Source organism: Oenanthe melanoleuca, chromosome 12 (genome assembly GCF_029582105.1).
Source record: "Oenanthe melanoleuca isolate GR-GAL-2019-014 chromosome 12, OMel1.0, whole genome shotgun sequence".
Classification (NCBI taxonomy): Eukaryota; Metazoa; Chordata; class Aves; order Passeriformes; family Muscicapidae; genus Oenanthe; species Oenanthe melanoleuca.
Window position 1 is genome coordinate 63,521 of NC_079346.1, and position 102,116 is coordinate 165,636.

At 45.6% G+C, this 102,116-nt stretch overlaps 2 protein-coding genes and 1 long non-coding RNA gene across 17 annotated transcripts; 1 reads left to right on the forward strand and 2 right to left on the reverse strand.

The window, feature by feature from the left end:
• Positions 1 to 2,567: 2,567 nt before the first annotated feature.
• TRH (thyrotropin releasing hormone) lies at positions 2,568 to 22,852 on the reverse strand. 6 transcript variants are annotated; one of them, XM_056501210.1, is made up of 6 exons: positions 22,295 to 22,852; positions 9,062 to 9,228; positions 8,054 to 8,226; positions 6,954 to 7,006; positions 5,838 to 6,055; positions 2,568 to 4,992 (listed from the first exon to the last, which is right to left on the reverse strand). In XM_056501210.1, the coding sequence occupies exons 5-6, from the start codon at positions 6,031 to 6,033 to the stop codon at positions 4,415 to 4,417; spliced, it is 774 nt and encodes a 257-aa protein (XP_056357185.1). In that variant the 5' UTR covers positions 6,034 to 6,055; positions 6,954 to 7,006; positions 8,054 to 8,226; positions 9,062 to 9,228; positions 22,295 to 22,852; the 3' UTR covers positions 2,568 to 4,414. The 6 variants fall into 6 exon arrangements, 5 of the variants coding, with proteins under 5 accessions (XP_056357185.1, XP_056357187.1, XP_056357186.1 ...); XM_056501212.1 differs by lacking the exon at positions 6,954 to 7,006; XM_056501211.1 differs by having other exon boundaries at positions 6,954 to 8,226.
• Positions 22,853 to 22,944: 92 nt separating this feature from the next.
• Positions 22,945 to 81,723, forward strand: TMCC1 (transmembrane and coiled-coil domain family 1). Of its 10 annotated transcripts, XM_056501418.1 has the most exons (7): positions 22,946 to 23,011; positions 26,489 to 26,735; positions 32,658 to 32,714; positions 35,801 to 36,045; positions 71,507 to 72,441; positions 78,680 to 78,815; positions 81,109 to 81,723. In XM_056501418.1, exons 4-7 carry the CDS (start codon positions 35,842 to 35,844, stop codon positions 81,421 to 81,423), a joined length of 1,590 nt encoding a protein of 529 aa, XP_056357393.1. In that variant the 5' UTR covers positions 22,946 to 23,011; positions 26,489 to 26,735; positions 32,658 to 32,714; positions 35,801 to 35,841; the 3' UTR covers positions 81,424 to 81,723. The 10 variants fall into 10 exon arrangements, with proteins under 10 accessions (XP_056357398.1, XP_056357393.1, XP_056357400.1 ...); XM_056501423.1 differs by lacking the exon at positions 35,801 to 36,045 and having other exon boundaries at positions 22,945 to 23,011; XM_056501419.1 differs by lacking the exon at positions 26,489 to 26,735 and having other exon boundaries at positions 22,967 to 23,011.
• Positions 72,448 to 77,384, reverse strand: LOC130258235 (uncharacterized). The gene is made up of 3 exons (XR_008841454.1): positions 75,049 to 77,384; positions 74,461 to 74,585; positions 72,448 to 72,630 (listed from the first exon to the last, which is right to left on the reverse strand). It is a non-coding gene; the product is annotated as an uncharacterized LOC130258235 (long non-coding RNA).
• Positions 81,724 to 102,116: the final 20,393 nt, after the last annotated feature.

Consider the following 102,116-nt stretch of genomic DNA (forward strand, 5'->3'; position numbering starts at 1 on the left):
ATTTGACAGGGAATTATTTATGATTTTTTGGTAGGGTTGTTGTTGCTCTCTTTTTCAACACCACTTGCTTGTTCAAAGAGATTGCCTTTTGTCTTGACTGTTTTGGAACAGAGAACTTTTCATAAATTCTTACTGTATTTTTAATTTGTCTTGACTTTTCTCCTCTTCATCTTCTTTTCACAAAGCTTCTTCAGACACCCCACACAGTACTAGCTCCAAAATCAAGAGGGAATTTATGGTGGAAACACATGCTTCTCTGTGAAAATGACTTTAAATCAGCCATCATATTTCAGGCAGACTCTTCAGATCACTTTCCCTGATTTTCTGAGTCATAATCTAATGTTTTCCCTATACCAGTCAGCTATTAAATTGTCTGTGCTGCATCATATTCATTACATCCATTACGGAGAGAAGATGGCAATGAACTAACTATGGCATGCTGGATCTTTCTTTGCCCACATTCCATTTTGTAGGCATATTTGTGCAATTTATTAAGTCCAGATTCCCCCTTTTTCCAATGCACGTGAACCAAAAGAAAGTGAGGAAATGTTAGCTTCAAGAGAGGAAGGTATTCCTGCAGCCAACCCTGTTGTGACATACTGCTGTCTTGTCTGGATCACTGGCTGTCAGTTCAAACCACAGTGTCTGAAATAAATTCAAGAGCTGGTTTCACCTTCTGGCTGGGCTCATTCCATTGTATTGGTATCTGACACGCCCCATCTCTATCAGAAATGGGTACCCTGCTCTAGCAGTACAACTTATGATCAACAACACTCCTTCAGCCAGTGCTCCTTCCGTCTTGTGGAAGCAGATAATGTGAATTGGCTGGTACCTGACAAATATCCTTTCCTTGGTTTCCTTCTTAGTACTTTCAAGCTCTATTAATTTCATCAAAGAAACAAAGCACAAATGTCTTTACACAGGTCTAAAAGTAATCTTGAGGCAGGTACATTAACTCATTTTTCTCAAGGAGTTTCCCATCTGGTTTTATTGAAGGTCTCTCTGTTCAACCTTTCCTCGCCCTACAGGAGTGGGGAGTTCATTCCCTTATCAGACAGGGGAGAGAGGCTTCTGCACTCTTATGCTCATAGTCCACATACCCATTTCTAGAATCAACAGGATTTCCCTGTTATTACATTTTTGGTGTCATGTCTCTGTACAATCTAAACCTCACACAGTGTCATCCCTCTCGCATTCTCCACCCGACTTCTTTCAATTGTATCTTTATTTATAATAATGTCCTGACCTGACCAATGCTTTCAAGTTGCAGCTGACCCTTTAATGTGAGTTACCAGGGAAGCTGTGACTCTACTTCAGCTGTGGTGATGATGTTGTTTTCAAACTTTCTTCAACTAATGAGCCATTATAAGTAGTAATAAAGGTGTTTGTTGGGGCCACATATCCCTTGGAAGAAGCACTCAGCTCATGCTAATTACAGTGGGTCAGCAAAGAGGTCAAGGCTCGTAAGTGTGTGGGAGAGGGCATAGAACCGTAAGGGTGAGAGGTGTTGAAAATAGTTGCAGGAAATGTTAATTGTACAGCTGGTGCACATGAACTTTCTTCTCCCATTAAAAGCAAAGCTCATTTTGAAGAGCTTGTAAAATCTGTGCTTTAGGAATCAAGCTCCCTTATGTCTCAGTAAGTGTTAATACCCAGATATATGAAACTGCAGTGGAATCAACAAAGAACTCAATGTGTGCAAGGTTGTTTTAGTCTCAATTAAAGCTGGAAATAAGATTTTGTATGACTGTGCTGCCACATTAGGGCCATTACACAGCTTTGCTCTGTGGATTTAATTCAGATTCTGCAGAGGAGATTTTTCTGCTGACTTCTGTGACCTTTGGACCAAGTCTGCTGCTGGTGTGTTCTCATTCCTGAAGAGCCCCAGCCGGTCTGTCAGACACACAGTGCAGGGAATTGTGCAACTGCAAGGCACACTCACAGGGTGAGTGACTGAGCAGAGCTAGCTACTTGTGGATGTTTGCATGGCTATTAAATTCTCTTAAGTTGTAATAAAAAGTGACAGTGAGGGGAAGGTTTACAATAAGAATAAGGTGATGAGAGAGATGTGCAATTAACTAATTCTTACCTTATGACTACACAATATAAATGTACCTGTGTTGTTCATATTGTTAAGAGATTGCACTATATTTACTAAAAGCTGGCTATTTTCTGCTTAGCTCCTTTGCCAAACTCCAGACCCAAAAAGCTTTTGAGGTGTAGATAAATCTGACAAATACTTAACTTTGAACTTGTGCTTGTGTGTGCTTCATAGTCACACAAGTGTGAAATTGCCAGTGGCAGTCAGTGCTCTGAGAATGATATCTGTAGGAGAAGGATTGTACTTGCCTGTTAGTATGTCGGCAACACTGCAGATAATAGGAAGAAATTAATAAATAGAGATTAAATTTTCATGCAGATACTAGGAGGAAATGTCCTTTTGGTCAAAACAAGAATCTGGACAAGTTAAAATACTTGAGTGAGTTAAAAAGAAAATAAGAACTTTTGAAATATGTAATCCTTGCCGTCACCCATGTTTACTCAGTTGATATTTTTTGTTTTGTGTTTTTCACTTATTTTGCAGACTTCATAACAAGTGGTATTCTCTAAGGTTTAAGAAGCATTAATTCACTGCCAGAAATGGTATATGAAATGGTATTCTTCAGAGAAATCAGTTTTTCTTTCCCCGATAAAATGCAAACGAAATATTTTAAAAAGCATCATATATAGAAAGTGTGCTGAAGGAAGTTGAAGTATATGGAATGTCCCCACCTATCTTCTCTAAAGATTTCTTCAGCACTTGTTTATTAGAAACCCTCTGTCAATACAAGATGTCTATTGTCGCATACTGAGCAGCATATTATCTCCAAAGTTAGAAATTGTTTGATAGACCATTTTAAGTGTTGATCAGCCTGTGAGAATCTAACTTCAGTGAAACTTGTGAGGTGATTATTTATTTTCCTTCAGGGTAGCAAAACTGACTTCTGTAAAGCTGACTTCTGTAAAACTGACTTCTGTAACTGAGTAGGAGTTCTAAGTCAGCTAATGTGTCTTGATAGTATTGAGGATGAATGCTGATGGAAAATATACTCATTTGTTCATAAAAATAACATTCTAGCCAAACATTGATGTGCTGTAACCTCTTTGAATGCAAAAGTGATATGAGTAACCCAGTGTGCTCAGTAACTGTATATCAATTGCAAAAATCAGTAAATCTATTGTTTAGATCCACAAACAGGAAATCACCTTCTCGTCAAGTTCTCTGTGAAGTGGGTGACAAGATTAATGTGAGTGTAGCCCAGATGCATAATTTTGTGTGTCATACAGGTGAAAGGTTTTAAAAGGGAGTCTATCTTTCTTCCACTTCAGTACTGAAATGGTTTTAAGTACAAGCATGTGCTGACCACCAGCATGCAAGGAGATTGTTTGTAGAAAAATACTCTTTGGTGTTACTTTATGTAGCTTGAGTTGGTTGTATGTTCTTCATGTTATTGCAGTGTATTTGCACAACCAATAAGGACACCAGAGTTGACTATTCATGTTTATTGAAGAATAATTCATGTTAAATAAGCACTTTTGGAAGTCTGACCACAGAAAGTAAAAGCATTCCTTTGAGAGGAGAGAAATCAGAAATCCTCACTGGAAGGAAAGGATCTCTTCTTGCTTTATTATTAAATGTCTGAGGAGAGGGCATGGTTTCTGAAGTGTGGAAGCACAAGGGAGGGAGTTCTAGTGTGGGCTGTACACAGTCAGGGGGGTCACAATGTGTGCTTGAGATGTTTAGGGATGCATTAACGGTTTGCACTCTGTAGCCTCTTAGGTGAAAAGGGCTTTCCTGTGCTGATTCCAAGTCAAACTATGAAGTCATTCATTTATTTTATTCCAGTTGAAACTGTTCCTGTCTCTCTTAAGTGCTTACTGTCTGGACAGAATGTAGTGTACAAGGACTCAGTGTCCAGAAAGTTATCATTTAGAACTGAAAACCTGCTCTATTTAATTTTCAAACAATTGCCATATGTTCTTTTTTCTCCCTCACTATTTACTGATTTCACTGATGTGAGAGGAAACCATATAATTATTCTACTTCAGTAGCATCAGAACAGAAATTCAAGAGCCTGTTTTAGTCATTTAGGAATACATAGTTGGATTTTTCTGGGGTCTGGGCTCCTAAGAAGATAAGCACTCTGCCTAAAGTAGGGGAACTGAAGATTCTCAGTACTCGACTGTTCCATTCAGATGGGTCCTTTAGTTCTTTTGCTTTAAGTGTGTGACAAAGCCATTAACTTGGATGGGTACATTAACGCTGAAAGGTAGGTACAGAAGTCAGCAACAGGAAGCCAAAAAACAGTGAACAGAATGTTTTGATGATCTGGCAGTTTACTTCACCAAATGCAAGTGCTACACAATTATTTTTTCATTCCTCTGTTTCACTCTCCCATGCTGATCTCTTTCCGGGGTGCTGACGCTTTTCTTCTACCCTGTCTCTGCTAACATCTTCTACTAAATCAAGCAACAAGCTGCCTTTATGACAGGTGAATGACTCCTGAAAGTTGCAGGGGCCTGTGTCACCTGAGCTGCCAGAATTCCAGTGCCTTTTTCCAGGATGCTGGAGTTTCTCACTGTATAGGTCTACCTCGTAATTCCAGCCTCTTTTGCTAGGACGCTGGTGTTTGTATATCGGGTATCTTCTGCCTGGATGTTCTCTTTTGGATAACTTGTTCGTGTAGGTTGGCTGTGCCCTAGGGCTGTTGGCAAACTGATCCAACAGTGGCTTTCGTCTGGGAGGCTGTTGCCTTTTCAGCTCCAAATAAACATCAGGGTCATCTTCCATCTCTCTTTTTCCTGGATGCTGCCTCTTCTGAATGTCTCCATAAGAGGTCTCTTCCTCAACATCTCTTTTTCCAGGATGTTGTCTCTTCTCCAGGTTACTTAGGTACTTTTTCCCAGGGTGTTGTCTTTTGGAAAACCATTGTGGCAGAGGGGCATTTGGTTCTGTCCAGGGAAAAGAATAACATTAATAAGACCCCATAATCCTCCCTAAGGAATTTGTAATAGGAATTTGTGGAGCATGATTATAATCTGTTTTTCTTTGAAAGCCAAGTCAGTATTTCCAGCTACCAGTCATAACACTATTAGCATCTTTTACTCTTTCTTAAGCTCTTTTAAATATTCCAGGTCTTGGATCAACACAACCAATTCTCACCACTGATGTGAAGAGGGAGGATGACTTTTTCTGTGGGCACTTCGGGCCAGCTCATCTTCTACTCTGGAAGGGCCCTGTACTCCTGTGTGCCTGCAGGCACCTCTGTGCTGTTTCTTGCAATCCCTGAATCTGATCTTCCACTGCTGTGACTATTGGGAGCAGAGTGTCTGCAAGGTGGCAGGTGCAGACACTGGAACAGCCTCTAGCATTCCCAGCCATGGAAAAAGTCCACCTCTGTTGGGGGGTAGGAACCAGTGCATTGAGGCAGTAGGTGAATGGCAGCACCATACCTCAGATTTACATTATGTACAGGGTCCACCACTGCAGAATGTCCTTCATGGGTCCTCTTAGAGCTTCCCTAGGGAAGTACCTGCCAGACAAACAGGTTTTCTGTGGCAGGCTTCTACCTTTTTATTATGCAGCAGCTGCTTAGTGATGGTACAGCCTTTCCTGAGCAGAGAGATCTTAGTGAAGAACTGTCTGTCAGTGAATTGCAGCAGCCCTCTTATCCTTCCCCTCCCCTCAGCTCCAGTGCTAGGTATGAACATTAGGACCTGGAAATCATACCTTGGATCTAATGATCTCAGCCAATGGTATGCCATCACCAAATGGGTGTCCCCAGTGATATATATACCTTTATTAATCTCTTCTTCCTTTTCAGCTTTCTTGAGGACAGACTGAAGAATGAAGCTTTCAGATCTCTGAAGGATGTCATCCAGGGGACTTTTTCCCATGTTCTTACTCTTCTCTGGAAGGAGATGTCCCCCATTGAAGCAAACACCACACAAGGTCAAACAGAGGAGTAGCAGTGGCAGCTGGGTAGATGGCATTGTGGGACAGAGGTTCCTGCAACTTCCATTGGACAGAGAACAACAGGGGAGGAGGATGGAGCAAGCAAATCTAGCAATAACAGCAGTATTTCCAGACACTGAAAAACACTGAAAAAACTTCTGCAGGGATTGAAGTCTCTTAGGGTCTTTCCTCCTTTGTGTTATTAGCATCTCCGTTTGTTTTTTATCCTCCAAAGCATCTAAATTCTTTGTAATTAAAACCAGGTAGTTGTTAATTTTTCTGGCAGAATAAATATGATATGAACTTCCTGAGGCATAGGCAATTCTCAAAAACAGTCATTTTACTCTGCCTTCTGCCAAGAGGCAAACATAATTTCCCCCTTGAACTCTGTACGTACAAGGTACAGACATCTATATCTGCTGCCTTCACCAGGCAATTCCCTTTGCTAAGGGTTCATTTTAAAATGATACTGAGATTAGCAGCACTTCCATTCCACCTTTAGTTAAAGCCAAACCTAAATAATCCACTAGGTTTTTGCTAGTTTTCTATAATTTAAAGTAGCCATGTGCCTGGGTATTTGTCAGGCTAAGAGGGACACCTGTGCTATGTGGGGCAGGGAGATTTCTTTCATGGAAAGAAATGAGGGAAGTACCTTGTATTTTTTCAGAGACATAATAACAATAATAATAATAATAATAACAATAATAATAATAATAATAGTATCCCCTATTGCCTCTTGCCCAGATACCAAGTGTTTTTCTATTTCTTCTAGCTAGCACTGAATTCCTGACATGCTTAGGGATTTATTTTACGGTAAGCACAGTTCCTTAAATAGAATGGAATACATCTTTAATACTATATAGCAGTGATTTAGCTTAATTGTATCTTCAGAACGTGAAAGAAATGCACAGTTTTATGAAATCCTACAAATTTTCCAAAAAGAAAACGAGTTCATTACCTTTCTTATTGGCAGGTTTTTATCAGTTCTGATGAAATCCTTGAGTAACAGCCCTAAGAACATCACATAGGCAATTTAACTCAGAGCAATCTTTAGACAGAAAGGTAGTCTGCTAAAAAGGAGATTATTTGATAAATTACCTTATTTGTAGTTTCAGATTTTTGCTTGCTGCATCTGCCAAGTCCTTTAAAGCTGTTTGTGTACCTGAGCTTCAGAGTTGCCCTTTTGCTGCTGCAGGCACACGGAGTGTCCAGCAGAAGCGTTGCTGTGTGCTCTCTGCATGGCTCACATCCCTGTACTTATACTGTACTGCCTCTGGACCCTTTATGCAAACAGCTCTGAGGTAATTTAGGGGATATGATGTGATTTTTTTTTTTTTCACTGCTGTCAGAGAGCTGCATTTTGAATGCATTTTAACATTCACACAGTTATCTGCCGGCCTCCATATATCCATGCTTGACTCCCAGAAATTGTTATTTTCTCATTCCCTAAAGAGATTATGTTGAATTTTATGTAACCCAGCATAAAGAAAAGGATGTTTTCTTTGCTTAACAAAACTAAGCTTGTTTGTCCTTTATTAACCAAGTGTTTTGGAGTAAAAGCAGAGAGGTAGGTAATTAATTAGGCTAGGGAAGAAAGACAATGGCAAAAATGTAATGGATTAGATTTAAATAAGTGTATACCATGGGCTCTTACTCTGAGTGACACTATACAGTTTCTGACTCATAATTCCATGTTTCTTTTTGCATAGGCTTCCACAAAGAGTATTTTAGAATATGGGGTACATAACATTAAATATTAAAACATGCTTATGTTGCTGCTATGTGCTTTAAAAAGCATTATATTATTGTAACTGGAAATAAGACTCCCTGTCCTTAACCCATGTGTCTACTGAAGATACTGCTCCACACAGTACTGCTCATACAGGAGGCACAACTGCTGGGCATTTCCTAGGTGTGGTAACTCCTAAAGGTCTCTCAGGTACAACACCTGAGTTTAAGCAATTTATTGTCCTATAAATGAAAGTGGGCATTGATGAAATGGGAAACTTCCTGGTTTCATTCTCATTAAAATCTGCTTCTTGACACTTTTGAGCTTACCTTTAGAGAACATGGGTGAAGTCCTGTGTTACAATTGCATCCCCATGCAAAGCTCCTCAGCAGGTGCAAGATTATATTCACAGTGCAATGCCCAGGACTTCCAGTCTGGCCAGCTTTGCCTCTTTGCTCAGACTTATTTTATTTTGGACTCGTTTATTAGTTTTAATGCTTTGCTTAAAGGAAGAAAGTTAAAATTAGGCACCTCAAAGAGTCAGGGTTTTTTTCATGAAAAATGTCCTTTTTCTATTTCACAGCTAGAAAATTGTCTGGTTTTAATACAATATCCTTCCTTTTAGAGTTCTGCTTTTTCCAGCTACATTTTTTTCAGTTTCATTTTCCCCACAGGTGATTTTTCTATTTAAAAGATTACTGGAGGTTTATTTTATAAGTGTAAATGTTCTTTCCTCCTCCTCACTGCGCAATTACTTATGGTGCTGAGGTGAATTCATGGGTAGGAAGGAGAGTTTGTTTTCTCAAACTCCAGAGTGTTCCAAGCTATACTTTCTTGTCTTGTCACAAATACATTGACACCCCAGACTTGCCCAGAGCTTGTGTCAGCACAGGGTTTGGCTCTCAGCTCTATTTTATCACAGGTGCAATATTTGATGTTATGCATCAGCTCCATTGAGGAAGTTCCTGATTTTTCTTTTAAACATTCTCAAGGGCACCCCAGCTTCTCAATGGGCTTCTAAATGAAGAAACTGGGAGGCAGACAGCTCCTCCAAAAGCAGAGTCAGAGCTGTCCATGTGGTCTGTGAGGATTGAGGATCTGCTCCTCTCTCCAGCTTGCATGTTGCTTGTGGTGCTGGCTGCACCACATGGTCACTGACCATGCATCACCAGGAGTGCTTGTCCAGCTCAGTGTTGGTGTTCATAGCAATGGGGCCTTAGCATTGGGGCTGTCCCTGGGCACACAGCTGGTCCCTAAGAAGATCTCAAAGGTGAATGATGAGAAAATCTGCTGCTCACCCTAGTCTCATCTCTGTTTTAAAGAATATAGACACTCACGTTTCGTGCAGTTGGTCAGCCATGACATAGTGACATCAGGCAGAAAGTTCTCCTTGGCAGATTTTTGAATTTTTACATCTTACTTTGACTGCCTTGCTCTTGTCATGTCAGAGATAAGTAACTGAAGTACATCGCTGAATTTTAGTATGGTCATCCCTCCAGGAATCCTGAAATATAGAAGTTGTTATGGGAACTTCTTTTCTTTACCTATAGGAATAATAAATATTTGTTTTTAATTAATGACTCATTGTGTTACCAGTCACACTAGGAGATGCTGAATTTTATGTGGTTTTCTTTGTTTTGATTTTAATGACATCAGAATGCCAGAGTGTGTACAGCCACAATCATCTTTAGATGATTTAGTTAGTGTAGTTTGCATAATATAGTTTTACAAGGGAGGCAAGCCTTCAGGAGTACAAACCTTTCTTAGGCCTGAGGAAATGCATTCATTTCTGAAAGTTTCTCTCCTCTTAGGACTAAAGAAAGGGCTTGTGATTCTCAAGAACTGTCAGCTTTTCATGGCAGTAGATGTCATTACAATAGAAGATATTATATCTAATCTATAAACCTTATATTAAATATTAATCATTCCTGGAGGCAGGGTTCCAAGCAACTTCTAATTGCTAGTCCCCAAGATTTATCTGCTAAGTAAACAGACCTAGACAGTACTGAGTAAAGACATGTGAAGGAGGTTTTTGAAATGCAGACTACTATGGTCACCAGCAGTGTTAGAAAAAGCGATCCCTTTGTGTAGACATACCCAGCCAGGGGGGCTTCACTGTAGGCAGCAGAGCAGCTTATCACAGCCCAGCTGGTTTTACTGCAAGTCATCACAAAACCAAAACCCTTGAGGAATAATAAGGACAGCTTTCCCATTCATTTTTATTAGCTCTGAGTATAAAATCTAGGAAGGAAAATGGAGGTAACTCATCTACCCTGTTCTGTTTCTTCCAGCACTGAGCCCCCACCATGGTACTTTTCTTGTTGCCTAGTGAAAGAGTCTGTAGTGGTAAACACTTGTTTGTGATGTGAGCTCTGAGGCCTTTTGGGGGCAAGCTTTAGTTAGAGTTGGATGAAGGAATTGGCCTGGAGAATCTGGTGAAGTTATTAGAAGCTTTGCTGGCTGATGCTGAGTGGCACTTGAAGCATGATCTGAACATGGTGAGGATGTGTTAAGGATCCCTTTTGAAAGCTGTGTAACCTTCAATTGACACCTCCTTCTCAAAAATTCCAGGAATGGCAAAACCTTCTGCTCTGACTGTAAGCCCCCAAGTTTCATAGTTCTGCAAACATAAGAGTGTTGAAGCTTAATTTTTTAAATTCGTTTAAACTAATAGAAAACCCTTTGAGGAAACTTAATATATGGAGAGATTAGGCCTTCTGTTTTAAATAATGAATAGGAGGAGTATTGAAGGAGGTTGAGAACATTTATTTCTTTATGAGGAAGCCCTTAATAGATTACTGAGTAAATTCCACATAGAACATGTACACAGCTCCCCTCATCAATTTCAATCAAAAAGGGAACTATTATATTAGAAGAAAAGGGCAGTATCCCACATAGCATTAAAACTGTTGCCAAAAGGTGTATAAATAACATGTTGCTTGTCTTGGCTAAATAGTTTTATTGTTCCATGAGGAAGCAAACCCAAAGCATTATGACATTAATGCCACATGTTGGTTTACTGGCAGATTTTTTAATATTAAACAGCATATTATGGAGCCAAAACTTGACAGGCTTAATTGTATACTTTAGAGTCAGAATAACTCACAGTTTGTTCCTTCTGGGATGGTGGCAGTTTGGAATTAAGAATCTCAATAGATTCATTGTAGTGGTTCTTTATTTTGTAATTATCCCCAATGTTTATGCAGGGTCATTTCTATAGTTTTCTAGTCAAGAGAACCCTGTGATTTGGGAAGAAATTTGCCATTGTCTGAAAGAATATTTCTGTGTCCTTTTTCTTGTTTCAGATGCAGTCCAGGGTCTTTCAAACCAAATAATGTCACTAAATGAAACAAGCATGACTCTATGCCTCCAAGCACCAAAAAACCTCCAGCTGCCCAGCCTGTTGGTTTTTCACAGCTGCTAATTACAGAACTCAAGATCTTGTTCACTTCCAACAGGGATTTAGTCATCAGATGAAGCAAATTTACAGCTCAGTTCACCTTGCCAAAATACTGGGGCAAGTTTCATCATGTAGCAAGAATAGATTTGGGGAAATTTGATTTGGGATGATAGAATATATTCAGCTTACTTTTCAGAAGTAATTCTGGTTCACACTGTCAGGTAAATGGCAAAGTAAGTTGGATGGTTGTAGATAGAAGATCACTACTACTAGAAATTAAAGAAGTTACATGGTTATGTGTTTGCTCCGTGCCTGTCCCTTACACTCACTGATAACACATACTAATTATGACAGAGAAACCATAACTGAGTATGAAGAGGTGGAAGTTTGTGAGGTAGAGTTGCTAAGAGTGTTTGGTGCAAAGTGTTTGAAAATGCTGGTTTGGATTGTGAAGTCCACAATCCTCAGCTTGCAGCCAGTCCAGCACTCCTGTCCAGTTCACTAGGAGCAATCAGCACAGAGCATATTTGGATAGTCTGCCTGCCAGTCCAGGCTGGTTCAGTTGTCAGGTACAAGGCTCAAAAGCTCCTGAAGGCTTGACACACATGGTGTATGCCCAATGGGAATTGGAGAGCACAAGTAAGAAGAGGATGTAAAAGAATGAAAAGTTCTGAAACTGTCTCTTGTGCCTGACTGTAGAACGTTGTCCTCTCAAAATTTAGATATTTCTAAAGAAGCTTTTAAAATTAAAGAAGTGTGTATCTTATTGTTCTTTCAGTTGTAAAAGATAGCTGTTCATTTGTATAGATTATTCTGTAAAGTGGCCTCAGGTTTAAGGTTGCAGCACAAATGTGATTTACCCTTAATTTGTCTATGGTGATCTGCTAAGAAAGGGAAATGGGCCCGTGGCAGGACCACGTCAGCAAGGCAGATGTGTTTGTGCCTAACAACACAAAACCCCCAAAACCAGCACTTCCACTGGAGGAGCATCCAGGAGTCAGATGTAGAGGGGAATTTTGAACAGGAATCTAGCTGAAGTAACATCATCACTTCTGGTGCCAGTCATGTCAGCTGATCTGATTTAAGCAGGTAACAGTTCAAATATTGCTCCTTATCCTCGGGTGTTCCTGTGTGCCTGTGATGATGAATGTGTGTTGTGCTGGATTTTACTAATGACCTGTTCTTGTCTTTTTTTTCTAGTATCTTTATTTTTCTTAAGTTACTAAGTTATTTGGTCTACGCATTTTGTGAGGGCTTAAATTTGCTGACCTGCAGTAAGATTAGACATTTTATCTTTTCAGCTATGGATTTTAAGATTCCTGTAGCACAGCAACAGTGAAGATCACAATCCTGTTGTGGTAAGTACTATGCTGAAGTAAAATCTGAAACTGTCTTCCCAAGAGAGTTAAAATGAAATCCAGGTGTCTATGTATGCACCTACGTGTCCACCTACACCTATCATACATCTACACATGCATCTGGAGTTGTGTGAAATGATGAAGTGAGGGGGTGGAGTAACCATGTCAGTTCTGTTGGCCATAAATATGATGTTTCAAGAGTTTGGGTAGCTGTAAATCAGCATCAAGCTAATCAGGGCCAGGTTACATTTGATTTGTGAGCTTTGCTGCTGTGTTGCAAAAGAATGAAGACAGTTATTTTATCCTGGCACAGATTTCTTCCCTTGTGTAAGAAAAGGCTTATAAGACAGCTGGTCACTTGCCATTACCAGCATGATGGAGACGTGCAGGCTTTGCTGTTTGATTCCAGCACAGGCCATTTATTCAGTTTACTGTTTCTGGTATTGTCCATTAGTCCCACTGTGTCTGCAGAGCATGTGGCTACTGGAATTTTTGTTCCTGTCACTTGCAACCATTACTAATAATGCCAGTGAAATTGGAAGCTCTTACTTAGAACCCAAGCCTTCACTGTAGCAAAGGTATGGATTTGTGGCACCAGAAGTGTGGCTGCAAGTCAACTGGGTAGTGCTACTGCCTGTACTTGACTAACCAGAAGCCCCCAGAGATCTGATATGCTGCCATGTGTGCAGAGCACAGTAGGTTGGGAGCCCTTTCTTTGTTGGGTTGTGTGAATTACCTGGTTAATATGAGGGGAGTTCACAGAGTAATATATAGTCAATATAGAACTGCTCCCCTGCCCATAGTGCACAGTCGTTTAGATGAAGCTTGATGTGCAAGTGAGAGATTTGGAGGGGGAGGAAGAAAGTCTCCACAACCAGTTGTTCAAGTAAGACAATTTTCATATTCTACTATGAGCTACATAATGACAATGACCTTTTTCTAATTCGCACCTTTATCACTTTCATAGTCATTGTAATAGCAATAGACTCTTCCACGGGTGCTTAATGGGTTTGTTTACAAGCAAACGGCATAAAGTGAGAATCAGTAGGTATTCAGATGCCATTCTGGGGGCAGGGATTGTAATTATTGGACAAATCCAAGGCATTGTTCTTTATGAGACAATAAAGGCATGTATGTGGCCAGTGAGGTATCTGCTGAGACCAGGAGCAGTACTTGTTTTTAGAAATGGCTTCTGTGATCTTCTCGTGGATTTCTCTTCACATCAGTCCAGCTGGCAGACTGTGCATCACAAGGGGAGCTGAGTGAATGAACATGTAGCATGGGAGTAGAAGTTCCTTGAGTCATTTAACACTTGCTTCTGCTGAGAAGACTGAGGCACAAAGTCTATGTGCCTCTCAGGTTTTGTGTCCTTCTCTTCCCCGGGGTGTTTTCAGCTAAGCCCAAACATGAACAAAGATACATTTAAAAGTAGCTGGAGAGGTTTGCAGATGCAAACTACGGCATGTATGTTGTATTTTAATAAGCACGAAGCTGGGAGACCATGTGGTTATTTGTTTAGAATGGAATCTGAGAACTGAGCTGATTTTATTTCTGTCTCTTCCACTGAATTTCTCTGTGATTGCCAGTGACTCATTAAGGCAGAAATCCAACTGTAGTTAAAATCAGAGTCAGACTTTTCACAGGTGGTAACTGGAACTAGGTAGACCCTTAAATATGAGTTTTGTGTTCCCTGTCCACAAATAAGCTATGGTGATATAATACAGTGAGTTTTAATGCTTGTGACATGCTTTACAAGTCACAAATCATGACAAGAGAAGTAAAAATTGTTATTTATAGTTGGTTGGGGTTTTTCCTATGGAGCAAATAGACTTCACCAAGCCCAGTGGGCCTGGCATATGAATTTAAGTAAAGAAAATGGTGAATAGGAAACTCATGTTTAATTGGACTCTGGTGAAGCTTTGGTGTGGTTAATTGTGACAAGAACACAATTGTATATCATACATTTATTAAATATCAGAAATTTCACTATTCTTTCTACAAACTGCTGGTGCTTCTAATAAACAGTTTTGTCCTCCAGATTTCTTTCCTTGTCAAAGCTGTTATTAAGATTTGAAATGTTCTATGTTGACACCTAAATGGTGTGATGGAATTCTAGAATGCACTCCTGGAATGGCTGGTGATGGTTTTCCTTGAATGTTGTACATGAGAATGCAGGGTTTGGAATATCTCCTAAGGGATGAAAAAAGGACATTATTAAAGGCAATCCTTTTGTTAAATTTCCTCTATGATGATCTATAGGTAACCTATCAAATGTTTACAGATCTAGAAACTGTAAAAAAATAAAACAACTAGAAAAAGCAAAAAACTGCTCTTGGGAGTTGCTTTCAGACCTGCATTTCCATGAATGATTCAGAGACCATCATGGAAGGTGCAAAGTTAAAGCTTTCGTAACATTATTTTTTATAGCTTTTATGCAAAAATATGACCCAATATTTTGACATTTGAAATAGCTTATCAAGACAAAGAAGCTGACAGACTGTTTTCAAAATACTTTCTGGATTATCTTGACAATAATCTATGATTATTTCTGAGTTTCTGCTGTTCATGTTGAGTAAGTGAAGCTTAGTTCTTATTGCTTGGGCAAATTATGAAAATGCCACAGATTGTCTGATGAGTAGGTAGTGCCTTTGATCACTAGCTGTACTTACAAACACATTGCCATTGTTATTTGGATAATAAATTATCTCTAAGACAACACCAGGGTAATCTGATTGACCTTTTACAGCTACTTGTGCTTTTATTGAAAAACAGTAACTCCATCTTCACTGGAATAACTTTCAGTTCTGCTTAGGGCCAGGTACAGAGCAAAGCAGTTACAAGGGATGGAGGAAGGCATGTACCAGTTTTCTTTATTTGAAGGTACATAGCAATGGTCAATACAGTCTGTAATAAGGAGCTGGGAATCACTGCTAGATGAATGCTGAGTTAAGGATTCCTCTGTCTGTGAGCCTGTTACATAGTTCAGCTGGAACTGTGTTAAGTGTTTCACATCTCTACCTGAAGCTTGCTTCTATCAGCGATGGTCTAGCAATGAAGAGAATCTGGAGACTTCAGCCCAGCAAATTGCCCTGTCCTTAGTTCTGAATGCCTTTATCACCTCTCTGATGGGCAGGAGGAACTCTGATCTATTTAGCACAAGATCTTCACAGAATTCTGCAGAAAGTTCTGTACATCCCTTATAATTTCTGCATATGAGCCCATCACCCCAGGTTTTCCAATAGCAAAAACATTTTTTAAGGCTCCTGCATCAAGACTGGCGTAAGACCTTGTATAAATTGAAGAACAGAGATAATCTTGCAGAGATCCATTTAAGTGTTTACTTTATGCATTTCTGTTTCCTGTCTGTAGTGTGAGATGGGTGCTTAACTTAGAAAAAAAACCCAAAACTGTGTGCAAGAGTACCAAGAAAAAGTGAAATTCTCTACTAAAGTGCTAGAACCCCAGTGTTGATGATGGGTAATGTGGATTTTGCCTTCTAGAAGCAAAACTTAGCATCCCTCTACAGGGGCTACAACTTGTGAGTTGCTGATACCCTCAAGATTAGCTTTACCTTGGTGTTAAATAGGGCATTCCGTACAGCATAGTAAAATGGCATCAAATCCAGAGAGCAGAGTCTTGCAGGGAGCAGTTTCTGACATGCAGGCTGCCTGGCACTGGCATTAACTCTGTCCCAGCCAGACCCAGTCCAGCAATGGTTACAGAGGAGCTCTGAACTGTGTGTAAAGAGGGCTTTGAGTTAACTTGTTCTGTTCCTGGTTTGGATAAAGAAGCCAGTTTTGCCAGTCAAGACAGGTGCAATGTGCTCACATTGTAGCAAACTTAAATTGCACGTTTCCTAAGTCCTTTTCAGCCTCAGGTAGCTACAGTCCAATTAATTACAAGGTTGGTGATCTACCGTTGCAGAGAATTTTGGGACCTTAAGAGGTAAAATAGCATCTGATTACACAGTAGATCCTGGTTTATTTGGCTTCTGCGTCAGAATATGGACTACAATGTGATATAGTCTGGACCTTCCTACTTAACACTTCAGCAGACTACAAGTTCTGCAGTTTTATTATCATTTTTATTACCAAGTTTTAGTACCACTAACTTCTGCTGTTCAGAGTTCTCAGCTTCCTGACACACTGACAAGACAAAAAATGAAAACCAGTGTAATGACAGTGAATTTACAGTTAAGTGGTGACATTTCCAAATGGTTATTTTCCCATTTAAACACAAAGGAAGTAGCCAGGTTTTCTCAAGCAGTTGTTGTCTTGGTCACTTTGGTCCTTTAAAATCTGACAATGTATTGAACAGTGGCAGCCTCTAGGTACCAGGTACTGTCCTCTTTTCCGGCTGTGAGAGCAGAAGCAGAGCCCTACTATAGCATGTGAATCAACTTCAGCCCTTGAAATTGTACAGATGTGAGTAAGTTTGTCATTGTAGCAGAATTTAAGTCCTATCTCCTAGGAACACAAGTGAAAAGATTGTTAAATTAGTGATATTGTGTCATCTTACTTGATATCACCAGAGGTTGCTAAAAGGTCTTTGCTCATTTAATATTTATCTACTTTAGAAAATATATTTGTGTCTGAGGCAGATAAATCACCTGCTGTGACTGTGTGAGAGTGGGGGTAGCAGCTGTGGAGGGGCTTGGGTCCCAGCTCAGGAGGTGCAGGTGTGAATGCCAGAGTGGCTCCTGGAGGCTCAGACAGGGAAGTTTCCTTAACACTGCTCAGAGGGTTGTACTGCAGGTGCTGCTGTGCTGTTCAGAGCCCAGTGAGCCAAAGGGAAGCTATAGCCATGATATATCTTTAACTGGTATAAAGTAATACTGTCCTCATGTTATTGGATTTTCAACATCCAAATGGTGGTGGAAATTTTCCAACCAGATATGTTTTCTCCAGGGTCCCTGCAGATATTTCTAATTGATGTGATTGTGCCTGAACAACTTTGTCTCAATTTTTTTGCAATTCTCCTGGTTCTCAGGAGTGTAAGAGTTTAGGCTTCACTTGTTCAAACTTGTATTTTTCTTATTCCAGTAATGTTAACACAAACCCTGTAGCCTGTCTAGCAATGGGAACAGAGCACAAATAACAAGCAGTTTGTGTTCTTAAAGAGACTTACATATCCAACTAAAGAAAAACAATCAATGACCATTTAGGTGCTTCTGACTGAACAAGATGTCTTTAAATTAAATCTCACATCTCATATGAGACTTGGAAACAAGAACACTGACTTCCTAATTTAGCTAATGAAGAGCAAAGAAAGAAATCTGAGTTGTTTGGCCAGGTGACTTGTATGCTTCTACCAGGGGTCTTCAGCAGGGGAGCATTTTTCCTTTGGGCTTCTGTCACAGGGAACAAACTGGCTTTTGGGGTGCAGAAAGACTGGGGAGAAAACTAAATACTCAGTTGATGACTCCGAGATTAAGCAGCAGTTGGTGATAATTTTTTCTTCTCTCAAAGAACTCACTAGTTTTAGAATGAATTGGTGGTGCAAGGGTTGGAGCACAGTCACACAGCTGGAGGCACTGAGAGTGAATTGGGGCAGCTGGTGTCAGACCAGCGTCATCTGTGTCACTGCTAACTATAATCAGATCTAATTGTACATAATCCCTGAAAAGACACTTTCATTCCTCTTTCTTCCTGTCCCCACTGCTCCAAATTCTTGCTTGCATAAATTGTAGAGACTGCTGAGCCCCAGCAGATGTAATTCAGCATACTGATCAGATAGATCAAGAAGGGTCAGAATTTGGCACAGAACTAGACATTCCCATGACAAAGACTGAAATGATAGTCTGCTTTCATCCTGATGAAATAAGACCTGTTTCTCAGTGCAAGTAATTCTAGGATGGCAACAAATGTTGGTCTTTGCTTATTTTGCCGTGGTGTTACCTGCCTTTTTAGAAAGACCTGAATAAACTATATGTATTAGTATTAGGAATTAAAAGTCTCTTAGACTTGTTACTTATCTCAGCCACAAAAGGGGAGCTGCCAAGTTGCTCTCATAATTATCAAAAAGTTAGATCTTGTGTGGAAATAAGAGCCAAAGTGATTAAGAATTCATTTGCAAAGCAAGCAAAGATTACAAACTTGTTTGTTTTCTCACACCTGCTCTCCACTTCATCAGTACAATAAAGCAAAGCATAGTTAATGCACTTTCCCCCAAAATTATTAATGCACTCAAGGGAATATGATCAGCTGAGGCTTTGGAGATCACACCACCATTTACCCAATTAAACCTAATGACAACACATTATTCCAGCGAAATGTGTCTATTCTTTGGTAGGTTACATTTCCTTTCAGCCTTTTACCTATTGATCCACTAGTACCTCACGGAAAACAAAATTCTTTGTTGGCAAATCATGTTTATGAGACCAGAAAATTCTTCTGTGTTACATTTTTAACACCTGACCAAGTCAGTGAGAGGAAAAGCTTATTGTATGGAACATGACAAATTTTTGTGATTTTTGTAAAACAAAGCAATAAAACAAATGTCTGTATGGTTTGGGCTGTACAGATAATTAATGTTCTGTGTTCACTATTTCTTTGTGTACTTTCTGCTTTGATGTCATAAAGCATCTTAAACTATGTCTGCATTACATAGCACTTAAATGATTGCTTTAATCTTGTGACTCTTGTACTCCAAGTGGTATGTATTCACTTCATTACAGAAAATGAGAGGTTTGCTCAGAAAAGCTGCAGCATCATGAAGCTCAAGGCATATTTACTTCTTTTTTTTTTTTTTTATTTTATTATTATTTGTTGGAAGTGGAAGGACTTGAAGAAAGCTGGTGAAATTATGTATCCCTGACCAAAACACTTAAAACATTTTTGTGTCTGCTGTGAGCATTCATGATGACAAGTACAGGCTGATGAGTAAGGGCAGGGTTGGATTCTGATTGCTCTCACAAATGGTCTCTCTAGTTATTTTTTTAATACTTGTAAACTGTAACAAAATAAATAGTTTCTTCAATGCAGAACCATATCATGGTAGCTCTATTATCATTCAGCACTTTCCAGTTGGATTACTACTGTGGTCTCCAGACCCTTTGGAGTTTAGTCTTTAAAATTTTCAACCTCATCATTACTGCTGTCCTTCCTTCCAGCATTTCTCCGAAGTGCTCTCTGTATGCTGGCCTCCTTCTTGTAAGAACCTCCTATTTTGTTTTCACAAAGGTTCTTAACAGTAAATTGAGCTGGGGGAGTATACATGGGCTTTGTACTTCCCTTGAGAAGCCTGAAAGCACTGAGTCTGAGAAATGCAGCTGAGTGCACTGCTCACTGCTTGAATCTATTTTGTCTCCTTCACAGCCTTCATTTTCTGTATCCTCAGAAAGATGGTAAACCTGGCAGTTTTTACTTACAGGACAACATGAAAACATGTTTTTTCTCTCCCAGTGTATGAGAACCAGGAGTTTAGCATTCAATATCACTAAGAGAGAAACTCATTATAGCACCGAATGATTCCTCCCAAGCTGTCTGAGTATTGATCCTTTGTTCTTACGTAAACCTTGCAGTTAATCTTAATTATTCTGAGACAGCTCGTTCCAGTGACTGGATCAATAATGTTTTTGATGGTCTCCTGCAGTGTCTTCCAGTCATTCCTTGGGACCTCTCTGTCACCTACTGTTCTTCCAGATCCCAGTGCAACAACTTGCTGCAGTGGTGAGAATGCTGTCAGCCCCTTCCCACTCACTTAGGACTCAGCCAGGAGGATGTGGATGAGGCCTTGGATGAGAGTGTTCATAATCAATGTCCATGTGAAATGCACACTTTCCCTCACTCTGAGGCTGGGAGATTTTCCCCCCATAGCACAGTAGTCACTCTGAGTGATGTAGTGCTGGTTGGTACTTTTTCAGGGGTTCAGACTAATGAGTAGTGTGCTAATTTGATTAATTGTCAGTAGTGATCATGTAGGTGAGTACTGTATTAGAGGGGCAGTACGAACTCCCGGGAGCAGCAGCAGGAGCAGTGGAGCAGTGCCTGCCCACTCCTTTCCATGGTAGAGGGACGCCACTTGGCTACCCAGTTGTGATTTATTTCACCTGCAGATCCAGCCCACATGGGATCCTGAAGCCTTTGCCACTTGTCCAGCAGTGACCTGTTACCAAAGGTTTCCCACTTCCTCAGTTCAAGCATTCTTCCCTTTTTGAACAACTGAAGGATTAAACCGTTTCTCTCTTGATTCTCAGACAGGAGATCAACAAAGTCTGAGTTTTGAGGTTTTCTACAGAAAATAATACTTCTGCCGAGTTAAAGTGCAAGTTACGGGTCAGTAGTAAACAGTAAAGGGCCAGTATGAAAGTCTAGCCCGGACAATGTATATGAAACGGGTGTTTCAGCCCTAATGTGTGTGCCCTGTCCCTGGAGCTATCGGTATGTGCGGTCTGCCCGAGGGTGTGTCCGTAACACCTACTACCGGTGCCGCTCGGTCCCAGCCCGGTCCCAGCTCAGTCCCTGCTGAGTCCCGGCCCGGTCCCAGCTCAGTCCCTGCTGAGTCCCAGCCTGGTCCCAGCTCAGTCCCGGCCCGGTCTCAGCTCCTCTCACCTGGCTGGGGCGCTGCTGCCCCCTGCCGGAAGGACCTGACACCACGGGACCGTGCGTGCGGGTTGCGGGGCTCTCCCCGGTGTGCGGGGCTCCCTCCGCCCGGCGTGTGCCCCGTGCCCAGCCCTGCCCATTGTTCAGCCTATGCGGGCGCAGCCGACACGCGTGTGACACGTCTGCCCTCGGGTCTGACTGCTGGGCACCCCCTGAGGTTACGCATTGCGAGGTGTGGGTGCCCGTAGGAGTCGCGTTCCACCCAGTGCCGTGGGTGCCCACTGGCAGCTGTGGGGTGCACGGGCCGCTGAAGTGGGAGCCAGTGAGCGCAGGAGCTGTGAGGTACTAACAGCGCTGGGTAGGAGAAGGAGATTGCATGCAGTCGGTTTGCGCTCACACTCCGTGCAGTAGCTGTGCCTCACCAAGGGGAAAAGCTGTCCAGGGTTTCATTCCTGCACAGCACTGGCAGTCCGCGCAATCCAGGCACAGAACAAGGACACGTGCTGGTGTACACAGAGAAGTTGTGCAGATCAGCTGTGGGGCCCAGGTGTTCCTTGCTGATGTTGACCATTATGCTGGGCTGGACCTGTGCCCTCTGAGCCTCGGGTGCCCTGTACCTAGACACTTGAGAAAGGTGTTTTTGATACAGCACTTCCATCCGCAGTGGGGTTTGCTCACATTTACCTAGCTCAAGAGCAATGCTATAAGGCTGACTTTCTTGGAAATGCCACATGGAAAAGACAAAATTTTTATTACTATTTGCATTAATTACTTTTCTTTTATTAACTTCTTTGGCTGCATTGGAGCAGTTACAAGAGACAGAGCATCTTGAAAATGGAAATGTATTTTTCATTATATTATTGCATTACACCATTCATTATCTGGAGAGTAAAGTGAATCCATCAAGTTAAAATGAGCAGTAATTTCATTGAAGGCTCCCTAGAATTTCTGGACCATGAGAGCAAAGCTGCAGCAATTTAGTCACAGGAGCCAGAACATCAAATGACAGCCCCTTTAATACCCAGCTGAGAATATGCTATTGCTCTGAGATACCTGAGGCTGAAGTGTCTGCTGTGGCAGAAATGCATGGGTTTTACCTTTTAAGGACATTTCAATCCACAGTAACTATTCAGAGCCAACCCTGGCATGATTGTCTTTTCCTGCTCCTTTGACACAAAGGTCAAGCCAAGGGTATTCGGCAGCGGGAGGTGGGCTTTCCCTGCTCTCTGGAAGGCTGTGCTTTACTCAGGGCTGAGGGCCGTGACTCACCTGCGCGGGGGTGTCGGGGTCTCCAGGCCAGGAGCCGCACAAGAGAGCTCACCCGTGGCTGCGCCCGAAGGGGCCGGGCTCAGGGGAAGGGGCTTCGGGAGACGGAATCGGTGATTAGAGTAAAACCGTGTCTAGAGGAGCGAGGAGCCTCCCACCACCGCAGCACAGAGAACGAGAGCCACCCTGAGCACAGTCCGCGGGCGGGACCGAGCCGGGCAGGGCAGAAGCCCCGCGGAACGGGATCGGGATGGGGATCGGGATGGGGATCGGGATCGGGATGGGGATCGGGATCGGGAACGGGAACGGGAACGGGATCGGGATGGGGATGGGGATGGGGATCGGGAACGGGATCGGGATGGGGATCGGGATGGGGATCGGGAACGGGATGGGGATCGGGATCGGGAACGGGATCGGGATGGGGATGGGGATGGGGATCGGGAACGGGATCGGGATGGGGATCGGGATCGGGATGGGGATCGGGAACGGGATCGGGATGGGGATCGGGAACGGGATGGGGCGTAAACCCGCCCAGCCCGCACGTGACCGCGCAGCGGCGCTGAGCCTCAGTGCGCAGGCGCAATGGGGGCGTGCCCTCTCGCAGGGCCCGCCCCCGCAGGTGACGCCACGGCGCGCGCCCGGCCCCGCCCCTCACGCGACGTCACGCGGCCGGGCCGGGCGGTGGCAGCGCGCGGGGATGGAGCGGCCGCCGCTCGGCCGGTGAGTGATCGACGGACCGCGAGATCGGGAACGGAGAGGGAACGGGATCCGTAACGGGGCGGGGGAGCACCAGGAACCGCGGGACGGGGCGAGGGGACCCCGCCGGACCGGCCCCGGTGCGCCCGTCACGAGCGCCTCAGCCGCCCCCAGAGCCGCCGCTCGGCCGCGCTCTCTCGCCGCCCGCGCTCCTGCGGCCGGTTTCGGTCCCTCTGGACGAGCCGCGGCCCCGCCGGCCCGTTCCCCCCGCTCCGGGCCGTCGTCCGGGGCGCAGGGCCCGGGGTGCGCGGGCGATGTCCGGCCCGGCGGTGGCGAGCGGCGCCTGCCGAGCCGGCCCCGCCGCGGCTCCGCCATCGCCCCGGGCCCGCGGCCCCTCACGGGGGTGGCCCCGCGCGCCTGTAGCCCGTGCTGGGGCTTCGCCAGGCGCCGCCGCGGCCCTCGCGCTGGTTTGGGGGGGGCTGAGGCGTGTTCGCTTTCGCTTCACCGATTCTTGCTCGCCTTGGCTGTCTTTGATGAGATCGTTTAGACACGAATTATTTCATGGTGAACTCAGAATTCGCCGGCTTAATAGCAAGATTGTCAGTGACACGCCTTTAAAGTAAAAAACATAAGGTGTAAAGCAGTAGCTTTGAAGCTTTACGAGTGCCAAAATTCACGAGACTTGGAGCTGACACTGTGTTTGTGACTTGTGTGCAGCTGCTGTCGCTGGCGACGCAGAAGTACCTGGTGTGCATTAGTGACGAATGCGGTGGCATGTAAAACTCCCATGGTGGGTGGAGGCATCACTTTCACTAAAAAACTCTTATCAGTAAGGAAACTTAATGAGGCTCCTTGGTGAGTAGGAGGTGTATAGGTCTGAACTGAAGGTACAAAGATCTGAGTGGAAGGCTAGAGGAAGAGGAGAAAGAAGAGGGTGATGTAACTCCCACTGCATCAGTAAACAGTGTCCATCATCCAAAAACCTTAAAATCAGGTGTTTCTGCAGGTTGGAAGCTCTTAGTAACAGTCCAGGCTTCTGGTGTGGTCACTGAGGTAGCGGTGCCTTGACCTCAGCCAGTGCCGCTGGCTTCTCCTCAGCCTGGGTTGCGAGTGCTGCTATCCCTGATGCTCACCACTGGCTCTGTCTTACTGAAGATTAACAGGTGGCAGATGAGTCCATGTTTGATCGTGGTCCTTCTCTTAGGATAAATTCTTTGTCCATCTACAAGTGTCTAGAGGCAAGGAAGGCCCAGTGAGTAGGTGTACTCACTGGAAGGGCCCTTTCTGTCTTGGTGCCAGGAGGGACTCTTCCTTCTCTTGTCTGGGGACAGTGGGGCTCCCCAGCTCGCAGGACTTGTGCCACTCAGCAACTCTCCAGCCACACAGGGTTCTGGCAGCAAATGAACAAGTTTGTTGGAGCTCTGTATCCACTGTGTCCATTTCTGCTGCCTGATAAAGCTACCCAACTGGTCTGGAAGGCATCCAATATATGGAAGCAAATGGAAAACAGAGAAAGATCTACTTTGTGTGGAATTTGCTTTAGGAAGAAATTGGAACTTCAAGTTCCTTAGAGTTTGGGAGTTTTGTATTTTTTTTTTTTTTTGGTGGGGGGTCCCCCCCACTCCATTTACCAGATAAAAGTTGCTGAGTTTGGTTTTCTAAGCAGTTCTATCTCATGGTTTGGGCTGTCTCACATCTAATTTATCATAGCTGAAGTTCCTGTAATTAAAACCTAAGTCTAATTCAGATAAAAATAGACTGGAAGTCTACAGATTTTGTTTCTGTGTGTTTTAGAGAGGTGCATTCTGCAGGAGATGGGTTGTATCTAGCAAGTCAGTTCCTCCACTGCTTGGGTGAATGGCTTATGCCTGATTGAGCTGGCTACTGTGGCTGCTCTGGAGTCAGGCAAACCTTGTGTTAGTGTTTCCTCTGGTCTTTCTGAGAATTGTTTTTGAACCATTCAAAAAGACTTGGTGTGATAATATCTTGGACTTGGTTTCTAGGAATTTTTGCTTAGAGCTCTGGGGGAGAAGTCTTCCCTCTCTGTTGGCTTGCCCAGCACATTTACTGGTGTGGTGTGTTCTCTTCAGGTGGTTCTGTAGCTGTCTGCCAGTGAGAGCTGGAGAGAGGACGTTGGCACCTGGATTTACCTAGTACCAGGTGTTTCTCAGATGAGCTGCCACTTAGCTGCCTCTTGATAGACCTGGAGTCTCCTGCCCCCCAAAATACAGGGAGTGGTTTTTGCTGTGCCTGCCCCCTAAGGCCTGAATGCTGCTCAGCACAGAGGTCGTGTGCTCTCCTTGAGGGCTGAGCTCGTGGAGACTTGTGTTGCCTCTCTGGGGCCAGGAACAGGGTGGTGTCTCAGTAGCAAGACTCGTTTAAATGGTTTGTAGGCAATGAGTCCTGTATGGCCCAGGTGATATCCAGAGGTCCCTTCCAAGGTCAGCAAATCTAATTTATCCTAGAGGATAAACCAGTGTCTCTGGGAGACGTGAAGATGAAATGGAACGTGAAGGTGGCAGGCTAGACGTGTGTCTGCACTTCTAGAAACTCAGTATTCTGCTATGATTAAACGCTTAAAATACGTAACTTCCCTAAGCAGTTGAGGCCCTGAAATTGTCACTGCACAATGAGCTGATTCTTTGTGCTTGAATTAATCTCCAAATTCTCAAAATTTTTCTTCCAGCCAAGTGTATTAAGGAAAAAGGAAAGAAGGAAACAGGCAATTGTGTGGAGTTAAATATCTTTTTGCAAAATATAATGTCCTTGTTCTTTCAGAAGCATTTTATGGTAATGCAGATCTAGCTGACCTTTCTGTTTATAGAGAAGAATTCTACTCATGTATCAAAAATACAAAACACTTCTATCAAAATAAGATTGAGAACTTTGGTTTGGAAGCTAGATCTGACACACTATGTGAAATGCAAACACAGAACAGAAGCTCTCTGCCACAAAAAAGTTTCTGTTCTACTAACTTAAATCCAAACCTGAGAAGTTCAGAAGTGTCAACACTGCTGAGCATTTATGCCATGCAGGTACCCCCTGAGTATGTACTTTATGTGCATGCTGTGTTGGGGCTTCCATCATGCTCTATGTTGGTTCTCATTTTGGACAGTGGCTTAATTCTTTAGTCTGACACTGGTCACACAAGCACTCTTGCGGGAAAATACCCAGTGAACATCAATGTGTTTGGTGAGCTGGGAAGGTTTGTCTGAATCAGGGCAGTCTGTGATGTGGTGTAGTGTTGTCTGTTCTGATATGATCAAGCATTATTTGAATGCTTAGAGGATTTCCCTCCTTGAGGTAATTTATTAGTTTAAAGTAGTCAGAATATGAGGTAACTTCAGAGGCTGCTTCTGATTTTAAATACGTCAAAGCTAGCAGAAACCTAGTATTTAAAATGAGAATTCTTTTCTCTGAAGGGGACTCTGAATATGTGTGCTGTTTTATTGTTTATCAGGTATTAATGGTGTTTCTTATTATGCTCGTTAATTTTGGCAGGTCTTTCTCCTCTACAAGGAAGCTTTGTTGTCAAGATTTACTCTGAAAATGACCTACAGTACTAACTGCAAATGTCTGCAAATGTAGAAGATGATAAATCATATCTTCTTCCCTCCTCTGACTTTCCTGTTTCCTGTGGAATTTATAAGTCTACATTTTTTTTAAAGTTAGACTTCTTTGATGACTTTTGGATTACAACTGTGAGCATATCTATGCAAAGAGATGAGCTACCCTGAGCACTTTTGAGGTATGTATGCCTGTTGTGACTATTGAAAGGAAAGGCTATCTGATTAGGGCAAAGAGAGCTCTAGGTGTACATATTCTCAATTTAGGCTGATGTGCACCATTTTGCATGCTTTTAACAGTGGATTATACATGTACACAGTGAGGCTGTAGGAGCACCAGAATCCCCAGCTGGCATTATGTGAAGGGCGACCTTGGTTGAGCTTGCTGTGGGAGTACTCAAATGATTGTCTTGAGAAAAGCTGTATTGACTGCTCACCCATTTAGTTCCTAAATGCCACCACAGTCTGCTGAAATTTTCTTCCTTGAAGTATGTGACAGACATGTAGTAGTCTTGGAAATGCACCTGGGAGGCCATGGTGGTTGCTCTATTTGCTTAGATAAAGCACTCACATGAAGCTACAGACTACTTGCCTTGAATTGGGAGGCATCTGGAATGAAGGTTAGGAAAGAAGGATATTTTGCTTGCCTTCCTCTGCACAGGAGCTGGCACAGTGGTGTCTGCTCCCAGAAAGGAGCAGTCTTATTAGACAATATGCCTGTGATGTATGAGAGTAGCAGAGCTGGGTGGGATATGCCTTGTTGCTGTGCAGGTTTATCCCACCCAGGTGCCAAGAGAAGGACAACCTTGGCTGTTCCCCCAGCACAGAAAGTCACCAGCATGCACAGTTGTATTTTCCTGGACGCTTTTAGCTGTTTGTAGATACTCTAAACCTGGAATGAGGAAGCTGGCTAACTGCCTCTATATGGGTTTAGAGGAGGCCAGTGTGCACTGATAACATCTGTTCCTTCTGTAAACTACTTGGGCACCATTATCCCTTCCTTGGTGTAGATGCCAGCGTGCTTTCAGGGGCCTTGATGATCTTGTCAGTTAATGGTGCACTACAGTGAAAGGCAGCTGAATACACACCTCTCTGCCTTTCAGAAGAGACTTTGATTAGTGGTTTTTGTTAAAAAAAGGAAAGCTAATTGTGCTGAAGGTAGCTACCTGACTGAATCATTCATCATGCCACATTGCTGTACAGGATGTATTTAGCAGAAACACACGTGCTTTTGTTGATAAGCTCCAGTGGTTCAGGCTAAGGTGAGGCTGGAGGGACACAGATCCAACCTAGCTCACTGTCTGGCTTAAAGCAGCCTGGTGGTGTTCCTGTAACAGGAAGGTAGAATGGGCTGTGAGCTGTGATGGGCAGCGAAGTGCTGTGGTTGGGAAGGGGATCTCTTACCTGCGCTGAAGGAATTCTTCCAACATTCACCTGCAAGAAGAGCTGGATCCAGGGATTGGCATCTTGGTGAGATTCTCTGAGCAGGCAGAAGTTGGTGCATCACACTTCAAGTGTGTTTCTCAGTCTGCCTGGGCAGTGTTATTTGGCTGTGGCAGTGTGCAAAAGTAGGATTGGGCAGAAAGGGGGAGCATTGTTTCCTGTAAGCTGCTTTCGTGGAAACAGTTTCCTGGAACATACCAGGACTAGTTTGCTGAGCTGCCTGTTGCAACCTTAGTGGTGCTTTACAAAGTGTACCAGGGATGTGCATTCTGTACCCCAACTTGGTGCATATTTCTTGTTGTATATAAATAAGTTATGATCTCTGTAATCCTATCTATTAATGGTGCACATTTCCCAAAAAAGCTGCCATTCTCTGAAAATAGAACATTTCCTGCAATATCTTTGAATACCTGTAAGAATACATACATTGCATGTCTCCCTGAGTGTATATCCCTAAACAGAGTATTAGTTTTTATTACCTTAACTGTAAGATGATGTTGACCTACCTTTGTGAAACATTCAGTTTAATGAAAAATGTAAGTGTTGCAGTTTAATTATTCAAACTCACATAACTAAAAGTGAATATTAAAGCGTGGAGCGACAAGGAGATTGAGTATAAGATAAAGTTTTCTTTTGATGTAAAGAAGTGGTCTGAAAGGTGAAATTGTGTACATTAGAGAACATTACATTAAAACTGTTCCACAGGGTGTCGAGTGGTACTGCTGTTGATTCAGCTGATGGGGTGGGTTATGACAGGAATTCTGCAGATACCTACTTATGGTTTCTTCAGGCATAAATTTGGCAAAATTCAGTATATTTTGGATTTGTGTGAGCTGATGGCGTCATTAACAAATCCCATTGTGGCCTTTATACTGAAGCTGTTGGCTATTATTTTCCTGGAAGGCAGTTGCCATGGTGATTATCCTGAGGGCAAATAAATGTGTTTTTCCTGATTCCCAGTTACACTAGTTTTGAGCAAAAGGACTGTGGCCTTTTCTGGGATCACTGGAAGTGCTGTACCCATAGCACTCCACGTTTGTAAATCACTGCCTGCTGAACAAGCATCTCATGCTTTAGTGGGTCACGGTCACAAGGGGTGCTGTCACTTGTGTGTGAGAAGCAGTGAGTGTCCTTGCTATGATCCTGAGGCTGAATAGCAGTTGAAATGGGAGTTATGAACACGGAGCTACTTTGGGTCAGAATCTGTTAAGACTGGACTTAGCCCATTCAGGCCAGTGATGGCTGACTCACTAGTAAGGTGAAAACCAGTCCATCCAAAGTGTGTGGGGCTGTGGTCCTTCCCTGTGCTGGCTTTCAGCTGGGGAAGCCTCTAGCTCCAGTTGCTGCTGATTTATATTAAATGTTTGGTGGCGGAAGATACTCTGTATTGTGAGCCTTTGCATAACAGAAGAACTTGGTTAGTTCACATTGGGTACATGTGAGAAGTTTGACTGCTTGTGCTGCAGAGCATCCTGTGGTAAGAGGAGCAGAGGGAGAGGCTGTGTCAGTGGCTGCTTGCTGCTCTGCAGAGCAGTTCCTGCGCTCGTCATGCTTTTGCTGCAGGAGTTGGTTCTCACCTGGTTTGTTGTGCTGAAAGTTGTGGTTCTTGTTTACCCAGGTCTTTTAAATGCTTCAGGTATAATTCTAGTGTGTGTGAGAATTACTGGGTCCAGTATTGTATAATGTCTTTATTAATAGCATATTAATAGGACCAGATGACGAATGTTTTAGCTGATGCAAGATGGGAAGTTGATAGACCTGATGATTGTGTTGCCATTGAGAGGCAACTGGACAGGCCTGAGGAATAGGCAGGCAGGAACCTCACCAGGTTCAGCAAAGGCAAACAGGAAGCTCTGCACCTGGGGAGGACCCACCCCATGCAGCTGGTGTTCTGTAGCCACCCGTGTAGCTGTACTGGGGGCCTTGACCTGAAAAGCTGCTCTGCAGTTAGCAGAAGGGTGTTCTGGTGGAAACCCAAGTTCCCCAACAGCTCTCTAAGGAGCCATTAATGTCTTGGCTTTGGCTCTGATTATAAGCCTGCACCTTCTTAGTGGTAGCTGAAATTCAGCCTTATTTCAAGTAAGTCTGCTCCCTTTTTGTGCTGCTGTGGGTAAAGATTTGTGGATTTTTTTTTTATGTGGACTCTGCCATGAATGTGGGAGGAAACTGATTTTGGCTGAGGTTTTAAATGCATGACTACTTGATTCCCATTGGCAACAAAGTAGTCAAGCCGAACTTCTTTTTACCACTTTGCTGTCTCTGTGCAGCTGGATGCGGAGGTGGATATTGAAGAGCAGCATATTTGTGAGTGGCTGCTTTGCTGTGTTTTTGCAGTTTGTGTGTGTCTCTGAAATGCATAATAAGATCTAATAGAAGAAAAAGACTGTTCACGTGTGCATCAGTATTTTTATTGCAGAAGTCCAATAAGTGTGCAAAGCAAGGAATTCACAAGTCCATGTGGTAGCACTTGATGGATGGCTAACATGGGTCCTGTTCTAAATGGTGTTACTCTGAGGGGATAGGGATTAGTGGCTGTGCTGGGCTGGCTTCTTGGCCCCTGAAAAGAGGCCTGGCAGCATGTCTGTGCTGCAGGGCAGGTGCCCATGGCTCTGCTTATGTGGTGTCTGTGACATATAGGGCCAGGTTGATGCTGTTCCTGCACCATTGGGTACATAGGAATGCACTTACCTTGTTACCTGTCTCCAGCTCTGCTTGAGCCTGCCTGGGGCTGGGAGAAGCAGCTGTAATGAGTCAAGTCAAAAACACCTTGTGCATGTCTCTGTTTCTGTTGACACTGACAGCAGGTTTTTAACCCTGAGAGCAGTTAAGGAGGTGTGGATGGGGGTAGTCTCTAACTGATAAGTCGTCCCAGCCTTCTGCAGGTGCTTACTGAAGGACTTCAGGCAGTGTTTGAGGAGCAGCCTGAACATCTTATTTCTAGTCCTGCAGGGAGGAATGTGCTAATGCTTGATTAGAAAAGGCCATGTAGGCAAACTAGTCCCAGATTAAGGCCACTACTGTTAAACTAATACAATTTTTTTTAAGCTCCCTAGACTAGCAGTCTGGAAGAAGGATCAGGAGGAGGGAGAGTTTTCTTCTGAAAAGCAGGGTGAAGCTGTCAGTGGCTGAGCCCCATACAGGGTCAGAGTGTTAGCGATGGCTGTTGACTTCTGGTTGGAATTTCTGTCTTGCCAGATTGATGTCACGTTTTACACAATACTGGTAGAAAGAGCTGGTTTTGAGTCATTGAGGTTAGTTCTACTTTCTTCTTTCACCAGTCATTGTAAATATGATACTTTCCAAAATTCAGGGCTAAAAGCACATGTTAAAATCACACATAGTGCGGGGTGTGGATTGGTGGTAGATGATATCTTTCTTTACAAGTCTGCTAATTTAACTTGTTTTAACCTCCTTACAACTGCAAGCCTGGAATAAACCTATCTTTTAGAACTAGCTTCTCTGCTGGCATTATCAGAGATAATTCTGCTAGAAGTTAAAATGAGAGGACATCTCTTCTTTTCTTTGTGTTACTAGCATGCTTAGAAGTCTCTCTTTATACCAGAAATAGCTGTAGTATAACCTTTTGTCTTCCCTTGGAAGTGGAATGAAAATACCTGTATTTCCACTTTGTGGTTCTCTTGTTCCTGACATTTGAGTCAGCTTTGACACACAGAAAGTGGCAGTGCTTCTTGGCAGAAAGGTAATGAGGAGATAAGAGCAGCTTTGATCTCTCCCTTCCACCCCTTCCTCTCCTGAAAAGATCTGCCAAAATTCTTGCCACGGCCTAGTGTTGTTGCATTTTTGCAGAGACTAAAGAATCAGATCCAGGTAATATGAATGTTAATAGGAAAATTCAATAGCAGGAGTGCAACTCACCTTTCTGCCCCTCCTGCTGTCTTGGAGGTGGGAATCCAATTTGGAATAAAACAGTCAAAATACCACAGTTATGCAGAGCCCTTGTAGTGTTCCTCTGAAGCATAGTGTCCTCCCTGTTTTCAAGAACTGGTTGAGTTAATTTTCTTTGGAAAGTCTGGGTGATCTGGCTCTTTTGGCTGGCTGGAGAAGTGCTGTCACCGTGTCTGCTCTCAGCTGTGCTCTTGTCATCTCCTAGCAAGCACCTGGTGCTGGGCTGTTGGCAAAAATATCCGGGCAGGAGCTGCCAGGGGACAGCAGCTGCTTGCTGCCGTGAGCTGTGCCAGGTGCAGCTGTGTCCGAGTGCTCACAGCTTTTACTCCTGTCAGGTGAGTACCAGGGAAACAAGAGCCAGCTGTTTGGCCTATGCTGAGGGTGTTGAATGACTGAATAGGAGAAGAAAATAAAATCCATATGGTTCAGACTGACCTTGCAGGCTGGAGCCCTGGTGTCTTCCTCTGCTTTCAGCATGTGATGGTGGCAATAAACCCCAAGAGAAAATGCTCCTTCACAAGAACTTCTTGATTAACTCTGTAAGATTCAGTTTTAACTTCAGTCATATTTGTATCTCTTCTGTTACTTAAAAGAGTGTAAAGTAGGACAGCTTCCAGGGGAACTTGCTTTTCAGTGGAAAAAAAAAAAATACCATTAAAAATATTAAAAGTTGAAATCATGCTCTTACTTTGTTGCTTTTATATATCTTTCCTCCCATTTCCAGAATTGTATCTCATACTCAATTTCTTTTGCAGTTCTGTTCAGTGGAGGGACTGCTGTGGGTCAGCCATGCTAAAGGGCAAATGATGGAGGCAAGTACAAGTTTATCCTTTCATTGTTATCTAGTGTTGATTTTGCCAGTTTTTCCTTTTGAACTGTTTGATTTCTCAGGGTTCCTGGGAAATAATTGCGCAAATGAAGGACTGTATTAGAATGTTCTGGGATGTAAGAATTTTATAGCATCTGTTCAGTTGGCTGTATATGGAATTGTGAATTTTGTTTCTGATCTAGTATACTTTTGTACAAATAGGAAATGTATGGTTTTGGACTTTATGCTATATTGCTTCCTCCCACTAACAGAATATAAAGGTGGTTGTAAGTAGAGAAAGCAAAAGTGAGCACAGAAGTTGAATCCTAATGCAAATAAGTGTGTTAATTAATTCTGAAGATTCACAATTCTTCACTCTTATGAGTATTTTTTTCCCCAAAAGTAGATACTAGAACAAATTAGTAGTTGTAAGGATCTTCATGCCAGATGTGTAATTTGCAAAGCTCGTTCCAGGCTCACAACAGACTCATCCTATGGAAATAGGAGATGACTGCAAAACTCCCATTAGGAACCTCTCAGAGGCCATATACTTTCAGAAATCTGTCCCAGAATACACAGGGTGGCTGTGCCTTGTTTGTGAGCTCACTGTGGGCTGTTTTCTTTCAGGTTGGTTTGTAGATTGCCATAGGGTTAATTTTAAGTAGAGTAATTTTTTCTAGCAGATTATGTATGAAACTCCAGTTAGACTCAAGTGGTATTAAGACAAACAGCATTACCAGTGATAAAGTGGATAGAGAGCGTGCAGGAGATCAAAGAGATCCTGGCTGGAGTGTATACTGGTCATCTTGGATAAGAACTGCGGTTCTTCAGTGAGTCCTGACTGAAAAATAAATGCCAAGTGTATTAGCTATAATGAAAAAGGCAGTTATGGGTCAGCTGTCAGTTTTGTATTTTACACAACAAATCGTTTTGGGACTCTTTCTTTTTTAGATGGTGAGTTTTGTTCACTGAACCATTTGGTCTGTTGGTTAAAAATGAGCATCTAGTTTTGTGATTTTTTTTATCTCAAAATATAAATTGAGTGGAGACCTGTAGTCTAACTTTTTCCTTAAAAGATTAAGGAAGAGCAAGTTCAAAAGTCAAAGCATACTGCTAGACATAAAGGCACTTAAATTCATTTAAGAAAATGTTAAGTATATAAGTATGTTATTGGCACATCTTTTTTTCTTCTGCCACAGAATTGCTGCATGAATGTGGGTAAATATATTTTATTCCTTTACATTTAATGTGTTACTGATTAAACTGGCCAGTATGTTTAGACTTAATGCTTCGAGCATTTTCAAAGTACTGAGATAAAATCCTGCATGATTCCAGTGTTCTGCTTTCTGTAAGTTCTGAGTTTCTTCTTGCCTCCAACAAATAGCAGTGACACTTGAAAAAAAGAAAGAAAGAAAGATGTAGCTCTTCTGATATTTTTGGATGACAATTTGGAAAGCGTTTTGGAATATCTGTTTAACCCATTGTGTTAGGCTTCAGATGCACAAAATTGAGAGCACTCAAATTGTAAACTCATGCATTATGTTTCTGCAGCCATTTTAGCATAGAGATGAACACTCTCAAATCCCAAATATGTTGAGGTTCAAATAATTCTTTTCTAAAGCACAAGCTGCTTTCTGCCAAGATTGAGGTAGACCTCTGTGCGCTGGTTTCTATGTTTATAGAAGCCTAATCCAAGTTTTCTCCTGCAGAAAACAATGGTCAGCTTTTGAGCATGTGATCTCATGGTGCTGATGTAAAACTCTTTCAGTTACTGTGTTCTTCCTTCCTCCCTTCCTTCCCCATATCTTTGCTGACCTTCTCCTGTAGTTGTTGCTATAGGAGTGCTGAGCTGCACTGTTGTATAATCCAGTCCTGCCTGAGCTCAGGAAATTACCTTTGAGGGTTGAGCTCTCCAAAAACCGCAGTTCCTGTGCCAGAGACTGAACTGCACATACCTGGTGCTGATCCCGTGCAGATTGGTTGCTAAATCTACATTTCAAAAGGCATTCTTGTTTCCTCTGAGAGCTGTGGACAAGAGTATGCCAATTGAAAGCATTTCACTTGCCTGTTCTTGCTTGAAGACAGATTTTCAGATCTAGTTTCCAGTGCCATCAGTGGATGCTGGCTGTAATAAACCATTTCTCACCATTTGGAAATTAATAACTCATTTGGAAATGTTCTGGTTTTTTGCATGTGTTAAATACTGTTAAGTTAGGGTCTTAGTATGAAGTTTTTTTTAAAGAGCAAAATTAATTCTGCCAAAGTGACTAACATGCTCTTCAGAAGTTTAACCTCATGTTCTGTTAGATGTTATTGTGGGCTTGTTCTTAATAAACAAAACCCCACTGTTTTTTCCTTGCTTCTCCCCCTTTTGAACAGCTTTTTTACCTTTCTTGCTTTCCTGCACCTTCTGTGCTGGGCTTCTCCCCCCAGGCAATGAGTGACTTGTCTCACACGAGCTTCAGCTTCTGCATACAGCCTAGATGCAACTAATGCCACGTGGAGGGGTGCTCCAAGGACTGATCCATTTTATTTTGTTAATGGCATGTTTTGCGCATTGGATTTTTAACCCACACTTGCTGCATGGATGTATAATAATGACTACTCTTTTGTTTAACATTAGATAAGCATGAGATCACCGTGGCACAGCTGCATGTGTAGTCACTCTTGAAGCAATTACACACCTAATTGGCTGGCAATCTTGGCATTTTCAAAATAAACACAAGCCTTTTAAAGAAAGGGGACGTATTTATGTATGAATAGTCAAATAAACTTGTTGGGTGTCATCAATGGAGCCGTCTGGCACTGAACAGTTGTCTGATGACCCTGATCCTGGAGGCAAGTCCCAAGATCAAGAGACCAAAAAACAACATGAATCAGAGCAAAAATTATCCAAAATAACGCATAACGCTTTGGAGAACATTAATGTCATTGGTCAAGGCTTGAAGCACCTGTTCCAGCATCAGCGCAGGAGGTCGTCTGTTTCTCCACATGATATCCAGCAAGCTCAGGCTGAGCTGGAGCCTGACCTGGATTTGGAAAGCCAAAGCGTCTGTGCTGAAATTGATGGTGTCTCCACCCACCCCACAGCTCTGAACCGGGTGCTTCAGCAGATCAGAGTGCCACCCAAAATGAAGAGAGGGACCAGCCTGCACAGCAGGTGGGGCAAGGGAGATGCCCCAAAAGGAAGCCCGCAGATCAACAGAAGGTCTGCTCAGGATATTCAGTCGGGTCGGCCCAGATCATCATCCACTACAGATGCTCCCACAAACTTGTCTGTGATGGAGATTGCTTCTTCTATCTATGTAGGTGGAGAGGAGGCCACAGCAGCAGCAGTAAGTTACTCAGATTTACCTTTGATCTTTATCATCTCCTTGTATGTTTTCTTAAGCCCTTTGAAATTTTGTTTTGAAAAGCAGGTTTCTTTCAGCAAATTCAAATGGTGCTGTGTTCAAAAGCTTCTTCAGTGGTGAAGCAAAGAGCTTAAAAGATGCAAGCATTAGTCATTTTCTCACATGGCAGGTGGCTGATTTTATATGTATTTGATCAGTGAAATGAGAGCTACTTTAGAAACACATTAGGTTGTTTGGATGGCACACCACAGTCAAACAAGGAGTGATGGGCCGAGCAGCAGCCAGAGTAGTCCTCCTTAGCAACTGTTAGCTAGTTCCTGCAACAAAACCTTCCATTTACCTAGACTGCTTTTGTAATTCCTCTCTCATTTTCTTGTGTATTTTATAAAAGCAAAGAATGCCAGTTTGAGGGGGTGGATGGTGCTGTTGGTCTTTTAGGCCTGTGAGAGGCTCCGGGAACATGGGCTGGTTTGCCTGGACGTGGTTTAGATCAGCCTGGCTGCTGTGCTGAAGAGGGATCACGTCTGTCTCCTTCAGTTTGTCCTGCCTGGGTGGGAAAAGCGTCCTCTGAAATGACTCCGTTCTGTGACTCGTTTTTGCAAAGTTGTGCACATCAGTTTATTGATGATATCAAGAAGCAGTGTTTGTCTTACCGTTTCTTCCCTTTCCCAGATCAATTTAGTTGACACATTCTTGGAGTTTGATGAGGTTTTTTGTTTGCTTTTGGAAAGACAAGCTTTCTGATTAGCTAGTTTTAGCTTGTTCAGGACACTGGTTCAGAGAGTCCCCTGAAAAACAGCCCTTAATAACAAAGAGATCTATGAAGACTGGGTATACTTTAACAAGTTGTTTCCTGTTGCAAGAAACATTGGAGGAGTCTACCTGGAACTGTAGTTGAAGCTTTTGCTTCTTGCTAGCTGTTACAACAACAGAGTAATAAAGTAGTTGTGAGAAGCATGCACTCTCCTGGGCTGATTAAGTTTGTGGCATAAGAGTTGGAAGAGTTATTCAGTAGTTTAGTGCCGCCTTCCAGAAATGGGGATCTCTATCCCCTCATGCCTCCAAGAGCCAGAAAGGTTAAGTCTTCTGCAGTATTGCTATGCAATCTGTGTAATGTTGGGAGCTGTAAAAACCACATGAGCTACCATGACTTAATTTGCACAGGAAACACAAAGTAAAAATTGGAAAATACAAATGTTGGGGTTTTTTCACAGAGAATGCCAGAATGTTGTCTGGTATTCCGTGAAAAGTGCCGTGTGTGTTTGCAATACTAACATGGAATCTTGCTGGTGTTTTAGTCTGAGACATCCCGTCTGGGCTGTGGCATGTGTGTACATACTAGGGTTGAAGTGTATTGATGCCACTCAAAGTTACAAATTAATGGGAGACAACTTGCAGGTTTAATGCAAATGATTCTACATTTTTAAGTAATATACAGCAGCTTTTACTGAATTTTCAGTATGGAGATGTAATACATTCGTAAATCAGTTCTGCATAAATTTTAAATCACTAATATAATTATTGCAGAGCTTCTTAGTTTGTGATTTGGTGAAATCAATAAAGCACAATGCAGTCATTTGGTAAATCACCCTTATAACAGATGTCAGTGTTGTTTTCATTGGAGGAGCCAGCTTAGCATTCAGGCTGCCACACTGCTGGAATTTATGACTATAAGTTATTAATGAGTTGTTAAGTTGCAAAAACTAACTCTCCATTCAACAGTTTTTATTAGAAAATTACTTACAACACACTTCAAATGAGAATCAGTAAAGAGACAGGAAAAATCTGAAATCATTAGAGCAAACTTGAAGTTTGATGTAAATTCAGACTTTAAATACTGTCTTTAAGTTATGAGGTGTCTGAAGTTGTTCCACACAGTCTTACTTTAGTTCTAAATTCTCCTATTTTATTTAACTTCTCTGAGGATAGATTACATAATGAAGCTTAAGAAATAGAGATCATTTGTTTGAAGTGTCTGGCAGATGACTCTCAGTTGTCAGGATTGAGAGTTCTCTGGACCCCTAGGTTCTACCAAGCTTGTGTGGATTGTCTGACTTTATTTTTTTTGTTGTTGTTTTGTACTCACTTTCTCCAGACTTTGCCTATTTGTTTCCTTCAGCTTTTTGTGGTGTTTTAAATAAATTTTTTACCTTTTCCTTTTAATAAAACCACACCAGTTTCACTTCCTTGGTTTTGGTGCTTGCTGCTGACAGTGAAGGTACATTGACTCACCTTCCCTCAGCAGGGAGTATTTTCATCGAAATTATTTAAGAATTTCATAAATCCATCTATAATTAGAAAAATGTCACTGAGTTACAGCATTGATCCATCTGTTGTGAACATATGGGCTATACAAGCTACAAGGAACAGAGAAACAATGCATGGAATGGAAAAGTTGTGACTTAATAATGACAAGAACTACATAACATAGGATTTGTATTCAAGCAATAGAACTCTGTTTTTTGATTCCTGCCTTCCATCATTGTTTGCTTTGCTGGTGCCTCCCCCAGCTGTGTCACAGCTTGTTCCTTTGGTGTTGGATGTGTGCCTGCAGCTCTGGGGCTCCTCTGCCCTGGCAGGTAACAGGTGCTGAGCTGCACAGGGCCTTGATGCCACCTGTATCACTGTACTGGCACTGCTTTTGTGGCAGAAACTCCTGCTATGCTTTCCTTTCTTTCTTTATTTTTCTCCCAGTATTCAGATTTATGACACTTAGGAAGAGTAATGAACATTTTGTTTGCTTCCCATGCTCTATACCTGCTCACTAGGATGTTGAAGTGGGAGGTGATGGTGCACACCCTTGTGTGCCGTGCAATCTTACTGCTTTGTTAGGTTTGACTGCTGAAGGTTTTGCTATGAGTAGATGTAGGAAGTCAGCAGACTTGGATTGCTGAGAAATTAGCCTTCAGTTATATTTTATCAGAGGCTTATTTTATCAGAGCAGTATTCTGTATGCTTTTGTGGGCTGCTGTGAAATTGTCAGTGCTGCTTACTGGAATGGCAGGAGCATTACTTGTTGCAGAACTGTTTTGTCAGGCATGGATGAGCAGGAGCCCACGTGCTTCAGTCTAGCTTACTATTGAAGCTTAAGACCTGTTAAACACATCCAGACTATTTCCATATCTTCCATATTTTGTGGAGTCAAGTCCTGAGCTTCATCCTGCAGCGAGCTGAACAGTGATTGGAGTTTATGCTTGACACTGCCTGCATGAGCTGTGTTGAGTTTGGCTAAAGCTTGTGATTTATTTGCTTGTTGGGTTGGTCCTGCTTGATCCTTTTATGTCTACTTTTTGACAGTAGATGCTGTGTCTGAGCAGTTTGGAAAAGGGAAAAATGTCTTATCAGCCTAACCATGTCCTCGAGGTAAATTGCAAAAGCGCAAAAGGAAATTTTGTAATTAAATTCCTTTGTATACTAAGAAACTCAGCACCACCCCCCACATCCCCCCCTCCATGGGGCAGTGGTGAAAGGGCAGGGCTCAGAGCAGGGGAGCTCTAGGGGCTGCTTCTCAGAGTCCCCTTCTGCCTGTGTCACATGCAGAATGCTGTGTGCAAGGAAAAGTTGCTGAACAGATGTGTTACTGATCTTCGTTTGTCTTGCCTCTATTCTGTCTTGGACTGTTTAAACTTCTGAAAGCTCCTACCCCATCACCATTTTTCACCCCTTTTTTTCCTGGTGTCTTTGTTCCAACTATATGAACCAGACTTAAGTCCTCTTCATGTACTGGGCACTGTTTTGTCATTTATGTTGCATTTTTAAAAATAGCTGTAGCCAGTGTGTGTCTTTCACTCCTGCTCCGGAGTTTCTGGCATGTCAGATGTCTTCTTAGGCCTCACTCTTCTTTTTTCAGGAGCTTCCTCTTTCCCCAGCCCGCTTATTTCACGTGGCAGGGTCAGTGTCCAGCTGTCTCCTGATTAGGTACACCTACACTTTCCTTTGCATGTCTGTAACCCCATTACACACACACAACCTCCCCCATTGAACACAGTGCCAGAAAGCTTAGGAGGGTGATCTCCTCAAAATGTTGTATTGTTAACTGAAGTGGGGGATTGGGCTGGTTAGATGTTGATTTTTTTTTTTTTTTTTTTTTTCCTGTGTCGGTTTGTTGTTTTTTTTTTGCCATGTTTTATGTGTGGATACTGCAAAGTTTTGGAGACCGGAATCTTTATTTCTTGTCTGTTCTGCAAAGCCCCTGGGCCAAGGCTGGACCCTGTGTGCTGGGCCAGGCTGGAGTGTTGCTGCATTGGCACTGGGGCTTGCAGAGGCAGTAGAGCTGCCTGCTCAGGCTGTTCAGAGCATTTAGAGGCTCTCTTAGCATACAACAGAAGCATAATACAGTCTCTGCTTTAAGCACAGGTTTCTGTGAAGAGCAGGATTAAGCCTGCACCTATCAAGGGTTTAGCAATACTCCTGTGTGATACTCCTGTTCAGGTGAAGGTGGAAAATTCTGGTGCTCTTGTAATTTTGCTTGTAAATAGGTTGACATTGTGTTAACTTATGTTTGTATGGTTCTGCAGAATAATGAGTTTTGGATGAGTCTGGTTCTTTGGTGCTGAGGTCCTTCACTCTCAGAATGAGAATGAGGGATATTGAGTACTTAGTTACATACGGGAGAAAAAATTCATAATAATCCTCTGCACACAAAATGTTTTTAGTTCACAATATTGTTCTCTGTTTTCTGAATTTGTTGTTGAAATAGAAGGGCAAAATGTTATCCCAAAACAACAGATCAAATTTTTCTGAATACCTAATTTACATATATTTGCATGTTGTTAGGCTTTGTATAGAAGCTGAGAAATGAGATTGTGATAGCATTGAAAGTATAATAATTAAAACCTTTCTGAGATACTTCACTTGGGCTTTTATTTCAAGTAGTGTAAATATTTTTGCACTAGAGGCAACCCATTGAGCTGAGAAAGTCAGGATTGTGGTTGTTTGAAAATGATTGAGCCTGCACGGATCTCATTTGGGTCTCACATACTTACAGAGTTTTTTGTTGGATAATTAAGTATGTGTCAAGACCAGAACAATATTGATGCTTGAGAGATATGAAATTGCTGGTAGTTTGATGAGCAGTTGTGTCCGCATGCACTTTTATTCATGCCTGTGACCCACATGCAGGACCTGGCACCTGGCCTTGTGGCACCTCATTCATTGGGATTTTTACCTTGAGGTCCCTGTGTGGTTTGCTGTCACCTGGGCATGACAGCAGTGTTGGCGATGGAGCATGGCTGTAGTGAGGTCAGATTATTCAGTCTGGGTTCTGGACAGGGAATTGGTTTGGAATGTTTGGTAGAAGCCTTTGGCTGACACCTTCTGGCATCACTGAGAAGACAGACCAACTTGGATTAATTTAGTATGAAGTCCTTTGGTGGATTTGCAGTTTTTTTGCCTCTGTAGGCCCAGAGAGTTTCAGGTTGCCATTTGCTTGTCTTAGGACTACAGGAATAATGAGAGAAAGGATTTATTGCCCTACTGGTGGGGTTCTCATAGAGCAGCTTTTGAAGGTTCCATTCACCTCAGTCCTGCTGTATCCTGACAGAACTTCACATGTCCTCATCCACTTTTTGCTAAATCTTCTGTCCTAAACACTCTGCAATGCATCTGGGACAAGCACCTGTGAAAAGGCAAAAAACAAAGTTTTTTATAACATTAAAACCATGTGTAAAGTCTACTGTGGCTATGAACAGTGTGTCCTGGATCTCTAAAATATGACCTCGGCTTTAACCCATTTCCCCAGCAATCCTAGCACTATACTCCAGTGTTGGCTCTCCTGTTCAGCTTACATTGGTGGTGAGCATTTGGTAATTTTTTTGGTAACTGATTGAAGTAAAACATTTTGTATTTTTGGCTGTAAGGGACTGGAAATGCTAAAAATGATTTTGCTTTCAGCATCTGCAGCTGAATCATGTTCAACCAGTACCAACTTGCACAGTTCCTGTGAAGGGAGAACTTGTACTTGTTTGGGCAGGTGAAGAAGGCACTGGCCTAATAGCCAGGTGTGCAAGAACCTCGATGGACAGTGCACAAAAAGCGTTTCAGGGCAGTAGGACTTTCTCTCTTTCTTAGAAGTGGTGCTATACACCCCTGGAGCTGTGGATCTGGGCTCCCAGCATGTGGGGATGGGGTTGTGTCCCTGTGGCCTGGGCAGCTCTGGCTCCCATGTGCCTGTGCTCTCTGAGGAGAGCCAAGAATTTAATTTGAATATAACTGAAATCTGAAGGATCTCATCATTATCAGTCCAGATGTAATTTTTTACAGAAGGAAAAATATTATTGATGTTAAAATGTTATACACACACTTCTTATTTTATAATCCCTTCCGTCAGTTTACGCTCATGCTTCCAGTCTTCCTCAGGTCCTACAGTTGTTCTGGGCAGGGTGGAGGTGTTATCACCTGAAGTTATCAACAACGGGAGTCCTTCACTGGGAGGTTACTTGGTTGCTCAATTTTAAGGCTGTAACCTTCTGAAGGCAGTGCTGTTGAAACTCAGTGCTACACCTTCTGCTGGCCTGGTTTAGCTATGATCCAGCAAGCTCTGGAGATGGGTGTGTGCTGCAGCAGGTAGCAGGGCCACTGCAGATGTGTCACTGATGTTTTTGGCTTGTCCTCATCTTGCACAGTAGAATACCATCTGAGATCATCACCAAATCTCTCTTAGGACTGGGGTCAATTTCAATAAAATTTTGATTTTGAGCCATTGGGACCAGAGCTGAACCATCTTTGTCCTCATTTTCTTTAAATGCAGAGATGTCACCGAAGTTAAAGATACTGCTTTGTTTGCCTGTTATTCACTGTACCACTCTATGTGCTAATATCAAATTCCATGGCAACTCAAAAACATTTTAAGTAATTTCTAATTGTAGATTTGACTGATATATGTTATTTGTCATCTTTTTTGTAAAGTTGTCATGAGTGCTTTCTGAAACAGTTATATAGAATTTCTAAGTGTAATTTAGTTGGAAATTAATATTAAAATAGTAAAACCTGGGCTTTTGCTTTGCAGTAGCCCACACAGAAAGTGGGTGGCAGAGAGGAGAGACATTGAGTGGTACCATGACACTCTGCCAGGGTGCTGGGATCAGGCAGGGCTGTGGCACTGCTGGGTGTGTTTATCTGCCTTGTGCAGTTTGCAGATGGAAGTCCTGAATAAAAGAACTAATCTAATCTCCCAGCTCCGAATGATGTGCCAGAAGGGAGGATATTTTACTGGGGCATGTTCAAATATTTTATAACTATGAGAATGCTGTGACTTTTCTGATGAGAGGTGGAAATCTGCTGTACTGGAACAGCAAACTGGCGCTGGCCAGGAACAGAAATATGGTCTCTGAAAAAAACTGAAATAATTTTTACTCTGAGCAGTGCTTTCCATGTTCCACTTTCTGCCAGCACTGAATGTGGGCAGGACAGGTGAGTCTTACCCAAAGTAAGACTGCCTAAACTAAAGCAGACGTGGAGGGCTAGGTTAGCAGTGTGGGGAACTCCAAGAGGCGAAGCTGTGTAGTCGTACTGCAGCTAAGGTGCTGCAGTAGGGGACATAGGCTTCTCTTTCCCTCTCAACCAACTTCATTTGTGAACTTGATGAGAACTTCCTTAGGAGGACATGGCATCTTTTAAGTATGTGAGTTTCTGATGATCCTTAAATGTGAAGGGCTTTGATATACCCCAAACCTGTACGAGTTCATGGTCAGCTTAGATGAGGCTTGGAAGTAACCTGGTCAAGTGGAAGGTGTCCATGCCCACAGCAGCAGGGTGGAATGAGATGGTGTGTGAAATGTCCCCCAGTCAGTGACAGGAACGGGTGCCGCTGCGCTCTGCTGTGGCCGGGTGCCGCTGCGCTCTGCTGTGGCCGGGTGCCGCTGCGCTCTGCTGTGGCCGGGTGCCGCTGCGCTCTGCTGTGGCCGGGTGCCGCTGCGCTCTGCCCCTGCCCTCGGCTCCCGGGCGCTCGGGCCGCAGAGCCGCGCTCTGCCCCGCAGGGGGCGCCTGGGGTGCACCGTGGGAACGGCGGAGTTTGATAACGGGGTGGGTTTGATAACGGGGGGAGGGAACTCAAAGAGACTCCAGTGCTGTGTCCTGCAGCAGCCCATACCCTGCTGTGTGCAGAGACCTGGGGCTCACTGTAATGCATCCAAAGCACTGAGGCATCAGTGTTTTATTTTGAAATATATATAAAATAAGCTGAAAGCGTTGATCCTGAGAAAGTGTAGGTTTCAAGACATGAAATTTTAATCTTCCAAGCCTTCTGCAGTAAAAAAAAGTCACTCCTTTTGGTTATTTCAAGAGATCCCTCTGTAAGAGGTTATCAGGCAGATGTGTTCTGTTCATTTACGTGTGTCAAGCATTGATGTAACATTCATGCATACACATTTCTTCTAGCTTTATATGGTGCTAAAATATATTTTTTCCAAAACTTTGTATTTGATATACAAGTAAAAAGCTGTAGATCTCCATGAGAGGGATATTAAAACAAATAATTCTACTGAGCATTTTTATAAGGAAAACTAGTTATAAGATATGTTGTAGCAAACATTAATTCTATTTGTGTTTTATGTTCTTATAAAGGGATATCAGGCAGAGGCACTAGTTCATTATGTCAAATTCATTTTACATTTGAAAATAAAATAAGGTGCCTTTTATTGAAATCTTGATTTTCTCCATCATATTCCTGAATAAAAACAGAAGAATTCACCAATTAAGCTATTACATGGGAATGAATTGCTGTAGGGTGGTAATATTAGGGGAAAAAAAGTAACAGTAGCCCAGGACTGGGGGACTAAGGCAAAGAGCAGAAGCCATTAATTAACTGTGAAGATCATAAGCATCAGTTTGGAAATGCAGAATGTGAGGCCTTGGCTCCAGAGACAAAGGAGAGTGTTGCTATCATCAATTTTGCTAATCTGGCAGTCCCATCTCAGTGTGATGTGGATTATATCCCAGCCAAGCTGGCTCCATTCCTTATCTATATCTCTCTGACCCAGACTGGGCCACAGGAGCCTAGTGGGAAGGGAGAGCGGAGTGTGTGAGAGGGAATGAGGCACTCTGTGTGCCAGGTGCAGGGCAGCGAGGTACCAGGCAGTCCTCAGGACTCAACACGCAGGGGAGGGGCTGATTACCCAGAGCCATTGGTATCTGCTGTCAGGCAGCACGGCCGCAGGGAGCTTGGGCTGCAGCAGATAAAGTGACAGGGCCAATGGCGGTTGTGGCTGCCCAGGCTCCAGCACTTCCCTCCAGTGCTGTGCTGGACTCCCATGCTGCACCACTGACTGACTGCGTGTGTGCTCGCTGTCTCACACTCCTGTGCAGTCTCACACACTCGCGCTCCCATTCTCATCTCACACACACTTGCCCTGCTGGTCTCTGCAGCGGTAGGCACGTGAGCTTTCCTGGTACACAGGCTGTTACAGGTGGTAGTAAGGATTTTCTGCAGCAGGAATTGAACAGTGTGCATGAGGCTTCTGAATATAGCCCAACTGCAGAACAAGAAGTACTGACCCAGTTCAGGGAGGAGGAGGAGGATGCAGCTGCTAGATGCAGAATCCCCTGAGCATCTGGTGTCTCCTCTGCCAGTACAGGGAGGTGTTTCTAGTATCCCTGTCCCTTTAGTTTTCTGTGCTGTCAGCTCTCTGTGGTCATCACAAAACTGAGCCTGGTAACTGGGTAATGTACTTTCTATATATTTCAAAAAAATGAGTGCATTTTGAAAAGCAGTCCAAGTTCTGGCAAGGAATACTTCCCCTGTACAGAACATGTCTGCATTCAATACTGAGTTACCCCTGACTGGGCAGACTGCTACTGAATCCTGCTCTCATTTCACAGCTGGGATTTTGGTGCTGAAAAATGCATCTATTGATGTTACTTTTGGATGACAATTATAAAATAAACACTTCTGCTTAATCTTCTTGTAACTTTCCCTTCAAGATCTATTTAAAGAACCACACTGACTCTTCTCATAACCTGCCATGGCCCAACTGCAAATCTTTCTTCTGTCTCTACTGTCCAGATCACCTGATGACTTTAAAAATAGGCTAGAGACATTTTCTTTAACAGGTCTAATATTCTGGCCTAAGGTACCTTCCTTTATCTACAAGAGTATGCAATCATGCATGGCAGTGAACTGTACTTACCTAGTACCTGCTATTGGAAGGCATTTTGTGTGGAGTCAATGCTGAGTCCCAACAGCCAGGTGCACACCATAAACACACCATGCTGTCTGGGGCCCCAGCTTTGTCACAGCTGGAGCATGCAATGGGGTCCCTTTTAGCCACTGTGCTAGTACTTGCTACCCAGTGAACCTAAGGCCTGGGCAGCCCTGGATAATCCACACTGATACTGAGTCAAGACTCATCAGGGACAGGCTCTGGCATAGGAGCTGTTCCTTATCCAGTAGTTTTGCTGGTAGTTATTGAGAAACTATTTTCCTGTGTGGATAAGGCCATGCACTGGAGTGATCAGTGCCATGGCCATTTCAGTGTAGTGCAAAAAGGAAGCCCTTCATATTGCATTCAGGAGGCAATTACAAAATGAGTTGGAAATAAAATCCTCAGAAGTCCAAAACTAAAATGCTGAGACAGGGTACCTCTTCCGTGCATGAGCATGCTGGCAGCGGCCCGAGCCCCCGTGCTGAGAGCCGGCCCTGCCCAGCGAGGCTGGCGCTGTGTGTGTGCTGGGCTCCTGCAGCCGGGCACGGCAAAGGGAGCTCGGAGCCCTGCAGTCCCCAGTGCTGTGAGCGCAGGAAGAACGCTCTCAGGAGCCCAAAGCCACTCTTGTCGCGGCATTTGAAGAACTGCAGCTGTACCTGTTTTACCATACATCTTTATTGCTTATTTATGGCGGGGAGAGAGAAATACTTACTTTGAATTATTTTCTAGTGATTGAACCGGGGTCTTCTGTGCTGATTCCGGGGGTAGAGTTGACACTCCCGTGCCACAGTGTGCGAAGGCAGCGGGAACTGCGCGGGAGCGCCGGGCCGGGGGCGCCCTTCAGGGGGGCGCCGGGGTGGGCGCAGCGCTCGCCAGAGTCCGGCAGGGCCGGGGCGGTGCCTGTGCCGGGCGGTGCCTGTGCTGGTGCCGGGGCGGGGCAGTGTCTGCCGGGGCGGTGCCGGTGCCGGGCGGTGCTTGTGCCGGTGCTGGGCCAGGGCGGTGCCAGTGCCTGCCGGGGCGGCTCGCGGCGGTGCCAGTGCCGGGCGGTGCCGGTGCAGGAGCGGGGCAGTGCCGGGGCGGTGCCGGGTGTGCCTGTTCCCACCCCCGCAGCGGCGGGCGGGAGCGCCGCGCCCTCCTTTGCCCGGCCCTGCCCAGTCCTGTACGGCCCGGCCCGGCCCGGCGTCGGGCTCCTCGGGGCAGCGCTGGGCCAGGACGCGGTGCCGGCGCCCGAGGATGCGCGGCCCCTGCTGAGAGCCGCCGGCCGCCGCCCCGGCCCCGCGCTGCCCGGCCCGGCCCGGCCCGGACATGGTGCAGCGCTTCAGCCTGCGCAGGCAGCTCTCCAAGGTGGGTGCGAGCCCCTCCGCCTTTGTTGGCCGGCGCGGACACAAAGGCTCGGCCGAGGGGCGGGCGGGTCCGCCCCGGGCCGGCGGTGCCGCGCGGTGCCGGCTGCGGGATCAGCGCAGCCCGGGGCCGGGCCGGCTGCGCTGGAGGGGCGGCGGCACTAGCGGGGGTGTCCGAGGGGCGCTGTGGGAGCGCTCGCACGGCTGCTTTGTCCTAGGCAGAAGGTCCTTGGCGCTGTGAGCCGTCCCCGCCACGCACCTGCAGCGCTGCCCTGCCCTGTGCAGGCTCATAGCCCTCGCTGACGGCACGGGGCTTCAGAACAAAGGAGTTGCCGTGTACGTGTTTTGCTGTTTAATAACTGAAAGTGTTCAAATTCGTTTCAGGAAGCTGCCTTAAGAGAGAGAATAGCTAATTCATGTACTCTTGCAGATTGTCACTGAATCAATCCAATGCGTGTAGTTAGAAAAACATTTGGAAAAATCCATCCATGAAGAAAAGTGTAAGACACTGCAGGGATAAGCAGTTCTAGAGCTGCCAGCACAGCCCTGTTTGTACATTGTTTGTACATTCCCAGTGAGCAGACTTGACTCTAGATGTAGGAGTTACAGTATTGGACTCTTAAAAGGCAGGCTGAATTTTCACTTTACATTTAAGTTCTTCTCCTCTGTCCTTCCCACCCCCATGTCTATATTTCTAAAGGTTTTAAAATGCAGTCATCAGAATTCTAAAATGCTGTCATCAGCATTTAAAATAGGTCAGAATTCACATCCTGCAAACTGTCTTGGGAAAAGCTACAGCTTTATAATAATGTGCTATCTCTCTAATTATTTTGTAATTTTTTTTAAATTTTTTAAATTTTTTTTTTTTTAGTTTCTTCATCTTAAAGAAACTGATGTGGCCATTTCAGGGAAAAGTGAAACCTGCATCTTTTAAGGGCTTGCTTTGTTACATGGCAAGCTGTGTCTGCAAGTAGTAGAAGTCTCCGCAGACACTCTGGAGTTTAATCTTCCCCTCAAAAGAGACTTGATCTAGTTAGTAGTGAACTTTGTATCAAAGCTTTATTTATGTAGGGCAGCCAGAATAGTTTAAAATGAACTCATTTGGATAACTCCATTTTAATCCTTGTATATCTAGCTGGGCTGGGTGATTTGGAAAAACGTTTGCACTGATTTTTTACTATAGGAGAACTGTTTTCAATTTGTTTTTCTGGCTCTCTACATTTCTCTGTTGTCTGACACAATTGTGTCTTCCACTGCATTAGCTCTGATTTTGTCAAACCTACTTTAAACAGTTGTCTGGCCCTGACATATTCTTAACTTCTGTGTTTTAACTGTAAAAGTTGCACAACTCTTATAGTATGGTGAACTGAAGGAGAAAATGAGAGCTTGGTCTGTGTTTACCAAAATAAAAAGCGTAATTGTGTGAACAATTGGAAGGGATTATGTTTATCTCAGTTTGGATGTAGGGTGAGAATGCACCTCCCTGTCTCCTCAGCGCGCTTTAGATGGGACTGGGAAGTCCCTGTGTGTTGGGAGTCCTTGGTAGAAGGGAGGCAAATGGTGCTACAAAACACCTTTCATCTGCTGGAAGGAAAGCATAGAAAATATGTATAATTTTGCTGATACCTTTATCAGCTGAAATGCAATGACTGCCAGATTGTATAAAAACAAAACAGAACTTTATTAGTATTTCTTGTGTGAAAGCCTTGGTTCTTTTGTGGACACTGACTTAGACTTCAGAGTTGGCATATCCTTTTTTAGGACCTGGAGCACCTGCTCCCAGGGTGTGTCCACTTGTGTGAAATTGGACATTATTATGTGATGTGCCTGTGTTATGCAGCTGCAAAGTCAAAGTTGAAGTTTCTAACCACATTTAATTGTATAGGCTTCAAATAGAATGGGACTGTGCAGATTTGAGAGCTACAAACTGAAAAATGCTGCCACCAGTGCTTATAAAACTTGAGTGAAGAAAAAGTAGGACTTCATGCAGGAAGGAGAATTATGGCCTCATGATCCAGGCTTTAATCTCCAAGAGCTGGTTTTCCATTGGGCTATTTGCACTGCATGGCTTCCATGAAATCATTTCAGCTTTCCCAGCTGCCATCTTCCTTCTATGAATGAGGTTAATGCCTTTCTCTTATTTACATAATGGCTATCCAGTTTTAAAATACTGTTCTGGAGAGGGCTGTGTAAGCACTTAACTGTATCTTAATTCATTAATTCACCAGAATGCAATCTGAAGTTTTGCTACAAGAGGGTTTTTGTTGAGTGTTTTTCCTGGAGTGCCCTTGGTAAATATGCAACTGCAGAAAAATATTTTCTCTGCGTTATCTACTATTTGTGGTCTTATTTAACTCTTGGAAGTCTGCAAACACTGAAGTCGTGTTCAGAAAGTCTGCAGCTTGTAAGAGTCTCCATTCTAGAATCACTAACTTCTCCCACAGAAAAGGAAATTTGAAGGAGTGCTTTAGTTAGCACAGAATAGCCTTTGTGCAGGCACAGTTTGTGCTTGTTGAGGCATGTCTGCCTCGGAAGTGCACTGAGACCCTCTGCCTGCACTGGTGTGAGAGGTCCCAGGGTCCTGTCGATAGTGAACAAAAACTTACAGGGGAAAGAAATATTTCTATCATCAGAAATAAATTATTTCAGCCTGCTGACACTGGCAACAGGAGCAGAGGAAATGAAGAGTTTCAGGTTGATAGGGAGGCTGATAGGGTGTTTCACTGGAGCCTGAACTGCAAAGCATGTGCAATATTGATGCAGAGCTGGTGCCCAAAGATCATCGGTGTGTGGAACTGCTGTACTGGAGTGGGACTAAAGTTTCTTTTCTGCCCACCAAAAAGAATATAGGATTTTACTACTTTGTGTGAAATGTAAATAGGAAGAAGAAAATTCTGCTTTTCATGCCAACAAAGAGTAAAAAAGCTAAAGACTGTGCAAAGAAGTCATTGTGCTGCTGTAGTTTTAAATAATTTGGTTGCAAACTGCCTGGCAGGGAGTTTTCCATAGGCACTGCAGTTCAGTCACAGTGCACATAGTGTGGCTGAATCTCCTGTATTTCCAGACCTGGATGAGGAGTCCCTGGATAGGTGTTCCCTTACAGTGCTGCATGGAATACTGGCAGGATGTGGGCACCACAGAGCTCTGTGGCCTCAGTGGTACAGGTTTCTCCACGCAAATGCCTGTGATGCGGCTGGCTCGCAAAACCAGAAAGCTGGTTGCTGCAGGTTTTTGGTTTCAGAACACATCAGCTGTCGTTCAGCTGTTTTTCACACTGAACAAATTATAAACATCTGCTCTAAAGGAAAATCCCATGTAGAGAGTGTGGTTGTCGGTGGCATCTAGTTTGGAGGGGCACTTGTTTTTCTGCTACAAAACCATTTTCTGTTCTCAAAACCATTGAGATACGTTGATCTTTTTTAGTTCTTCACTAACTACTTAATTTATACGTAGTCTTCAAGAGTTTCCTTACATAAAATATCATGAGAATGCCTTCATTCATTGTGTGTGAAATACTGTGGATAACTGTGAGGACCGTAGGTCAGTGGGCTTAACATCCCTCTGTTGATGGAGGCAGGAGAACCATGAAGATTCAAAGAGAATCCTTTTACACGAAACTGGACTTAATTATTTTGTTAGATATTTGATAGGACTGTGCTAGGTTTCATATTATCCTAATACTGATAAAATTCAGGAAATACGGAACTTGCTACTGCTGCTCAGAAATGCAGAGAGTGGACCTTGCTGCAGGTGTCACTGAAGAGCTGCTGAAATTTAGTCAGCCAAATGTTTGTTGTTTAACCGTTCATAAATACAGAAATTGTATCTTTTCAGAGTCCAGGTTATATGTATATATTGGTGGAAACATGGAAACAGTAATGGAAGGGATAAACTTTTATGCTGTTCTGCTTTTAACTAAGAAAGTGCCTGCGCTAGGTCCTGTGCAGTCTGTGTGTGCTGCTTTGCTGCTGTTGCCCTATGTCTGTGAGGGTTTCTGGGGTGCACCCTGCCTGTCTGTGCTGCAGAAATGCTCCTGGGGCCATGGCCAGGTAGGTGCTGATAGCTGGATGGGGCTGGGTTACCAGGGACTGCGTAAGGAGATTGGCTTCCCCTCCGCTCCCAGGCTTGTTCCCGTGGGCCCTGGGCCAGGGTTTGGGAGGATGGTGCCTCTCCTGCTGCTGGAGCTGCTTAGTGATACAGGGGGAAGCTGGGGAGAAGGGAGACCCGAGTGCCAGCTCAGCTGCTTGTCTGCTGCTCTATGCAGAACCTGAGAAGCCCTGACTGATGTGGCATGGAATGAGCTCTTGGTGGAGTTTGTGCAGCTCTGCAGTGCCAGGGCAAACACACGTGCTGCAGTGCTCTCAGCCTGACTGCTCAGGCTGCTCTGAGCTTTCTAGATGTTGTGCCTGAATTCTTGTCACACTTAATCTCATGGAAAAATTTTAATACACTTGGACATGGCTCAGTGATCATCCTTCTTTTACCTGCTCGTGTTCTGGCCCAGCATGGCCATTTACAGTGTTTGTTACAAAATGATTTTGTTAATTCATCCTTCTGGAATATGACCTTGTATTTTTTTAAACTTAAAGAATTAATAGTTTTAGCGAGGTAAAGGAAAATTTGGCAATATTTAACTCTCAAGTTTAGAGAAAAAAGTGTTTAAGGTTATTAAGATTTGTTGAAGGGCAGCCTTCCAGTGCCTGAAGGGGCTCCAAGAGAGCTGGAGAGGGCCTTTGGACAAGGAAATGAAGTGACAGGACAAGGGAGAATGACTACACACTGACAGAAGACAGAGTTAGGTGGGAGATGGGGAGGAAATTCTTGATTGTGAGCGTCATGGGGACCTGGCACGTGTTGCCCAGAGAAGCTGCCCCTGGCAGGGGGTTGGGACTAGATGATCTTTAAGATCCAGTTCAACCCAAACCATTCTGTGATTCTATTAAATGCTAAGAAGGGTTGAAAAGAAAAACTTGGCTCTGTGAAATACAAGCAGTTTGGACAATAATAGAATGTTTCTATTATCATGAAGACTGCATTTTACATGTAGCTCTTCAAAAGCCCTACCAATACTTTTTAAAAACCTCACTGTCCATCAGCTGCCCTCTGTCTAACTCTGTCTGTCTGGTTGCTGAGGATCCCCAGTCCAGAGTTCTTTCTGCTTTCTCAAGTAAACCTGATTTCTAGATTAAATGACTTTTCTGTTCCAGGAGGTAATTATCTTAGAGATTAAATTCTCTTTATGTAGAGAATGGTGTTGATGACTTGGCAGCCTTTCAGCTAGAGGTTTGCTGCTCAGTGCTGTAAACCTTATTGTTGTTCATTTCTTTGCTGAAAAATTATCAAACAGTATTTCTATCGCTTTCTTTAGAAAGGGTAGTAAATTGCTTTAGCTACTTTGTTATGCCATGGAGAAGGAACACTTAATTATTCAAGTGGCTCAGTGGATATTTTGACTGAAACTCCATCTGCCAGTGCAGAAGTTGGTTCTATTTTTAACAACTTGAGACACTTTTCAGTAGTTATTTGGCTGAGTTGCTTATAAGGGAGTATTTTCATGCTCTGCTCTGGACTGTCTTCTGGTCGAGGTTTGTGTTGTCCTCTGTGGCTACTCTTTGGTGTCCTACAACAGCTGTTTTCAGCTAACCAATGACAGTTGTCCAGGAAGCAGAAAACAGCTAGGTACTTTTGGAAAAGCTTTATTACCTACTTTGAGGCCAGGTTTCAGGATGGGGAGAGTTGTAGGGCAGTCAGGACAGCGAGTGCTGCCCGTTCATCCCTGCTGTGTTTGTGTGTGATTCCCTCTGTGGGAGCAATGACAAGGATTGCACAGCTGGAAAAGAGACATGGTGCTTTTGGTGGGATTTGCTGTGTAGCTCCAACTGTACTCTTTAGCTGCCAAATGCTACTTCCCGTGAGCTGGGTTAGTGAAACATGCTCTACTGGAGCTATTCACTTCTCTTGGGTGATGTTACTGAGAGGTCAGGGCATGGCTCTGTGAGCTGTGAGCAGGACGAGATACAGGGCTGGGATGGACAGGTGCAGCCTGGGGGGAAGGAACAGCCATGGGCCAAGGAAGACTGCCTTTGCCTTTTGTTTCTAAGATATTGATTAGAAGGAATGGAATCTAATTGCCATAACAACAAATTTCACTCTTGCACCAGTCTTGTATGTTTGTTAGTTTGGGTTATGTCCATGGCACTGCCAGGCAGCCACAAAGCGATGCAGAGAGCTGTGGTTGGTGCAGGTGGGGCTCTGGCATTGTGCTGTCCTGTGGGCAGTTATTGACTGGTGTCCCAGCCAGGCTGCTGGTGCTCAGGTAGGACTCTGCTGTGAATGCTGTTTAATGGTGATTTGGAGAGCTGATCCAATCTGTGTGGCCTCGTTGTGACCCAGGTGTGGGACCTTACTGTCCATCTGAGTGGTCATCGAGTCCAAATACGAGGCAAATGCTAGGTGAGTTGACACTAAAGAATGAATCAATATGTCTTGAGATCAATGCCTTATTACAGTAAAGCCTAGAAATGTACCAACCTAAGTTAGAACAGAGCCTCCTCAAATAGTTTTTACTAATTTTTTTAGAACATGCTTTGAGGACATTCTCTCACCTCTTCTTCCCCAGAAGAATACATTGTCTAGACCACCACCAAGTGGTTTTCAAAAAATATGGGGTCTATTTGCTGTGCTTACTCTAGGCATAAAGTATAAACCTCATCTTAAAAGTGTTTTCTCTGGATCTTGCTTGGGCTCAGTTCAGCCCTTGTGCTTTGTGGTTCTGCAAGTGGTTTCCTCCTGCTCCCCAGGAGAGCCTGGTGTCCGTCCTGCTGGAGGGATGGAGCAGGTGCACTGTGGTTTTTAGCAGTTTCCAGTCTGACAGCTCCTTCTGTTTTTCTCTGGTACCTGACTGGTACAGGGCACACACTGCAGGATACTAGCCAGGTGACAGGTGTTCATCTATCTCACATGGTACTGCACAGTGCACAAGATGTCTGTGCCCTCTTCAGCAGGGCACAGGTTGGATTTGTCTGCAGTTTGCTCCTTAGCCTGTAACAGGAGCCTCAACAATCTCCTCTGACAGGTTGCAGAGGAAGAAATCTTGAATTTGCACCTTGGCCAAGAGCTCTAGAAGAGGTGTAAAGTATGTCCTTCAACTCAGGAATATTCCCTTGAAATAAAACGTGAAGTGCTTTCCTGTTCAAGAGTATGTTGGAGTTTTACTTGGTTTTTAAAATAAACTTTCAAGACAGCTGCCAACAGATCTATTTTGCTTTTAGGTTTTATTATTCTTCAGAAAACTAGACTCTCACTTGAGATGTGTTCCTGACAGGGTCAGAGATGGAGTATTTTTAGCAGCCTCGGTGGCTCTGCTTGCAGCACATTCATGCCTCGCTTGTTCAGGGTTGCAGTTGCTTTTTCAAAGGCGCCTTTGGGGCTCCTGCCAAGACACCCAGGGCACTAGAGCGTCGTGTTACAAGGTCCTGCATTGTGCAGGCAGAGCTCAGCCGGCAGGCTGGGTATGGGCTCTGCCAGCACAGTGCTGTGCTACAGTGTGCTTGGCCAGGGGCGGGGTGCTGGGGTTCACACTGCACACTCAGCATGGAGAGCTCGCTGCCTGCCTCCGGAACCGTACGTCCTGGGCCTTTCTGCTTTCCTGGATCTCAGCTCTGCTGGGGCTGTGGATGTGGCTGCTTCGCTGGGCAGAGCCACAGAGTTCAGTCACCACTGAACACCCAGGCTCTGCCTGTCTGTTTGCTGTTGGTGATGCTGCCAGAGTTTGCTTTTAAAAAATCAGTCAGCAAGCTGCTGGGTGTTGTGACACCGAGGGAATGAAAGCAAGTATCTCCTGTCCATCCTGTCATCAGAGAAATTTAGGTTTCTTCTGCTGCTGTTGCTTCACAGCAAGCAATGTTTGTGGCCCAGCTTGTGCTCAACATTAAAATAAGGAAACCCACTTAATGCTGCTGAGATGCTGGTTTTGTTGTAAATGCTTGATCTCTTCTGGATGTGGCAGTAAAAACTGTGCATTGAGGCACTCCCCATGAATGCAAGGAACCTGTGGTTTTAATGGTTTAGTGATTAGAAAAGGTTTGTAATACCAGAAGTCTGTGACTTGCAAGAATATGGTCCAGTTGTGGTGATTTCTTCCAGGGAGCTTTGAGGTCTGGCTTCCTCATGGGGGTCCTCTGCAAAGTCTTCTGGAATTTGTCCCAAACAGAACAGAATGTGGAGAATTTGTCAAAAAATGCCCTGTATGGATTCAGTGAACAACAGGGAATATGAACAGCAGAAGAAACATGGCTGATATAAGTTTTAGCAGTGTTTAAAACCTCTTTAGCATTTATAGGCTGCTTTTTATCAGGACAGTAAGACAGTTCTAGGAAACTCCCTATTCTTCAGGAGAGAAATGTACTGGTCTTTGAAAGTCTATCTGCATATTTCAATGAAAGTATTTTGGTCAACTAAAATCGGGTGTTCCAGGAAGAAAACAGTGGTGAGCCCCCCAGGAGCTCCCTCCCTTGGTGCAGAGGAAATGCAGCCCCTGCTGGGGTTGCTGCTGTCATCAGCGCTCTTTGAGCTCCCTGTTTCCCCCTGCCGTGTGCCCGTGGCTCTGTTGGCTGCAGGTTCTGTGTCCTGGGGGGTCTGTGGGTGCTGGGATGGCCCCTCCCGGGTGTGGGCTTTGTGCTGCGGGCTGTGTGCTGCCGGTGTCCCTGCAGTGTCCCTCCTGCTCCCTGGGGATGGCCTGGGGAAAATGACACTCTGTGTTCGGCCTGAGCACGCTCCTTCCTAGAGGACAGAGCTGCATTGTTGGGACAAAGAAATGTGAAAATACTAAAAGCATTCAAACTATTTTCTTTTTATTTGGGAGCCTTTTGTGGAGCTCTGCAAAGCAGCCAGCCCAGTGTGTAGAGCCACTGGTAGAATCGGAAGGTGAGCTGGGAGTAGAAAAACCATAAGCTTTTGAGATTTTTTGCTGCTTACAAGGAAGTGTTCTTATATTTTTATAGGGGAAATTATCAGTGTCAGGCTAAGATGCTTGGATACGTGTTGACTGATTTTTTTAAAAGGAAAAAAAAACCATTTTCAGTCAATCTGGTTTCAGGTCATTCATGGTACTTTCTCTATTTCAAGGACTTTGGTGTTAAAAATTCACCTTTATTTTGTTGTCATCTCAGCTGCAAGTATCTGGGTCTTCAATACCTCTCCAACAAAGCCAGAAGGATCAGATTTTCTGCTCTTCATATTTTAGCAGTTTAAGGAAATATGGGTTAAAGGGAAAAGGCTTCACTTTTATGCTGAGAGGAGAGCTGTCAAATTCAATGATTCCAAACCACCTTAGTGAGCATAAGGCCTCAGGTATATTATTGAATTAACAAGCAAGCCTATGTGAGCTAAACTGCAGTAACCTATCATGTCCTATGCTTGCTGAACACTTTGGGCTCATTGCAAGGTAGAAACAAAACTTTAAATCTTAGATCCTGCCTCGCACATGCGCTGCCCAGGACGACTCACATTTGCAGGTACGGCGATTGTCACAGCAGTACCGTGTGTCTGTGTGGGTCTGTGCTGACACTTCAGTGAAGTTCAGTCACTGAATGGCAAAACTCAACCACCAAGACAGTTGCTGAAGAGTGAGAAGATGTTTTTTGTGATTTGAACTTCGGTTGGTTTTTTGTGATTTTTTTTTTCCTAGTATTTTAATAAGATGGAAATGTGAGAAGGTATAGTTTGGTAGCTCAAAGAGCTTTACCTGATAATCAGAAGTAATCAGTTTGATTTATAGATGTGCAGCAAAACTGAAAACTGGCAAGTTAAATTCTGTTTGAAGAAAATTAAAGCCATTTCAACCACAGCTATGAACCTTCCCAAGTTGTTATTGGAAAAAACAGAGCAGTAAGACTAAAAGAAATGTTTTTTTTTTGGGGAGTGTGTGTATTGTGTATCAGTTAGACTTAGATATCAAACACTGTGGTGGATGTTCATGCCAGCAGTATGGAGAAATGACAAACCAAGTTTTCTTGGAAATGTTCCATTTCATCGCTCTGCAGTTTTTAGGTTGCTTTATTGATAAATTTAATCCTTTATGCAGACTGGACGTTTTGCCCTGGTTGTGGTTTCTGCTGAGCCAGAGCCATGTTGGATAGTGTGCTAAACGTCTTTAATTTTATGTATCATGAAGGAGGAAGATTATGTTTTATATGCAGATTTCTAACAGATTAACCAATTCATTGCTTGTTTAAAAAAACAAGACTAAGACTGTTTAAAGCCCTTGCTGCTGGTCTCAGGTCTGCTGAAGTTTAACTTTGTTTTCCCCTTGCTTTCCCTTGTGGCTGGAAGAGGATCCCAGTGATCATAAAGCAGCAGCCATTGGTCAGCCCTTGTCTGCTGATGCTAGACTGAGGTGTAGGCAATTATCTTGGACCTGTCAGTTTTTCCTATACCTGGAGAAATGGAAAGGAAAGGTGACAGGAACAGAATTTAGTGCAGATTTCAATGTCCTTTGGATGTAATTCTTTAAAGTTCCATTCTGTGTTTGGAAGTGGAGCTTAATCAGTACTAACAGATTAAAGTGAGTCTTTGGATCATTACAGGAGTAGCTGGAATAGAGAGTTTAATCTCTCCTAGGGAGAGACCAAGTTAGAAATACTGGGAAATCCATTTCTAACTAGACATTATTTAACCATGTATGCAGATCTGGTCTAGTAGCAATCCGGCAGGCAGCAGCTGGGTTTCTTTCATTATTACTATGGGTGAGTTGACTTGATGCAGCAGTGATCACAAGAATGCTCCTTGGAAAATGTCCTTGGTGTTGATACCTCCTGGAGGGTGACCTGCCCATCCATACAACCATTCCCTCTCCAACATGGTCCCTGGGGGCATCTGCTGAGTAATAGCTGCTCTGCCTGTGGGCTGCCCTTTTTGGTGCCCCAGTCCTGAGCTGCATTGACTCAGCTTGCCGTGGTCTTGCCTTCAGACTCACAGTGGGGGCTTTGTGCTGAACTGATTATGAAAAGTCCCATCAGTATGGCCACACTTTACATCAGTGCTGTGGGATGCAGGATTTGTGAATTAACCCTTCTCATTCCCCACCCTCCCCACCCCATTAAGTGCTAATGGAAACATTCTGAGTACTTCTGGAAACAGGTGTGGAGAAAGGGAAGACTGTTTGTCTTCTGGTGATTAAAACTGGGGCAAGAATCCATGACTAGTAAAAAGAAAGCAAGTCCTGTGCAAAGCATCCTCTGAGGGAAATCTGCAAAAGAAAATATAGTCAAAACTGGCTTTATTCCAATGGGTGTATACAGAGGAGGGGAACTCCAGCTCTGTGCAGTGACTTTGAAGTCTAGGATCTTAAATTAGAAGATGAATGTTAAATAATGTATTAGCTTAAAGTGCTTCTGGCCCAAATGGTACCTCATACGATTAGGCTATTGCAGCTTTTATAATCACACACAGGTTCATCATTTGTATACGCCAGCAGAATGTTCAGGTGGCATCAGCCCTTGGCCTGGGCACTAAGTGTGGGAGCAGTCTGATGGGTTTCAGTTTGGGGATTAGTATGGATCAAGACCAGAGATCTGTGACTGGGGTCTTGCAACTGTGCAGGAACTTACTAATCACCACAGAATTAAGTAGGAAGCCTTGTGCAAGAGCCCTCATATCACTGAGGTTATTGATCCAGAAGTGCCATTGGGATATTAAGTCACAATGTTCTGGTCAATAAAGGAACTTGAATTTTCTGCTAGTTTCTCATTTCTCACTTAATGTTTTGCATTACTTAATGTTTGGCAGCATTCATTTTTTTCCTTGTAAATGGATTTAGCCCCTGCTCTATTTTTTTTCAAAACCTTTTGGTTTTAAGAGGTTCTGGATCCAGGGGTCATATGAGCATCTAATCTCCGTAAGTTTTTACACTCCATAATGCTCATTTCCCCCACTTCTGCAATTAGTCTTCTTTCTGGTTTTACTGAGTAACTTCAGGAAAGAAATACTCTAGAATGTAAACAAGCCACAAGCTGCCCCTGGCTGCATCCCCATACTGCGAACACTTGTAGCAGAGAAGGGTGCTCAGTGCCCTGCCCCTTCCCTGCCCTTCTCAGTGCTGAGGCACTTGGCACGTCTGTGTTCCCCCACTTAGCTGAGGCCTGATGGCTCCAGCTGCAGTGGCCACTGTCTGCTGCTGTGTCAGGCTGTCACAGAAGGGAGCTGAGGGTGGCAGTGCTGCTGGAGTTCCTGCAACGTGCCGTGTTTGAGTTTTGTTTGCATGGAAGAGTGGCTATTGATGTTCATTTCATGATGTTTTTATTTTGTTGTGGGTACAGAAGTTTCCTTTTAACAACATGGGATACCAGTGCTCTGTTGCCATACTGAGGAAAGCATGGGTTCCTTTTGGATGAGTGAGACAGCATCCTCCTAATGGTGGTGAAATTCAGTCTGGTAGGTTTGGTTTGGTTTTATTGCTCTGTAGCATATTTTCATGGATTTTCTTGGATCTATTTATTGCTTTATATGGTGAAATTATCTCTCTGAATAGTAGTAAAAGTCATGTGAATCACACTGGGTTATACCCAACATCAACTGCTTCCTAAATAAGTCTAATGGCATTCTTTCTGCACAAGCAATTTCACCATCCTTACCTCTCACCCCTATTAAGTCAGATCTTCTGTTGTTAGCAGAAAAAATGTTTTGGGCTTTTGGAGGTTTCTCAGTAAAAATACTGCTTTCTGCGAGGAAATCACTCATATGACTTTAAAACAGCTCTTTGAAAAATAGACTTTCTTTTTTTTTCACTAAATTTCTTGCTGTTGTGTTAAATTGTGTGTGTGCTCTGAACTTGTACAAGAATAGAAATTATTCAGTTTCTGCATTTAGCCTGGACAGTGGTTTTTTTTGGTAGAGATTTCTCACTAGCCTCTTGCCTGCTGGCAGGCTCAGGGTCCTGCTCGCTGTGGCTCTGGGGCACAGCAGATGCAGCCAGGCACTGTCTGCAGCCTTGTGCAGTGCACTCAGTGTGTGTGTGAGGAGGCTCTGCTGCACACCCTGGACGGGTGGGTGGTCACACAGATGGGGCAGCTGTGGGCTGGGATCCTCATTCTGTACAGGTGAGCAACTAATACCAATGTTTCTGTTTGAGAGCCTTTTTTACAACTTGAATGTGTTTGTTAGTGAACTGACAGTCAGAGGATATCAATACCTAATACTCCCATGCGTTGATAAATTTTTAGAAACCCTTTTAGAGACCCTTTTACCATTTAACCCTGAAAATAGCCACAGAGGAATAGTAATGTAGATGCCAGTTGAATGTGATTTCCTGTAGTTTCTGGGGTTTGCAGCCATTTTCACGGCAGTACGTTGCAGTTTGGAATCCATGGTATTATGGTCAGCTGTGGTAGTTTGATTTTTGTTGCTGTTCTTTGCACATCTTGGCCTTGGTTCCGGCAGTGCTGCCTGCTGGGCCCTTGCCAGGTGGCTGTGGGGCAGCGGTGCTGGGCCAGCCCGCAGAGCAGGGCTGGTGCTGGTCCCTGCACTGCCCAGGCAGGGCCCAGGCACAGCAGGCACCGGCCAGCGCTGGGGATGGCGGCTGCAGCAGCCCAGTCACAGAACTGCACCACGGGCTCCTCTGAGATCCACTTTCCTCCTGGCCTTTTCCCTCATCCATTGTCCTTCGTGTCCTGTTCTCTGACATCACAGAAATGACCACAAAAATGCTTTTAGGGCTGTAACATTTAACATCTCCACCCTAACATGGCTTGTCTCCTTCGTGAATCAGATACTACCTCTCCTGCTCTGTGGAGTGTTTTTGTTCTCAGTTCCTGTTTGTTCTAAATGGCCTGTACAATGCACTTGTCATTTCATCATAATGCTTTTTCAGAAATGCCACCTGACATACCAGTATAATGAGACAATGGATTTGCAGCTATTCCTCTAATTTTGGTTCTTACAGAACATGTTTTTGGGTTTTAATTCCTTTTCTCTTTTTTCCTAATGAAAACTGAATTTTGCACATAGGAATATTTTTTTCCACATTACCTGTAATTTGAGTCAGTCAGGAGTTTTTCCTCTCTTACATTCCTGAAGGTTATATTCTATGAATTAACATTTCAGTGCAGAATTTCTTTATATTACCTGTGCATTACTGCAAGTGAAGAAAATTATTTAAGAAAAACACAAACGTACCAAACCCTAGCACTGTGATATCTGTCAGAGCCTCAAAGAGTCATTGCCTCAAAGGGACAGATGTAAATTAAAATGGGAAAGTTCAGTCCTTGTATTAATGCTGGTGGCAGATATGATGCAGGATTCATGCAGTGGGGAACTCCTAAAAGGCCACTCCATTCCTGTCAGGTTTGGTGGTTCCTGGTATTTCAGCCTTGGTAGCATTTTGCATACTCTAAATTATAATGGCTTTGAAGATCCCCAGCTTAGATTGTATGGCTTGTCTTTGGATCATCTTCTCTCTGTCCTGGGTGAGTGATAATATTTGCTATAAATGGAATATCAGTGAGACAAAGAAGAGCAAGGAGAGGAGTAACCGTGGGAGTGTGAGGGTGGCTCTTACAAATGAGTCTGGAGGAGCGGGGCTGGATGGCGTAAGGTGCTGTGGGTCAGAGCTGTCAAACAGATCTGATGATGAGCCTTTTCTTTACCTCTTTGAAATATGATAGTAAACACATTTTCTTTGACAAGTTGAGGGTAGGGGATAAGAGGTGCTGGCTCTGTTGTGTACTGGAGTCCTTCTGTGACAATTACTTTCTGATTAGAGCTTCAGCCTTCCAGGAGATCATGCTAATATTTGGAAAATTTTGTTCCGTGAATATTAAATAGCAGTGTTTCAGCACTGCTGTAATTAGAGCTTATAGTTTATAGGTGGATTTATGTCCTGCTGTGCATCTTTGACTCTCTAGTGTCAATTCTGCTTGGCCTTTGTTCTCAGGTCTGTTGTGTTGTGTTGCTTGAGCATCAATTGTCATTTAGACTCTACTGATATGTTTCTGATTTGGTTGTCTGTTATCCTGAGCTGTTTTTCTGGCTCAAAGGTATAGTTTTAAAAATAGTGCCAGGCATTGCAGAGGCCTGGGAAGGCCTGTAGCTTTAAATGATGAGAGCTGGCACTGCTGGGAGCCGTGAGCAGAGCTGGGCAGCGAGGAGCGGAGCGGGCTGGGCTGGGGCTGAGGCTGAGCTGAGGCTGGGCTGAGCTGAGGCTGGGCTGGGGCTGAGCTGAGGCTGGCCCGGCTCTCAGCCATGCCGCGGCAGCGGCACGCGGGCAGCACGGCCGGCTCTCGCTGGGGCAGCACGGCCGGCTCTCTCTCGGGCAGCGCGGCCGGCTCTCTCTCGGGCAGCGCGGCCGGCTCTCTCTCGGGCAGCGCGGCCGGCTCTCGCTGGGGCAGCGCGGCCGGCTCTCGCTGGGGCAGCAGGGCCGGCTCTCGCTGGGGCAGCACGGCCGGCTCTCTCTCGGGCAGCGCGGCCGGCTCTCTCTCGGGCAGCGCGGCCGGCTCTCGCTGGGGCAGCAGGGCCGGCTCTCGCTGGGGCAGCACGGCCGGCTCTCTCTCGGGCAGCGCGGCCGGCTCTCGCTGGGGCAGCACGGCCGGCTCTCACTCTGGCCGCTGGCCGCAGCGTTGCCAGGGCACTGCCCAGCGCCAGGACCGGCCATGGCTGTGCCGTGATGTTCATGTGGTGCTGCTGCACCTGCGTGTGCTGCGAAAGGGACTTCTGCGAGCCCACAAAGGTGAGGAGGTTGTGAGGGAGCACTTGAAGTTGTCATGTTTGGCCGTTTTATTTAAATCTCCAGTAGAACTTGACCTCATTTTGTGCAGTAGCCTTGGAAGCACTGCATTTTTCCTCTGGACACTGCTGTTGAATTTCAGTGGTTGTTTTTTCAATATAGCTTTTCTTTGCTTTTGAAGCTGGGAAGTGCAAAAAGGTTCCTGTCTGAGTGAGTGTTGCAATCCATAAACAAGATAAAATGTGGTGCTGCATTTTGGGATTTTCTGTTTTTGTTGTTTTGGGGTTTGGTTTGTATGGTACAGTGAGTGATGAAAGAGGTGGGAGATGCAGATGCAGCAGATGCAGATGTGGCCTGGTGTCAGAGAGAAGTATTTGCATTGGTAGCTTTTTTAATGTGACCTCTTGTTTTGCTGTTTTTAGCTGTGCAAAATGTGTTTTCAGGAAGTAGTAAACAAACTGCAGAACCATATTCTTCTCCAGGTAAAAAAAGAGTAAGTGTGCTGCCTCCCATAGACCCAGTGACCTTCAGAAATGATTCAGTATTTTTCTTCTGTTTCATTAAGCTGTGTAGCTCATCATTGCCCTTTTTCAGTCTGAATTAACGGTAAGCTGTATCTTCCTCTCCTCCCCCGTTTACTAAATACTGAAGAGAGACAGTAAGGTCTTTGATGCTCTGATCTGCAACACAAAATAGAAGCTATTTCTCTTGAATTGTTGCAGTTAGCTCTCCCACGCCCTGTGGTCCAGTGTTTGAGGAAAAAAGAAATCTGAGATCCAAACTGGGTTTTTTTGCCATAGCTGATGCTTTACCTGGGATCTGTTACAGTCTGCAGAAGACGTGGTTGAGAAGTTGAATAGTATTCCTGTTGTGTTTGAAACACATATGTCTAATGCATTTATTTCATTAACTCACAGATGTTCACAAAGGAAAATACTGTCATCTATATGTGTACTTTGTCTCATTGCATTCATCTGTATCATTCATAATAAAAGTGACACGCAGGTGACTCTCAGGAAAGATGCCTGTTGCTGAGTTGCAGAAGTACAGTTGTACCTGCAGAAAATGCTGTAGTTAAAGAAAGGAAGGAAGTGTAGAAGTATAGTTGCTGGAGCCCTTTAAACACTTGGAGGAGATGTGCCAGTTAAACCTCAGCAGAGACACATCCCTTGAGAAACAGAGAATCTCTGCTCTCGCATAGGGCTGTTCTGTGCAGAAGGATCATGCCAGAGGCATTTGTCCTTCCAAACTTCAGACCCAGTTTGCTCCAATGCCTTGCAAGTCAAAGTTAACTTGCAACCGTAAAATTAAACTCTGTTCTTTACAAATTAATATATAACATGCAATAATAATCTCTATTCATCAGATAGCAGCTTGAAGCATAAAAAACCAATGTCAAAACTGCTTTACTCTCTGGGAAGCATTAACAAAAATTTTGTCTCTCAATGAGATGTGACTCAAACACTGGGAAAAATAGGATGGGATGAAAAAATCAGAACCATACAAAAAACCACACATCATTTTACATAGTCACTTTCTCATAAAAGCTTGTGTAAACTTGTTTTTAATCCACCCTCTTCTACTAGCTCCTATGCTTAACTTTGCTCAGCTTTACCTCATTTCCTATCCTTATTGCTGTAACTTCTGGCCTGACTGGCACTCCTCCCTTGATTAGGAATCAGGAGCTGCTAAAATAAACATCCATGGATGTTATTTTGGCTGTATCTTTTGCTGTGTCATCCCTTATCACCTCCTACGAGCACTTGTGTATAATTGAGTTATTTCCTATTTTTCCAATCAGATTGTTGTATCCGTTTTCTTGGACTTCCCTCACCCTCAATGTTGTCCTGTTTATTCAGTCAACACCAATGATTTTCTGCTTGACTAGTCTAGCTTTAGGAAACGATTACTGAATTGGGCCATCAAGCCTTACTTTTTTTGTGCTCAAAAATAGCTTCTCTCAAGATTTCAGAAATTTGAGGCCAAGAAGATGATGTCTTTGGCAACAATGCTTTTTCTAAAAGGAATTAAAGGAGCCCTAGACAACTTCTTAAGGGAGATGTTACACTGCATTGTGTCAGTCCCTTCTGTCTCTGGGATGTCAGTAAGTAGTTATGGGCCAAGCTGGTGCCTGGTCCCACACGTTCCAGTCCTGCTGGAGGGAACAGCTTGTGCAGTGTTCCCTGCCTCAGCCCACCACTCTGGGCTTGTAGGCATCAGGGATGCATGTGCCTGAAGCACAACTGGGAAGGGGGGAGGTCACCTTCGTAGCTTTGCCCCGAGAGGGGCCAGGGGGCCCTGGAATTAAGCAGGGGGAACACGTGGAGCCCACTGAGCTCCCCTGTGCTGGCAGCAAGGTGCTGTGGGGGAAGCAGCTGTGACCAGCAATTGCCTGTGCTGACAAGGCTTCGCTGCAGCTCCCCTGTGGGAGGTGCAGTGTTGGTTGTGACAGAAGCTGCCTCTGGTACAGCGAGCATGATGCCGTGTGGCAGCAGCAGCTTTCATCGTTGCTCCCAACACCAGTGAGGGCTGCACCTGAATACTGGTCTGCTTTGGGAACAAGAATTTCTGCTGCTGACAGCTCTGAGGAAAAGACAGCTGGCTGCTTTACAGCTAGACTATTTCTGGCGCTTGATGTGGCACATGAAGTCACATCTCCATTTCATATTGAATTAGGTACAAGGCCATGGGCAAGTAACCCTGCGCTGGCTTTATAAATCCCATGTTGTGGTTAAGGATTTGTTTGTGTGCCTCGGGCCATTGCTTGGGGGATGCTGCTCTTGGCAGCAATGCCAAGTGAAGCAGTCCCAGGTCACCTTTCCCTCCAGTGCTGTTTCTGCTGTCTGTCTTGGGCCTGATGATGACCCACCTTTGGGAGAGTAGTGAGAACATCCACAAGCACCTTATCACTTGGTTCCCAGTGAGCTGCACCATGGCTCTAGAGGGAGCTGCTGTCCTATCTGTCCCCATATTGTGCCAGTACAGGGTTAGGCAGGAGCTGCTTGGCTTGCATGCCCCTAAAGAAAAGGAATGCCCAACTGTATGCATGGCACTCCAGCATATGTGAAATGCTGCCCCTTTGTGGTTGCCCACAGCCCTTCTGCCCCCTCCCCTCTCTGCAGAGGAGGCCTTTGGAGCTCTGGCTTGACAGATGTACCATTAGTGCATTCCTGCTGCAGCAATCATCACTCATGACTGTTTAACTACTGTGAGTAAGGTGTAAAGCCATTTCCTCTTGATGTTACAGTGTTGGTTCCCTGCTCAAGCTGTTGTCTGAGGCAGGCAAAGGCATTGTACTGGAATTTTAAATTGGATATTTTTCAGAGTAATTTTTCATTTTTTATTTTCTCACTTTTTTTTTACCCATAACCATGATGATTTTCCCACCATTTTGAGGGTTAATTGCCCATAGGCAAAGGATGCATAACTTTCAGAAGCCCACATTTTATAATCTAGACAATGAACTGTGCTGTGAAAAACACGCAGCAAGACTTCCTTGAAGTGTCCATCTGTTTGTGTGCTTTCCTTCGCCAGGTTTAATTTGGATTTGGATTTAGGAGTGTGCTAGAGACAGCTCAGAGCAGTTGCTGTCAAGGATGACCATAGGTTTCTGTGGGTGAGTAACTGCAGCCTGTTAAAAAACAAAGCTGCTGCAGCTTCTGAAGATTCAATCGGTCAATACAGTTTTGCAGGATAACTGCAGTGTGTAACAAGAAATCACACTGGACCTGTTTTTTGTTTTTCCTTTTTCTTGTTCTAGACAGTAAAGCCAAGGCAGATGTTTTGTAGAGCAGGAGCATATATGCACCCTGAGCACTTGCTGAGGGAAGGTGGATTCATAAGTGAATCCACATGTGAGTGAGGAGTTGTCTCTAGGGATGGTTCAGTGCAGCAGTATTTAGATCTTCTGTCTCTATTTACATGAGAGATGAATGAACAGAAATATTCTCCCTTACATATGCTGTTGCACAGGATTTGCAATCCTAGAAATATGTAACTATAAATAAATAGTGACCCATAAAGTTAGTGGTATCAGATGTGTGGCAGTGTTGCAGCAGATGGACAGATCCACAAATGTGGAAGTAGTAGCTGGGAGATACTCAAAAGCTTTCTGGACATGGTCCTGAGCAACTGGCTCTTGGTGGCCCTGCCTGAGCAGCGAGTTGGACCAGGTGAACTCCAGAGGTCCCTTCCAACCCTAACTGGTCTGTGATTCAGTAATAACCTTTAAAAAGCAAAGTATTAGAAAAGAAAGGCTCTTAATTCTTGATCAGCTGTAGGTCACAAAGAGCTTATTGCATCACCCAAGTAGGTGAGGCAGGGGAGTTTGTGACACTTCTCTGTTTCCTTTGGGACCTGTGGTAGGCTGTGCCATGTACAGTGACTGTGTTGGATCCTGAGGAGCAGGGTGCTGACTGCTCATGAGACAGTGGGGCTGGTGCCACCTTGGCCCACGTGTTTCAAGAGTCATGTGCTGCAGGTGGCATGCAGGGAGGTGACTTGTGGCTGTTGATGGCATTTAATCTAATTTGTTAAGGGTACCTCATAGTAATTTGTGATGTTTAAGTATCTCTTCATTGTACCTGCTGGGGATTCTGTGTGTGTTTATTCAAATGTGCACTTAGGTGTTCTAATGCAGATCCAGCAAAGTGGGGCCTGGGGGGACTGTTACCCTGCAGAAGTGGTCAGGCACAGAGAATGGTGGGGTTCTTTCTCCCGTGTGATTTTTATTTCCTGTAAGGCATTAATTAGATATCTTACTAACAAACCAACTCTCTTGTAACTGTTACCAGAGATTTTGAGTGTCTGCTTCTGTGCCCGCCTGAGGCTGGAGACCATCTGTCCACCTAGTATGAACGGGTTGGCCAAGTCCCTGTGCCCATCCCTGCACCTGCCATGCACTAATGATGCTGTTAATGAGTGGTATTTCTAAACAGGAAGTCTAAAACCTGTGACTTTCTATGAGTCTCATAGATTTTTCTGCCTGTATGACTGTATTGCCTTCAGCACAGTGGGAAAAGGAATCAAAACACCTGAACGTTTTCATGGTTAGTTTTAGCTGCCAGTCAGGTGTGCAGTCACTGGGAAAGTGATTAACCCAGGCACCTCAGGTGCTGTTAGCTCCTTTCTGGGGCTGTGCAGTCTCGCTGTGAGCTCCCCTGTCTCACTTTGCCCTCTATGTGTTTATTTTAAGTAGCACAACCATTTTCAGTTACACTTTTGAAGCTCCAGGCTTCACAAGGGGAGGGAGAAGGAAGCAGGAGTGCAGCAAACTTGCTCTGAAAGCTGCTGTTTGCTTAGGCCAGCTGCCCTGAGTGTCTAAAAGCAACAATCCATCTTCTTGGTGAATGGCCGGTACATACTTTTACTGGATGAGTTTTAGGAGGCTGAAATACCTTTAAAGGAACTGGTGTATTTAATCTTCAGCAGCACCAAAAACAGAATCGTGAGGTGGTTTTTTGGGCTGTGTGCTGCAGGGTAGAGACATTGGAAAGCTTGTCTAGGAGGGAAAGCCTGAGAGCATTAACAATAGAGAATTTGATAAGATCTTGAGAGAGAGAAAGCATAAGGCCCTCACATGGTTTCATCTGGTTTGTGGCATAATGCCAAAGCAGTTCTCAGTGTACCTCCTGATGGGAGGGCATACAGCTCCCCTTAACTGGACTGTCAATATAATGGAAAATTGTATTGCAAGAGAGATTGACTTTTGAATTGTAACCCCTATTCTTATACAAGCATCAATCATTATAGTATTTAATTTACCAGCATCTTTTCAGGACAGATTGACCATCATCTGAGATTGAATAATATGTCATCAGCATTTCCCAGGGACCCAGTTTGTGCTGAGTCTTCCCTTTACAAAGCCTTGTTGATATGGACAAAGTACTTAAAATTATCTCTGTTCTGTTCTAGAGCTGCACTTTGCACAGCCTTTTCCTTTTGAATTGGAAAGAACTCTCTTTGTTATTTCACGTTAATATCCACACAGTTGGTAATTATAAAGCAATTATCCCAACATGGTTTATTCTATTCCAGTTCATTCTCTATCACAGGTGTACGGAGATAACCTGGGCAGATTTGCTGAAGTTAATGGACTTTAAAAGCAGGGGAAGAGACAGTTTCTACCAAATTTTTCTCTTCCAAAACTTGTGAGAGGAAGAGTGTGCTATTAGTGTAATTTATTGTAGTTATCCATACACATTGACAAAACCTGAAGTAAATTAAGCTGATAGAAACTCTTTACTGCAAAGTAATGTTGAATCCCCAGTAGTTCTATGACACTGATCTGTGCAGATTTCAGCTCAGAATCTCTGGGCTGCAGAACTGGTGATGAACAGTTGTTTGGTTCTGGGATACCAGGTCAGTCCCATGTTCACTCACCCTTACCACTGCCCAGAAAACCAAACATCAGTTATGGGGAAAAATTTAAATTAATTTGTGGAAGTTTTGCATCAAAACTGTGGATCTTTCTTGTTTTCTTCATCTGCCATTTAGTACTAAAATATCCTTGCTCTGGAGGAGGCAGAGATTGTTAAGAATGGATTGAGAAGGCCTTGGTTCATAGGCAGTTAACAGTAATAAGATTGTCTTGGTGTGCTGCACAGACACTCTGTGCCGTGCTGCTCTTGGGGTGGCTGCTGTTGGCAGAGCTGCTCTGTGGGTGAGGCGTGGACCAGCTGTGCCATGGGTGCTGGGTGATGCTCCCATGCCAGGCGTGCTCTGCACAGGCAGGGTCTTTGTGTTCGTCTAGGCCAGAGGGAGAAATCTGATCACTGACAGCCTTGGAAAAATCTGAGTGAAATTACAAATTCCAAAAAGAGATATCTTTACAAATAGGTTTCTACAACTAAACCCTCTTAAGAGAGCAGTTGATATTTCACGAGTCACAACAGGCTGAGAAACTATGTTCTGTGGTTTCCAGCAGCTGAACTCCTCTGGAAAATGAATCAATTGCTTTCCCAGGTGTCTGGTTTTCCTGTTGATGGGATAGTGAACTGACAACCTCAGCGTTATGGGAAGGAAGGAGCCTGGCTGACTCCCGGCGCCAGCCAGTGTTGCAGCCTGTGGGGTTTTTTACATTAAATTCGGAACGATGAATCGAGAAAGAGGGTACAGTTAACTGGAACAGCACGTTTTGTTTTGTAAAGCGCATATTCACAAACACGGACATGGTTCTGCGTCCGGGCAGTGTCTGTGGGTCTCAGCTGGCAGCTGTTGCAGCGCTCGGGGGCCGCGGGGTCCCAAGGCCGCTGCGTTGGGTTTCACGTGAGCTCGGGAATGGAGGCGCCCGGCCCGGCGAGGCCTCCCCGCCGCGAGGGGGCGGTTGGGGCCGGGCCGGGCCGCGCACGGAGAGCGGGCGGCGGGCGGCGGGAGCCATGCACGGAGAGCGGGCGCTGCTGCCCCGCCGGGACAAGGTAGGGCGGGCAGCCCGCGGGCGTTCCTCCGCCGGAGGACCCGCTGTGTCCCGACCCGGGGCTGGCGGGTTCGGAGCGTGCTCGGCTACAGGGAGGAATGCCTGGGTCAGGAGCGGCCGCACCTGCCTGCCTGGTCCTTGCCGGGTTCGCGGCGGGTACTTGGCGGGTTGGAGTGTGCTGAAACAGCCTTTAACTAATTTTTTTTTAATTATTTTTTTATTTTTTTTGTCGTAAGTGCGGTTTGTCCTTTGAAACTCGCTGTTTTCTTGACACTCGGAGACACCTGCTCGCAGGGTTTGCCGCGGCAAGGTGTGCATTGGAGTGCCTCTCAGGCTCCGTTTTTCTGTTAAAAGCACCGACCGTAGTAGATCGTTTGTAGGTTTTGCTGTTGCTGCTGCTCAAACTGGTGAAGCGCTAGGAATGACTCGAGTGTGCTGTACTGTACACTTAAACCGCGTGGCTTCTGCTCTCAGTTACCTTCTCGGTCTCTTCACTCTCTAGCTATTGAGCCCCTGCCCTTGTACAGATAGCTTGGGGTGCTTGGTCTGCCAAGCTGGGGTGCCCTGCTGCACATTTGTGCTTGAGTTTCGAATTGTTTGAGGCGATTGAGTCAAGTATGAGAGCTCTTGGGTTTCTTTCAACTTATTGCTGGATGTCTGTAAAATATATGAAACTCTCTTGCTTGATACTGCCCCCTGGGCAGCTGAAGAAAGGTACATTTTTTCAGAATTATATCCATTTGCCAAGCTGGTTGGCATAAAGAAGGAAAGCTTTTCTGTCAGTGAAATTGCTGATTAGCACTCATGCTTCTCTCTCTCTCTCTGTGCTTAGATTGAGCGACTAGAAGTCAGCAGCTTGGCGCAGACCTCTAGTGCCGTGGCCTCCAGCACTGATGGCAGCATCAACGCAGACTCTGTTGATGGGACCCCAGATCCGCAGCGGACAAAAGTGGCCATCACACACCTGCAGCAGAAGATACTGAAGCTGACAGAACAGATCAAAATTGAGCAAACAGCTCGTGATGACAACGTGGCAGAGTACCTGAAATTGGCCAACAATGCAGACAAGCAGCAGAGTGCCCGCATTAAGCAAGTGTTTGAGAAGAAAAATCAAAAGTCAGCTCAGACCATCTTGCAGCTGCAGAAGAAACTGGAACATTACCATCGAAAGCTTCGAGAGATTGAACAGAATGGGATCCCTCGGCAGCCAAAGGATGTCTTCAGGGATATGCATCAGGGTTTGAAAGACGTTGGAGCAAAAGTCACAGGCTTCAGTGAGGGAGTGGTAGACAGTGTAAAAGGTGGGCTTTCCAGCTTCTCCCAGGCCACACATTCAGCAGCAGGAGCTGTGGTTTCCAAACCCCGGGAGATTGCCTCCCTCATAAGGAACAAGTTTGGGAGTGCAGACAACATTGCTAATCTGAAAGACTCATTAGAAGAAGGCCAGGAAGATGGGACAGGAGGCAAGGCTCTAGGTGTTATTCAGAACTTCCAGTCAAGCCCAAAATATGGCAGTGAAGAGGACTGCTCCAGTGCCACATCAGGCTCGGTGGGAGCCAACAGCACAACAGGGGGCCCTGTGGGAGCTTCCAGCTCCAAAACAAACACTCTGGATATGCAGAGCTCAGGGTTTGATGCAATACTGCACGAGATTCAAGAAATTCGAGAGACACAGGCAAGACTGGAAGAATCATTTGAGGACCTTAAGGTTCGCTACCAGAGGGATTACACGTTGATCATGCAGACCCTGCAGGAGGAGCGCTACAGGTATGTGCTGTGGTACTTCATTTGACAGTCCAGTGCTGTGGTTGAAAGCACCAGAGCTGGGGATGGCAGTGCTTGGCAGGCTGTTCCTAGCAGCCTGACTCAAATGGATTGTTCTGTGGTCTTCTCGGCACTTTTCTTTCCCAGTTCTGCCTTTTATAAATATTGCTGTCTTGCTGCTCATCTTCCTCTCTGTACAAGAAAGGGATTATAAGAAAGTGATTGTCAAAGTGTTTTCAAGATAACAAGTGAAGCTGAAGAGGTCTAATAAGGTGTCCCAAACCCAGGGGTGCATTAATGCATTACTGTTATCTGACAGTGCTTTGCTGTGCAAAAAATCCTGAAAATGTTTGGATCAAAGCAAAGGACAGGGAGCTAATATGGACTTGGCTTGACCCTGCCTTATTCAACACTGAGATCTTTCTCTACCAGAGAAAGAAACATTCCAGCTTGCTTCAGGTTCTCTAAAAACATGTGATCTTGCCCATGTGCCAAAACTTAGATATCCCTTCCCTTCTCTGCTCAGCCCATAGTGGCAGCACTCAGGGAAATGAAGTTGTATTAAATGTGAGATACTGACAGTGCTCTTGTCATGGAGATTGTAGGGCTCTGGAAGCAGGTAACCCATGTTTCCATCAGCCTTCCCCTCACTGGAAGGAATGGAAGGGTGGAGCAGTTGCTGCAGTACTGCTGACCCCTGATGAAGTCACAGGAGAGAGGTGACAGTGGCTTCAGTAAGGCAGTCTGGCCGGCTGCTCCCGCCTCCCTGCTGAGAAAACCTGCCCGTGGAGAAGTGCTGAGGGAATACTTGCTTTTCCTTGCTGGGTGGGAGAGGCTCTGCCCTTTGCTGTCCGGCAGAACACCTGACATCCTCCCCCTCACATGCTGGGAGCAAGGGCTTGACTCCAGGCTCTGAAGGGAATAGTTACTAGCTGCCCTTCTGCAGGCATTCAAGACAGGATTCTTAAACTTTAAATAACAAATGCAAGGCCCAAGCCCTCGTTCTGGTGAAAGACAGCAGGCTGTTGTCATGAGGTTCTTTATGGCCTTCATGACTTTCAGGATGTGAAACACAACCTGAAAGGCACAGCAGAGCTGCTGGGGTTTTGTACAGGCTTGCTGAAGTGCCCTGTGCCACTTGCTGCACTGGTTTGTGCAGTGTAACATGGAGTTGCCCTACAGCTCTTTAGACATGCTGATGCCAAATCATTGGAAAAACTCTGGAAAAGGCTAGCCTGCTAGGATCTGGTAGAGACTGAGAGCAGGCTCTCAGTGTGCCTTGCAGAGCTTGGGCAAACAAAGTCAGACCAACACCACTTTCTAATCCCGCTTTGCAACAATCAGCAGTTTGACTGAAACCAGCAGTCAGCACAGCAGCTTTGGTTCCTAGTGCCTCATTGTTATCAAGTCATCCTAGAGCGAGTGGAGCTGGATCTTCTGCTCTGCAGCAGAGAGGTGCTGTTGTCTATTGCTGTGTAGGTTGTTGTTTCACACGTACAGCAGCAGCCATTCATGGTGGAATGCTAAATGCAACCACGGCACAGCTGAAGGAGTGGCCTGAAAGTTCAGTGGCAGATCTGATGTGTGCTGTCAGCTAAACGAGCTGCTTGCTGCCCAGCACCTCTGAGCAAGGGTCACATAGGTCCCATATTAGCACACCATGAATTCGTTAATAGCCCATCTGCTTTGCAGAGCACTCCCCCGAGGTCAGCCCAGACCCCAGCCACTAACCAATGCTGCTTGGAGTGAAAAGCAGGAAGAATCTGCATTTGGCTTATAAAAGCTTAAGATAGTAATTTAGACCTGTCATTTGGAATGTTGATGCAAATTAATTAAAGGTGTGACCTTTAAAGAGGACCAGTTAAACCACACTCAGTGCCCTAGTGTGTGTGGGTAACTGCATGATCAGCAAGAGCTCATGGGTTAATCACGGTTAAATGACTACGTGACTTTAGAAATATAGATTCTTGTTTTTATAACTTCTGTATTTTGAACCGTCACAGTGATAAAAGCCAACATTACCTTAGAAGTGGAAGGTGACGTGATATGTCCAAAGGCAGAGGGTGCTGCCACCTTGGCAGGGAGGGGTAGCACCTGTTCCTCCATCGGGAACCCCTCTTGCTCCTCAGCTTCCTTCAGAAAAAAAACTAAAAGGGAAAGGAGGTTGTGGTTTGATGCTGACAGGCTGGGGATTCAGATTAATCATAACTGGCTTTAAAAGTTGTAAATACCTCCTATTTCTGCTGCTTCTGGGAAGCTTTCAAAAATAAACACAGAGTTGAGCTGGAGCTTAAAAAAAAGTTTTTGGAGAAGCCTTTTGCTTGTCAGGTGATACTGAGTGTTTACATTGTACCTGGAAGCAGGAACAAAGAACAGGCCATTTTCTCACCTTGTCTTTGTCCATTTCCTCTTTCTTAGATCATCTACTGTTTTGCAGGTTCTGATCTTTTTTTCCCCTTTGTGTTTGTGCACTTTCTGTTTATCAGCCATGATAAACACAGGTTTTCCATGGCCTCCCTCATCTCCTCCCTCCCCTCTCTGCTTCCAGTCTTGTCTGTCATTCTGTGTGGCTGCTGGTTTGCTAGCCCTGGTGTCTGAGGCAGGACTCACCTGTCCAGTTGCTCCAGTTCTCCTGGCCTGTAGCACCGTGGCGAGGCCAGGGTGGCCTGTGCTGCCCAGCACGTGCTGGCCCCGCAGCACTGCTCTGCTCTGCTGGGGCTGAGCCACTGAGGAAGGAAAAGTCTGACGGCACTTGGCCATCATTGTTTTCTTCTGCACCGGGAGCAGGTGCTGAAATGGCTTGTTGCTTATCTTATTATTGGGAGATGGCAGTTGTTTACTGATACAAGCAGGGACTTTATGTGCTCTTGAGATTGAAATTAAGTTCCTGCTGAGTATTTTCATCTTGCTTGTCCCTTTAAGAACCTGTTTGTACATGGCAAAATCATAAGCTCACATATTTGGAGTGTGGCCAGTCTAAGGTTTTGGGTTTCTCCCCAGGCCTGACAGCCATAGAGCATTTAGGTCTCCCATACTCCTGTCAGAAGGAATCCTTCATCCAAAAGGCTTATCACTGGTGCTTCCAATTGTATGGGTTTTGATGCAGTCTAATTGTCACACTTCAGTCTGTCCTCATGATGTGTTTTAAAACAGATCAAAGGAGCTAAACCTTGGAGGTTTGGGAGGGTTGGCAAGGCTGTTCTGAAGTGTTGCCGGGCAATGGAGGCAGTGTGTTGGGCCAAGCTGATGCTCACCCAGCCAGGACAGCACCAAAACACCCCTGCAAAGCTGTTTGTCCTCGTTCAGGGAGGCTGGGAGCTGGAAGTCCAGGGATGTGTGCGGGTGTCAGGAGCAGCTCATGCTCGCTGTCGGGGGCAAGCTCTGTCCTTCATCTATCCTTCTAGGTGTTTACTCCACTATTGGAAACAGTGAATTCAGTAGCATAAAGATATATTTAGTGACAAAGTTCACATGAAGGTTTGTATGACATAGCTATAAAAAGAAAAAAGGTCCATCTTTAGAGACATCTGAAGACAGGTACGAAACTTTTCTTTACTCACCATAGCACTGAGTGCAGATCAAATATCTTTTTTTATCACATCCCTCTCTTCCATATGCTGTGTTAGCTCTGTATTTTGCAGCTATTACTTTAAAATGCCTTAAAGCTTTTTAAAAAAAATGAGATGGTCATAACTGTGTTTCTGAGCCTTTTTCAGGTTTTCCCGATTCCCAGGCAGTGAGCCTCAGAAAACGTGTGGAAATCCTACATGGCTATTCGAAATGAAGTGTTCCCATATCCCACACTTGAGCCAAGCACCCCAGCTGTTCACTATGTCCATAGGAACAGCTCTGATGATCTCTGTGATACTTGTGACAGGCAGCATTGGTTTGATGCACAGAGAAGTTTCTGGGCTGGAGCTTGTTCTTTTAATGAGAAATTTTACGTTTTAACTAGTAACAGAATAGTTCTTGAACTCCAAGGAGGCATTCTCCATACATGAAGTAAAGTGGGATTTGATTATTCAGGGCACTGCTATATTCACAGACAAGTTTAGTTTGTTCAATAGGCCCCGGCACTCATGAGTTAGAGGGATGCATTTCATCTTAACCCTCTTGACAGGTAGCCTATCCCTTTTACTTGTAATACTCCCACTTGAAAGCAAACCAGCTTTCAACAGGGAGACCCTGGTTCTGGGCCCTGCAAGTCACATAAACCCCTCCTTGCTTTTGAAATTTGAACACCAGTAGAAAGCAGCTGGAAAAAATTAATTTTCTAAATTGTAGGTATTGGGACAAGAAGTGAAAACTAAATGGAGGGTGTGTAATTTCAAAAATAAGTCAGGGTTGGTTAGTGGGAGCAGGGTTGTGTTTGTTAAATAACACAATTCTAGTAGTTGCCTGACACGGTGAGTTCTGGAAGTGCAGGTTATTCCTGGATGCAAACTGAAGCAGTTCTGGGGTTGAGCAGGGACTGAAGTGTGGGTTGTGGGGTTATTCTGCAGTCTTCAGGGCAGGAAGATTAGAGCCAACCCTTCTGCTAATCATGTTCTGTTTAAATTCTTAACTATACAGATTAGCAGGGTTTCCTTATGTTTCCTGTAGATTGAGGTAGTTTTGAAGTTATTAAAATACAATTGTTTCTTGTTAGAGAACAGGATTTAAGCTGCTTGGCAACAACTGCTTTATGAAAGGCGTTTATGTGAAAGGAGGTTAAAAAAAGTCATGCTAGATTCAGAAATGCTTAAGTTTCTTTTTGTGTAATAAACACACTAGTAAATTTTGTAATATAGTAACAAATGAATACATTTCAAGTAATTGCCTTTGGGGCTTGGAGTGGGTTTAGTTGTGATTTTTTTGGTTGTTGGCAAGTTGTTGTCAGTTTTAAATTGTGTGAGAACAAAGGGCAATATTAATTATCAGGGCTCCTTCTTCATTAGCTGGTCTTCACATGGCCATTCCCTTGGGAAACCAGTCCTCTGGTGTGTCCTGGCAGAGTTGCACAGCTCTTCTGGCACCTTTCTGAGCTGAGCCATGTCAGCTGGTTGCCTTGGTCTCACTGCTGGTTGACCACGTGCGTTTTACTGCTGCAAGTTGTCATGCTGTGTCTTCTTCTCCTTAGTTCAAAGCAACATTGCATTGGGAACATCAATGAAAATTCTTTTCATACTTGTCTATTAAAAACAAAACCTCAAGACTGTTTTTAAAGGCTAGCTTTTGACTACAGATTCTGAAACACCAAAAAAAATCTTGAAAGAAAATTACAAGCAGGGTTTGTGTCTTAGTTTCAGAACTTGCACTCAAATTCTTCATTCTAGATGAATATTGCTTATTTATCTTGTGGTTTTTTTGGTAGGAATTAAATTCAGTGAAGTCAGAAGAAAACCTAAATTTAAACAAGGAATTATCTCTCTGGTTAATTCCTTAGAAATGTCTTGGTTATTAGTATCAAGATTCAGACGATAAGGGCTCTGTGGCAAGCTTTTTCCATCTGTTACAATGAGTGGAAATCAGAGTGGCAAAAACCCAGTGGCCACCATAGCTGTGCCCATACCTTTGTTACCATCAGAGCTACCATTTCAATTTGAAACTCCCTTAGGGAGAAGCAAAACTTTATCTCTCAGAATTGTTGTAACTCAGTTTTTTTGAGCAACCCTCTTCCTCAGGACTGCTCCTGGTCCATTCACCAGGAACAAACAGAAAAATAAGCCTGCAGGTTAGTGATTCATGTGTCCTTACAAATAATATGATGGTATTTGCATGTTAAGTTGCATCATTCATGGGAGATAAAGGAAAAACAAATCAAAAATCCATGTGACCTCATGCAGAGATCAGACAGTTAACAGCCTTATCTCTGAGGCATCGGTCACATGTCATTTCTGTGTCATTTTTATGCCCATTACTGTTCTAAATGTAGATCAAAATGCTTAAGAGTTTGTGGTATTAGAAGGGAACTGTTTGGTTTACACAGAAGTTTGGTGAATACTTCATTTTATTCTCATTCTGTCCTTGATTTCTTGCATCACTCAACAGTTACCATGTAATTGTGTGCACAAAGTCCACCTGGTAGAAAGAACTAATTCCCAGCAAGAGGGCATTGGTGCTAGAGTGTGCTGTGTGCTGACTGAGGCAGCCATGCTGGGTTCAGTACACAGGCCATGGTGTTCATTGCTTGGTTGTCACTGGTGTCATTTTGCCATCCTCTTCTCATTAAAGCCATTGTACCATGTGTTGTCATTTCTAGATGTGAAAGACTTGAAGAGCAGTTAAATGACCTGACTGAGCTCCACCAGAATGAGATCCTCAATTTAAAACAGGAGCTGGCCAGCATGGAGGAAAAGATTGCCTATCAGTCTTACGAGCGAGCCCGGGACATCCAGGTGGGTGGCAGAAGCAGGGACCCAAGTCCTGCCCTTTGCCTGCTCTCTCAGGAACTCACTCACTTTTGAAGTACGCCTGCGCTTCATTATTTGATTTTAATCCTTGTAGTTTTATTGCTAAACTACTGCATTCCAGAAGGTCCATCTCTGACCTGTGGGTATCTCTCCAGGTAACCTCCTCTGTAAAGCAGGACTGTGCCCCACACAGAGGGAACCTGCTGCTCAGCTGGAGCAGAGCAGGAGCCAGAGCCCACTCTTTATGCAGGCCTTTGTATTAGACACTCAATGGGCCATGATCCAAACACTTTTCTTACAGTTGGGTTCCCAGTACACAGGCCCTGGGTGTGGTTCTGTGTCACTAATTTTACAGCAATGTTCACATACATCTAAGGAAAGATGGCTTTGTGTGTGCACTGCATTTACTCAGGAAACAATTCTTTCTGTTGGCTTTGAAGAAATAAGGAGGTGTTTCTAAAAGAAAAGTTTCTTTTAGTATATATAAAAGGCTATGAAACAGACATCTTGAAGTTGGAGGCCCTTCTACAAAGCAAAGCAGCTGCTGACCCTTACAGAGAAAAGCCTATTCAAAAACAAGTATCTTGACTATTTTAAGTACTTGCTGTGGTAGTTTTAACAGAAATCTCAGTTCTGATTGCTTATGGGAGATATTTGTAGTGTGAGCAGAGAGCTGTAGATTAAGAGTTTTCCCTTTTTCCTGCTGAGGGACTTCAGCCAGGTGATTTCCTCTGGAGACCAAGCAGACTGTCCTGTTCACACACTAGCTGCAACTCCTGTTGTCAAACGTTCTTCCTGGTCACTGCTGCTTGTGGCAGCTGAGCAATTCTGCCCTGTGCTTTCAGGAGTCTTAACCAAGGAGAAGCCCTTGGTTTCATTGTCCCCCACAGACATGATGCAGTGAGAAATGTAACAGGTGACAATGACCTTTAAGTTAAATTTAATCAGTGTCTGTGGACAGTGGTACAATGGTCCCTGGCTGTGTAAACAGGAGGCTCTCCCTTGGGGGAGTGTTACAACGGTCAGGTTTTGTTCTTCTCTCTAAATTCAGATAGCAGGAAGATTGAATTGAAGTGGGGATTTCTCAACAGCTTTTGTTAACCTTCATTTTTTGATTCAGTGCTTTTAGTGTAAATTTAAAAGTTGAGACAGCCTATTTCTCCGTGCTGCTGGGGAAAAGGGAAGTATTAAGTTTTGTTGTATGAAAAACTATTTAAGAGCATGGGCTAATGTTGCAGAGGAACAGTCCTGGTTCCTTTTTTTTGGTGATCAGTCTGGGAAGGACTGCTGCAGACTTGTGTATTGTATTTGCAGTTGGCCTATGTGTCTGGAAAAAGTGACTCTGAGAGAAGATTAGTGGAATTATTGTAACTTGGTATCTTTAAGAGCAGAAGTTTGTCTTGGTGTTAATTGCCTAAAAACCTCTCTCCTCCCTAGCCCTCTGTGTTGCATATCACTGGTGTTTTAGGGCAGGTTGGGTTGGTCCAGTTGGGGTTCAGCCCAGTGAAAAGGTCTGACAAATCCCCCTGAGTCAGTGGGGCTTTAGAGAGGTGGATTTGTGCAGAGTGGTCTTTTCCTTCCACCTCCTTTTGTTTTGCCTCTTCCTGTAGGCAATTCCATAAATCTCATGCTTCTTTCCCTTCTAGCTGTCTGTCCCCAGCCCTCACAGAGTTAGCTGGAACTGTGCCAGTGCCACAGCTTGCTGCAGTCTGGAGAAGCTCTTCTTCCTGCAATGGCAGCTGTGCAAGTGCCCCTCAGACCTTTCCCTGAGCTCACAGCTCACAAAGCAAGCAAAATGCAGCTAAGCCTTTGGTAGTTTATTTTTGTTGACACAGTTTTCTGCAAAGGGGTCAGATCAGCACAAGTGACTGCAAGGAAGGTGATGGGAGTTGAGGTTCTGGGAATGCACATCCCAGAGAAGGATGAAGATTTCTGTCTAGGCACAGCACCTTTGTCCCCTGAGTGGCCTCTTGGACCCAAAGCTGAAGTGACCAGGTGGCTGGGTAGCCCCCGCTTCTGGGCAGAGGCCGTGGGGTTTCCCAGCCTGGCGTCTCCGGATCAGTCCTTCTGAGTGTGGTGTACTGCAGACTGCAGTGCCCAGTCAGCAAGGGGCTTCTCACCCTGGGTATGGGAAATGGCAGTGCTTCCTCTGCTCCCACTGCAGCCAGGAGCTCGGTGTGTGGGCAGTGGGAGGTTGGGGATGGTGGTCCTGTGCTGGCCTGGCTGGTGAGGTCACAGCTGTGAGCTTGGATGACCCAGTATGTGCTCTTGCCCACAGGAGGCACTGGAAGCATGCCAGACGCGCATCTCCAAGATGGAGCTGCAGCAGCAGCAGCAGCAAGTGGTGCAGTTGGAGGGGCTGGAGAATGCCACGGCCAGAAACCTACTGGGGAAGTTCATCAACATCTTGCTGGCTGTCATGGCTGTCCTCCTTGTCTTTGTCTCCACTGTGGCCAACTGCGTCGTGCCCCTGATGAAGACTCGCAACAGGACGTTCAGCACTTTATTGATAGTGGTTTTCATTGCCTTTTTGTGGAAGCACTGGGATGCCATCACCGGCTACTTGGAACGATTCTTGTCTCCCCCCAGATGATGGTGGCAGGAATGGGCTGCGCTGCTCTCTCCTGGCGCTCTTGGTGAGCAGGTGTGGCAAAGATTAGTCAGCAACTACTACGCTGAAGTTTTAAAGTGTCCGAGTGAATTTGTTTACATTTAGAATAACGTTTTTTCTCTGCAAGATGCATTGCAATAGTATTTTTTAGATTTTATTCAAGAACTCTTTTGGCGAGAATCCTGGATAATTTTTATGTAGCATGGTTCTCTTTGGATGCAAATCTTAAGATTCTTTAAAGTGTACAAAAGAAATTAATAAAATACAGAAATTTGGAGCATACCAATGGGCAATTTAAATTGTGGCTTGAACTATTGTACTAAACCTGTCAGGAAGAAGAGAACTTGGTTAGCTTAAGATGAGCAAAGCTCAATCTAGTACGCAGCCTTGAATGATGGTACCACAGCAAACCTGTAACACTAAACTTTTACTGTGAAGTCTGCTCACATTCCATGTCCAAGTGTATGCGTTGAGTGGTTTCTTTCCTTAACAAGAGAAAAACAACGTGTGGATCCCTCTCCCAGCTCAGCATCTGGGTTTGCCATTTGTGCTAACCTGACTTCAGTAACTTTCTGTAAGGCTGGCTAACTTGGCTGATTCTATGGAGTGGAAGCCTCATGCCATACACATGCACAGTAACTGCGCAGTTGTGCTACAGTATTTTGAAGTAGTCCTTGAAATACTTACCTTTAAGCAGAAGCCCTTGGTCGCACTTTTAAGGTTTTTTTTTTTAATATATATATATATATTCACAATTTAAAAAAAATCCAAACAGCATACTTGAAGAGTGTAATACTCAAACTCTCAGTGCTTCCTTATTGTTTCTAATAGGATTTTTTATTATTATTATTATAATTATTATTATTATTGGGGGTTTTTTTGGAAGGGGTTGGGAGGGTCATTACTTTTTTTCTTTCAAATAAAAGGTGATGTTTTTAAATGAAGAAATGCGTGAATAATTGTGAGCCGTCTTGTCCTAAAGCAGTTCTGAGGAGGGCAGAGAGTAGTTTCTAGTGTCAGCCTGTCGAACGCAGCACTATCCATATGCCATTTGTCTGTCCTCCTGAACATAAAGATGCAGCATCATGGAAAACATCTGTCTTCTCCAAACCTTTTTATCATGCAGGGCTTTTTTTCTTTTTCCACACGTGAAGGATGGTATGTTTTTTATTTGCATGTCATCTCTCATTCCTGGCCTCAGGATAAGAGCAAGGAATTTCTGTTCATCTCTTCCTAGAGACAAGACAGGTTCTTGTGAGGAAAGAAATACTGACTCAACAGTCCATGTAACCAAATGGTTATCTCAAAAATAGTTCTAATTAAAAAAAAAAGCCTGAAAAGTGAAACCAAAGTTTTCCTCCTGTCAGGCTCTGGTAAGGTTGTGCTCTATAGTGTGCCATCCTCTTTTCAGCCACAGGGGCCAGCACTTGGTACAAACACTTTTGCAAATCTCTAAAGGGAATGACAGTTTCAAATGTAACCCCAAGTTCTCACAATGTGCCATTGCTGGTGGCCTGTTGGTACAGGCAGGCAGCCCTCAAGTCCAAGGAATCTGTGTTCATTCTGTGCTGGTTTTTAACTGCTGTCCCTTTCACCATAACAGTGCCAAGATTCATATTTTGTCTTTGTGAAATCTGAAAAAAGACTCCAGGATTCTGTCAAAACCATTTATGGTGTTTAGTTAGGTCTTACTGTTTTCCTTCTTTCCATGATCAACTTCTGTCTAGGAATCAGATGTTGCCCAAGTGACCTAAACCAGCTGAAATCATACATAGGCATGTATGAGACATGTTCAACATATATATGCACACATGGGCATTGTGCTATGATGCAGATTCTGGGTTCTGAGAAATTCCCTCAAACAAGGTTAATACCTTGAGTGTTTTCTGATTGCCAGCAAAGGCAAGCCCTCCACTGTCCAACCATCCTTCTTCCTCCAGGGGTTCTTTTCCTCAGTAGTCACAGGAAACTCAGGTGCCCTTCCCCCAGGGATCCCAGTACACCTCTCTGTAACCATGTGTGCTAATCTGCCCCTGTCCTAATTAAAACACAGATTGCCATTTGCAGCTGACTTAAGCCAAAACTGCTTGTGCTTTCTGCAGTGTCACAGCCAGAGCGGAGGTGCGTGGCCATTCCCTCCCTTGCCCCTGGCTCCAGTGAGGCTCTTCTCTAGTGACTCACATTCCTTGGGTAACTGTCAGCTTCCTATTATGCAGGTTTTGTCAGAAACAAATGTATGAATAACAGTAGGAACTGATTTGGTGCATAACTGAAATGCTTTGTTGCCTTTTTTTTCTGAAACCTGGCCTTTGTACCTCTTTTTCTCAGTCTTGTTCACACTAGAATTGCTTAAAGTAGGTTTTTATGTGGTCAAATCAGGAAGGATTTAAAAGCTAGTGGCTCTGGACACTTAGTGTCTGTAGTATTTAAGGAAGTGTTTGTCCCTCTTCTTTATATCCCAATTTCGTTTATTGTCTCAACTCTGTCATATTTAGTAAATACCATTAGCTAGCTTGCCAGAAGGTGCAGGCTTAATAAAAACTGACATCTCAGAACTCTTTGGTGAAGGCCATATACATATGGGTCTGGACAAAGTGTCTGTCTCTTTCTCTCTCAACAGTTTCTTCCATTCCAGAAAATTGTCTGCAGTAACATCATGTATGATGCTGCATCCACTTCTCATATCCTAACACAACTGCCATGTGTTTTGCCTTTTGCACTAGCAGAAAGTTTTGGGGTTTTCTTCCCTCTTCAATTTGAAAGTCTGTGATGATTTCTGATGATAGCTTAATGATGATGTTGCTGGAAATGTGATTCTAGCTTTAAAGCTCCCTTTCCTTGTACATGGTTGTGTTTGCTTTCCTGATAGAGTGTTTCTGGATGATGCATAGACAGCTTCCACTGTGGATGTGAGTGCGTGTGTGAGTACCTTTAATAGTCTTCTCTGTAGATAACAACTTTTTAGTGACTATCTCTGAGTTGCAGAATGTTTCCCAAAACATTTCATATTCAGAGTTGAAGTGATTCAGAAATTGCTTAGATGTGTTTAGTACATACTGCCTTGGCACATAAAAAGGGAAAAATATAATGGACTGTGTAAGTTCCAAGAACAGCACCTCCTCATTAATACTCGAGGGTTCAAGTGAAGTTCATCTGTTTCCCCCATTTCCTTCAATATAAAGAAGAAAGAAAATCTTGATGCAAAGGAATTTACTTTCAAAAATTTGATAAGGTTCTTTTTTCTCTCAGCCTTACTAGTTTAGTTCAGTGATACTCAGCATGCTCCCAGCAGTTACTCTATTGGTTTGTTCCAATCCCATGCGTGCTTAGGTGGGATCAGATTAACTGTTGGCTTACGTGCGTGTTCCACTGGGACAGGAAAGCACTGTCTGTCAGCTCTGAAAATATGCATTTTTTTAATGAGAAAAAGAAAAGGCATTATAACAAAAGAAGCCAAACTACAAAGGGTTCAAGACTGGGTAGTTTTGCCAGTTTTTAAGTGAATTCTGAAAGTGGCTAAAGAGTTACAAACCCTGTGTGTCTGTGTTGTGTATGCCAGGTGGTATAGTTGTAGGCAATTGACTTAGCTGTAAGTGTGTTTTAAAAGTGTAAAAAAATAAACAGAAAAACTCACTTGCACGGGTTGAAAAGTACAGAAATGACACTTGTGAACGTAACACTGTAGTTTATAGATCTTAAGCTGCTAATTGTTGAGAGAGATTTACATTTGTCTTGTCTGATTGTCGCAGATTTATCTGTGGCACTTTTACTGTATATAAAAAACTTTAAATAAAGACCTCAGCTATTAACATCGGTCTAGTTTGGATCTTTCTAGATGCAGGGGCAGGGGGAGGGAGGCGCTGTCATGGAGAAGGGGGGTGTGTCAAAACTGCTGAACCCTAAGAGCTCAAAATGTGAGCAAGTTTTCCATAGCTCTGATTATCAGACTTTATCCTACACAGGATACCAGCCACACACCACTAGGGTACAAAAAAATAAACACTGGTGTCAGTGTCTGGTCTTTGCAGATGGAGGAAAGGAGCAGCAGCATTGCATTCGTCCTCACTGATTCCTTCCAGCCCCCTTGTGCCTGGGACAGCCTCTGATAGGGTCCCCACAGGCTTGTGCATCGCAGCGTCTGTGCCTGCCTCCTGCCACACTGGCTCAGTTTGCAGGTGGGTGCAGTCAGGTGACATGACTTACCCAAGAAGTGTCTGTCTCGGAAGGACCAGAAGTTGGTCCTGTATTTTCCCACCGCTGGTCTTGTCCCGGACGAGAAGGGCCCTTGTTTCTGTGGACTTTGTCCTTAAGGGATTTCAGGGCCCACTCTGTGTGAGCTGCATGTTCAGAGGCAGGTGCAATTGTAGCATCACCCGTGTATCTCAGGGAGCTTGTGATGGAGCAGTTCCAGGCCTGCTCAGCTTGGATGAGGAAGGCTGCAGCTGGCAGGACAGCACTCCTTAGCAGAAAGCTCCCTCTCCCTGAGCAGAGGCAAGAGACTGCAAAATGTTGGTTGAGCCACTGCTCTAAAGAGAGGTATTTTGTCTAGCATGTTTCATAGAAGAATTTCTGAATACTTTATTATTTGTACAAACTGGAAGTGAGCAGATTCCACACTGGTGTGGAGGAGGTACTCTCCAAGTTCCTCTTGTTTTTTGGTCATATGGTATTGGGAACAAAGAACCAAGAAGAGAATGGAAACAACATTTTAAGGAGAAAGGTACCGAGTCCTTCTCTATGTTTTCACAGAGATGCAAGTACTGTAAAACCAGCAAGAGATCAGAAAGAAAAAGCAGCTGTTTGCAGGATTTTGCCCTCTGTAATCTCCTCACAACCAGAATGCAAATTCCAGCAGTTTATGGATAAAGCGAGTGCATGGTGCTGCTTCCCTAGAGCTGTCTGGCTCAGCATGGGACACAGCTGTGAGGGTAAATGGTTCTGCATTCTTTCGGGGTGGTCACCTGAGAGGTGCTGGCTGTGGCTCAGGACCAGAAGGGGGGCATGATGACCAAAGGGGAAAGCACTGGCGTTCTACTCCCATGTCAACATATTTAATCTGATAATTTAGGGGATTAGGTGGTGTGACTCAGTATTTTGGTTAGTCTGTGGGAAGTGGTTCAATAGCTCCACCCAGGTCCTGGGGAACAAACAGGGATATGGCAAGGGTACAGCCATGCTGGGGTGCAGCAGTGGAGGTGAGCAATTGGCTGATGTTTCTCACTGAAGCAGTCATTCTCCCTGGCTAAATAACACCACGTTCAGATGTTAATAGTGGAAATTTTTGCAAACAACCAGCTCCCTACCACAAAATAACCATCCTCAAGTTGTTCCTTAAACACCAAATCCACTGGTGTTTAAGTGGGTGGTTCATCAGCCTCGGTGGATCCTGCCCCACGGACTGGAGTTAGAAATAGGAAGAGGGATCTCTGCTCCCTGCATTAGCATGGAATAGAACTTCTCAGGGCAAACCAGCTCTGCTAAGCGGCTTGTACTGTAGCCAGATCCCCTCTAAATTTAGGAATAAGAGCCACCTCCTATGTGTTCTCTGCCTTTGTACCACCCTTGTGCCAACCCTGGCCAAAGGGGCCGAGTGCACAGAGCCGGGCCAGGGGTGCCGGCGGCTCCCGCAGTTCAGGCGGGGCCAGCTCCGGGCCTGCGGGCATGCGGACAAATCGTGCCCCTGTGAACTGCGGCAAGAGCCGCGTTCTCCGCCGGAGCAGGGGCTGCGGCCGCCGGGAGGGAGCGGGACCGTCTGCGCGGCCCTGGGGCGCTGCTGCCGTGAACTTACAGGGATGGAATCTGGACAGGCTGATGGAAACTCTTTTGATCTCGGAATTACCGGAGAGGCCCTGACGGCTCCGGCGGCTCCGAGCCGAGCGACCCGCGCGGGCCCCGCCGCGCCCTGAGGGGACTCGCGACCCCCTCGGCTCTGGCGCCGCCTAGCGGCGCTGCCTGGCACTGCACGCGCGCGCCGCCCGCGGTCTCCGACGACCCCTGGCGGCCGCGTGCGGGCAGCGCCGCGGGACCCCGAGTCTGTGTCCGAGCGGTTGCCCCGAGCCCTGCCGAGCCCTGCCGAGCCCTGCCGAGCCTTTCCGAGCCCTGCCGAGTCTTTCCGAGCCCCGCCGAGCCCTGCCGAGCCCCGCCGAGCCCTGCCGAGCCTTTCCGAGCCCCGCCGAGCCCTGCCGAGCCCCGCCGTGCCCCCGCCGAGCCTCTGCACCCCGCGGGGCCGGGCTGCCCATGGCAGCGGCGGGAAGGTGCCAGAGGCCGTTCCCGTGGGAGCGGGCGCCGGGAGCGGGGCCGCGGGCACGGCTCAGCCCGCCCGCTGCAGAGCGGCCCCGGCTCTGCCCCCGGCTCTGCCCGATCGCCGGGTCCGGGTGCCGCCCCCGGAGCAGCGCTGAGCAGCGGCAGACCCGGCGCTGCTCGGTGATGCCGACACCTCTGGGGCATCAAACAGCCCCGCTCCATGGCCGGGCCGCGGGCAGCAGCTGCAGCAGCACACCGAAGTCCCTGCGCTGGTTCTGTTGGGCACGACCCCTCTCCCCCACGGTTCAGCATCACTACAGCAGTAACTCAGCGGTTATTACTGCTGGGATCCGGTCCTGTATCGTGCTGGCTCAGATGAGGAAGAGCCTCTCCCTGCTCAGGCTTTGAGTCCCTCTCCCGGTCCTGCACAGAGCAGCCAGGCCCGCGCTCAGCTGCCTTGTCTGCATGGAGAGGAAATGTGCAGACACAGCTCTGCAATGCCTCATTGCTCCCTGCTCTGGAGGGAGCCATTCCGAGGGGTGATTGTTCACGGGACATGCTTGATGGCTCTCAAACCAGCAGCCACATAAGGCTGAATGCTCTGCTTCTGTTGTTAAGCATGGCTGGTTCTGTGATCACCGTGAAAATCAGTAATTTGTCTGATCTGGACCTTTCCTCTCCCCTCCTGTAAGTGGGGCTGGAGTCTACAAAGATTTGCTGACAAGCTCCTCCCTGCTTCATCCACTGCAGTTCTGCTGGGTGCTCAGGCCTGATCTGCTGCTGCCTCTCCTGTTCCCATTCCCATCGTGGTGTCTTTGCTGGCAGTTTTGGCTCTAGAGGCTTGCTGTCCCCTCTGGCTCCCGGATAACATTCTGTTTGCTGGCTTGCCCCAGAAACAAAGGGGAGACCATGCTGATCACGGCTCCCCAAGGACCAGCCTCAGCCCTTCTCCACTGGAGTGTGTCCCCACCTAGAGAGCTCACGCACAAAGGAACATTTTCTTGGATACAGGGGAACTTCCTAAGAGAAAGAGAAATTGAAAAACTATATGAGATTTTGAAGTTCTTTGAGAAGAGGACAGAGAGAGCATAGGAACAGTGGCTACATTGATAAATTCCCCATTTCCTGACACAGGCTGCAGTGACAGCACTGCAGAGTGATGGGGCTGGAGGTGGCAGACAGGCCAGCTCAGCAGGCACCCTGGTAGTGCAAACAGCACTGGAAGGACAAACTGCCTGTGTCCCTAGGGCAAGATAAACCTGCAGAGGTTCAGCCTGAAGATGTTCTGTCCTATTAACAAAATGCCCATCATCTTTTTGCCACGTCCCCCTCTGAGGAATTGCCAAGAGCTGGACATTTTTCCAGGTGTTACCATGTCATTAATTACTGAGGGCAAGGTGTGGCCCCATCTGAAAATGGGGAGGCTGCAGAGCAAGGACTGTGGGGACAGAGAACAACTGTGAGCTGAGAAATGCAGGAAGTTGGCTGGGAAAAGGCTTTTAATTGAGCTGCTGAAATCCTTCTTTCTCTCCCCATCAACAGAAGGAAACTGGGAAACATGTTGTTTTGCTCTGGTGTGTGGACAGTTGTGGGAGCTGCTCATGGAACTCGGTGCAGGAATTCAAGGAATGTAAAAGGTGAGTGAGCCGGTGTGTCCCATCCCATCAAAGACTCAGATCCTTCTGTGGGGAAAGCTCAGCCCGACAGAGGGTTGCCCCACAGCAGAGACGAGCCTGGGGCTGGGATTTGGCGGCTCCGGTGTGTGAGGGCATGGCAGGAGCACAGAGCGGGGCCGTGGAGCCATTGCTGCTGTGCAGGGAGCCACAGGGGAATAGCTGCTGTGCAGGGCTGATACAGGGGAATAGCTGCTGTGCAGGGAGCCACAGGGGAATAGCTGCTGTGCAGGGCTGATACAGGGGACAGCCTCAGCTTTTCCTCTCTGCCGGCTGTGGAGCACCAAGTGTGTGCAAAGGAGCAGCACAGCTGCCGTGCCTGGTCCCCCTGCCTGTACAGAAACAAGGCACAGTCTGTAGGTCAAGATAATTGCCCTTGCTAGGCTTAAACCTGCTTTACATACAGATGTACCAGTGAGCAGCAGTGACAGTGACAGTGGCAGCGGCAGTGGAGGGATTGCTACTATATGAGTTGCAAAGGCCTTGTATTTAATTATGCTCAATTTTGTCTCCCTGACGCTGCATTCCTGTGCTGGTGCAGGGCTCGCCAGTGCCCACAGCAGCAGCTGACAGCAAGGCAGCAGGTGCTGCACCCCAGGGCCCTGCCAGATGCCACCCTGGGGTGGGTGGAGCAGAGTCATTCAGACATCAAGCCCAAGCTCGGCACAGAGGTGCCTGAAGGACTCCTCACATGACAAGCAGCTTCCCGGGGACTGTGGGTGGGTGAAGCCCCTCCCAGCTGGCTTGGCTCACACCTCACGCTGGTTTGATTGTGGCTGTGGCACCTGGCAGCAATGGTCCACTCTCTACTGCTTTGGGCTTTTGTTTATTGCTGGCTTTCAGCTCGTGGGCTCCTGCCCAAGTGTGGTCTGGTTTTGTCTGGAGCATCTGGAGCCCCAGGGAATTTCTGACCACGCAGGTAGTTGTCACAACTTACAGGTTGTGACCACCCATCCCTTTCAGGAGGGGTTCTGTGTAGGGCTGAAGATTTTCAACAAGTAAATTTCTAACACATGCTTGGAGCTCTGACTAAGAATGTGTTAATTAATATTCAGGGTTCCTGCCAAGCAGCCTGGGAGGTCAGCCCTCCTCCAGGCAGGCATGGGGAGCTGAAATGACAAGGTCTCTGATGGCATTGCCTAAAGTCTCTTGGAGAGGTGGGAGGGATGTTGGAGCATCTGCCATCCTCCAGTGCATCCCCTCTGTCCTGTGAGGGGCAGATTGGTTATTGTCCTGCTCAGAAAAAAACAAAACCACAAAGCCTGCTTGCTTTTCCACCTTGAATTAGTATCAGCTTTGACAAGCTTTGTCTCTTCGCTCCCAGGATGCTGCCAGCTGAATCTAATGCTGTTGATTTGATAATATATCTAATCTGACTTTCTTGAAAATGCCCTATGTATCAGAGCTTCTGTTTTCCTACTTGAACCATCTTCCCTTTTTGCCTTCTCTCTCTTTCCCAGCTGGGGCCAATCTGTCTGGGAAATAGTCCAATTTATTTCCATCTGATGGGAGCGGATCCCAGCTCCATTCCTTCCGTCTACTTTGGAGTTGAAATCAGCCTAGGTCATTATTTTGAAATCCCTCATTTTCCTGCTCTGCATTTTTGCTGCATCTTTTCTCCCTCATCAGAGGCATCAGTGGAAACACCTCTAAATAAATATTTCCTTCTGAGGGGTCTTCCCAGAGCAGCCAACATGACACGGGTGACTGAGGTCCAGACAAAGTGCTCCCCACATTTTAGACCTTTCTGTGGCCTGAGCAGAAGCACGAGTATCACGTGTTGGGTAAAACTGAAAGTAGCAGGTCTGGGGGCCTCAGTCTTTCCACAACCATTCCCTGAGGGTGGAGGCACGCAGCACTTTCTGTCCTGTGGCTCTCGTGGGACAGCCAGATGTCCCTTACTCGCAGCTTGTGGCTGATGGGCCTGTCTGCTGCTGCTGCTCGGGAGTCCCCTGGAGCACGTTGGCTGTGCCAGGCTGGGCCCCAGCGTGCTCCCCGTGCTCGGGGTGGGGGATTTGATGCTCTGCTGCTCTGCCACCCTGCACGTGCCTGGTGCCTGCCTGGGGCTGCAGCTGCGCCCCTGGAACCGGCCCTGAGCTGCTCCCAACTTTATTGTGGTGACAAGAGAATCACGGCTGAATTGTCCACTTATGGGTCCCCAAGTTAATTAACTGTGACTGATAAGCCACTGCCAGAATGAACCACACTGCTGGCTTATCTGTGTAATCTCTGTTAGTGTGTTTAAAGACTGACAGGAGAGCAAAAAAAAAACCAAAAAACATCCAGACAAAAAGATAAGGGCTGAAGATGCTGGGTGGTGTCTTGAAAATTTAATTTAGCAGAGAAAATATCCCTTCTAAAACCACATTATTAACTGCTGTCAAGTGACAGCCATTTGGCCTTCACGTGCTGTGGGTGAATTCAGCCAAGTTGTGTCAGGCTGCTCTGAAGTGTGGTGTGTGCCCTTCCCTGGGCTCTTGGGTGCATAAAATCTGCATGATTGCTCTGCAATGGGGCTTGTCAGCAGGGACTGCAGCTGGGTTATGAATCACTTTAATTTGTCATGTGAGCTGGTTTCACACCAGCATCTCTGGAGGGAAAGTGCTGGAAAACAGGGGGAGGGAGGAGAGGGGGAATGTCAGATGCTGGCCCCCTCTTCTCCCCCACCCTGGGTTCTTGATGGAAATTATTTTTCCTCTTCACCAGCTAATGACTAGTCCTAATTTAATAGGATGGAGAGAAGTGACCAATATAAAATGTATGTGTTTTGTGTTCACTTCTGAGTCTAACGTGGCCACAAGTCATAGTCTGTAATGATGGGGGGTGTTATCAGTCACACAATCTGACATTTTGCCAAAAGGTCTCTTTTGTCTCCTCTCTGAAGTGTGAAAACAAGGGATGCTGTTTCTTGTGTTCTGTAAAGAAAAATGTAGGTTGCAAAGCCTTAAGGAGCCATTAGATGAAGGAAACTAAAGAAGGAAAGAAAAGTCAAGACCTCTTTCTTCAGATAATTACTTGAATACTGGACCTCTAGGGACACTTAATGGAAAACATTTTAGGAAGCACCTGAAAATCCGCCATGGAAATTTCCCATCCTGGCCATCCCACTGTTTCCTGGATCCCTTATTGGGGTAATCTTAAGAAAAGTCAAAGATCCAGATCATAATTTGATTTTCCCTTTATTTTGTATTTACTTATTCAGTTGTTGTAAAGGACAATAAAAATGAAATTACCTACTCCTGACTGAGCTCCCTCAACACTTAGGTAAAGCACAGAATTATAAAAAACTTGTAGATTCCCACTGCATGTTATCCTAAGCAGCAAAAGCATAAACTAAACATAAGCCTTTCCATGGAGACAAATTATTAACCCACCAAAAGAATTACTCACTGTGGGCAAGTAGACTTTTACAAGATTGATTTTTAAGTGTGCAGATGAATGTTACAGCTGGTAAGAATTCATTAGTCAATGAATGCCCAGCAAAGGAAAAGATAAGGAGTCAGAGATTGGTTTCTCCTAAGTGGAAAGGGTTCCACATTGTGATGCTGGGAAACAAATGCCCTGATCTCTTCCTTTCTCAAATCAAAAAGTGTTTGCTTGTCTGTTTTAGCTTTAAGTTCACAATAAGATTTCCTGAAATTACAGAATTACTTGTTTTTCTCAGTAGAGTGTATCATTAGGCATCTTGAGAGACAGCTGCTCCCTGGAGAGGAGCAGGGAGAGCAAAGGTACAGCCAACACCTTTCCCAGTGCTCCCTCAGCACTGCCTCTCCCGTGGCGTGCCCAGAGCCAGGGACCGGCACAGCCTGGCTCGTGGCTCTGGGGCTGAGGAGCCAAACCCATCTCCTGCTGCTCCTGCAGCCAGCCAGTCCCTCAGCTCTGCCCAGCAAACTGTTCATCTGCCCTTGCAGCAAGCAGCTCTCACAGCAGCAAGCTGCAGTCCTGGTAAACACCATATGTGAGAATGAGCTGCTGGAGCTCCGCGAAGGCTTTTGCTTCTCCCCATTTCTGGCTCCCACCACTCACAGACCTGCAGCTTGTTCTGGCCCCCACCACTCACAGATCTGCAGGGCAAGCAGAGCCCAGCTCCTGGTAGCACGAACGGGGAGGCTGAAGGGCAGCGTGTGGTGGCTGTGAGCCCTGCGGGGGGGCACAGCTGGGAGTGTGCCTGCACAGCTGGATATGCACCTGCACAGCTGGGTGTGCCTGCACAGCTGGGTGTGCCTGCACAGCTGGATATGCACCTGCACAGCTGGGTGTGCCTGCACAGCTGGATATGTACCTGCACAGCTGGATATGTACCTGCACAGCTGGGTGTGCCTGCACAGCTGGATATGCACCTGCACAGCTGGATAGGTACCTGCACAGCTGGATATGTACCTGCACAGCTGGGTGTGCCTGCACAGCTGGATATGTGCCTGCACAGCTGGATAGGTACCTGCACAGCTGGATATGTACCTGCACAGCTGGATATGTGCCTGCACAGCTGTATGTACCTGCACAGCTGGGTGTGCCTGCACAGCTGGGAGCGCCTGCACAGCTGTATGTACCTGCACAGCTGGATATGTGCCTGCACAGCTGGGAGTGTGCCTGCACAGCTGGATATGTGCCTGCACAGCTGGGAATGTTCCTGCGCAGCTGGATGTACCTGCACAGCTGGGTGTGCCTGCACAGCTGGGAGCGCCTGCACAGCTGGGTGTGCCTGCACAGCTGGATATGTACCTGCACAGCTGGATATGTGCCTGCACAGCTGAGAGCACCTGCACAGCTGGATATGTACCTGCACAGCTGGGTGTGCCTGCACAGCTGGGAGTGCCTGCACAGCTGGATATGTGCCTGCACAGCTGGGTGTGCCTGCACAGCTGGATGTACCTGCACAGCTGGGTGTGCCTGCACAGCTGGGAGTGCCTGCACAGCTGGATATGTGCCTGCACATCTGGGAGTGTGCCTGCACAGCTGGATGTACCTGCACAGCTGGGTGTGCCTGCACAGCTGGATATGTACCTGCACAGCTGGATATGTGCCTGCACAGCTGGGAGCACCTGCACAGCTGGATATGTACCTGCACAGCTGGGAGTGCCTGCACAGCTGGATGTACCTGCACAGCTGGGTGTGCCTGCACAGCTGGATATGTGCCTGCACAGCTGGGAGCACCTGCACAGCTGGATATGTACCTGCACAGCTGGGAGTGCCTGCACAGCTGGATGTACCTGCACAGCTGGGTGTGCCTGCACAGCTGGGAGTGCCTGCACAGCTGGGAGTGCCTGCCTGTGTGCCCCATGCTGAAGACTGCTGTGCTCACAGTGCTCACCTGCCTGTGGGCAGCACCTTTACCTCTGCCTTACAGATGCACTGCTGCCCAAAGCTGTGCTGGGACCAACTTCCTCCGTTGCTTTGTATTTCCTGAATCCATTCACTATTCTGTTGGTTTCTCTGATGCTTCCCTCCCCACTTCCTCTGGAGATGTGGAGGATGCACCCATTAAAGGAAAGAGAAGTCGGCCCCTTAGGGAGGAAGTAGATATTGGTGCTTTTTTCTTTTTTTGGTCCAATTCTGGAACAAAAAAGCCCCAGCCAGGAGCTGGTCTGATTAGCCTTAGGGTGAAAAAGATGCAAAATTTCGTGACAAGTAAAGTGGCACGTGGAAACTGATAACTTTTTACATGCTACTGTTCCCCATATCTTGCATGGGATGAGAGCTGGTAGATCTGAAGCTGATTAATGTGAGATCCAGCACAACAACAGAAGTGTTGGCTACCAGTTTCTTAATGGTCATTCTGAAGCTGGAGTGTAATATCATTTTGAAATAAAGACCACAAACAAACTCTTCCCATTTTTTTAACAACTCCGTCCCTTTCTATCTTAAAAAGAATAAAAGGAGAGCAGGCTTGTTAATGGTGCCAGAGCTGGAGCAGAGATGCATTTACATTCCAAAACTTGCATTAGTGTCCAGCTGCAAGAGTTTCCAAGCAGGGTGAAAGCCAGCAAGTCAAAGGAGTTGGACAGTTACACTCGTTTTTCTGCCTTGTTCACATTGAAATAATTCACTTGCACGGTGCTCGGTAGGATTGCAGAGGGATTTGTATGAGTCCTTCCATCCCTCGTGGAGCAGAGCAGGCTGAGAAAAGGGACACCAGGGAACCCACGACTCCTGAAATACACTGCATAGCTGTGTACACTGTGATATGTGACACAGCACAAACACTGCTGCTCAGACAGAAAGGTGGAACAGCTGAGCTGGCACTCAAGCCATGAAAGTACCCTAGTCTGTAACTGTGTGGTGTTTAAAACACAGTGTTGAAAGGTCATTTTTACTACTTAGGTAGTTTGATTGCCTTTTCCACTCTCCTCAGGCATATCAGCTGTGGTTGCTTCATCTCCCTTTGCTTTACCACTGCTGCTCAGTTTCAGGGTCACATTCAATGGTGGGTAAAATACTTTGGGTGCCCATTCCTCTGGGTTATCTGGATTAAAAAACTGGTTTCAGGTGTATTAGGATTCATGTGACTGTTTCCATCAGCACACTGCTAACATCACAAATTTTATATTCTTGAATTAGTGATGAATTCAAACACAAATACATATCTGTGCACAGAAACATGTGGATTGTGCAGGGACAGTGTATTTATCTGAGCTGGAACCATCTGAGAACTCTCCTTCTGTGCTACAAAATTCAAAATGCAACCAAGTCCTGCACGGGGCTTGCTGACATTTTAAATGTGTATCTGTGAACAGGTCGTTTTTATTCATGTACATGTTTGTGTGAGACTTTCGACTTATCTCTAAGATTAATGAATGTGTTTCCTGTACCTGAGCTTTTAAAACTGTTTGGGTCACCAGGGAAATGATGAGTATGAGTCAACATCACCGTCTGCAGTGATACAACATATCCAAAAACATACAAGCCAGCTCAGTGCAACATGATCTATCTTCTAAAGCAACATGAAGCATTAACTAAAATGTTTAGGATTGCATTAAGCCATACAAAACAAATAACAAATTTACGGTTAACCACATTTAACCCTTTCACTTCAAAGCACAAAATGAGCATCAGCACTGAAAGCTCAATAAGCTCAGTGAACATGGAAGAGCATAACATTGAAGCCATTGAGGTAAGTCAAACTGGTTGGAATTAACAAGGGTACTATGGGATGTAATAATATATTTACAGCCTGACGATTATGCTGAGGGAAGGAAGAGACGGGGATTAAGTTCCTGCTTAGTTTAGGCTGCATTTTATTGTAGCCTGTTCTTCAGTAGTACACAGTTAAAAATGTGGTCTGTCAAATCCCACTGACATATTTTGGCAAAAGTTATATCCTCTAATTGAAAGCAATTGTTGTATTGTAAGCTTTCCCCTTCTCCCATTTGTTTTGGTTAAGGAGTGGCGGTGGCTTGTCTGCTTAAACACGTATTGAGCAACTGCTCGCAGGGAAGTTAGCACATTGCAGAGTATGCAGCACGATCCTGCCTGACTTCATACGGAAAACTCCCTGCAGGCTCTGGTGGAGGATGTTTGAGCAGAGCTGGTGGGATCAGCCTGGCTGGCTGCTGCTGCAGGGCTTTGCCGGCCGGGTCAGCGGGGCTGCCGTGTGTGTGAGCCCCGGGCTGCTGTGTGTGTGAGCCCCGGGCTGCCGTGTGTGAGCCCCGGGCTGGCTGCTGTGTGTGAGCCCCGGGCTGCTGTGTGTGAGCCCCGGGCTGCTGTGTGTGAGCCCCGGGCTGCTGTGTGTGTGAGCCCCGGGCTGGCTGCTGTGTGTGTGAGCCCCGGGCTGGCTGCTGTGTGTGTGAGCCCCGGGCTGCCGTGTGTGAGCCCCGGGCTGCTGTGTGTGAGCCCCGGGCTGCTGTGTGTGTGAGCCCCGGGCTGCTGTGTGTGTGAGCCCCGGGCTGCCGTGTGTGAGCCCCGGGCTGCCGTGTGTGTGAGCCCCGGGCTGGCTGCTGTGTGTGTGAGCCCCAGGCTGCTGTGTGTGTGAGCCCCGGGCTGCCGTGTGTGAGCCCCGGGCTGCTGTGTGTGAGCCCCGGGCTGCTGTGTGTGTGAGCCCCGGGCTGCCGTGTGTGAGCCCCGGGCTGGCTGCTGTGTGTGTGAGCCCCGGGCTGGCTGCTGTGTGTGTGAGCCCCGGGCTGCTGTGTGTGTGAGCCCCGGGCTGCTGTGTGTGTGAGCCCCGGGCTGGCTGCTGTGTGTGAGCCCCGGGCTGCTGTGTGTGTGGCCCCGGGCTGCCGTGTGTGCGAGCCCCGGGCTGCTGTGTGTGCGAGCCCCGGGCTGCTGTGTGTGAGCCCCGGGCTGCCGTGTGTGAGCCCCGGGCTGGCTGCTGTGTGTGAGCCCCGGGCTGGCTGCTGTGTGTGAGCCCCGGGCTGCTGTGTGTGAGCCCCGGGCTGCTGTGTGTGAGCCCCGGGCTGCCGTGTGTGAGCCCCGGGCTGCTGTGTGTGAGCCCCGGGCTGCTGTGTGTGAGCCCCGGGCTGCTGTGTGTGTGAGCCCCGGGCTGCCGTGTGTGTGAGCCCCGGGCTGCTGTGTGTGTGAGCCCCGGGCTGGCTGCTGTGTGTGTGAGCCCCGGGCTGGCTGCTGTGTGTGTGAGCCCCGGGCTGGCTGCTGTGTGTGAGCCCCGGGCTGCCGTGTGTGTGAGCCCCGGGCTGCTGTGTGTGTGAGCCCCGGGCGGGCAGCCAGGCTCCAGCCCAAGGCAGCCACGCTTTGCTTTCAGCAATCACCTCCTGGGAACCCGGGGGGATGTTCTGTCTGTTCGGTGTGTTTCCTTTGCTGGGAGCCAGGCTGTGCACCCCTGTGGGGGCAGGCGGTCAGGACAGGCAGGGCTGGCACGCCTGGCACCCGCACGGCCCCCGTTGTGCTGCAGTGCTGTGGGCAGCGCCCACAGCTCGGGGGGCTCAGTGAGCCCCTGCTCCACCTGCCCAGGCAGGTCTGAAATGTGAAAACCATTGGTGCCCACAGAAACCCCCCAAGGCAGTGCTGGCTGGGCCCAGGGCCCTGCTCTGCCAGCTGTGCCTGCCTGTGATGCCCACGTTGGTAAGAGACAGGAATGGATGAGAGATTGTCAGTGCAACTGGGGTGGAAGGGACTGTATCCACCTGGACACCACCTCAGCACAGGCTGAGCTTCCCACAGATCAGCACTGGAGCTGCATTTGAGCTCATGGGACACATCTCCAGCCCTGACCAGTGTGAAGCTGGGATAAGTGAGTGCTGAGTCCTCCCTAAGCCTCTAAGGAAAATAAAAGCAGCAGGTCACCAAGGAGGTCTGGGGAAAGCTGGGAAACCTGCTGCTCTTGCATCCAGTGAGGGCCCAAGTGGGGAAAGGGCTTCTGTCCACCCACAGGGCCCAGGTCAAACCCAGCACAGGCTACCAAAGACATGTTTTTACTGCCTTGTGATAAACCTCCCAGTCCAGAAAGTCCTGGCCTTACTGTGTGTGTGAACTTTCACCATCACTGACTCTGTCATTAACCCAGAAAGAAACCTTTTTGTGCTCAGAATTTCTGTCTGCACGGCTCCTCTCAGGAGGCAAATCCCTCATGGCGAACACGTCAGCTGGCTGCATGCTGCAGACAAGGTTATGACTGCATTACACATTCTGAGGAGAGCAAGGCTCTATATTACACTGGGAAGGGCTCATCTTTGAAAACAAAGAGGCTCAAGCAAAAAAAAGGCTGTTTTTTCTCAGAAAGTGGCTGAGGTCCCCATAAATCCCTCTCAGCCTTGCTCAGACAGGGCTGGAGGCAGCAGCACGGTGGCAGCAGAGCCTGCTGAGCCCTGCAGCTCCTGCTACAATGTCTGCAGCAGAGCCTGGGACCTCACCAGAGCATGAGCTCAGGTTAATGGGTGCTGGGGAAGTGACTTTGGCCTAGTCCCTCTGCTAAGCACCTAGCAGACCCCAGTGTGCTAAATCATTAGTAAAACCAGTACTGACAGCCTGGCCTCATCCATGAGCAGTGCCTGCAATACTGATTAATAACAATAAAATGGGGTCCCAGTCCATGCACATCCAAAAATACACCAAGGATTGCTGATCAGTCGATTTCCAAGCCCACTTAGTTCTGAGTGCCCTGAAGTGCCTGAGTGAGCACTTGCTGATGTATCCAGCCTGGTGATTTGGGGGACTAAGAGCTGACAGCATCAGGGCAGGGTAACAGGCACAGCTGGGGAGAATCTGCTGAGGGTGGTACCAGGGAGCAGCTCTAGCTCAGGCAGTGATTTCTCTGTGTCCAAGAGCTTCTTGGCTCCTCCTCATCTCGCCTTGTGTTTCCCTGGTGAATGGCTCTTTGTTCAGAAATGCTGCTTTGGGGATAGCTTTGTTCTGGCTCTCTGGCCTGGGACAGTGGAGACCTGGAGGACCACCCCACTTTCTCCTGCCTGTTACCTCCTGTTGGATAAGCATGCATGGCCTCTGGCAGGATGGGGAGCAGACAGGGACTGGACTCTTCCTCTGATGCAGTCCAGCTATCCAGTGGCCATTTTCCATCACTACAGGTTTCTCAGATGGAAAGCAAGTGGCTAAAGAGATTCAAAACCTGCCTGTGTTTGTGAATTCACCTTGTAGTCGGCTGCCCACCTGCTCTGCAATCACATAGAAATGACCCAAATTGCACACTGGAGTGTGCCAGGGAGTAAAGGAAATGGGAAAAAGGGGACTGGCTGCCTGAGTCAGAGCAGAACACCTTCTGACCCACTGCACTGCCAGAGCTCTCCCACAGCAGCCTGGGGTGCCCTGTAAGCCTCTGTGGTGGCTGCCCTGGGCTGTTCTCTGCAGGGCCCTGGGGGGCACAGAGGGGCCCAGGCTGCCCCCGGTGTCACACACAAAGACATGAAGCATGTTCTTTTCTCTCAGGTCCCTGGGCAAGGGTAGAGTCCTCCCCAAATCCACAGGGCACCCTGTACCTCACAGATAACCCCTGCTAAATAAATAGATGTTTATACTCTCTGTATTAAAGTGATGAAATCCAGGGGTTTGACAGTGTTGAGTCAATATAACCTGAGTAATTGCATGAGTAACTCATGTTTCCCCTGAAGGGAAAGTGTTCTTGTGTAAATATATTTATCAATAATTAAAGCTGTTCTGAGTTCTTGTGTGCACAGCCCCTCTCCCCCTGCCCCAGATGAAAGACTGATATCCTCAAACCTGCACAGGAGTCAAAGAGGAAGGGATTTACAGAGGGGTGATGCTCTGTGGCAAGAGGCTTGTGGTTTATTTTTGACCTTTTTCTCTTCCTGAACAAAAAATAATGGTGAGATCTGTGTATGAGAGATTTAAAAACCTCTACTACTCCATTAGGAGCATTATCCTGAAATACTCACTGGAGCTTATAACAGCCCAGATAATAGGGGTGGGAAATCATTTCTGGAAAATATTCCCCTCAAAGCATTTTACCAGAAAATTGTTTCCTAACAACAACAATAGCAATAAAATCTTTGTCAAATAATCCTTGAATACCACAAATATTTTGTCTTTAATTGTATCAGTGATAAATGCTTGGCATAGGCAATAGGAGCCAGAGTTCTTGTTTGCTTGTTTTTTATTTTTTTTTCTGATAGAGCCAGTATTGGATACTTTTGGGTAACTCACACATTTTTCAAGGTTCTTTGGCCTATTTCTCTTTTAATTCACTGTAATCTGGAACCTAATTTGATATGCCTTAAAAGGCTGATTTCACATGGAAGATGCTCTGTTATCAGGGTAAGAAGCTGTAAGAAATCCTAAAATAGGCAGATTAAGGGCTTTGGATCATGGGGGCTCATTTCTATGCAATTAAAGACATGATCATATTTAAAAATTGCTAACTTGTAGTTTAAGAAAAAAAGCCCCACTAACAACTGGGAGTCCCACATTTAAAAACAGCTAATAATTCTTAATTACGGATATGATTAGCAGAGACAATGAGTTAGATAGCAAAAAAGCACAGCATTTAATTCAATGCAGATTTTCGGTGGACATGGCATGGCCAAGGCAGTTGTGTATTAATTAGTGCTCTGAAGAGGGTGAGGAGACAGGAAAGGGAAAGAAAAATTGGCAGGTGTAGAAATGAGATTAGACAACAACAGAGGATTTTTCTCTCCAGAACAGAAGTCTTGCAGAATCCCCTCAGCCTCACTAGCACGTTTTGTATAACTGAAGTTCCACACCACAGGAATGGGCAGGGGACTAAGGCACAGCCGGGGGAGAGGGGACAGCTCTCCTGCCTGTGCAGCATTTCCAGGCAGCTGTGACCAAGCTTGGTTTTCAAGGCTGCCAGCGCTCCGTGGATGGTGAGATGCCCCGCTCAGCCCCCAGCGCTGCGCTGGTACAGCTGCACCGCGGGACCCAGCGCTGCTCCCTGCGGTGCGCGGCGGCTCCAGCCAGGTCTCTGCTCTTGGTGGGAACCCGGGCTGGAGGCTGGGATGCTGTGCCCGCATCCCACGGCTACCCCTCCCGCCTGAAGCTCTGTCAACGCTTCAGCTTGGAGCCTGCACATAGCGCAGAGCATTTCACGACCTTGGTGTTTGCCATGTCCCGCGTCCCTCCTGCGTGGGGACCCGGGTGTGCTGCCCCCGGGTGACCTGCGGCCGTGCCCTGTGTCACAACACGGTGGCAGGGGGCCAGATGGGTAATGGGCCGGGTAATTGCTGAGGTAATTTCGTGAAGCCTGCAGGGAGGAACGTGAGATACCCGGGCAAACAAAGTATCTGCAGCAGGATGCGCGGCGCCGTCTGCCTGCATCCCGGGATAGAGCCTGGCTCTGCGCACAGCCTCGCACAGGAGCGCTGCTCAGTGTCGGATGTG

Coding starts and splice junctions, on each gene's coding strand:
- TMCC1 (XM_056501416.1), top strand. CDS start 35,500: ATGGAGCCGTCTGGCACTGAACAGTTGTCTGATGACCCTGATCCTGGA. Junction 36,046..71,506: donor AGGAGGCCACAGCAGCAGCA/GTAAGTTACTCA, acceptor CTCTGTGCTTAG/ATTGAGCGACTAGAAGTCAG. Junction 72,442..78,679: donor CTGCAGGAGGAGCGCTACAG/GTATGTGCTGTG, acceptor TGTCATTTCTAG/ATGTGAAAGACTTGAAGAGC.
- TRH (XM_056501208.1), bottom strand. CDS start 6,204: ATGCTAATAACACAAAGGAGGAAAGACCCTAAGAGACTTCAATCCCTG. Junction 4,993..5,837: donor GGAAGAAGAGATTAATAAAG/GTATATATATCA, acceptor TTCCCTGGACAG/AACCAAATGCCCCTCTGCCA.